This window comes from Meles meles, chromosome 11, assembly GCF_922984935.1.
Source record: "Meles meles chromosome 11, mMelMel3.1 paternal haplotype, whole genome shotgun sequence".
In the NCBI taxonomy this organism is placed as follows: Eukaryota; Metazoa; Chordata; class Mammalia; order Carnivora; family Mustelidae; genus Meles; species Meles meles.
In genome coordinates this window covers 77,020,205-77,164,383 of record NC_060076.1, presented here as the reverse complement: position 1 = coordinate 77,164,383, position 144,179 = coordinate 77,020,205, and the positions used below count along the sequence as shown (strand labels likewise).

Here is a 144,179-nt window from a genome sequence, read left to right as displayed (position 1 = left end):
CCTGTAAACAGTATGTTTTGTGAAGGAGACTTAAAGGATTTTCCCGGTCAATGTGCTGCAATAAGAAGTTCGTTCTTGAGAGAGAGAGGGAAAGGAAAAGAGAGAGAGAGAGAGAGAAAGAGAGGGACAAAGAGGGAGAAAGAGAGAGAGAGGAGGGAGAATAAATATTGGTCATGTTCCAGAATATCTTGATGCCGTTAACCACAAAATAAGTTATTAGCTTATTGTAAGTGCAGCCAGTTTTTAAAGTAATGGAGTAATCCACTATGGACTGCAGCAAGGAAGTGGAACAAAGGGTGTGAAATGAGCAGATGGATTTGATTTTAAACAAATTAGACCCATGACAAGGGATGTAACAAGTCATTTTTCAGTTTTCCATGCTATGGGTTAACTTCCTTTCGTGACCTTTCCAGCCTGCCAGCTCATTTTTCCCCTACCGTGATCTCAGTCCTTTCTTGGACAGCACTTTTGTGTTTTGTGACTGTAAACTACTGTGTCTCTTGCTTCTACTAAACTGATCAAACAAGACAGCACTGGGACTGCCACAGCTGAATGCTTGATTATTTAATCTCCAAACTAGTCTTAATCTCAGACTCATTCCTGGACATATTGATAAATACAAGAACAAATGTTCAGGAGATGTCACATCTATGTAACGCCACAGATTCTCAGAATATTCAACAATCCCACTGGTATACCCATTGATGCGGCTGATACCAACCCCATACCGACTCATGATATGGATCATCTTTGTCCCTTCCACTTTCTTTTTTCCATGCTTGCCTCCCTTGCCCCAGCTTCACATGTTCAATGGCTAAAAGCTACCAGAGACCAACCCTGTGCAGTGAGGTGTACCCTGCCACCAAGCCTGATACTCCCTAGCAGCATCCACTGTCTCAAAATGCCCTGCTGTCATCTTGCTACCTCAATAAACTCCCATGTCTTTACTGCTTATCTCAGCTAGAGTGCTGGAGGGAAGCAATGGGTATATATAAATTCATATTAAGAGGTGAATTATTAGTCCCTTTGACCAAAATTTTAAGTCTGCTAATGGACCTTTCCCTGTAGTCCACCTTTGCAGAGCTCCCAGGATGATCTGTCTAAAATGAAAAACTGACCAGGCTCCCTGTGACCCACAGAAAATGTTTAAGGCCCGGATCTCACTCCTGGCTCTACCCAAATACCCATCATTTGCCCAGGACTTAAACCTTGCTCCTCCCTCTTCCCATCACAGAACCACACTGAAATATTTACCTTTCCTCTGAACTTTCACAGCTTGATTTAGAACACACTTGCTCAGTAACAACCATCTAGCAAAATCTGAGTTCAAAAATCTTAGTTCAAGCATCACCTACTCTGGAAGCTTTCTTGACTCGCATCCAATTGCAAAGGTCACACGGCTCACTCATGGGTGTCAAAATCTACCTAGCTCATGATAGCAACCTCCAGCAGCACTCAGTAATTTCAGCAAATTCTACCATATTCAGATTGTTCAGATGACCAGCGAGAACATGTGAGTGGCAGGATACTTGTGTATTAAGATCAGAAAAACAAAACAAAAAACAAAAACAACAACAAAATCCAGGGTGTGAACAAAGGGCAGGAAATGAATGTGCGGTAGACGCGAGCCCACACAAGCAGGCAGCTCTTAGCTGGTTCCTGCTCTCAGACCAACCGGTGCCGAAGCCACGCCCTTTAATCTCACCCCACAGTTAGACACAAGGGGACCCGCGGAGGGGGCTATGGCGGCGGAAGCTACTTATTCCGGAAATGATGTCAGCCCCCATAGCCACAGTGCGGCACTTGAGCGCGGCCCATCTCTCTCTTCTTCCAAACACGCCCTCGGAATCCCTGTTACCTACACAGAGGTCTGTCCTTGCCAGCCTGGTTCTGGTCCTATGTTGACACAGAAGGCAGAAGATGTGCAACAAGTCGGGCGTGAGAGGCGACGGGAATGCGGCCGGCTGCTCACGCAGCGATTAGGCCTCAAAGCCTGTGAAGGGAGACGTGCAGGGCACAAAGCGGAACAAGCTGCTACAAATCATGGACAGCGACGACACGTTCAAAAACTGAAAAGGTATAAGTGTTGGGTTTTAGGAAATTCTTCAGAAGAGCACATGGGAGGCTTTCAGACCACTACGGGGTTGGAAGGAGGAAAACTGCATAACCTCGGAAGTTGTTACTAACTATGGCTGCAGATCTCGCGAGAAGGTAAAGACTTGCCTTGGGATTATTGACTGACAGGGGGCGCAAAGAAGCTTCCGATGGTTCCAAAAGCTTGTGATGTGAGTGGTGAAGGCGTGCGTTATAAAAATCAAGGACGAGTTTTTAAAAATTATTGTTTATCTGAAATTCAAGCTCAACTGGGTTTCTTCTATTTGTGAAATCTGGCAAACCGAGGACGGTGGTTACATGGGTCTAGACCAGTGCTTCTTAATTTGGGGTGGTTTTACCCCAGTGGACATTTGTCAACATCTGGAGACATCTTTGGTTGTCATAACTGGGGTGGACATGCTACTGACACCTAGAGAGTAGAGAGCAGGGATGCAGCTACACATCCCCCATTGCAGAGAGCAGTCCCCACAACAGCAAATTTTCCAGCCCAAATGTCGGTAGTGCTCATCTATGTAAAAGTTCAGCAGTTGACATCTGATAGGTTCATTTTATAGTATGTATAGCACAAAAAACGAATTTGTGACCAAAAAAAATTCTGAATAACAAAATTAATTACTCTGCAATATTAGAGACCTTAAAATATGTAAACGTTTGAGTTATTTCAGATAAAGCATCTCAAGAACACATTCAGGAAAAAAAGAAAATGAATTACCATTTTTAACTGTATTTGTTAACTGGAATGTACTTCATTAAATTTAAGTCCATGAGGAGAGGGGTCAATATGGGGCTCCAGGATTTTGAGAGTTGCATATTTCTTCAACATTTCCATTAGACTTCATGGCCATGGTCCCCTGGGGCACCCCAGCAAACTCACAGGGACGTCATGAGACATTTTACATTTTCTTTTCTTTTCTTTTTTAAAGGAGACTCCATGCCCAGTGTGGAGCCTAATGTGAGGCTTGAACTCACGACCCTGAGATCAGGACCTGAGCCAAAATCAAGAATAATGCTTTACCAACTGAGCCACTCAGGTGCCCCAGTATTTTATATTTTCAAAGGAAACACAGATATACTTAACAACAGTCAGATGAAAGAATAGTATGAATGATTAGCTTAAGCTAGTTTACAGTTTTAGCATTATATCACAGAAAATCAATATGGATCAGGAAATGAGGAGTGATGGTTCAATCTGCTTCTACAATTTGACAAGTTGTTTAGTTCTCAACTGGTGTACACATCCATGAGTAAGTGTGGTCATCTAAAAAAAGGTGTTTTTTTCCTTCAATTTATGTGTGTTTAAATGGTTACTAAGTTTATAGGAGACAAGTATTATAGCACACAAGTTGTTCGGATATAACTACTTAATAAGCAGAACTGTTAGATATTTCTTTTGGCCTGGGGTGCCCTGAAAACGTTACAGGGTACCATGAACAAAGAAAGTTTGGGAACCTTTGCCTAAGAGAACTGAATAATTATATAAATTCAGTAGTGTTTATATAACACATATCACACTATTTTTCATTTTTTGAAAATAATTGTCTTTTTCCTTAAAGAAAGTTATCTTTGCCCAAAGACAATGAATGTTTGCTAAATGACAATTGAAGGAAGGGGGGAGGGGAATGCCTTTCCATTTACTTATTTTTTTTTTTTTTTAAATATTTTATTTTATTTATTTAACAGAGAGAGAGATCACAAGTAGGCAGAGAGGCAGGCAGAGAGAGAGGAGGAAGCAGGCTTCCTGTGGAGCAGAGAGCCTGATGCGGGGCTTGATCCCAGGACCCTGAGATCATGACCTGAGCCGAAGGCAGCGGCTTAATCCACTGAGCCACCCAGGCGCCCCTCCATTTACTTATTTTTAAAACCGCTTTTATCAAGGTATGATTGACAGACCAAAAACTGCATATATTTAATGTGCACAACTTGATGAGTTTGAAGATAAGTATATACACCTGTGAAGCCATCACCACCAAAAAACATGTCTTTTTGAAAGAGGGAGGTTGTTACTCTGAAAAGGAAGTAGCTCACGTGTGATGTCAGTCAAAGGGATAAAATATGAAAACTCACAAAAGAGAGAAGAGAGGAAGAAAGGGAAATTTGGGACCAGCGGATTTGAGTGGCAGGCTTTTCTTTCCCTGTGTCTTGACATGACAACACAGACATAACAGCCCCTCCTGCTCATGGGAGTTGCTTGGCCTCCATGAGAGCACAAAAGGCTCAAGATAAAATTTCTTGGGCTGAACATGAGAGAAGCTGATGTCACCACATCTATCTCATAATCACCAGTAGAAAACAGCCCATTCCTCCTCGAGTTAGCATAGAATTTTTCAGTTGTGTTCAAAGCACGGCCACAGACATGTTCATTTTGTTGCCTGCTTCTCACTTAGCAAACAGCACGAACATCACTGGGCCCCCAAAAGCATGGCCCTGGTTAAAATTCTCTGGCTTTCCAGAAGGCATCCAGGCCTCTCCGCTTCTGCACAGGGCAGTATCCCTTGACCTTTTGCAGTTTTCCACGATTGTGTCATATCTAGACATTCACAGGCAAGCACAATTAGTTGCATCATCTAGTGCCAGGGCAGAAATGCCAAGCTGGTGAGGAAATGAATCAAAACGAATTGAAATCACCTGCAGAGAGCTGATGAGGGAGGCTCAAGCTGCAGCAAACATCAATGAGTGAAAAAAATGATCTGCCTGAGAAAATCAATGAAACCAAAATGAGCTGACCATACAGAAGAGTTCTCTCATACACACAGGCCATGCCTGACCTCAGACGTGCTTAACAAATCCAGCACTTGCCCAGCTTAGTGAAGAGAGCATGACCTCTTTCCTCTGTAGCAGTGTTTCTGGAACTCAATCATGCGCAGGTGTTACCTGGGGATCTCGTTAACATGCGGATTCTGAATCAGTCAGGTACGGGGCGGGGCCTGAGAATCTACACTTATAACACTCAGAGGCTGCTGGTATTTCGACTACACTTCAGTTGCAGGCTTCCTGGTGTGTTCTTTCTGGACCAGCGGCATCAGGCATCAGCATCAGCTGGGAACTTGTTAGAAATGCAAATTCTTGGACCGCACTCCAGACAAAATGATTCAGAAATTCTGGATACAGGTATAGAAGTCTGAGTTTTAACAAGCTCTCCAGGTGATTCCAGTGCACTCTGAAATTTGAGAACCACAGATATTCTAGATCTGAACCACTTTTTCATATACATTCATGCCCATTTCTACGGTGAAAATTTCTCTTAATAAGCAGACTGTAAGATCTCTTGCTGTCCTCTGAAATCATCTCTTACATTTCTATCTTATGTCATTAACTTTTCACATGCCCTTATTTATCTCCTAAATTATATCAATAGCTATTATCTTGTCTTCCAAGCTATATCAAGAGCTACTTGAGAGTAGGGACCATACCTTGTGTAGTTTTGTGTCTCTAGCTCACCAATGTTTCCCATATACCATATGATCAAAAATACTTGCTGATAGGCTGGTAGATTCACACTGATGCCAGATGTGACTAAGTGAGGAGCAGGAATTCAGTTGCTAGTTTGAGCATTCTTTTCAAGTGGATACAATGTAGGTATTTGTATTAATTATTTAACATTGCATAACAAACCACAAGAAGAACCTTAGTGACTTTAAATAATAATACTAAATTACTGTCATGGTTTCTGTGAATCAGGAACTTAGGGTGGGCGTGGCTTGGCAGTTCTAGCTTGGCTTGGGGTCTCTGGTAAGGTTGTAGTCAGATACGGTGGGCTGAAGTCAACCAAAGGCTTGACTAGGCTTTAAGAATCTGCTTCGAAATTAAAAAATCAGAGGCAATTTGTCAACAACAACAACAACAACAAAAAAAAAGAATCTGCTTCGAAGATGGCTCCCTCATATGGTCGGCAAATTGGTGCTGGTTGTTAGCAGAGCCCTCAGTTCCTCTCCATAGGACTGCTTGAGTGACATCACAACATGGCAGCTGGTTTCCCCCAAAGGAAGTCACCCAAAAGACCAAGGCAAAAAATGTTATGCTGTCACTTTCTTAGTATTCTATTGGTCACATCTTCCTGATTCAATGTCGGAAGAGATCATATAGGTCCTGAATAGGCTAACTGGTGGCCATCTTGGAGGCTGGCTATTATAGTGTATATCCTCTGGTTGATACAGGTAGTAAGTTTGCTCTTAAGGAGTTTACAGTCTTAGGGAGGAAGAAAAATAGTAAGCAAGTTCACAAATAAGGATTTTAAACAAGTACATGCATTAAAAATATAGGAGACAGATGAGAGAGTGGCTGTAGATAATGAAGTCGGGGAACTCTCTGAGGTAATGAGAGTTGGGCTGAATGACGAGAAGGAAGCTCCATGTGGCAACAAGATGGAAGGAATAGTTTGTGCAAAGGCACTGGACAAACCTGAACAAGCTTGGCATGTTTCAGAAACAGAAAGAAAGGTTAGTGTGTCTAGAGGGCAATATGGGAAGAGGGAGTACCAGTGAGGAGAGGCCAGCATCCAGAAAGGCAGGAGGGAACCTGAAAGAATTTGGTGTGTCCAAAGCTCAGAAAGAGTTTCTAAAAGGACAGAGTCATCTACTATTTTAAAACCTGCAGAGGGGTGCCTGGGTGGCTCAGTTGGTTAAGCAGCTGCCTTTGGCTCAGGTCATGATCCCAGGGTCCTGGAATTGAGTCCTTCACTGGGCTCCCTACTCAGTGGGGAGCCTGCTTCTCCCTCTTCCTGCTCCCTCTGCTTATGCCCTCTCTCTCTCTCTGACAAATAAATAAAATATTTTTTAAGATTTTATTTGTGTATAGATTTTATTTATGTGTGGATTTATGTATGTATGTATTTATTTATTTGTCAGAGAGAGAGAGAGAAAGAGCACACAAGCAAGCAGAGTGACAGGCATAGGCAGAGAGAGAAGCAGGCTCCCCGCTGAGCAAGGAGCCCAATGTGGGACTCGATCTCAGGACCCTGTGATCATGACCTGAGCCGAAGGCAGAGGCTTAACCAACTGAGCTGCCCAGGCATCCCTAAATAAAATATTTTTTTAAAATAAGATAAAAACTGCTGGGACTCTGAGCAAGAAAAACATAAAACATTGGTCAGTGGGTTTGGCAATAAGATCATTGGAGCCCTTGTCAAAAGCAGTTCCCATGGCATGGTTGGGATTAGAAGCCTGAGTGTGTTAAACCAAGGCTGGATGTGAAGAAAGGGAAGGAACTGGTATGGGATTACTCTGAGAAGAAATGATGTGACACAGAGAGGACAAATGTAGGAGTCCCTCCATGGCATGGAGTTCAGCAAGCTTTTTGGATCTCAGGATTCGAGTTTGGTTTTTGAGATTTGTGTAGGATACCCCTGCATGGGCTGAAGGTACGATATAGAAATCTCTGGAACAGGGGCGCCTGGGTGGCTCAGTGGGTTAAAGCCTCTGCCTTCGGCTCAGGTCGTGGTCCCAGGGTCCTGGGATCGAGCCCCACATTGGGCTCTCTGCTCTGCGGGGAGCCTGCTTCCTCCTCTCTCTCTCTCTCTGCCTGCCTCTCTGCCTACTTGTGATTTCTGTCTGTCAAATGAATGGATAAAATCTTTTAAAAAAATTAAAAAAAAAAAAAAGAAATCTCTGGAACATAGTAGTCACTCAGTATATGCACTTTCCATCCTTACCCTTGTGACTGGATTTTATTTAGACCCAACTAATTTGAGACAGCTAATTTGGCAACTTGGGACATTTTTGTTCCTAATTTAATTGAGAATGGTTGTTCTTCTGGTAGCTCTTCTCATTTAACCCATGAGTAGCAATTGAGATTTTAGTGTCTAATTTGCTGAGTTTATGGAAGTAATAAAGGAATCTTTTTTCTGCAGTATGCAATTTTAAATTTACACTCGTCTCTTTTCTTATGCTCTTTGGCTTATTCCCACTGAATTCTTGTGGCTAAATGTGGCTGGGTGCAGACTCATAGCCCTAGGCATGCCCAGCCTAGGGAATCTCCAGTGATCTCAAGGGGTAGTAAGAATTTTTCTACTGATTCTGAAATAGTCAGCATTTATTAACTTTAATTATATACACATGCCATAAAGGAGGTTTTTTGGTTTTGTTTTTAACAAATAGCCAAATCTCCCCACTGGTTGCCCTGAGGCACACTGGGGAAACCACAGGCCCTGCATGGTTGTGATACTCAGTACCACCAGACTCTATGTTCCCCCATGGCATCTGATTAATACTTTCCTGTTCTCTATGTGCCACACCTGAAGGAGGTTAGGAAATACTTAAAAATACCCAGTGGGAGTCAAAGGCCAGCCCAGGGCTTCTTGCTTTTTTCCTAACTACTCCTGGATGGGCCCTTGCTTGTCCATCCCTCTCCCCACTCCAACTTGCATTGTCTGCCCTGCCCTCCTCCTGTGAGGAATTCTATTCTCTTTCAGGCCAACAGCCTTGTATAAAACAGTATATTCAAGTTCGGGCTTGCTACTTGGAGAAAGAGGTGAAGGGAGAGACTGATGAAAATCAATGATCCTCACGTGCATGTAGGTCATTTGTATCTCCCTCGTGGCTGTGAGGTAGCATGAGCCCTATGCAGGAATCCCAACTCCAGGAGCAGTTAATCAGGCAGTGAAGAACCCTAATAATGAGACCATACTCCAGATTCTGCAAATGCTTCAAATATTATCTAAATCAGCACCAAGTTTCCTTAATTAGCATATGGATGTTAGGTTTAAGTTTTTCATTGGAAAACTAAGTATGCTTAAGCTTATAATTAAATATATGTACCACCATCCTGCAGGAACAAGGCAATAAGCCTGCAGAACAACAACTCCAGAAACTTCCCCACTTCCAGAATGCCATGTAGTCCTGAAAGGACTCATTGTCTAATTGAACTAGAAGACTTGCTAACCCTTTCATGCAGGATGCTGCTCAGAACACCCTGAGGACAGAGAACAGGGACTGCTACAAGCCTAGAAGAAAGGTTGTGTGGTGTTTTTGAACATGTTGTCCTATAAAAGTGGGCACAGTCTATTGGAGGCCAGCTCCCATCTTTAACACATCACTGCTTCAGTTACCTGTTGCTGTGTGATGGACCACCCCAAACTTAATGGGTTGAAGCAGTGATTTATTAATTTTCAAAATTCTGTTGGTTGGTAGTCTGGGTCATTGTTCTGCTGGTTGCATGCAGGTACGGTCATCTGGTGGTTTGACCGAGGCCATTGGTGCTGGCTGTCAGCAGGGCCCTTCATCCACCTTTTGAACACTGAGCCCCCAGCAGGCTAGACTAGAATTCTTCGTAGATGATTATCTTGGGCTTCTCAGAGTATGGGTGGAAATTAAAAGGCCTCTAGAGAAACTAGTTCAGTGTCACTTCCATTGTGTGCTATTAGACAAAGGGAGTCCCAGACCACCTCATATTCAAGGAGGCAGAAAAATAGACCCTGACACTTGATAGAACTAGTAGCAACATCACAGTGGGAAGAGGTGTGGCCATAGGGAGGAATAATGCATGGGGCCATATTAGAATGATCTACCCTCCCACTGAGTGAGGTGGGGCAGGGCAGAATACAAAGAACTCCCATGTACTCCCACCTCTGATCATTTAACACAAAAACTCAGCTCATACGGTTAAAGTGCATCCTTTTTTTTTTTTTTTTAAGATTTTATTTATTTGATAGAGATACAGCAAGAGAGGGAACACAAGCAGGGGGAGTGGGAGAGGGAGAAGCAGGCTTCCCACTGGGCAAGGAGCCCAATGGGGCTTGATCCCAGGAACCTGGGATCATGACCTGAGCCAAAGGCAGATGCGTAACAACTGAGCCACCCAGGTGTCCCTTAAAGTGCATCCTTAACCAAAATAGATGTAAACCTCTTTTTTCAAATAGTCTTCTTGATAATTTTGAGTTTTTCTTCTGGACAAACTTCTTGATAGGTCTAATGAAGTCCCCTTCTCCCCCCACCCCACCTCTCTTTTTTGAATCTCATAATTTATGTGATGAAGAGTTCCAAATATTCCCGATAGGATAAGAGTCAGCACTGGCATTTTTGGTTTTGTATGTTTGTATCATTAGAATTACTTTCAACCTCCAGCTCCACTACTGGAAGGTTTTTAAGTCACCTCTACAAGTAGTTAAGTTAGTTAATTAAAATGAAGAAGATTAATACAGAAATCTACTTTGTACATGGAATGTGCAGTGTATGACAGTTTGCTCTTAGGACACCACTGTCAACCCCAGTCCACTGTTCCAAATATTCCCGATAGGATAAGAGTCAGCACTGGCATTTTTGGTTTTGTATGTTTGTATCATTAGAATTACTTTCAACCTCCAGCTCCACTACTGGAAGGTTTTTAAGTCACCTCTACAAGTAGTTAAGTTAGTTAATTAAAATGAAGAAGATTAATACAGAAATCTACTTTGTACATGGAATGTGCAGTGTATGACAGTTTGCTCTTAGGACACCACTGTCAACCCCAGTCCACTGCCCCTGCCATTCCTTGAGGTACCTCGTGAACTGAATGGTATACGTGGTCGGCTGATGTACAGACTCAGTGGGGGTTATAACAGTAAACCTGCTTTTAAATATTAGTGAGCCTTATTTTGTTATTTTATAAATAAATCCCAACTAATATCTATATGTAAATATATAAATATTGAAGTAGTAATATTTATATATACACTCATGTATGTATATAAATAGTAAACCTATGTTTATAAATTGAAGCTATATTTTCTTCCCATGCCTTTAGTGGACTATCTTTCACACCTCTCTTTGGCAACTCTAACAATTACCTTAATGGAATGCATCATTTGTCACCTAATTTTATAATTAACTGTGTACGACATCTGTCATACTCAAGGCTGAAACTACGGTGAAAGGCACTCACTATGGGCACAAAATTTAAAGGGGTACCAGAAAACTCTGTAATCAAAATAAATATTTTAAAAACCAAATCTGAGGCAAAAAAAAGAAAAAACCCATGATGAACACAGTGTCAAATTTTTAAATAAAGCCAGGATGAGGGGCGCCTCGGTGGCTCAGAGGGTTAAGCCTCTGCTTTCAACTCAGGTCATATCTCAGGGTCTTGGGATCGAGCCCTGCATCGGGCTCTCTGCTCAGCAGGGAGCCTGCTCCCTCCTCTCTCTCTGCCTGCCTCCTCCTCTCTCTCTGCCTGCCTCTCTGCCTACTTGTGATCTCTCTCTCTCTGTCAAATAAATAAATAAATAAATAAATAAATAAATTTTCTTTTTAAAAAAGGATGAAGCAGGATCAAAATTAGGGTGAGGTGAGGAGGGCAGCAATGTGCAAAGACAGTGTTAGATATGCCTTCATTTAAAGTATTCATACTGTGTTCATGATAGATTTTTTAAAATAGTCTTTATTTTTTAGAACAGTTTTAGGTTCACAGTGAAATTCGGTGGAAGTACAGAGTTCCCATATATGTGCTGCCCCCACACAAATACAGCCTCGCCACTATCACCATCCCACACCCACATGGTTCATTTCTTCCAACTGAGGACCCTCCATTGGCACACCATTCCCACTCAAAGTTTCCACTAGGGTTCACTCTTTGTGGTGTACATTATGAATTTTGAGATATAATGATGTGTATCCACCATTTTAGTTACTCACAGAGAATTTTCACTGCCTTAAAAACTGTGTTCCACTTATAGATCTCTCCCCCCACCCAACTATTCCATCCTAGCAAACACTGATCTTTTTACTCTCTTTGTAGTTTTGTCTTTTCCAGAATGTCAGAGTTGGAATCATATGGTATGCAGCCTTTTCAGATTGGTTTCTTTCACTTAGTGATACACATTTATGCTTCCTCCATGACTTTTCATGACTTGACAGTTCATCTCTTTTTAGTGTTGAGTAATATTCCTTTGCCTGGATATGCTGCAGTTGATTTATCCACTATACTGGCCTAGGTTTTTCAAGAAACAGAACCAAAGGCTATACACACACACACACACACACACACACAGAAAGAGAGAGAAAGAAAGCAATTTATTTTATGGAGTTAGCTCATGTGATTATGGAGACTGAGAAGTCCCAGGATCTGCAGTCAGCAAGCTGGAGACCCAGGGGAGCCAATTGTGTAGTGACAATCCAAGTCAGAGGCTAAAAGCGGGCAAAGACCGCCCTGTCTGAAGACAGCTGGAGAATGAACTCTGTCTTATTCAGTCTTTTTGTTCTATTTGGGCCTTCAGCTAGTGAATGAGGCCCACTCATATAGGGGAGGGCAATCTGCTTTATTCAAACATTAATCTCATCCAGAAACACACACACACGCGCGCACCCAGAATAGTGTTCTAGCAAATATCTGGGCACACTGGGGACCAATCAAGCTGACACATAAACTTAACCACCATATCCACTCACCTACTGAGACATCATGGCTGCTTCCAAGTTTTGATAATTTGGAAGGAAGTGGCTATAAACATCTATATGGAGGTGTTTGTGCAGCCATAAGTTTTCAACTCCTTTAGATAAATACCAAGGAGCATTGCTAATTGTAGTAAGAATATGCTTAGTTTTAGAAGAAACTGACACACTGTCCTCCAAAGTGACTGTACCATTTCATATTCCCACCAGCGATGAATGAGAGTTCTTGTTGCTTCATATCATCACAGAATTTTGCACTGGTTTTGACATTTTAAAATTTCAGGAAATTTTAAATTGACATTTTAAAATTTACATTTTTAATTAATTTTAAATTGTCATTTTAAAATTTCAGGAAAACATTATTTATCTTGATCATGGAGTTTTTTGGTGGCACCTTAAACTTGGAGCCCAAGAACAGTCCTTCCTCATCCACCCTAGACCTGGCCCTGGACTTGGCTCCTTTAGGGCGGAAACCATGTCTTATTATTATTTTTATTTTTATTTTTTCATTTTATTTTATTTTATTTTATTTTATTTTTTAAGATTTTTTATTTTATTTATTTGACAGAGAGAGAGATCACAAGTAGGCAGAGAGGCAGGCAGAGAGAGAGGAGGAAGCAGGCTCCCTGCGGAGCAGAGAGCCTGATGCGGGGCGCGATCCCAGGACCCTGAGATCATGACCTGAGCCAAAGGCAGCGGCCTAATCCGCTGAGCCACCCAGGTGCCCCTTATTATTATTTTTAAAGAAAATTTGGCAAATAGTAAAGTACCTGACATATAGTAAGTGCTCAATAAACGTTAGTCATATTATTATTATTGTCCCTCAAATAGTACCTTCGAGAATTCCTTGAACATAGTAAATGTTTGTTGAATGAACTAAGGCTTTTTATACAATTGAAGTATCCTCTAAACTTCTATGTGTTTTAAAAGCACTTTATTACCTGTTTTGTTAGGCTGAGCAGATTTGGTGTTTGGGGACTGTCCATATTTTTACATGTACCTCTAATATTTCAAAAGTTGGAAATCAAATCTACTGCTTGTAGGTAGTGAATGCTTCCACTGAGTCCTGGATGGGAAAAAGAAAATACTTTCTATTCAGGCTGGAAAAAAACAACAACAAAAAAACTGGTTTCCTTTGTCTTTCTTGTTATGGAGTGCAGTGTAGATATGTGTTTGCTCTGGGATACTACTGGTGATTAAAATAACATTATGATTCAATAAAAAGTGCACCAGGCAGTATCACTTACACATGCCTACATGTCACTGTGCTTCTTTTCTTTTCTTTTTTTTTTTTTTAATTAAAGATTTCATTTATTTATTTGACTGACAAAGATCACAAGCAAGCAGAGAGGCAGGCAGAGAGAGGAGGAAGCAGGCTCCCCACTGAGCAGAGAGTCCGATGCGGGGCTCAATCCCAGGACCCTGGGACCATGACCTGAGACAAAGGCAGAGGCTTAACCCACTGAGCCACCCAGGTGCCCTGTGTTTATTTTCTATTTCAAGTTCAAAAACTAAAGTGTAATTCAGTAGTGACTTTAGGGTTTGCTCTAATATTTTTATCAACTCTAGTTTTATTGATCAGCATTTATTTTTTCTAGGATTTTTCTCACATCCTAGAGTCATTGACAGGTTGATCCGAATGACTTAGAAGATTTCAACTGCTGGAAAATTACAGAATTACAATTCCTAACATCGAAATAGCCATAAACTAAAGTAGCTCAGAATATAAATAATGATGACAAGAGAACCTTGTGAAACAGTCTATAGAAATGCCGGGAGAAACACTGTCCATCTGAACAGGACAGTCACTGATATTTTTGTGACTATGCCAAGAAATAATTCCAAAAGTTCTCACAATTATATGAGGCAAGCTGTTTGATAATCTGCTTTTCAACAGCTGTCAGTCGCCAACATAAGGAACCACACATTATGTACAATGAAATTTCTGTTCAAGTCACACACACATTTTTTTGCTTATGCTCACTGATATATCTCCCAACCTAATTCAAAGAAATCATTGTGCATCAGGGGCTTTCGTCAAGCCCGGGTGGCATGTCAGCCTCACCCACTTCAATGTGAAGAAAGATAGAGAAGGAGGAACAGGGAAAGTGGCAAGTTTAATGTTTTTTAACTTCTGGGAATATTAGCTAAAACTGGTGTCTTATCTTTTTTTTTTTTTTAAAGATTTATTTGACAAAGGGTGTACAAGCAGGGGGAGTGGGAGAGGGAGAAGCAGGCTCCCTGTTGAGCAGGGAGCCTGATGTGGGGCTTGATCACAGGAACCTGGGATCATGACCTGAGCCAAAGGCAGATGCTTAACCAACTGAGCCACCCAGGTGCCCCACTGGTGTCTTATTAATATTTTTCTGCCCCAAGAGGGGGAAGAAAGGCCAGCACCAAAATCCACGTCAGCACTTCTTCTGTGTGAGTCATTGAACCAACTCAACTAACCCTCCTTTACCTTGCACCCAAAAAACGTGTTGAGCTGTGGCCAGTGGGAAAGCTTCCCTCAGCTATGAATGCTAAGAGGAACATAGCTAACAAGGGGAGCATGGACTCGGGCTGAGCTCATCATATAAGAGTGCTGCTCTACAGAAGTGTTTTATCAGATAGGCAGGTATGTGTTATATATTTATATGTTTATAAATATATAAGTTTAAGAGTTTAAATATTTCATACCACTATTAACAGGTAGCAATTGATACTTATTAATTTCAAATAATCCATTGATTTAAAACTTAGTCGATTTTCTCTGAATAACTTAAGGCTAATGTTAGTAGAGGAGCCCAGAGAAGATGGCATGCTAAATTGTATATTTATTTTAACAAAAGCCAGCTGAAAAGGCAAAAAATTCATAGTGTAAGTGATCCAGCATCTCTACACAATGGTAAGGGTTGAAATCCTTTTGAAGCCCTCTGTTCCTTTTGACGAGTCCCTTCTGTTGCTGATTTGCCCATGTTACTAAAGAAATAGCCATCCTCTGTTGAAATGTTCAGTTGGATTATGGCTGTGACAAAGCATTTTTTAACAGTATATCACTTAGTTGTGGGGGATTCAGCTCTGCACATGCTAGGGACCACCTAGATCTTTTTAACTATCTATATGTGTACATTAAGATCTCCAGCTATTTTGGGGCACCTGAGTGTCTCAGTGGGTTAAGCATCTCCCTTCGGCTCAGGTCATGATCCCAGCATCCCGGGATCATGTGTCGGTTGGGGCTCCCTGCTCATCTTGGAGCTTGCTTTTCTCTCTGCCTGCTGTTCCCCGTGCTTGTGCGCTCGCTCGCTCTCTCTCTCTGTCAAATAAATAAATAAAATCTTAAAAAAAAAAGATGTTCATCCTAAGAGTCCATATCTTCTAGAAGACAAATTACCTAAATTGGATATAAATTAGTAAGACAGTGTGACCAAATGTTTAGGCACTACTGCAGAGATTAAAAATCAGCACTAACATTTGCATTCTATGTACTGAAAATTCAGAAATTCCACATATTGCAGCATCCAAATATCTGATATGATAAATTACAGCCCAGAGAAAGTGGTCATCCTGCTGTGAAGTATTAGTCCAGAAATCAGAAAGACAAACATGGTAGACAAGGAGGTTTGCACATTGACAAAGTGGCCATCATGGAAAGCAATAGTAATCACCTGAACCATATTCTTGGATTATTTGTTTGATAGAAGTTAGAAGGACAGACATCATGGCTAGGTAGATTCTATTTTATTCACTCTTCAAATAAGAGTCTTTCCAGCCCAATGATATGTCATGGGATTGAACAAATTGGCATTTGCAGTTATCAAAAGGATGCCTGCCACCTAGAGAGACACGTGAGTTTACTGTCAGTGGCTGGCTGTCTGCGGCCTTTCTGATCTTGTTGCCATGGAAATTGACATTAGATAGGTGGGAAGAGGGGGAGTTATAGGTTGCATTCTTATTTCATTATTTCAAATATGATGTTTGAACCTTTTGCCTTCTTTGTACCCATCTGAAACTGGTTTCCCTGGTAACAGAATCAGGGACGCCACCTCCCCAAGAGCTGAGAGCTCTTTCTTCGCTGATCTCAGAAGACAGCACTGAAGGGGAGAGCCAGCAAGGCTATGATTCCTGGGACTGGCTGAAGGGGTGTGAGGAAGAAAAGCAATTGGAAGTCACCTGAAATTTCCTAAGGTTTAAAAAATATATATAAGGTTTTCTTTAATTCAGGATCTAATCATTCAAGTTATCCAGGTGGGAGGCTGCCACCAATTTTAAAAACTGCCATCACCCAAGGTAACTACCTAAACCCCACTGGTCCACACAACTCTTCTCTCCATAGCTCAGGCAGCCTGCTCATGCATTTTCATATACATCATGCTTGCTTTTCTTAAAGGGGACAAAATGGAAAAAGAAAATTCCAGACAAGGACTCATTGGATCATCTCTCCCCAAATATCCATGTTTTCTCATCCGAAGTAGTTTGCTTTCCAAGGGACTGTAAGTTGTTCTTAAAAGGATTTTTACCGCAGAGGGTATATGTTCAATAGAGAATGTAGTAGAACTAAAATGGTTGGTCTGCTTAAAAAAAATAAATATTACACACGAAACCATAAGGGAAAGGAAAGAGTAGCCATTAAACTAAACTATTAAGAATGGTTGCACTTTACATTCCAAATGTGGAGTTATGTATTGGGGCTATTATGATTGCAGAGGGCTGTGCAGTGGATTCAGTAGAATAGCCATGTAAATTGAAAAGCAAACTAATGTCTCTTCAGGCTCTGGAAACCACAGAAGGAATTTGCTCCCAAGTGGAAAACTCTAGGCAATCAACCAATGAATCACTCACCCAAAGAACCAGAGCTTTGTCTTTTTCATCAACTGTCTTTTATGCACAAGTAGGATATGGGTCACTTCATACAATATCAGAAAGGAAACCAGAAGGGCACAGATTTCAGCACATAGACCTTTTCTGAGTGCTAATGGTTTATGGAAAAGGAGACAGTGTGTTTCTTTAATTTTGCCATATAAAACATTCCCATGAGATTTTATACCCCAAATGCTTGATAAAAATAAAACTCTTGATTGAGATGCTTGTGTTGGGTGGAGGTTAACAGATTTTACTTTTGTGCAAACAAAAAAGCCAACTACAGAAATGAAAAATATAGGCTTATAATACATTCACATCCCATGATCTAGCCATCTTATTCCTGAGATTATTCCAAGGCAATAGTTCAAAGGAGGAAGAAAGCAGTTCTACATGTGAAGTTGTTTAATGCAGCAGTAGTTATTAGAGCTAAATGTGGTCAAAACAGTCAGGCAACATTGCAGAAGTAGTCTAATAAACAGTGCTGTGTCACTTGATGGTGCCAATAAAAAGAGCTGAAGACAACCCAGAAATATGGAGAAGGAAAGGACTCGAGATCACTTAATAAGAAGAGCAGAATGGAAAATGGAATGTGTGCTGTGCTCACATATGAATGAATGCATGAGAAATACATCAAAAATAGAAATATTAGAAAAAAAACAAAAAACAAAAAAAATAGAAATATTAGGATGGAGAGGTTTTGGGGTTTTTTAATGCTTTGTAGCCCCTTCCTTCAATGATAATAAATAAATATTCATATATATGTATATATTACATATATACATATATTCATGTCTGTATCTCGCATATACATATGTGTGTGTATATCACATATATATGTGCGTATGTGTATATTGTATATCATATGGATATCATATGGCTTTGTCCATTGCATTATGACCTTCCTTAGCCCCTTAAGCTTCCTTAGCCCCTCTCAGGACTTTTCTTCAATTACAAAATTAAAATAAAAATAGTTACAATAGGGGCGCCTGGGTGGCTCAGTGGGTTAAAGCCTCTGCCTTCGGCTCAGGTCATGATCCCAGGATCCTGGGATCTGGCCCCGCATCAGGCTCTCTGCTCAGCAGGGAGCCTGCTTTCTCCTCTCTCTCTGCCTGCATCTCTGCCTGCTTGTGATCTCTGTCAAATAAATAAATAAAATCTTTAAAAAAAAATAGTTACAATAAAAATAGTTGAAGGGATTAAACATGATGCCATTTTCTGATAATTTAACAATTTTAACAAATTTGAGAATACTTACATATCTATATCTATATCTATATCTATATATTTTTTTCCTGTCTCTCTCTCTCTCTAGCAATAATTAGATATTTGGACACTTCCCGCTTCACTTTTGTAAGTGGCTTTGCACATGGTTGTTGCTTATTGCAGAGCAATTAAGCTGGGTTGTTCTGCTGGTTGCTTCACTAACTAGACACAGAGTGAAGAAAATAGAGAACTAAGAGCATGCCCTGCTCACAGCAATGGCCACGTGCATCAAAAATTGCTGACACCCTTGGGCACTGGGTGGTGTGGTCAGTTAAGTGTCTGACTCTTGGTTTCTGCTTAGGTGGTGATCTTATGGTCCCGAGATCAAGCCCTGCGTCGAGCTCTGAGCTTGGCACAGACTCTGCTTGAGATTTTCTCTCCCTCTCCCTACTCCTCCCACTTGTGCTCACTCTCAAATAAATAAATCTTTTTAAAAAAAATTACTGACCTCCTAACAATTAATGGATTAGGTAGAAATTGTGCAAGCCTTATAGCTCACTCCTTTTGGGTGAAATGCATATATAGCCTTTAAGATGGCAAGAGATACATAGCACCCGAACTCTAAAGATAACTGAAACACACATTTTCCTCTTGGAGAGAATGGTCTGAGTGATTAGTGTTCTAAGAAATGAAGGGAACCCTCCCGATCTAACTTGTTAAGTTAAAGTCCACTCACAGTACGGTCAGCGTTTTTCCAGAGCAAAGAATGAACAGACACCAGGTGTCAGCAGACAGTGCCAGGACTGCAGCTCCCCTCCCATGTGAACATGCTGCAAAGCAATTCCAAGTTTCTTTCCAAATTGCCTTTTCAGAAAGTAGCGTTTGGGTATGCTCATTTCTAGGGAAAGATGCCGATGCAGTGGGTCCTGAACACAGGGCCTTGACTTTACAAGATACACAGATTATGCTTGAACTGAACTGGAGTTACCAGTAACTGTTTCAGTTGCTAATGGATAAGCTTTTGTTAAAGTCTGCCCTGAGACCATCAACTCATTGCCCATAGCATTCACAATTAAAAGCCAGCCGATAAGGTCAATGGTCAGCTGAACTGGACCTCAAGTTGCAAATAAAAGAAAAGCATGACCAGTGCTATGTTAAATTCTCAAAAAAAGTCTCAATAAAAAGATGGAAATTCTTGGGAGGCCTGGGTGGCTCAGTGGGTTAAGCCTCTGCCTATGGCTCAGGTCCTGGGATTGGGACCCATATCAGGCTCTCTGCTCAGTGGGGAGCCTGCTTCCTCCTCTCTCTCTGCCTGCCTCTCTGCCTATTTGTGATCTCTCTCTGTCAAATAAATAAATAAAATCTTTAAAAAAAAGATGGAAATTCTTTAAAATTGTTTGTTAAAATTGGTAAATTATCTGAAAATGGCATCTCTTTTAATCTCTTCAACAGCCTTGTAAGGTAAATATCTTTATTTCAATTTTGCAGTTGAAGAAAAGTCCTGAAAGTTGCCCAAGGTCATACCCAAATGATAAATCCATATCAGACCTGGGATCTGTGCCTGATTCCAAACTTGGTGTCCTTCCAACACATCACAGTGCCCAGTAGGCTACTTCCGGTTCACATTCTCATTACAAGTAGGGCATCACACCTGCAACTACAAGATTTTAAACAACAAAAACAATATAGAGGTAGGTTATAGTTCCCTACTTTTAACTCACTACGAAGGTTTACCATCATTGGTGTTTGTAAATTACCTCTTTGAAGCAAGCAAAGGATAACAGTGGAAAGTAATGAACACACTTTCTTAATATTGAAAATAGAACACACAAGTTTATGTAATAGAAACCTATCCTGAGAAAATTAGACATCCACTTTAGGTGTCTAAAAGAAGCTTTCAAGGCTCTATGAAAGGTTTCCTAGATCTGCTAGTGGGACGGATACCTTAAGTATGAGGATCAGATGGTCAATGAGCTGACCTTCTCTAAGCTGGAGCAAAACTCAATGGAAAATAAGGTATTGCTTATTGCCTATCATTAGCAAATATTTTTGAGTAAGTACAATGTGGTTGACCTGACGTAAGCTAGCATTACCATGCTCTGCTGGGAGTAGTATAAATAGGCCTAGGATTTCTAGCAAGCAATGTTGGCAGTGTATATCAAAGATCTGAAATAACATTTTCTCTTTTGATGCAGTAATTCCATTTCTTGGGAGTAAGTCTAAAGAAGGGAACAGAAATAAGAGAAAATTATATATGAACATTTTCTTTACAAGGATTATAACAATATCTCAATGTTGGAAATAGTCTACATACCTAACAACTGAGAAATGAGCAAATTATAGTAAATCCAACATTGTGAGTTGTTTGTGAGTAAATTTTAATAAAGAAAAATAAAGTCAACTGATTTGCCAAAAAAACCTCCCCAAAAAACAATTAAAAAATGGGCAAAGGACATGAACAGATGTTTTTCCATTTTTCCAAAGAAGACATACAAATGGCCAACAGATACATGAAAAGGTGCTTATCATCACTATTAAGAAAAACAGAAATCAAAACACCAGGTGGTATCACCTTATATCTGCTAGAATGTCTATTATCAAAACGACAAATGCTAGCAAATATGTGGAGAAAAGGGAACCCTTGCTGCATTTATTGGTAGGAATGTTCACTGGTGCAGCTACTATGGAAAACAGTATGGAGGTTCCTCAAAAAAATTTAAAATACAACTGTCATGTGATCCAGCCATCCCAATTCTGGGTTTATATTCAAAGGAAATGAAATGACAATCTCAAAGAGATATCTGCACTCTCATGATCAGTGCAGCATTGTTCACAATAGCCGAAGTATAGAAACTACCTAAGGGTCCATTAGTGGATGAATGGATAAAGGAAATTTGAGACACATACACGACTATTGAGCCTTTAAAAAGAAGGGAATGTTTCCATTTGCAACAACATGGATGAACCTAGAGGTCACTATGCTAAGTGAATTAAGTCAGAGAAAGACAAAGACAAATACTGTATGGTATCACCTATATGTGCAAAAAAAAAAAAAAAAAAAAAAAAAAAAGATTGAACGCCTAGAAAAAGAGTAGAATGGTGATTGCCAGGGGCTGAGAAGTCGAGGAAACAAGGAGAGGTTGGCAAAAGCTTATAAAACTTTTCGTTTTAAGAGGAACAAGGTCTGAGGATAACTTCACTGTAGTGTATGGCAGAAATTTGCTGAGACGGTAGAACTTAAGTGTTCTCACTACTCCCCCCAAAATAAATACTGGAGGTGATGGATACAGTCATTAGCTTGATGGGGGAGTCCTTTCGTAATATATGCATTATCAAATCATTACATTGTATATTTTAAATATCTAAGAATTCTTTTTGTCAGTTACACCTCAAGCTGAAAACAAGAAAAGGAAAAGAAAGTGAGAAACACATTATAAAACCACAGGAACAAGGTAGTAGAACAGAATGAAGACAACAGGCATTGGAATCTGACTCCAGCCATTAGCTGTGTGATCTCCAGCTAGTTGCTGCCTCTCTGTGCCTGTTTCCTTATCTGGTAAATGAACATGAACCCAATAACTATCTCATTGGGCTTTTTTGAAGATTAAGTAAAATAATACAAAGTGCTCAAGTATCCTTGAGTATTTCATATCTGGGAAATACTCAGCATATGTTCCTTATTATTAATCACCTATATTATATTGAACATATTTGTTATGAAAATATTGTTTCTAAGAGGCACCATTATGGGGTTTATTTTCCTCTTTGTACCTTGCTATATTTTCCAAATTGAAATCAGAAGTATATACTTTTATGAATAAAAAAAAAATTGCAGAAACATCTGGAAGCCCTCGGCTTCCAGTGTCTTGCACACAACAGTTCATCCAGACACTTGCTCTAATGGCACAATGGGTTGTCCTAGGCAGCTAATGCCAAATAAGTAATTTACATCCAAGACTGGTGACAACTGCCTATCAATCCTTTACTGTTGAGTTTTCTTGGGGCAGTGCCTCACCCAAATCCCCCTCTGTGACCATTAGCAGTTTCTTCCCCAGGCCCCTCTCACTGGAATAATTTCCCCTCAGCTACCAGCCTGGTGGCCACATTGCCAAAGGCAGAGATCATACCCTCAGTAAATGCTGGTGGGTTGACTGAATCTCATACGATATCCTGAAGAATAAAGACGTTCTATAAAGTCAGCATCTTATTGTTTTACACAAAGTATTCCAGTTTTCAGAAAAAAAAAATTTCTCAATTTTTTTTCAGAATGTTTTTTTTTTTTTAAAAAAAAAGATTTTATTTACTTATTTGACACAGAGAGATCACAAGTAGGGAGAGCAGCAGGAAGAGAGAGAAGGGAAGCAGGCTCCCCACCGAGCAGACAGCCTGATGCAGGGTTTGATCCCAGGACCCTGAGATCATGACCTGAGCCAAAGGCAGCGGCTTAACCCACTGAGCCACCCAGGCGCCCCTCTCACTTTTAATTATACATCACCACTCCAATTAAGCATTCTCAAGACTTTCACTACATTAGGTCCTTAAGGTAGGTTTTCCAATGCTGATAGAAGAGTCATATAACTCAGATTAAATTATGATTAAGTGAAAAAAAGGACCTTTTTCAAGTACTCAGTTCACATTTAGTTGTATTATAATACTCAGCTTCAAAAGGTAGCTTTGGGAGCAAAGACTAATACAAGAACAGCTGCCTCAAAACAGTATGTCTTGTGTTTTATTGTCATTTTAGTTCCAATCCTTACCCCCAAAGCTTCTAAGATGGGAGACTTCCAGTCTTCAGAGAATATGGATACGCTAGATTAGCAGTTCTCAAAGTGTGGTCTCCAGACCAGCAACCCCAAGATCAAATAGGAATTTGGAGAAATACAAGTTCTCAGGTCCCACCCTGATCTACTGCCTCAAAAACTCAGAAATCTGAATCTATCCCTCATGGTGATTTGGATACAGACTCAAGTCTGAGAACAACTTTTCTAGAGACATGAACCCAACTAACAAGTATTTAGCTATTTAAGCGCCAGGACAAAATATGAAGCTGAAGCTTTGGTTGCCTGGAGATAAATTCCTCAGGGCAGAAAATAACCCTTACCCAAGCTTCTTGCTCAGGGAAGCCCGAGACTATAGTGATCTGACAATTTTGTTGCTGAGCGAAGACTGAAGAGAAGATATCAGGGAGAAAAAAAATTCATGGATCTAGAGCAGAGTGGAGGGTTTGAAACATCATCACTCAATTTCAAGCTGATGACAAGAGGCAGCAGTCTCCTGATGGCATGAAGCATCATGCTGAAGGTAAGAATTTGATCTCTCCGATTTACTGGAAAACTCATTTGGGAAAGTCATAATCTTAAATGGCACAAATGCCATTTTTAAAATCCCAGTTTTAAAATCCCTATATGAATGCTCTATGGCTTTAAAACCAGATGCTACTGACCAGTAATGAAATCTTAAAAAAAAAAGAAAAAATTAGGTCATCAAAAATCCCATCTCTCAACTGCTATGAAGATTATAATTTATGTCAAACACTTCCCTACCACCTGGCAAATAGCACAAACTTTTTAAAAAAATGTTAATTATCATATTGATGACATATTTTGTCCTTATTGTAAGTGCTAGAAACACCTAGTTACCAAAAGGCATTCCAAACCTAATCTCACTAGGATTTCAGTTTTTACTTAGTGAACTTCAATTTCATGGAAAAACTACATGGCAGAAACCCACATTCAAGGTGCAAAGACCACAAAGTGATAAAAAATAAACAAGATTAAATACATCTAGGGATAATGACAATCCTAGTATTTTTATGGGTGAAACTACCTGGCACGGCTCTTGGCATATACAGGCAATCAATGTTTGGCTGAATCTGAATTTATTGAATGTGAATTTATAATCCATATCAAGGCATGGTGTATACCAACATTTGGCTTACCAGGATTTCAAGAACCCCATGATTCCAGGCTCACTTGGGGACAGGAGTGTGACTCCTAATTTCAGTTTAGGAAGAAATCACTCTCCCGCTCATATCTTCCATTTGTGAGACAGTTGCCACTCAGTCCTGCTTCCCATACCTGTTTCTGATCCCCAAGGCTCAGAGAAGCAGGCATGACTACTGTCTCATTCCCATTTTATGAGTAGGGAAGCAATTGTCTTGGCAACTCCCCAAGATTCCAAACACCCTGAGCAGAGGAGTAGGACTAGCTCTAGAATGCCTCTTCCAGGACCACACTAGCAAACAGAAGTGGTTTCACCAGACTCAAGATAATTGATGAACTGTAAGGTGTAGACCTTCAAAAATCTCACTAGAGAAAGAGTATCAGAAGCTTGGGAAACAAGAAAGCACAGAAGGAAAAAAATGTACCAACAGAAAACGGGACTACTTCTTTAACCCAGAATCCTTTCAAATGTGCCCCCCTCTTCTTGATGGACATACAGCTTTACAGCAAGCAAGAGACCCTACTTCCCAGTCTCCCACGTGACTAAGTCCCAGTCAGCAGAAATAAAGACCAGATTCTTAAGTCACCTGCTGACAAGGACATCCATTTCCTTGGATTTTCCCCACTGATGTCTGGAAGTGGGGGCAAGGGAAGCCAAAGATGGAAACACAGAGCTACACCGCTGGCCTGGGTCTCTAGCGGAGATACAAATCCCTGTGGTCTCTAAGCCACTTTACTGGTAGGTCTCTGTTGTAGCAATGTAATTTCTCTCCTCCTTGTACAGAAAATAAGGGAGGCAGGCAGGAAAAGAGAGAGAACAGAAAAGATAAATATTATATTAATAAGCCATCAGAATCTGTAGTAGAGAAATGTACTTCATTATACAAAGAAGGGATGAGAGAGAAATCAGCCTTAGTAATTAGGGCTTTGCCATTCACTTAATGAGAAGAGAAAATACTTAACAACTCTCTGCATAAACAAATACTATTTTGGCAAAAAGCAAACAAAATAATGTTAAATGTATAAAAACGTGGAGGTCTGGATAACAAATGAAAAATATTAAGACAAACTGCCAACAACTTGCTGGATCCTAAGAAAACAAGAACATTAAAAATTCCTTAGGTGCTATTTTTAAATAGCCAGGAAGCCTGGTTTAAAAATATTAACCATTCTTTTCTAAAATATAACAGTTAATAATAGGTATACGAAGAAATGAGCCATATAGTCTTTTCAGGAGGAAACAGCATGGTCAACTTATTAAAAGCTCAGGGTTATGGGTTTCATCTAATCAAATTAATACAAGCTTGTCCACCAAGAGGAAGATCGGACTAATGAGAGATTGCAATGGCTAGAAGCTGCAGGGAACACCTTAATGAGAAGAATGGGGCTCAGTGCTGGGCGTGACTGGCTCAGGTCAACTCTTATAATAGATTAAGTAAGTATTAATGAGACATAACCAGTTGGCATCTCACTTTTCTTTTACGGGTTAATGAATTCCACAGCTTTGTGGACATCATCAATCTTAACACTGAACACAAGTCACCCACATGTCTTGAGAAGTGACGCTTGCCAAGGGAGACAATAAAGATTTGAAGATGCCAGACTCTCCCGGAGAAGAGAATATTCTGTCTCCCAGTGAAACACTAAGAAAAGGCAGAGCTTTAATTTGTGACCTCCAATCACAGGAGGATCTTTTAAAAAACACGAATCTTGATGAAGTTATTTTAGCTTCCCAAATGAAAGTGTCATTAGTAAATCTTCAAGTACTGACTATTCCTAGTCTTGAGTTCCCACTAACTTAGAGGTGTTGATTGTGCGAGTCCACAACCAAATCTATTTGCAAATTCAGAAGTGCCTGCTTCAACTTACTCTGCAAATGTGTGGACTCTGCTTACAACACCCACATGAATGATCCCAAAGCTTTGATAAAAAAAACAAAGAAGGAAAAGGAAAACCACTTATTGGTACTAAAGCTTTACTGTAATAAACCAAATATATTTACAATTTATACAAATGTTTAACCTTCAACAAAAATACAAAAAAACATTTCACAAGATGCAAAACCAGGAAACACGTTCATTGGAGACAGCACTGCTCTATGAAGCACAGAACGTGAGGGAACCGCAAGGAACGGGAAGGTAATCTCGTCAGATCACACAGACAGACAGGAACAGGCTCTGCCTACACCCTTTGGCCCCTCTGTCCACTCTGCCTCAGTGCTCCGTTTGGTCTAGGTAGATGGGTGACCTTCAGCTGACAGACTCGTCGCCTTCTCTCTGTAGACTCAAAGTAGTTTCGTGTCAAGGTTTGGAAACAGGTTTTCGTGGTTTTCTTTTTTCCTTTTAAAGTTACAACTTTTCTATTTCTACAAATTCTCAAAACATTTTGGCCCGATTCAACTATAAACGTTAAACCACATCATGTTTTCAGTAGATGACTTCATAGACTGTAGCCTTCTTGTCCCCTGAGCCAGTGACTATGTACTTATCATCCACAGAGATGTCACAGCTAAGCACGGACGAGGACTCTTTGGACTGGAACAGAAAACAATGGGCGCAGTTTTAATGGGAACAGAGATCCTCAGGGCCCCTGCTCCTCCCCGAGGTGCCTTCACTTCTGGAGTCCTGGAGAATGCCCCGATCAAACGGTCCTTCTGGGCAAGGAGCGCTCACTTACTTACCTGGAATATACTAGCTCCATAGGGGGTCCGCCAAGCATTGAGGAGGTTGTCTTTGCCAGTACTCACAAACCATTTACCTAGAGTTCGCAAAGGAATATGGAGGTAAACAAGATTAAAATCCCTTCTTAGCAACCTGGACTTCATCAAACTCAGAGCATTTCTAATTGTGAACTATCATGTCTAAGCGCTTGGCTAGGATGGGAGTAGAGAGAGCAGGTTTTAAATCCAGGCTCCACTGTGAACCAGCTGTGGTCTTGGGTTTGCCCCATTGTGGCAGGGACCGTATTGTTAGCCCCACAAGCCACCGGATACACTTCAGACAGGATCACATCCAGCACACAGTGGGTCCTCAAATAGTGAATCGATAAAGCTGCTGTCCTTGTAGTCTGTTTCCTCACAATGAAATGGGACTAGGAAGGATTAAACGACAAACTTAAGGAAAATGCCAGACATGATATATGGCACACAGAATGTGCTCAGTGACTAACGGCTATTCATCCCTCCATCCATCTCGAGGATAAATATTTGACTCCACATGAACTTCTCTCTTCATCTTCACCGTAGAGTAGAACATTGTGGGGCAAGCTGAGTATGCCCTTCTCTGATTCTAGTTCCCTATCCTGCTCGGTCCATAAGGACTTCCAACATGGCTGCCCCAGGCTTCTAAAAACCTTGCCCCCTACAGAGTGGTAACTAATTGCCCTCCACCTCTGTGCTTAAAAAAAAAATAAATCTATGTCAAAATCTTGTATTAGGCAACTGCATCCCCTGCTGACTTTTCTCACATTAGGAAAACAGGCTGAAACGGACATCACGATGCTCTGAGGGACATATTAAGACAGTAGAATTATTGCATCCAGCTGCTCAGAGAACATTTTTTCCAGACATGATCTCTACTGTATTTTTTTTTTAAGAAGTATTTTCCATTGAGGCCATTGGCGTCCTCCAGTTTTCTTTCAGCTCAACTCACCACAATAAGCAAATTTTAGGGATAGCACACAGCTCTCATGGAGATGCAGCTGGTACTTGTCAGGCTTATTCACGTGAAGAACTTCCACATTGCTACTCTCCATGCCCACGGCCAGCCACTCCCCAGTTGGGCAGTATCCAAGGGAGAAGATCTGTAGGAAGCAGAACAGGCCTGCTGGTGATTTTGCCCAATAAACCGAGAAGTGAAATGGCAACAAGAAACGGGTAAAACAGCAAGAAGAGGGGGATGTGATCCGCAAACTCTGGATTGCAGTACTGTCCACAGGACAAGAGACCCAACACAGACCAGCCAAGTGTTAAACACCTTTATGAAAACAAACAGAAAGCTTGGAATATATACATCACATGTGATGAAATTATTCTCTTAATACTTTTTTAAGTTTATGTATTTAAGTCATCTCTACCCCCAATGTGGGCTCAAACTCATGACCCTGAGATCAAGACCCACATGCTCTACCAACTGAGCCAGCCAGGTGCCCCAAGAAATTATTCTTAATAATAATGACATCTGTGTGTATATGTGTGTTTTAAAGTGGTCCTTGTCTTCTGCAGATACTAACTGAAATGCTTGTGATGAGATGACATATGTCTGGGGTTTACTTTAAAACAATTCAGTGTTTGGGGGCAGGAATGATATGGGAGACAGGTCATGGATTCACAACTGTAAAGCTGGGTGATGGGCAAGTGGGCTTTATTGGACACTTCTCTGTACTTTGATATATGCAATGACAGTCTCTGCACTCGTGTACACTTGAAATTTTCCATATGAATTTTTTTTAAAGGCAGACTGTAAACCGTACCCTAACTCATACTGGGAAAAGGGCTGGAATGAGTAAGACTCTAAGAAACTCCACAAAAGATTAACAGGGACATGAAATGTAGTAATATGCATAGCTGTACACAAGTAATGATCAAAAGAACAATTCCACCCACAGAAGATACTTAAAATGGCACTGTCTTTCCCCAAACAAGTCGAGATTCAGACGCTCGCCATCTAACTCACCCCCACAACCCACGAAGTTGCCATTTCATATCATTTCAAACCTCCATCAACCTAGACAGCCACGAGTCCCTTTTCCCAGGGATGCATAATAAAATGGGCATCCACAGAGATAGCACTGCATTTTTTTAAGCTCCCCGATGCAAGGGAAATGAATTAACTTTCAGAGCTGTTGTGATTTTTCTCGACTCATGATAACCCTGCCTATTTTTCAAGCTGTCTTTTTATATTTGAATCAAATAATCCTCTCACCCCCACATTGGACGGTGGGAATATGTTCCAACAGGTAAAACCATAGGTTCTTCACCGTACGAGTTCCTTCAATGAACTCGTACATAAATAAAAGTAACAGGTCTTAACCGATTGGGTTTTAGAAACCACTCTAAGCATTTCAGGGATGTTGTCTGTCTGTGGAGGTTGTTTTTGATTGTTTTAAATCGGCATCTCAAAGTCAAGACTGGTGCCTTGTTCTTACTATGGTGGGGTGTGAAGGGAGGGAGAAGGACGCCACCGGCAGACCAGCTCAGAGATTCCCAGGGTGGGGGTGGGGTGGGGGAGCTCGTCACCTGTGAGGTGAAGTCGTGCTGCTGCAGCTGCCGCCCCTCGCGCAGGTCCCAGGACCTGACCGTGTTGTCCAGGCCACCAGTCCAGAGCTTGGTGCCGTCGTTAGAAATGTCAATACAGCTGGCTCCGTCTGTGTGGCCCTGGAATTGCCTGATAAAACAAACCAGATTGAATAATGATTTCCTGCCAGAGCTCAAGGTAAACACTGTTGTGTTGTTAGTTTTGGACTCAGGGTGTGTGTGTGTCATCTCTTCAGTGTCTGCTGATGTGCAAGATCACACTAACCTTCCCCTGAGGAGGAAACAGCACCTGCAGATTTTCCTTTTCTTTTTTCACGGTCCAAGTGCTAAAGATGTGGAATGCCATTTTAGGTCATCACACGGGAGAACTTAAATACGCTCTTATAGCTCTTCTTACAAATCGTCTGGAAGGGAAAATTCCTCCCAGGTCTGGAAAAGTGTTTGAGTGTTATAGGGAAAAAAAAAAAAACAACAACAACAAAAAAAAAGACAAACACACAGAATCCCAAGTATATTCTATAAAGAAAGATGTAGGCCTACATCGCAACATTAGGAGCTCTGGGTCCAGAAGCACTTACTTTTCCATGAGTGAATCCATAGGGCAATGCCCTACATGGCAACAAAGCATGAGCTCACATATTTACTCAACCTTGCTTTCTGGATTAGAAACAGCCCTGCATTAGGAAATCTGGACTCCTGGAGACAAAGGGTCATGCTGGCCTCCTGTCTCAAGGGCCAGCATGAGACAAAGCTAATTGTTGAGGCTGACCCATGGGCACCTCAGCAGGGACCCTGCCTTGAAGTGGAGCACAAGGTTGCTCTCTTCAAGGGAACTCTGGTGCTTCAGTCAAGCAACACTACCAAAACCAATCAAACAACAGAGATTTGCAGAGCACAGATGCTCTGCCAGGCCAAAGGCGGGTGGTTTGCTGAGGGAGAGGCCAAGGTGAGCCACCGCAGGGTTGGTGATCTGTACATCCAGACCCAGTTTTGAATGCCAAGAGGGAGCCAGCAGGGACATGACCAGAACAGGCCCAAACACTATAGTGAACAAGAAGGGATGCATGAGAATGGCTCGGGAATTTCAACACCCGAAGTTTCTAGGTCTGTCCTTCCTCTAAGTTCTCCTCACTTTATTGTTGCCACAGAACTCTGAACTTTTAAACTGAGCTTCGAATTTGAAGAGCGTGGAAGACAAGACAAAAGCAGCACTTGCCATGAATTCTGAGACAAGATGACAACTATCACTTCAAAACCTGTTCCTCTAAAAGTTATTCTGAATGTCCATCTTACTTAGCCCTCTCCCCCTCACGCACCTGACTGTTCCCACCCCATCCCATGCACGCATACCCCAACCAGCCCCACTTTCCCCCAAGACTCCCCACAGGTCACACAGGACTACTGAAGTCCCAGACCCATCTTTTGAAAGTTCTGCTATTCCTTTTCTCAAACTTTTACTCCTTGACTAAAAATGGTTTTCTCTACAGACTTGAGCCGCCTGGTGGGTGCTCCTCTAACCTCCGCCCACAAATCTCGGTGTTACTCTCAGGCTCCCAGAAGGAAGGTGCTGACCTTGCTGGGTCTCCGTCGATACTGAGATATTCAGCAAACTCTACAACACCCTCTCACACAGGGCAGCTGTTAGCCACACGTGGCCAACCCAAAGTGAGCAAGAAATTCGTAAAGCACTACCCCATTATATCCAGCAGGTGTTTACTCCCGGGGGCTGAAAGAGAGCAGGAATTCAGAGCACAGACATGAGAACAGCATGCCTGCACCGCATCTTGTCTCCCCTGCACCCGACTGTGTGAGCCTTTCTCTGCCTCAGGTTCCTTACCTATAAAATTGGGATAATAGCAGTGCAGATGTTATAAGGATTAAATGGATTAATATTTGAAAAGCCCTTAGAATAAAAATTTTGAAAGTGCTATTTATTGAGTAGTTTTTTTGTTTTTTAAAGAAGAAAGAAAAGAAAAAACAAACAGCAAACACTGGCTAGGCTAAAAGTTTGAAGGGACTGTCCATTTATTTCCTTGTGTCCATTCTGCTCATTCTGAGCTGGCTAGAGCATGACAAGAGAAAACAACAACCACAGCATCACCCACACGCAGGGACAGAGCCTGACTTGGTGACACTGACTGGATTCCTACAGAGAAGGTTTGGAGGGAGACTAAGCTGCTATGACTTCGAAAATCCATCCCTTCGCTCTGGCACAGGGACCCAAAGCATCAAAGGAGCCCTGCTAAATCATCCACCAGCCTACCACCACACCATAAACAAAGAGCATTTCTGAGCAAAGAAAACAGGGAACGAAAAGGTAGAACACAAGCCAGGTTTACCTGGGATGTTTAACTAGTGCTTCCCTTTGTAAAGACTTTTCTATAACATCTCTGGTATGGACTCTGACTTCAACAGAGGGAAGGAGCTGGTCAGAGGCAAGGAGAGACACAGAGATGGCAGGACTGTGGCTGTCACCACAGTTAAGAGGACAGACTACAGGAAGACAGGCTCATTCCTGGGCGGAACGACACCTGGACAGCACTAATTTAGTAACTGAGAAGCATGCACACTTTAAAACAATTTCGTGGGTAAAGTTCACAGAATCTCCCTCTTAAAAAAAAAAAATCATTTATTTGACAGAAAGCGTGCACTCACAAGCAGAGGGAGCAGCAGGCAGAGGGAGAGGGAGCAGCAGAGTTCCCACTGAGCAGGGAGCCAGACTCTAGGCCTGATCACAGGACCCTGAGATCATGACCTGAGCTGAAGGCATCTTGAGCCATCCAGGCACTTCTGGAATCTCCTCTTCTCATGTCGCTTTGTTGATTTTCTGTTATCCTTTATCACTCTGCTCCTGTTTCCCCAACAAGGTTCTAGCCAAAGCCAAAAGCACCTAGTATCAAGGACCCTGCGTACCACCACGTAATCCATGGTATGTATGCTGCCCCTTGGCAAAAGTCAGGAATATTTTTTTAATACGTCCAGCATCTATAAGTGGCTAGAGAACGGGAATGTTAGGGAGTTAATAGAAAGTGTGGAGGATACTGAGCATAGCGGCAAGGCTGTAAGCCCCCCACAGGGCAGCGTCAGTTTTGTCTTCACACTCCCAACACCTAGAGCTCTAAGCCCAGCACACAGGAGGCTCTTCACATGGGCTGAGAGCCTACGTGAAGCCCAAAAAAGAAGCAGGAGGCCCTCAGGCCCAGGTACCCAAGGAGGGAACCCCCACCATAGAAAACCAGAGATGCGCACCTCACCAGCGTCTGGTTGTGCAGGTCCCAGACGGCGATGTTACCATCACTGCAGCACGAGAAGCAGACCTTGGAGTCGGGGCTGATGGCCAGGGCATAGCACGCAGGAGCTGAGGACGTCAGCTCTGCCTTGATGCGTGGGGTCGGAGCTGCCAGGTCCCAGATGGACAGAGTACTGGCCTCCCCTCCCACAATGAGGGTGCAACCATCAGGGAGCAATTTGCAGGAACGGATGTAGTTATCCCTGTTCTGTGAAATAAACATAGCTCCATTGCTATGATGCATAATCAAGCAGTAATAATACCATGCTCTCTAGCTGCTATCTTGGTTTTTGACTTGAAAAAGTGGTATTTCACGGACACCAACAGGGCAAGAGTTCTGTAGCAAAAACTGGGATTCAGTTGTAACTTTCCCCTTTGAAACAGTCAACAAAACAAACTTCACGGCTTGCTTATGGGCAAACACTTAGATGGAACTTTTCCTGACATCCAGTTTCCTGCTGAGTAGAAAGAATTGAAATGATCAGCAGATGTGAGCTTTGTGTGCACACACTTCTCTGTGAAGAAACCACTTTTCAAAACTAGCTTATAAATCTCTGACCTCATCACCCTCCCCTATTTACTATTTGGAAAATGCAGACCTGCTGCCTACGTTCTGGTTTTCATTACTTTTAAATCTCTACCTAAGGCTTGTGCTGACTCTTTGTTAGTCACAGGGATCCTTCTTAGGACTTTAATGGAGCTGCTTCCTCAAGGGGTAACACGGCTGCTGCCATAATCAAGCTTTTCAGCCCAAAGAAATTGATAAAAGAGGGCATCTCCCTATCAATTTAAAAAGGAAGGTGAGAGGGGCATGTGGGTAGCTCAGTCAGTTAAGTGTCTGACTCTTGATTTTGGCTCAGGTCACCATTTCAGGGTTGTGGGATCATGCCCTGCATCAGGTCCCCGTTGCTGGGCATGGAACCTTCTAAAGATTCGTTCCCTTTCCCTCTGTTCACCCCCACCTCTTAAAAAGAAAGAAAGAAAGAAAGAAAGAAAAATAAAGGTGGGACCTAAAATGACCCTCCCGTCCCTGAAAGAAATAATTGCTATCCTTCAACCCAAATAGAACTGACGTTTTCTCTATGCTTTGACCATGGCCTAGGCCTATTATTCAAAGATGAGAAAAAACTTTAAGCACATAAATTTCAACAAAGGTGATGAGGGTCACAAAATACTTTTTTTTTTTAAATACTCTTACTATTATAGAATGTCGCCCTATGTTGAAACATGTTGAAATTTCATTAATGGAGATCTTTTAAAGTTATTTGACTAAAAAGCAAATCAATAACTACTAGGGAAAAAAAGCTGGTGTATCTCAAAAAACACTGCCGTTCTTTTTGAAACCTCTGGCTCTGGAAATCTTGGCAGTGGCTGGGCAGGCGGTGGGTAAACCGCACCCGCCGCCACAGCAGAGTGTGGGCAGGACCCGTATCGGGGGTGGGGTGGCTCTGATTCTGCTTAAGGCCAGTGGTACATGGGCTGTAAAATCTGGGCTCACAGTTTATAAAGATCGGAACATGTCCCAACATGCTCTGTGATCCTGAAAAATGCAAAGCAGTATTCTCCTACCCTGGGAGCAGGCTGATGGGGTAGAGTGCTCCGGGAAAGCATTCTCACCATTCCTGTTTTGCTGGTGGCCGCCCCATTTTCTGGCACTGTGATCTGTTAACCTTTCCTGAATTAAGGTAATAAAACACAGCCAGCCCTCCTAGGTCTCCCTGAAAACAGAGACCCTGTTCAGAATACTTTTTTATGCCATGTTATCAAATGTTTACTATTCAATATTTATCCGAAGGCTGCAGGGAAATTAAAAGTTGAGTGGATTGCAGGGCTCAGAGTCCAGGCCTCGCTGTGCTTGCATGCATTAAATGGGAAACCCCCTTTTGAATGTACACTCAAACAAGGACAGCTTGTAAACTACTGTAAAATATTTTTTAAAAGAAGTCCCCCAACTCTGGGATTTAACCACCCAAACAGCAACAAATGAAGCCTTCACATTTCAGGGAGAAGGATTGGGGGGCTACACAGCTAACGCAGGAAACAGAAAGGGCTTCCATTTCCTCATAATGGGAATAAAACCCAGGCCCAAACAGCCATTTCCTTATTGAGTCTCCAGGGAGACATTACCCTCGTGCACCAGTTCCTTTTCGCTCACCAGACAGTCGAGCTGAGAGACGGGGCTCTTGTTGCCGGGGTGGCTGATGTCCCAGACCTTGACGCAGCCCTTGCCGCCTGTGTACACGTGTCTCGTAGGGTTGCTGATGGTCACCGCGCACACCACCTCCCCGTGGTTCAGGGTGTTGATCTGGCGTGCGTGCCGGGGGATTCCAGGTCCGATGAGGGCGTCGGGGGGGAAAGGGACAGGTTGCATCTGGCCGTCTGCGGTGACGTGGAAGGAGTACGCACTTTTGGAAAGGGGATGGTTGGAGAGAAAGACGGGAGAGGAGACAGAGAAAACATTTATCATAAAGCAGCTGGCCATTAGCTCAGCAGCATCTATGAGGAGGACAAAGAGGGGAACATTTTCCTGAGGATTTTCTTGGAATCAATAGAAGCTAAAGTATTTACCAAAGGAGCAAATTTAAAATTCGTAACAGAAGTCTAGAGTGTACCAAAGGACAGGTACACTGAACTTTATTTTTTAAATATTTAATTATTTTTCAATTGTGCCTAACCATTCCATAAGGTATTCCTTCCAATCACATATAGAATGCTAACTATGCTTCCAAATGAACATAAAATACCTCCCTCCATGTACCTTGTAAAATTGTATGATTTCCTAGCATAAATTAAATGATTATTTTTTATGCTTCAGACGAAGCCCTTAAGAACTCCTAGTAATTTCACATAGTAAACAGTATATTTCAACACTGACAAACAAAAGCAGTTTTCTAAATGCACCAGTTTCGGGCTTGAATTTATTCTCTTTGGCATAATCAGGAGAAAATAATAAAAGATTCTCCTACATCAAATAGCTTGGCGATAGATTTCAACTTTTCTCCTTGACAATCTCCCTGTCTCCCTTGGCCACAAACCCACTTTATCTAAGGCAGCAAAGCTACTCTTTGCTTCTCTCCCCAGCTTTACCACATTCTCACCACTGAGATGTACACGGCTCAACATACATGCGCTGCGGGGCGGCATTAAGCTCGTAACTTCCCAGAAAGTGGCTCTGGGGGATGTAGAAGCTCTCTGTACTTTTAGCTCAATTTTGCTATGAACCCAGAACTGCTCTAAAAAGTAAAGTTTATTAATTAAAAGAAAAAGAATTTTAAGGGGTGTGCATTGGGGTTTCTGCCTGTCCTCTCTTCTTACTTCTTCCTACTACTGTTAACTGTGAGCAAGGTAATGAGAGTTCCACCAGCCCTTGGGGGGGCCACAGCTGACTCTGAAGTTGGAAATCAATTGCTGAAGGAAGTAGAACCCAAAGATAGGATGCAGAGGCCCTGGTGACAGTATGGGGCTGTGATACCTGCCCTGGGCTGCTGACAGCTGGTATCTTTTACGGGAGAGAGAAATAAACTTTTAATGTTATTTTAAGATCTTGTTTTCCCTGTTCAATACGAACAAACCTAATCCTAGGACATTCTTGGTTCTACCCCGAAATCTTAAAGCATATTTTCAGCTTTATAATCTAATGCTTTAAACTCCAAGCACTAATATATCACACACATTATAAAACATGCACAAAGAAAAGAATCTTTAGAAGGTGAAAGATATAGAAGTGCTAATATCCACCCCCAACATCCAAACTGATGGAATTATGGATTTTGAAGAGCACTGCTTTCGTTTTATTCTTCTCTGAAGCATCACTAGGCATTCTAGTAGTTCAACATGAAGTCTTTTCTATAGGTCTGCATACATAACAAATGAACTATGTAGAGTTTCCTCCTTCCTGTGACCCTCTGGGATAAGTTTGGGCCCTTTCTGGAACTTGTCATTGGCACCTTGCAGTCCCTTTACGGATCTGAAGACTATGGGTATTAACACAGAACTCCAATTTTCAGTTTAATGCTAACTCAAATTTTGTAAAATAACTTAGCATGCACAACATTGAAAACTGACACAAGGTATCAGGTTTCCAACCTGCTTGCACATAAAACCTATGTACTTTCCTAAGCTTGAGAAGAAAATATATGCTACAATGAATACTGTTGTGCTGAAAAGAAATAAAAAAGAAAAAGAAATAAAATAAAACGAAAAAAGAAAATATATGCTATTATTTTTGCTCTATGAAAGGAAAATATCAAATACATAAAGGCTTGAGAAAGAACTTCCCCTTCCCCCAACCAAAAGACACAATCTTAAATATATGTTATTTCATGACAAACTGGTTCCAGCAACTAAATTATGTGGCTAGCTGTACCAAATCCTTAACATTACTCTTAATTCGATAATGGAGCACATAATGGGAACTCTATAGAATGTCCTAGAAAATAAATATGCATATAGAACAACTATAGCTCAAAGCCCTTACAAGAAAACAAGCCACTAAGTCCCCTATTTTTTATGCAACAGTACCCTTTGGTGTCCTTAGTAACATGTCAAGCCCACATGATATTTTAATATGTGCATTGGAGTTAACAGAACCTATGCCATTTATTATGGGATTTTTGGAGCTGGAATCAAATAGCATTGTATGGCCCTTAAAGATGGGACCACCATAAGAACTGGAGTTTAACTCTATTCATGTTCTAGAAGAATTCTTCAGGGTCCAGTAGCAATTATGTGACCCCCTAAGCTGGGTCTGAAAATGACAAAGAACTAGGTAAAGCTGGAGAAATGACCAGAATGTTTTCATGAAACAATCAAATGGAAGGTATTTGGTTAGAACAGTGCTTGACGTGGGGAGAGAACTTGCCTCTTAAAGCTCTCTGTGTGAGAATAATGGCACATGTGAAGGTCCGCTTCTCCATCGGCCATAAATCAAGGTCGGCGCCTCCAGGTAGGCAAACTCCCCGTAAGGCACCCTTTTAGCAATTCTGGAGTTTTAGGGGAAGAAAATTTTACCTTGCATCACTTGGAACCCCTCTTGTTATGGAGTTCAGCGTTCCAGATTAAAACAGATGCACGAAGTGTAGACAGAGAGCTGTACACCCATTTTTGGAAGACACCCGTCTCTCTCCCAGGTGTCTTCTTTAAACACACAGGAGGTCTGTGATCATCATACTGAGGCAATTTAAAATTGATTCACAGAGCATTGAACTGCTGCCAGAAGCTGGGAACATTTCTGGGTCCCCGGGGAAATGCACATGGATGTTAATACATCAGTCACAGGGGGCCTCACAGGAAGCTGGTGCCGCCTGCGGTGCTGGAGAGCCTAATCAAATGAACAAACCAGAACAACACAAAAGGCTGATGGGTCTCAAAGAGGGATCAACTGGAAGGAAAAACCAAGGGAGCCGACGAGAGTCTGGAATTAGTTATTCACCAACAGGAAGTACAAGCGTATCATTGAGCAAAGGCCCCACTGATGGCATATCATGACGACGTTACAGACATCCCAGAAGGAAACGGGAGATCCTCTACTTATTGAAGAGCTAGGAAAAGTAAAATCAACCAGGAAGGGGAATTTATAAACACGGAGTGAGGATTTATAAATATCTCCCAAGCCTAAATTCAGAAAGAGGCCGGCCACTGAAGAATGCATATGGAATGATTGGATTTATAGAATTTCAAACATGGGCAGAATTCATCTGTGATGTTAAGCCAGAGGGGGGTGGTTCCTGTCAGCTACTGGAGAGGACACAAGAGGGGCTTCTACAGTGAAGTCACTTAGCTATACACACAATTCACACACTTTTCCTTATGCCTATCTCAATTTTAAAAGCTGAAATTTGTTCGTTCAAGAAAAAGTCGAGAGGGCTCCTGACTGATGATTAAGTAGACGAGGTCCACTGCCAGGTCACAGCCCAGACTCAGGTGTTAAATGTATGGGAGATGCCCGGCTCACTGGCCTAACTATGGCCATCCTTCCTGGCTTGACTCACTGCAGCCTATTAGCATGTCCATTCCTGATCCACAAGATAGACATATAACCAGTATGAGGGATGCAGGAGTTGCATCCTGGGTGAAAAGAGCTGCAAAAGAGCTGCAAAACCATTAAACACTGAACACCATGCTCCACACCTACAGAGCCTCCAGAGAAGGGGAGCATCGATATCAAACACCCATGACTCAAAAAGAGGAAGGTGAGGGTATGCTGAATCAAGGGCTCTCTTATCAACCAGTGGGCGAGTGTGGGGACCAGGAATGCAGAAAGGGAGGAAGGTGCCAGGGTGTGCATCAGGAAAGCATGTGGCAATGACAAGACAAAGGAAACCCATAGATCCTGAAGGGCGAGAGTAGAGAGCCCTTGGCAAAGAGGAGAAGAGGACATGTAGCTAGGACCATGGCAAACTGTGAGGCAGAAAGGGTGAGTTCCTGGCACCCTCATTAGGGGCAACACTGCTGGGGCCACCCACCTGCACCCAAGAAAGCCTCGGAGAACTCAGCCCCTGACCCAACCCAGCTTTTTGCACGAGTGCCCGCTGATCAGGATCAAATTCCGAAATCTGGTTGGAGAACTGAAAAGAATAAAGCCTGGACAGCGCAGATGTAAAAACTAAATGAAATCAAACCCTTTTGGAGCTGAGGACACTTTCTTTATTGGGCACAGAGCAGAGGTGAAGAAACTCAAAGGAAGGAGTACCTCTCCCTCCCCTGGGAAGCCTCTTGGGGACAGTGGCAAGCTAGAAAACAAGACTACACTTTGGAGAAGCAGGTTGTTTTTCTTCCTAGCAGACTGGTGCTAACAAAACTATGCTGTGCTCTGCGGCCAACGGAAAACAGGTGTTTACAGAGTTGTTGGTTTGCTGGAAATAGACAGGAACAGCAGTGGTGGGATCCAGTAAATGGTGATGAAGAACCATGGCCCCAGAGATCATGGCTGCAGCCAAGACCCCGCCGCCTGTGAACTTGGCACTCTCGATGGGGAAGCTCGTGCTGTCTTAACAAGTATCAAAAATCCAATCATGACAGAAACCCTCACGTGCTCTTCGGGACTCGCCAAGCCCTTCATGATATGGCTAGGCCTCAGTTCATGTGACCGTCCTGTATCCGAAACTCCCTGCCACATGGGATGACGGGCCAGTCCCCTAAAATACCACACGCTGTCACGTCTCCCAAATTGTGCACAAACTGTTCCCTCTGGCCTGGAATAGCACCGCCTCCCTCCTAAGTGCTTGTCACTTGCTCTCCTCCTCAGTCTGCCACAACCTCCCCAGGAGGGACGATTGTTTTCCAGGGTGCTGGCTCTTCCTATAAGTCTTGGCTACAGCTCGTATCACGCTGTGGACGGCTGCACGTGTTTACTCTTCTCATTCGATGTCTTGCCACAGCAGAGTTTTCAGAGAAAGGTGGGCTGACTTCGCCAGGCAGCTGGCACTAGGTACCTGAATCTCAACATCCCAAGTCATCATTGTACCCTACTCACTCAGAAATGGAGGCACAGAAGTTCGCTCTGGCAAGGAGAGAAGCTACAAGAAAGTAGAGGGTCCTCTAACCACCTGGGTTGTGCCAGCCAACTTTCCCCAAGAAATTTCCAGTTGTCCTACCAAATGTCACAAACAGACAGTACCAACATTCCCAAGGGGGGGAACTGGTCCCTTAAGAGCCTATTTGGACCAAAACAAAAGGCAATGAAAGCAACCACAGTGATGGAGTGAAATCCATGGCCATTCCTCAAGTCAGCAGAGCCCAATGGACATGAGACCCCTCCAGAAGCTTCCACAGGTCACAGGCAGAAAAGCGTGATCCTGTGCTAGCAGCTTAAAAGCATACCAAATAGTTTAAAAAACAAAACAAAAGAAAAAAAAGTGAGGAGACACAGATTAGAGTTTCAGCTAGTCACTAATAAGATGTGGGGGCACAGGTAACTTACTTGTGCCTCATTTTCCTATATTTACAACATGCCCTTAGAAAACCTGGCCACTAAACACGACTGCGGAGGTATGGTATAAATGAAGCTGCATGAGAAGGTACTTCCAGAAAAGCACGACACACAACATAGATTCAACCTCTGGTTCTTGTGTCAGGAGGTAGCTCTTTATCCCTTATTATTTGGAGAGAGGCAGCAGCAGCGCAGGGGAGGGTCACTGGCCCACTTGGCTAGTAAGTGGAAGGCCCATGAATCAAGTCAGGGCATCAAGGGCAGGCCTGACACAAAAGTAGAGCTCTTGATCTTCACCCTAGCTTTTCACTGGCACTACACTGGGCATTATCATCTCCTCAAGAGGGAAAACACGTGCCCATCAGGATGAAGACAGGTAGCCTACATAAGAGAAATCTTCTTGTCAATGTCATCAGGGCACTTCATTATAGAGTCCTGGCCCCAGAGGCTTTGAGGTCTGGGGCATCGGGGTCATCCTAAGGTAGATGAGAAGAATGTAATTTATGATTGTGGAGGATACTCTTTGCTTCAAGAACTAGTATAATGAAGGTGGTGGCTGGGGGACTGGGATGTGAGGTCGTAAGGAAATCAGAGTCATAGTATTCTACGATTTTAGTAAAAGAAAATAGGTCCTTGGGAATACAATTCATCTATTTATGGTAAAATCTCCTTCACTGCCGACATAACTTTACCTTTAACATTTCTTCAGGTCTGCATATCTAACTTATAACATCTATAAAACACAGCGTTTTTCCAGTTTGGTATCCCGGCATTTTTCCAAATATACAGATCAGGGCACATTTCTGACCCTATTTGGAAGATAGCGTATCTACATGAATGTAGGGCTTTAGTAACAATTAAATTATAAGGTGAGAACTTAAAGCATTAAGACGGGAGACTCTGTGTTTTTCTTATTCATGACTTTTAACATATACCTGACTATTCCCATTTTTTGAAAAGGCAAATGCAGAACCTTTTAAAACGGACTTTAAAAGAAAATTACTCCAGAAAATTGTCCAGAGAAAACAGGAGATGTTCTAGTTGATAATCTAGGAGGTCCTCTAGCAAAGTTAGTTATTTATGATTCTGAATTCTAGGGCCTACTTCCTCTACCAACTAAATGTCTGAAAACCTGTGGGGCACCTGGGTGACTCAGTTGGTTGTATCTGCCTCTGGCTCAGGTCATGATCTGGGGTCCCAGGATCGAGTCCCATGTCAGGCTCCCTCTGCCCCTGCTCATGCTCTCTCTCTCATAAATAAAATCTTTTAAAAAATAAAGGCTTGTGCTGGGCAACAACAAGGCCCCCACGCAGGACAAAGATTGAAACCGGAGAGATTCCTGGATAAAAAATTAAACAAAGGGAAGTCTAAAATATAGCCTTTTCAAAGCTCAATTTGAAAATTCTAGCAAAAGAACCAACCAGTACAGGCAAACAAGCATTATGTGAGCAAGAAAGAAGCAAAGCACACTTACATCTGATAAACTGAAAGGGGTTTCTGAGACGGGGAAGAAGGATAGAGAGATGTACAGGGAGGTCAACTCTAGTAGCTAAACATAACTCACATAAAAATAAAGGGCCTTCCATTTCAATATATTCTCAAGAAATCAGCTACATATTCCCAGAAGATCAAAGAGTAGAAAAACAGAAATTAAACCCAAACCCATATGTGATAATGAGACATAAAACAAGCATGTTACTTTTGGCGTTTAATAGACTAAAAACACCCAAATACCATAACCAGTGAAAAGAGGGCTGAATTAAGTTTCAAATCCACTAAATAAGCCAACTGTCGATTCTAGACATGGTCAACAGAGGAACCAGAAGCAAGATCAGGACTGGAAAATGGGATGGGGAGGACTGGAAAATGGGATGGGGAGTGGCGGCAGGGGTTGACCACGGAAATGTCTTCTTGGCTAGAAGCTCGAATGGCCGCTCTTCACTGCTGCAAAACATGTTTTCCTAAGAGGCAATTTTACTCCATATGTACTTAAGATTTTCTTTTCTCTTTAGGATCCAACTCCAAAAAGGCACTTTAAAGATTTATTTAAACAGTAAACGAGTGGGTGTAAGATTTCTCAATTACATGTCTAGCATTAAAACACAGGGTGAAGAAACCTGGAACGAAGCTGGATCTTAAGCCAAACTATTATTAGTCTGAGTTATTACTGACCTCTAGGTGCTACTACTCGAGGCAGGAAGGGCACAGCCTCCAAGCATGGATGGAAAGGAAAGTGGTACTTCGGGGCCAAAACGCCGTCTTGGGTGGGGAAGGGCAGAGTGAGGCACAGCAAAGAGATGTTGACCTAACTAAACTTCAGAATTTCTCTTACCAGGATCTCCACAAGGCTCAGGGGAATACATTTCCTAAAACTATAAGTGAGTTCAAGAGAAGCTGAGCAAACAATACCAATTAAATCTCACCTCGAGAGTTTGAAAACACAGTTGGGGTGACCTCTTATAAATCAGCAGTGCTGAACTCTAAAATGCAAAATGTGAATCTCCTTTGGAAAGGATGAGTCACAGTCTTGCACAATCCCGGACTCATCTCCCACCTCCTCAATGCACCAGATATTTGTTTACTGGGTATTTGTACTCAAGGGGATAGAGGGCCTTCACATGCTTCAGTTCCCATTGGGAAGAAGCAGGTAGAAATCGGACATGTGCACACGATAGTAACTCAAGGCCAAGGCATGCAAAGTGTCACAGGATGTTACAAGGTGCTCCAGGCACCAGCAAGGCCCTGTCACCAGACATGCTTGGGCAGAGGCACGCAGCTGCTTGGTGAGGCGAGCGTGGGAAACTTGAACCACAGATGAGCACTTACACTAGAGGCCCTCCCGAGATCCTTCCAGCCCCACTGGAACTCTCTTGGCTCTACTGCCCGGAAGGAACTCTTCCATGTGCACAGGAATCCCTCAAGCTCCAGTACAGCGACCATGTGGCAGGCTGTCCCCTCTACCAGCAATGGTCCACCGCTTCTGCCCCCTCTGCTCTTGGGGCTTGTTCCTTCTGCGCATGCTTAGCTTTCAGTGTCTCCTTCTCACCCCGAGGAAGCCCTTCCCATCCTAACCGTCGTCACTCCTTACAGATTTACCTGCCACCCACTGCTCTGCCTTCACAGCGCCTCACAAACACATTCCAGCACTTGTAACGTTTCCACACCCGCAGGGCCCCGGAAGGCGGGGAAGATGAACATTCTCTTTCCTGGAGCCTGCTCAGCGTCCAGCACAAAGCCTGACACGTAGTTCTTGCTCAAATGTCCATGAGTAACCAGCTATCGCCCTACCCAAATATTGCTTTGATTGGTATTTGTCAGAGGCTGACATTTGCAAACCTTTACCACACCTCACTGACCCTTACCCTGGCCATGTCGGTTTGTCACCATTCTCTTAAGTGTCTCAGACCAAAGCTATTCAAAGTGTGGTCTGCAAACATTTGCTACCATCTGCACGGAGATCAGCTCACTCAGGGACAGAAGTGTTGAAAACGGTTACACAGCAACTCGATAGAGCCAACTCATGACAGCTGACTCTTGTAATCAAAAACTGGGACCAGGCACCTGGGTGGCTCAGTTGGGTGAGCGTCTGCCTCGGCTCAAGTCATGATCCCAGGGTCCTGGGATCAAGCCCCACATCAGGCTCCCTGCTCAGTGGGGAGCCTGCTTTCCCTTTGCCCGCCTCCGACCGAGCTCATGCTCTTTCTCCATCTTTCTCTGTCTTTCTCTGCATGCGCTCTCACTCTCTCTCAAATAAGTAAAATCTAAAAAACAAAACAACCCCCCCAAAACAAACAAACAAAACCATCACACACACACACACACACACACACATAAAACACACACAAGAAACCAAACCTCGGACTCATACTGTATATCTTTCTTCTCCTATTCATCTGCATTTGTCTGTTACAAGAATACCAATCTTGGTCACATTGGGGAAAAACTGGTCATCATAGATGCTCTGAGAAGCAATGCCTCAGGGAGTATTACTTTCCTCCACAATGAGGACAGGAAGCCCTCTCATACTAATTAATGGATTAAAACAAAGGAAGTAAGATGTATAGCCCAGATCCCAGAGATCACGGTGAACTCTATTTTCCCCTTCTCATATTAACTTGATCTTCCTCACATTACATGGCTCCCCTCAAACTTAAAAGAGAATCCTAAAAAATATATTTTCACTGTTTTGGAGAGTAGTGACCACTCTGATCCAAAAACTCACCCTCCTATGTGACTCTCACAACTTTGCTGCTGCGCCCACTGTCATTGTCCCTAAGCATGTCATGTCCTAGCTTAACACAGCTGTGAACACAAAGAAATCCAAGGTGCTCACAAGCCAAGCTCATGACTATTTTGGCTCTAATAAGCATGACACCAGTCCTATCATTCAGAAAAGGTTTCAACTTTGTGTCTAATTGCATTATTCATACACACACACACACATACACACACACACACACACACACACAACTATTAAGGAGCTAGTTACTGGTCCTCTGCACCTTCAAGACCATAACAATAGCTCATAGCTCTCCCAACCCCACCCCATCTGCCTCACACCTCACATTCAGGATAGGGTCCTGGCAGCCAGACATACCCCCACATCTCCAACTCTTGAAATTAGATTTCCCTAATGGTCAGCTGAACTTGGCATTATTTGCTTATTACATCCCTGAAGATTCATCAGTTTCTATTAATTATTGCCTCCTATCACATTACTCATTTGCCCTTTATCCACTCACCAGTCTGTAGGACAACACAACAGCTAGACTGCCAGAGACCACAGATAAGAAACACCCACTATGTGCCCGGAGGCATCCAAAGCTGGATGCAGAAGGGCAGACCCAGGAAAATATGAGGTTATTCAATCAGAAGATATCCACCAGGTAAGAAAGCATTTGCAACACTGTCCCATTCCCAATCCTGCTCTTCCTTGGGCCTAGATGTCACTGTAGATTCTTAACATCTCTACGAGTTCTTAGCACAGAAAAAGTTTCATTTCTTCATGAATCAAATTACCATGAAATAGATATTATCATGCATGTAAAGTAGAGCCTGCTTCCAAAAAGCAGGTAATGGAGTAAGGAATTCCACTTTTCCTCACGCTGCTGGTCTATTTGAAGAAAGACTCCAATCCAAATCACACAAAGATGACCAGGTAGTTGAATGGACCACTCAAAATATTCTAACATGCAACACGCAGTGGACGCAGAAGTAAAAGCTGAGAGCAACCACACAGAGAGTATAAGAAAAATAAACTGAAGGCCTATGACACGTACCCTTATTTGGAAAAATCAAAATTGTAAAAGGCCCTATGCAAGAGGAGAGTATGTGCTGGGAAGTAAGCCAGACATCCCCCCCCGCCCATATTTCAATTTTGCTTTGTACGAAAATTAAGGACTTTAGGAATTCTTCAAAATCTCATTTCTAATTACTAACATATGGAAAGCAAGTGATTTTAAGTGACCCCGGAAGAATAACCAATGGGGTTTTTCAAATTCTGAATGCTCTTTTGCCCCTTTAATCTATCTTTCATGCTTTCCCACAAAGCCACGCTGAGTTTTGTAATCTTGGATCTCTTAGAGTAAAGCACACACCAGACTTTATTGCGGACAGGGGGAGGGTGTGCAGGGAGGTTCCAACCTCCAATGCTGGCATCCAACAAATGCTACAAATACCTTTCGTACAACTCAAGTTCCCACCTAAACAAGGAAAAGGTAGCACGAGACAGGTCGACATGTTTCAAATTTCAGAGATTTCAAGAGTTCGTGAGAGCTTAACCATTGCCCACAGCACAGTGCTGTTGAAAACCTCCATCAGCTACCCTCTGACCAAAGGCACAGCAGAGTAGACTTCTGAAGAAGGGTCAAGCGAGGAGGGCCAACCTCCCCCTGTTCTTGCCTCCCTCCTGGCCCCCGTAAACAACAGCTTCTCTCCAGAAATAACTAAATACATGAGATCACCCATAGTGAGAAGACAGAGGCATGACACCTACAAGGTGCCTATTTATAGAAAGTGTTAACACTCCTCAGGAAAAGACACTAGAAATCTCCTTGGAAACGTCCAAGCCTGTGCTCCCTTTGGAATTCTAGTCTAATAGCCATGACGAAGTAATTGCCTTTAAAACAAAACTGAGGAGTTAGAGGTACTTACGGTTTCCCCCCAGGGATTCCTGCCAGGTTTGGAGGGATGGTAGGTACTCGCATGTGAGGGGGAGGATCAAACCCAACCTGGAAACAAAAATAAGACATCGAAGACTCAGTTTATGCAGAGTACGCACTTGGTGAACATATATAAAGACTTTTCACTAGAAACTCCCACATCTCCAAAGCAACATAAACAGGAATGGTAACACATGCTAACATTTTTCCCCAAAAAAAAAAAAAAAATTACAACTCAAGGAGTACTATAACCACCTATAAATACAACAGGCCACGCTCCTTTTTGGGGAGGTCAGTGGGAGTGTGGTCTATTTGGACACTGAGAACCAGCTTCCCATAGTAATTACTTCCTGTGGACTCAGGATGTACTGCCTTGCCCAAGCAAGTACAGAGAACAGGATTTCTAGACCTGTCTGAGTCAGGATTTCTAGACCTTGGCACTATCAAGGTTTTGAGCCAGGCAGTTGTTTGTGGCTGTCTTGGGATAGTTAGCAACACCCCTGGCTTCTACACTCTAAGTACCAATAGCACCCCACTTCTGATAATCGAAAGTGTCTCCATATATTACCAAATGTCCCGGGGGGGGACAAAATCGTCCCCAATTTCATATCACGGGTCTAAGTTACTGCTTAAACATACATGGATTCCCTATTCTGTGTACCCTAATGAAGGTATCTTGTCCCTCAGCTGCCCACTTTGTTTCAAACTATCTTGCCCCCCAATGTACAGCCTTTCTTACTAGTGCAACATAAGGGAAAAAACCCTACAAACTTCACTGTCAGCCCAAACTACTGGAGGTCATGCCATCCGAAGAGGGGAGAGGAGAAAAAAACCGAACATGATCTCTTCTAAAGAGCCAAGAGAAATCTATAGGGATTTATATTTGCTACAGGATATCATCTGTTTCCTTTCCCTGATGCAATCGAGGGTTACAGTCAGTTTTGCTCTTTGCATACAGTTTTGTATCTTTCCAGTGAAAAATGAGGCTATTTACAATGGTAGGCAAGAAGATGGGCAAGCTGCCCCAGGGTTCAGTCACCTCTGTATCCTCGCTGTTGCCCTGAAATCACTGCTTACACCTGAGTCACACTGTTGGTTTAAAGAATAATAGAGGCATGGAAAGAAAACATTACAGCTTCTCAAATATTTTTTCCTAAGAATTAAAGAGGGGGGGATAAAAAACCCTCAAGAAAATGAATGAAAAGGCTTCTGTGAGCTACCTGAGTCATTCCATCGCCTTCCAAAAAAAAAAAAGTCTATTTGGGGGGAGAAAACCAGATGTCCCCTAAACTGCCAAAGTAGCTCCTAAACACTGCCTTGTTTCATCCACGAAAACAGTAAACCAAGAAGCGCTGCGCCCTAACTTAATGCAGAAGCATGCTGATGGCAGCGGGCAGAGCGCGGGGACACTAGGGCTCTGTTTCGCAGCCGTGGTTGGGGGTCCCGGCCCTGGTCCGCCCGCCAGCCTGCCCAGGGCACCTACCATTGGGGAGCGCCCATAGGCCACCACGGCGGCAGCGGCGGCGGCTGCACTCATCTGTGGGGACATGTTGTGCAGGCTGGCGTAGGCGGCGCCAGGGCTGGTCAGCTCTCCGTTCATGCCGGCGTGGGGCACCATCCCGAACGGGGCGGGGTACGGCCCGGGCACCGCCAGCGGCGTCCTCAGGCCGGCCGCTGAAAGTAAGCACAAGCCGTGTGACATCCTGTGGTCCAACCTGATCATTAGTTCCAGAGTCACTCTAGCACCATTCAGGAGGGGCAAGGACAAGAAGGGCTTCCGTAAGGCAAAGAGGGGAGGGGGCAATCGGTGTGTGTGTGTGTGTACATACGTGTTAGCGCCATTCATGAGGAAGGCTTGCATGAGGCTGTGTGTGGGTGTAGGGGGGAGGCTTGGGGGTGGTTTCATCACCACCAACTCAGCCCAATTCATCTCCAGGGAAAAACAGACCCCAGGGGAGGAACTGCTTCATCCTTGGCTTGGCAGCATTGGGAAACAGGACAATTAAAATTAAAGAGCAGTATTGTACCCAATTCACAGAAGGCAAACAGAGGCACAGCGCACTGTTTACCTGACTTCATCTTAAAAGAAGATTTTGATAAAATCCAGGATTTCTCCTTCAGTCTAAACTTTCCATTCCCTGCTGCCAATTCCAAATGAAAACCTGACCCTGGGTTTACTACCTAAACCAAAGCCTGGGCTTAGGAGGAATATTCTGGGGTCTATTTTCCTCTGGGCCCAAGGTGTTAAGGAAGATAAAGTTAGAAGTTACCAACTGATTCACGGGCTGGAGTCTCAGTGAAACCCTCCCAATTTCTACTGACAGAGAGACCACGGACTCCTGAGGGATGGACTGGGAGAAAACCATCCAACTTAAGTAAGCAAGAAACACACTTGGGCCGGCCGTTTCGGTCAGTATTAGCAAACTCAGACACGCGGTGATAGTTTGGTAAGGAGCTTATGTGGGGAATAATTATCGGAAACTTTATTAAGTCCCTAGGATTTGGATTATTTGGGGGGAGGTGGGGGGGGAAGAAAGCCAAATGTAAACAGTCAGAGACCAAACAGGGTGCAGCTGCTGAACCTAAGGACAAACATCTGTTTCTTATCACGGCTTTTCAGGGATAGGAAGGAGGCAGGCAGTTGAGTGCGTTTCATATTCATGGGGAAATGGCGTCAGGAGTGCACAGACGACGAGTCAAGCCGGGAAAGGGAAAAACAAAACAAAACACAACAAGAGGCGAGGCTCTACCCGCTTGGTTAACAAGGGGGTCCATGGCTGGAGGCTTGCCGAGGCCTGGACGCAGTCCTGGAGTGGCACTGGTGCCCGGCGTTGGCAAGTCGCTCCGAGGCGTTGGTGTGCTGGATTTCAGAACAGGCGTGCTGGCTTTTTCATGCTGGTATCATTAAACAAATTAAATGAGTATTATTTTTAATCCAAGCCATATTACACAATTTATCACAACAGCAGCTGGGACACTGGGCACCTTCTAGCTACTCCCTCAGCCAATTTTCATAAATCCACACAATGTTGACAGCATTAACTTGTGAGCGAGAAATGTTGACCTTTCCTCTTCCTGCCAGAATTAAAACTCTAGCTAGAGACACAGAACATGATCACACTTCGTCCTCCGCAGATTTTATTTTAAAAAGTATTTTTCCATCAGGCGTGTGGACTTTGGATCCAGGCCAAGTTAGAACGATGACCACCCAGTGAAAAATTCCCACTCACTCAGAAACAAATGGTCGGATCACCAAGAATGTCAGAGGGAGGATCCCTTTTCTAACCTTGCCTTTTAGTGGCAGTGGGATTGAGACTAAGAGTGAGAAGCAGCAGGGCTATGGATCTGATGAGAAACTGCCCACATCTCAAAGGCAAATGCCCTAGAAGGATTCCCACCTGTTTGAGAGACGTGTGTGGACTTACGCACCGCCATCCACTTGCCTATATAAAGGGTGTGGCCCCACTAGCACAGAGGCCTTCAGGAGTGGGACATAACAGGGTCCTGGGGCACCATGCTCTGCACCTCAACCTTTCATCGCTTTAAATTCCAGAATGAGGAGCGCTGTGAGCAGCAAACAGCATGCATGGGGCTAGGGAGAGACCTCAGCTCCCTCTGGCCTTGGACCTGACGGGCAGTATAAACTTGGCAAGCTCCACAGGCTTTCCGCCCCATCGGTGAAGTGGGATAATGCCTAGGAAGGCTGTATAAGAATCAAATGCAGGACTCTTATGGCTCAGGTTTTTGTGCGTTACGAGATGACATGCTCCACATATTTGTTGAATGGCTGTAAGCAGACTCCGAGGCTCCACCCCCCTGCACCTGTTCCAGGCTTCTCCCGGGGCTCCTTGAGTACATCCCCATTCTGACACCAAGCCCAATACGCCCTGACACAGTGGGTCTGTCTAAAAGAAGGTCAACTCAGGACTTGAACTTCCTATGAGTTTGCACATTCTCGAAATAAGAAAGCAACGAACATGGAAGCTTGCTGTCTCTCTCTAAGGACGGCCCTAAAGACATTACCGAGAGGGAGAAAGGAACACTGTGTGGGACAAGAAGCAGGAGTCACTGTCTCACTTTTAAACACTTAAAAATATACCTCGCACTCTGTAAAAGCCCACATTTCAAATACTTTAGGGTCCTCTGAACTGCAGAGAGAAACACACTGCTACACAGGCAAAGTGACAGCTCACGAGACCTACCAAGCTCATTTCTTTGGACTTCAAAGAAGTGGAGCTTCCCGAAGAGGCCGTGGACGCTGGGCTGCTGGAAGCATCTTTCTTCAGCAGGCGGTTTTTGTCAATCCCGTTTTCCCTGGGTGAATGGGCGGGGCTTGCTCGCGGAGAAGAAGGGTCCTCGACAAGTATAAGCAAAGCTTGTATGATTTCATTTATAACAGATGGACCTTGCCCTTTATGGGCTCTATTTCCACACTAATTCTCTAAATTAAAGGAGGACACTCTAAGTCCTTCAGATCTGGGAAACTTGGGAGTGTGCCCCCTGACTAGCAATGTTATTATAATTACACAGGATGGTGTTTGCACACACACCTGTGAAGACAACACAGAGAAAAGACATCCAGGAATGATCTGATGCATCCTCATGCTCAAATACTTTGCTCAGAGGATACAGGAAGGAAAGGAGCACCAGGCACCCAACTTAGGAATCCGAAATGCCTGGGAAAACAGATTTCTTTTAAAAAGGAAACAAAAGTTCTTGTCAGACCACTACTGCTCCATCTGTGAACACCACTAAGTTTTTAATGTGCAAAGTTGAGAAAAACCAAAATACCATGGCTCCACTTTCTGTTTCTCGTAAGTCACTCTGAAAATAAAGTTTGAGAAAATGAGTGGTTACCTCATTAGACACATCCACAACTAAGTTGTCATCGCTTTTGTCACCATCGCTATCCTGGAAAAAGAGACGTTAATGCCATTTATTAAAGGGTTGGAGCCCAAGTTACATTTCTATAGTTCTTGGTAGCAGACACACCTGAAAAATGGCCCAGGACATGCCTCCAGGTTCCCTTCCAGATTCCCAGGCCTACTCATTAATACTGCCTTCCCCTCCTTACCCAACATGGGGGCTACCCAAAGCCACAGGTAGGAACTGTTGCAGTAGCATACCTGCTAAAGATCATTCGGGTGAGGGTCAGTTGCAAACACCGGGTGCAGAGTAAGAGCTCAATAAATGTTTGCAACAGGGGCATCTCTCCCATAATCTGAAATCCTCCCATGGCCTCCTATCAGGGCTCTTTTTCCACTGGATGTCAAATTAAGAACATGATTTCATGCCATTCCTTTGTGTGTATCATCTTGAAGATAGGTAACAAATCTAGTGTTCACAGACAATTTTTAATTATAAAGACAAACTTCAACCATGTTCCCATGGTCATTAATTCTTGAAGGGGAAAAAAAAAGGAACACTAAACACCAAAAATAACAAAGCTATCTATCTACTTGGCTGGGATAACGTACCAAGATCTAACCTCATGTTAAGAATAAAAATCTTTTGCAATCAGCATGGAATATTTTAGGAGAGAGGGAAGAACACAGGATGGCAAAATCTGGAAGGCACTAGCCTCCTGCAGTAGGGCCTATAGTCCTCTTCATAAAGTCATACCATTTGCTAATCCAGGAAACTGTAAGGTTGTCCTAAGTTTGAAAAAGCTTCAGAAAGGCTATTTAACTGTGTGCTCACTCCTACATCAAGTTTAGAGTAGACTGAAAAAGTCTGCTTTCTTAGCCAAAAGGCCTCCTGTCCTTTAGTACAGAGATACAATAAGCCTATGAAAAAAGTGGGCTCTCACCTAATTCTCCAAAAGGTCACTAATTTATGATCAATACAATCCTTTTACTGAGTCACTGTCAATTACAAATATACGAATATTTAAAAATTTGTACTAATAAGTACAACAGCAAATATTAGCCATGTTGGCTTTCTGGGGGGCCTCCAAGTCCAGCTAGAAAGTTACCCTCAACTTTAAATCCTTATCTTTTACATGTTTTTTTCTAATTGCACCTGGAGTTTTACATGTGGAAGACCCAATTTACTTTCTTCAATAGTATGTTACTAGATTTACTTTAATCACTGTTGTTAAGGCACCATGCAATTCACTATAACAACATAAAATTATAACCAATGAGGAAACCTGGGTAACTCAAAATAACAGCCTGCTGAAAGAAACATTTTCATGTAATAAGAGAAAAAAATAAAACTAAAGAAAATTTTCTTTTTCTGTTAGTAAAGACCACAGAAAAGCACAAATGTTTTCAGGTGTTGAGAAAACAAAGACAGGGGCACCTGGGTGGCTCAGTGGGGTAAGTATCTGCCTTTGGTTCAGGTCATGATCCCAGGTCCTGGGACTGAGCCCTGCATCGGGTTCCCTGCTCAACAGAGAGTCTGCTTCTCCCTCTCCATCTGCTGTTCCCCCTACTTGTGCTCGCTCTCTTTCTCTCTCTCTCTCTGACAAATAATAAATAAATAAAATCTTTAAAAACAAACAAACAAACAAACAGAACCCAAAGATGGTGGTGGTGAAAAAATTACAAGCCAAAAGGTTTTCTCTCTTAGAAAAAAAAAAAAAAATTGTTAAAAGGTTCACATAGTATACAAACTGACAAAAAGAAGCAAACAACTCATTTTATTACAATGGGCTATGAAGTGAGTTTTTATGTAGTCTGTAATTTCAATCTTAGCTTTGTGAATGTGAACCTTCTGCAAATGTGAACCTTCACAGTCCAGTGTAGCTTGGTCATCAAGAGCTGAGGTCTGAGGACTTTGCCCCAGATTCTCCAACATCATTTCAGTACATTGCCCTGAACTACTTATACATCTGGGCATACTTCATATGAGCAGGTTATAAAACAGTAATGCAGAGCTACGGATTCCAGATCACTCACTACTCAAAATCTATACGAGCCTCATGCACAACAACTCAAAAACTGTATTACGGGCAGTTTCCCAATTTCTGCATGTCATGGACCTTCTAACTAGCTTATTAACATTTGATGCCATATATAAAAGTCCCTGCAGGGGACACCGGCTATGGGCAATGGCAAGGGGCAAACAGTACGTGCTGCAAATGCTTGGGCTAGGATGGAGACAGCCTACAAATCCAAATTCTTAGAACATTATCATAGTACACAGTGTGGAGCAATACAAGGACCTCTGGCAAGCAACCCTCTCTGAGAGGCGCCTGGGTGGCTCAGTCTGTTAGGCGTTTGCCTTTGGCTCAGGTCATGATCCCAGGGTTGCAGGACTGAGCCCCGTGAGCAAGGAGCCTGCCTCTCCCTCTCCTCCCCGCCTGTGCTCTCTCTGGCTAACTCTATCTCTCAAATAAATAAATAAATAAAATCGTTTAAAAAAAAAAAAAAAAAAAAGAATACCTCTCCGAGGCGCTCAGTTTGGGGGTCCTGGCATAGTGATGAAGAGCATGGATTCTGGAATCAGACTGCCTCCAGGCTCCACCACTAACCCGGAACTTGGGCAAATCACTTACAAGCTCTGGGCTTCAGTTTCTTTAACTACAGTGGAGGTAATGGTACCAAACTAACAGTTTGAAGAGTCAAATGAAACAATCCACATAAAAGCACAAGGTACGTGGTGGCATGGACAAGCTCTTGCTCAGGAAATACTAGCTATTGTTAGCTATGGGCTAACCAGCCACCAGGAGGCAGAGAGGTCTCGCATGTTAACCCCCATCTCACCAACCTGCCGGCACACCACAAGTGGACGCTTCTTCCATAAGCAAAGGGAAGCGGGCTAATCCCGTGTTCTACTCATACTGGTCCTGAGAATGTGTCCATCATGAAATAAACACACCTGGGGATACACAAGAAAACTCCAAGACATCTATCAGCTGCAATGTTTATGATACTCAGACTCGAGCCAGTTGCCACTTGGCTTGGTTTGCTCTCCTCGTGAAACAAGGTTCCAGCCAGACGTGAGTCAAGAGCCATCCCTTCAGTCACGCATTCTCAATCTGCAGGGTCTGATCTAGATGCCTCCAAGATTTTTTCTGTTTTTAGCACTGACTTATGTGACCAAACGGCTTGCAGTTCTAGAGAATGAACTCTGCCTCAAGACCAAATAGGAGCCTGAATAGCATCCAAAACAGAATAGCATCCAAAAAGGTATTTTGTGACACCAGTGTTTTTACCCTGACTATTTTAGCAGCATAGGCTACCAACTTTGCAGGGCCCAGGACAGATGAAAATGTAGGCCTTGGTTCAAAAACGGAGAATTTGAAGATGGTGAGAACAGAGCATCAAACCAAGGGCAAGGTCCCATGAAGAGAAGGGCCCTGTGCAAAGCATAGGCTGCAAGTCCAGCCCCGCATGTTGGTATCCCCTCTTATGAGGAACTTAGGAAGCCTAAAATATAATCATGTGCCTGGAAGCACAGAATTTACAGCTCTAGAGGGAAATACTACCCTTATAAGAATCTATCCTCTTGCTAGTATTATTTATTTTTAAAAGATTTTATTTATTTGACAGACACAGATCAGAAGTAGGCAGAGAGGCAGGCAGAGAGACAGGAGGAGAAGCAGGTTCCCCGCTGAGCAGAGAGCCCGATGCGGGGCTCGATCCCAGGACCCTGGGATCATGACCTGAGCCGAAGGCAGAGGCTTTAACCCCCCTGAGGCACCCGGTGCCCCTGCTAGTATTATTTTAAAAGATGTGGAATTATCACTAAGATCTTAGAGCATGCTTGTATGCTCGCTTAGAATGTGAGCAACTAAGCAAACAAATACTGTTTCAGGTGCTTTATTTACTTACATAGTGGCTGGAGTCCTTATCATCCACCTTTCTTTTTTTGATGTCATTGGAAAATTCAGGCCCGTTTCTGCGTTTATCGGTGCCCCTTAGACTGTCTGGGACCAAGAGGGAATTACTCTGCAAGACAAAAAAAAAAAAAAAAATCAAAGAGTCCTTCCCAGATCTCTTTGTACACATGAAAACCCAAACCAGGATGTGACAGCTGTTTCAGAAAGGTGATACCTACACCGCCTTTCATTCCAAGTAATTCATTTCATCTGAAGACTTTGATGGCAAACATTTATAGAGGTTTAAGCACTTGAAAGGAAGACCCTGACTATGCAACGAAACCTTCCACAGCCTGGTGGATCCTTCAGGCTCTACTCACTTAAAAATGTTCCTCCGTTCTTTTTACTATTAGAGAGATGGGAGCTTGCTGTTTACATGTGGATATGTTTTTATTCTTTCCCACTGCAGTTTCCTGGTCGGGAATACAAATGGCCTAGGAGCGGAACCTGAGATTATTCTACCAGGTGTATTTTGTGACTTTAACTGTCAGTGTGCGCCCCTCGAAAAAGACACACAGAGAGCAGGTGGGATTAACAGCATGGCTCCCTAAAAGGTAAATCACATTTTCCACAGCAACAATGAAGGAACTCTTCTGAATTCTTTTAATTTACTGTTGAAAATAAGATTTAGTGTTCCTTGCCAATAGCACTGAAATTCAAGACCCAAAGTGAGTAGTTCAGCCAGTGAATCTTCAACGGCGGGGCCAGCTCCTGCACACAAAAGCAGGAACCAGGACTAATCTTTTCTACCAACCACACAGGATACTTTCATTCCCATGTTCTGACTACGAACTGTTGACCCAAAGAAAACAGGCATTTTGGGTCTTTGGGGGTCACATGACATGTTCTGCCATCCCTTCAATTCCCATCTCCCCTCAGGCTAAAGCATCAGAACATGATACAATGAGTCCTTTTAAGTACAGGATTAGCATATGCAAGGGGGCAATTTGTTCAGTGATGTGTTACTGCCTCGAACAATACTGAAGGCGCTGTGCAGAAATCTCCTGCACAAAGCCCAGATAACCCTAATTTCTGCAAGATGCTGGAGAACTACCAGGGGGATGTCCGGGGCCAACAGACAATTATGTTCCCTTTCTCTGCCACAGTTTAAAATAGAAGGGGCTGGGGGGAACCTTTAAGTCAGACCATCTCTAATGCAATGGCATCTACCAGAAGCAAATTTTTAAAAGCTGGGGTGGGGGAGGTGTCTTCACTCCTAACCAGCCCAAAGTAATCAGGCAGGTACCTGGGTCTCTAAGCTCCCTCATGAAAACCATGGACCCCACCATGGAAACATTTCTAGCTCAGCTCAACCACACACAGGAGGAAATCAAAACGGGAACAGGAGGCCATCCAAAGCCTCTTTGCCCACTGCAGGGGCTGACACTGCAGCGAGCTGAGCTTTGATTCATGACGGGTCACGCTCCACAAATGCAGGAGGCTTACATAAAAGCAAAGGGAGGGACTCATGCAATTCAATACAGAGTGGCTCAGAGTAATGTCTTTAGCACAGTGTGTGGGGCTGTAAGGTGAACTGGCTGGATCCCTCCACTAATGACCATGGTAAATGTCTGCTAAAAATGAACCCCTCCGACCCAGGCCCCTGGTTAAGACACAGGAGACTTAACCAAACTCCTGAAAGTGCTAACTTGCACTCCCAGGAGCCAGGGGAGTAGCCAGGGGAGGGGAGTAGCAGCATGCGCTCAGGTATAAACAACGTTCCAATACACCTGCCTGGGTTCTAGATTTTACCAGGACTCCAAAGTCTCCTCGTCCAGACCCTGACTGGAGGCACTGGGGGCAACACCACAGAGCACTCAGCTTTACATCTGCCCCAGTGCCCAGAAGAATGTGGCACAGACTCGGCGTCCACTGGCAATTTTAAAGTTCAGTCTGAGTCCACAGGGTCGCCGTCAAGGCCTTCCTGCTGTAACCTAACTGCTCAGCCATTCAGAGCTATTCAGAGATAGCATTTTAATGATCTTATTTTTTTTTTTAATGAAGTCAAGCGGTACTGTAAACATAAAAGTAAACTACACTTCTGTTAGCAACAATGCAATTTCTGTTAGAAACAGTAACATTTCTATAGTTGGACCCAGAAGCCTGTCAAGCTTTGAGGCCTCTGTTTCTACATGTTAGAAGTTACTACTGTAATTCTTGCTTGCACAGCTTAAATGAGGCCTATAATCTGAATAGGTTTTGAAAAGCTCTGGAAGTTCCTCTAAATTTGGACAGGACTAGTAATTAGCACCGCTACTTATATGAAAATTGGCTCCATTCAAAATGGCAGACTCAGACAAGTTGCAAAACACAGTGTCTCATCATACGTTTGATGCCATAAAATGGATCAAAACAAGGCAGCAAAGACTGTGGGCTGGGAAGGCCTGGGGGAGCCACAGTCAGGAGCCAGGGGGGATCGGGTTCACGAGGCAGCCCCGCCCAAAATGGGCCCCTTCCTTTTACCCCTGTTCCCATGAACCCGGTCTTCTTTGGTAATTGTCCCTGACATCTTTCAGCCCTGACACTGCTTTCATTGTCGTTCCTGATTTAAGCAAATGGTTCCAGCCTAATGAACGTCACTGTCAGCAACAACAGCTGTTTTGATTAACGACTGCCTAGGTGACCCTAATCTTCATGATTCCCTCGTGTGCTCCCCAGAACCTCAAAAGTGACTTCACAGGTATTACTGGATGTCTCATGACACCAGAAGTGTTTTTGGGTTTTTTTTTCACCCTCATAATCTGTGTTTTCCTCACACACCAGCTTATGTTCATCATGACCCAGGGGTGGAATAACCTTCATACTGGTCATTATCAGCCACTTTATACACATTTTAAGAATAAAGAGATTATACCTCGGTATTGAATGAATATCATTTGGATCTTCAAAATTTATCTTGACTCTATCTTGATTTGTTAGACCTGGACTAGAATAACATAGTATCACATTTAACATTAATGTTTAGCATGTAATCAACATTTAAGAAGAAGCCATTTGCAAAATAATGAAATTACCGTTGCTTGACTTTGTTTTTGTTTTGTTTTGTTTTGTTTTCAAAACTTGTGCATTGGAAACACTGAAGTTAATTAGAAATCACACCTTTGAAGAGGCCAAAGCAACCTTAAAAGACTTATTGTTCATCTTCTTCATTCCCCCCACCCCTTTTATCTGGAGGCTTGACCAGAGAAAGCAATTTACTTAAAGTCACAAAGCTCTTCCCATTAAGTCAAGGCGTCTCCCCTCCCAGAGGAGTGATTCTTACACTCAATTTATGTATGGAAAATACTTGTCCCCACACACTTATCACTTAAGAGTCACACTGGCTCTTTAACCATTAACATTTAACCATTTAACATTCTAATGTTATATAATAATGCCTAATACACACTGCATGCTTTCTCTGACTGCCCCCCCCAGCAAACCAGTCTCTGTCTCCCTTTCTCTCTCTCTCTCTCACACACAGACACACAGTTTTATGCCACGATAAGAAAACCATAAACATATTTTAAAAATTACACCCGACATTAAAATGACCTGAAAACAGTCCCAAAGGCCTGCCTTTCCACTCACGAATCCTGCCATTTATGACCTAAGATGTGCACTGAAACAGGCCTCAGCAAAGAGCAACAAAGTGTTCCAGAGCCGCACAGCACCCTTTCACGTGACGTCTATCATGGCTGCTGGGAGCTCGGAAGACTTAGCTGCTACCAGACATCTCCTCCCAGAGTCCATATTTTGAAAGCCTTTAATCTACCAAACAGCATTCATCAAGTGAAGTTCATTTTCAAACATTTAATCTGCCAAATAAATATTTAATTGTGAATTAGGTTTTTTCTTTTCTTTTCTTTTTTTTTTTTGATGAGCATGAGAACTAGTATTACCACACTGACTGATATACTCTAATGCTAGCCAAGAAACTCAATGTTTTATTCACCTTGCAGCTGGTAAAATTTAAGTGTCTGCCAGAATTCTTAAAAAATGATAATTACTGGGCAGATTTCTATTACAAATGTCCTGAGGTCTGGGAATTTTGAGACTGTATATATAAAGTTTCCCTTTGTTTTAAAATTGTTTTAACTAACAAAATCATCTTATTTACTTTGTGTCTTCCACGAGAGCTCAAAATTGGACATTTATATAGCCCAGAGGGGAGTTTACAAATCTGAGCAAATCAAGGTCGGAAAACACACTAGGACTTCAAAACAAACTAAAATTCTAGAACTATGATGAGTTTCTGTACCTTACATCTTGTACACACTTACGGGAATGCAGCCAAGTAAAACAATAAAGGGAGAGATGTATCTATCTGACAGGTCTCTGGAGAAAAAAGATCCCCCTTGAGCATTAAGTACCAGAGTCAGAAAGAGGGTCCACAAGACCTATTAGCCCCGTTGGTGTGTCTTTCTCTCCATTTGTAGGTGGAAACTACACATGAAACGAAGAGATGAGGGACAAGGACTGAGAAAACATGCACCCCAAGGGAACTCTCTCAAAAAATCTGGAGAACGTAAAAATCTCAGGGTGCACCTTCACTGACCACAGGCTAACTGTTGCCTACCATTACTGTATGCCTTCTGCGGGTCATTTCTCCCACTCACAGCGGTATGATGCTTAAGAACAGTTACAAGACTAAAAAGAGCCACTCAGAGGAGAAAAGGAAAAGTAGCAGATCTTCTTATGTTACAAGTGATGTTCACTAGTTCTAGTCACCAAATCCAAATCAAATCATTCTAACTGGGTAAACCATGTTTCATAAGCACACATACCAGGACTAGCTGCTGCTGTCGTTCTCTGGGTGCAAGTTAACTAGAAAGCTGGCAGCGTGTTTGAACCAAGCGGGTAGAAGTGCACGATCATTCTCTTAAAGCAAAAACAAACATCCAAATGCAAACATTACACCATTATCTTCATATAAGAACTTCCAATGGTAAAGCACCAGAGCCAGCTGCCTGGAGAGAAGATTCAGCTGAATCAAAAGAACACATCACTATTTGGACTCTATGTTACCTTTATATTTACCGTTCTGGACAATGATGCTTCCATTTCATGCTCTGAATACCCACTCAAGATTGAGGCAGAGAGACCCAGATGCTTCCGTATGGACAAAAACCCATCCTTATTCGCTGGTTCCAAGACTTTCACTTTTCTTTAGCAATTTAACAGTAATGGCTGTTCATGTAAACAGAGATACTCTGGAAGGTAAACTCCAGAAAATATGAAAGAAAGCAGGTTTAATGGAATGTTACCCTGTCAGTGTTACCAGAACACTCGTGACAGAGCCTTCATGTTTCCTTCATCGATTCTGAGACCTCAAAGCAAGTCTTCTGCCAACCATGTCTAAACCCTGAAGCCACCAGCAGCAAATCTGAAAGGAAAACCTGCTCATGGAGACAGCAAAAGCTAGACAGGTTTCCCTAATGTGAAAATAATGCACATTATTCAAATGGATTTCTTTAGCTGCCATGCTGATTCCCCTTGGGAAGTTTCTCCTCCCTGCAGGAAAAGTGTTTGTGTCAGAGGTACAGACTGGAAACTCATGACACCTCATTTATCCTCAGTTACACTAAGGCAGTGGGAACCTAATTTGCTAGCACACTCTACACTGACAATTAACTTCTCGGTGAACATTAAAACAATTAGGTAGTGACGCACCCCCATCACATCTGTGCGCCTTCCCCATCTACACCTGGTACCAATTAAGCCATCACCCTGCGCTGTACTTTTTGCTGCAGTCCAACGGGTCATTCAGATTCTGTCTGACATTTTGACAAATGCATTTTTAACCCCTAAAACCAACAGGGTCCCCACTTCTCAATGGGGAAGAGGGTAAGAAGGTGAAGGTGTGGAAATGTGTCTATTTGGCAACTGCATCACATCAGATCTCAGGAGCCCTGGCTGTGAGGCAGGTCTGAAGGGCACATGTCAGTTTTTCATACAGTTTGAGTACAAAATATGAGGAGGAACCCGTGTGTTCTCGCACCTCAATCTGGGAAGGCTGAGACACTCTCAGACGCGGATGAGTGGTTCAGTCCGAACTCCCAGGAAGGAAGGTAGCCATGTAGAAGGCACACAGACCCGATAAACAGGTGAGCTGGGGGACCCATTGGAGCAGGAGATAGATACCCCCGGCATCACACACAAAGCCCCCAGTTAGCCCTTGCACCATATCAGGTAAAGAAAAATAAAACACCCCCCCGCCCACACCACACACACATTTAGAGCTGACGATAAATACTATTATTTCCAAAGAACTTTTAAATGCCCTCATGACAACTTCATTCCGCCCACTAGGACCGTGGTGACAGCAAAAATCAAATCTGTATTTCAAACTGTTTTAAAAGTTTTCGTAGAGCAGCTTCGCTGTCACTGTCCCTCTTTGTTCTCCAGTCCCTGAGGACAAACTTTCTAGTACAAGAAACCAGAAAGCCCTGGGTCACGACTTGCCTGTGGGTTAACCTGGATATCTGATGGCACTCACCTCCGCCTCTCCTCACCTACAAGACGGAGACCCACAGTTTCTTGCTTACTATGTTTCTGAGGGAATGATAAAAATGATCATGGGGCTAAAAGGAAAAGAACATTTTTAAAAACCTGCTCTAAATGGTGGGCGTTATGTTTTCTAATCACAGAGCACAAAGTGAAATCTGAAAAGAGTTTCGGAGGGAGGTAATACACGCTTCTATCTGCTTTCTGGTTTTGTAGTTAAGATGCCCGATGCCCCATCTTCGTTGAAAGCACCGTGAGATAAAACCTGAACATTTCTCCAGTTACACACAGGCCCCGATACCCTCCTGGTGAGTTACGGTGTCCATAGTAAACACATGCCTTCACCTGGTATAGGACAGACCACTCCTGACCATCTAGAAACCACCGTTGCTTTCCTTTTTTCCAGGTTTCACCCTTCTCCCAGCAGTGATGCAATGCGCAGTTTTCCCAGAGGATCTATTTTTTAAGCACACAGTTTTCAATTTTGCCAAAGAGGAAATCTGCTGAGATAACTGCTGTAGAAAACTTAAGTGTTTTCCACTGTGCCTAAATATTGAAATTTTAGGTGACTCATCTCAGTTTCATCCTTCACTTTCAGGCAATCCCTTGAAATAAGTCAGGAGATAAATTCCTAAACAATTAGGCAGAAACATTTCCTCCTTTGATGAACTTGAGTATCATGAGCCCAACCAAGTTCAAGACGGGCTGTGGTCAGTCCCCAGCTCTCCACACTGAGAAACACCGGTCACTGCCCACATTCCACAACTTCCTCACACACTTGAAAACAGGAGAAGAAACCACCAGTAACTACACGGAGCGTGACCAATAATGCATGTACGGCTGTCTTGCTACTCTGCGGGCAGAAACGATGGGGAGCCATTCCTAAAGGCTTGTTGTGTTATATCTGATGACTTCCTGTTCATGGCACCTAAACCCCTCACCCCGGCAGGCAGCCACCATCACCGATTTATAGATGAGACTGGGGGAAGTTCGAAAGGATGAAACACCTGGCCTATGCCGGAACACCACTGAGATCTGCCTCTGTCCAAAACCCATATTCTCCTTATCACCCCATGCCCAAGGGTTACTGGGAGCTAATGTGATATTCAAAAAAAGTAAAACTTCAGAAAAAGGCCAACAGTAAGGTATTCTCCAAAGAGACTCCCGTCTTACATTCTCCTTGCACTCTATAGTGCTGAGTGTGATTTGAGAAAAAAATCATGGGTGATCCTCAGTAGGATCTAGTAGGATCTGGTCCTACCGATTAACTAGTAAAGCAGAACAGCTACAGGAGAAAAACAAAATAAAGACACCACGTCACATTAAACAAAGTGATGGCTGTCATCACTATTTTAAAATGCGTTCTAAAGATGAACTCGATAACTCTACAAAGTCAGTTATGGGAGTGATAACCAAGTCCCTCAGAAAGACATAATCTAAGTCTCTACCTCCATTAATTAGCTGTATGATTAGAAGTACCTAGCCACCTTGAGCTTGGTATCTTATTGGTAAGATGATGGTGTTGCACCATTAAGACCTCTAAATACATTAACAGTGCTTACACTTTTCAGGGCCAGGGACCCCTTTTGAGAATCTGAGGAAGGTTATCATCTCTCTCCACAACTAAAGAGCTCCAACCCAGAACACTCTGCACACAGTTTTAGAGGGGCTCAAGGACCTCCTGAAGCCCACCCATGTACCACCCCCCCAAGTCCACATACCCTGTGCTCTGGAGTCTCTCCCAGACACATATCCCCATCATCCCCTCCCTCTTCTAAACATTCCAAATAGTGGTCACACGTGTTAGGCATTCCAGTGTTTTTTATTTCACAAGTATGTGGCTGTGACATTAAAAGATATCACTGCAAAATGGCAGCACATACAACTAACCTTTGAACAACATGGGGACTAGGGGTGCACCCCCCCGACTCAGTCAAAAAGCCATGCCTGGCTTTTGACTCCCCCAAAACTTAATAGCCTGCTGTTGACTGGGAAGCCTTACTGATAACACAGTTGATTAATACATATTTTGTATACACACTCTATACTATATTCTTAAAGGTAAGCTAGAGAAGAGAATATTAGAAAAAATTGTAAGGAAGAGAAAACACACTTACGGTGCCATCATGGGTTTGTAAACAAAAAGCCACATAAATGGACGTGCTCAGTTCAAACCCACGTGGTGCAGGGGTCCACTCTACATGCAGTGCCTCACACAGTGCTTGGCATGTGTATGTGCTCATTAAACAATTTCTTAAACGAATGAGTAGCAAAACACAAACTCTGTCACGTTTTTCAAAAGCCATACAATGCTTTGTCAATTCTCAGATTCCAGGTCTTTTAAGCAGACTTACTAGAAGATTTCCTTCAGCCAAAACTGAACATAACTCATCTTCACATTAATCGAAATATCCGAAGTTTTTATTACTACGTAAGAAATAAAGTCCTTTTTGTTAGGTCATGTCATATTTCTTTGCTCAACTGTAGCACTCTGACAGGCAGCCTTATGTTAAAAAAAAGGACACAAGTTTTTGTTTTTTTTTTAAAGATTTTATTTATTTATTTATTTGACAGAGATCACAAGTAGGCAGAGAGACAGGCAGAGAGAGAAGGGGGGAGAGCAGGCTCCCTGCTGAGCAGAGAGCCTGATGCGGGGCTCGATCCCAGGATCCTGGGATCATGACCTGAGCCGAAGGCAGAGGCTTTAACCACTGAGCCACCCAGGCACCCCAGGACACAAGTTTTGCAAGTAAATAAAAACCGGTAGTCAGATCTTAATTTAAAATCTATAGCCAAAGAGCAAAATAAAACCTCTTAAAAGTTTTTCCCTTTATCATCCATCCCTTTCAAAAAGAAGAAAGTTGGACACCTGGGTGGCTCAGTTGGTTGAGTGGCTGTCTTTGGCTCAGGTCAGGATCCCAGGGTCCTGGGATCGAGTCCCACATTGGGCTCCTTGCTAGGCAGAGAGCCTGCTTCTCTATCTCCCTCTGCCTACCACTCTGCCTACTTGTGCTCTCTCTCTCTCTCTCTCAAATGAATAAAGAAAAAAAGAAGAAAGTTAAAAAACAGTGTCCAGGGGCACCTGAGTGGCTCAGTGGGTTAAAGCCTTTGTCTTCAGCTCAGGTCATGATCCCAGGGTCCTGGGATCCAGCCCCGCATCAGGGTCTCTGCTCTGCGGGGAGCCTGTTTCCTCCTCTCTCTCTGCCTGCCTCTCTGCCTACTTGTGATCTCTGTCTGTCAAATAAATAAATAAAATCTTTAAAAAAAAAAAAAAAACAATGTCCATATTTTCACTGTTCTTAGTACCTTCATTTTTTTCTTGGGTTTTACATTAAGACAGACTACAGTAAGGCTCGTTTGTTTTCCTAACAAATAACCTTAAACTAGCAAATGTAATAATTCTGTCACTAAAAATAAACAAACACCAACTATCTACAAACCTGGTTTAGACTCGCAGATGAAAATCCATACATACTCACATTCCCTCTGGGCCTACAGAAGTCCCTGACTGCTGTACTTGATACATGTAATTATCATGTTTGTTCAATACAGAAAGAGCAGTAGGAAAAAATCAGACCATATACTAGTGTGGAATGTTTCAGAACTCCTTGGTCTTACATATGACAGAGGTTCTCCATTTGGTCCAAGGACCCTTGAGGTTCCCAGAAACAGTTATAAATCTCCCTGGGGCCAGATCTTCTTCCTATACCTCAACCAAAACCATGTCTTTCAACAGAGACAGCCCAGAAGCTAATGACGAAATATCTATCCTCTCTTCAGTCACGCACCAAAGATACCTGCAAACGAGCAGAACAAAGCCACTCCTCTCACTATAACTTTTTGTTTTGGAAAATAGTTGATTTTTTAAAAAAAAATTCTTAATCCAGAAAAATTTCAAGGTATATAATCCACACAGAGAAAAATTCTCTAGTGTCATCAATCATTTTAATTTAAGATGTAAAGATCCTGAGACCATAATGTTTGAAAACCACTGCCCTGTAGCAAACTGGCCTTAACCCCTCACTGGTTTAAAAAAAAACAAAAACAAAACGAAGACCCCCCCAAACCATGAGCAATACAGAGTCATCAACTGACTTTTTCTGCCAAGTAAAATTTGACTTCATAATTCGAACCACTTTATTAAAAACAGAAGTACCACAATATTTTAGTCACTAGCAGTACACATCATCTCATTACCCACTGCTTCTCATATTCAATTTGACACAAGTTTAAAGAGCTACTTCATTGTATGTAAACACAGCAAAACCCCACTTATGTGGACAGTGAACAGTTTCATTTCCCTCTACAGACTGAATTAAATGCTTAGGTTATAAATTAGTGCAGTTTTCCCATTTTATATCATCACCTGGAGAGGTCTATAATAATTAGGCAAAACACAGTATATATACTTATTCTGAAAATACCCATTCAAATTATCATTAAGATGTGTGAAAAATTTGATGTAAAAGAGACATGCAAATAGCACCTTAAGTAACCATTTGTGTTATGGTATTATACAGACTGGCTTATGCCACATATCTGCCATATTTTGACTTGAAAGTTCACTGGCTGTGAACTCAACTTGAGGACTTAAAAGAACAATCAAAATTCAAGGATTGTTTTGCACTTGGAGTGTGCAAGTCCTCACCCTGTCTCCACCCCACCCTCACTTCCCCAAGTGAATTAAGTTCTTGCTTACATCTGTCAGCCAAAAATACAAACAGGTTATTTAATACACGCAGACACACACGGAGCTCTGGAAAACGGCCCTTCTGGGTTGAGCAGGCATACCTCAACTCAGGGCTCCGGCCACGGCATCTCGGAGAAATACATACTACAGTCCGCCTTCCTCCGCCATCTAAAACTCTAGCTGAAACTTCCTACAATCCGAAATCTACACATATTTCCGTCACCTCTCCTCAGTGCTTTGAGATAGGGCTTGTAATATGTGGGCCTACGTAGCCCTAACAGCCACTACACTTCCTGTGTTGTTGTACATCTCGCGAGCACTCGACAAATACACAGGGATTTAAGATGAAACTGTACCGAGAACAGAAAGCTAACTGAGAAATACAGTTCCAAACCTAGAATTGGTTCGATAAATTAAAACCTGCAGCAGACTATGGGACGGGAGCTTTCTCAATATCTTCTGCCGTCTCTGTTCTTCGGTCCAGGGTTAGGGTTCTTTTTTTTTTTTTTTAAAAGATTTTTTTATTTATTTATTTGACAGCGAGATCACAAGCAGACAGAGAGGCAGGCAGAGAGAGAGAGAGAGAGAGGGAAGCAGGCTCGCCGCTGAGCAGAGAGCCTGAAGCGGGACTCCATCCCAGGACCCTGAGATCATGACCTGAGCCGAAGGCAGCGGCTTAACCCACTGAGCCACCCAGGCGCCCCAGGGTTAGGGTTCTTAATCTGACACTCTACTGAGTGAGCATGGCACAAAAGAGGACAATCTTCAGTGCCAGAGACAGCAACAAACGTAAAGGTCAGCTCCATCAAAGTCAGTTTACTTAGGTTTGTACTTTGGGATTAGGGTATTTTATTCCCTAGCTGGAGTTTTTTCTCCCCTTTCCCTCCCAAACATCTTCCAGAGAAAACTTACGAGAATTTTAAAACTAGCGGGGTGCCTGGGTGGCTCAGTTGGTTAAGCAACTGCCTTCGGCTCAGGCCATGATCCTGGAGTCCCAGGATCTAGTCTCACATCACGCTCCCTGCTCAGCAGGAAGTCCGCTTCTCCCTCTGACCTCTCCCCCTCATGCCCTCTCTCTCATTCTCTCTCTCTCAAATAAATAAATATTTTTAAAATTTAAAAAAAAAAAAAGAATTTTAAAACTAGCTACCACCCCATCTTTCCACCCTTATCCATAGCCCCCAATGCAACCTGATTAATGACGTATACAACCGACTCTTCATTTCGCTTAGGTCATGATCTCAGGGTCATGAGATCCAGCCCAACTGGGCATGGAACCTGCTCTCCCTCTGCCCCTCTGGCCCCCCCCCCACAAAAAAACCAAAAAACCAACCAAACAAAAAAACCTACAAAACAAAAATTAGAACTCCAAGATCAGTCTCAAAGAGAATATTTAAAGTAGCCACTATTCCACACTGAAGAGGGAGAAAGCACTCTCTGCACGCTGAAGAATTACCTATCTCCCCCGCACCCGCCATCAAAGCTCCTGAAAAAAGGATCAGAATGATTTAAAAGTTCAGTATCCCAATTCTGCTACTATACTTAGATTTAACCTGGCAAAAAAATACGGCCAGGTTCAGGAGGAAAGGAAGAGGAAAGAAGGCAGAAACTGTAGGTTACCCTCGCTGAAAAGGGGCCAATTTCTCACTCCATTTACTCCACAACATTTGAGAGATGCATTTTAGATTTAATCTGCCCACAGCTTACTGGCAGATACACGTACAGATTAAATGTGCAGTATGTAAAATGGGTAAGATTTAGGGCGGTAAAAAAAAAATGAACCCTTATAAGCCCAGAGCCTCCATTCACTGAGTTTCCTCGTTTCAAGAGCTTACTCAGACACTCAGTTCTTCGGTCAAAAATAAATTTGAGTTCAAGTTCACCCTCCAAGGACAATTACGAAAGGAGACCTAGATATGGAAACCTAGCAACTAAGATGCATTTGCAGAAGATAATGAATGGTTTAGGTAGAAATAACACATTACTAACCGATTTCACATATGGATTGTGACCTCTTGCCTCTAAGACTGATTTAAGACAAAAACGAATACTCTTAAAACAACAGGCAAGATGGAGTCGGAATGCAATGATAAACATGTTTTTAAAGTGGGTATGGGGCACATACAGATCAAAGTGTATTTCCAAGTGAGTAATCCTAGCAGACAACTTTGCCTCCAAATCATGTCCCTCTCATCTCAGTAAAGTTTTATTAAAAAAAGAAAAGAAAAGAAAGAAAGAAGAAAAAAGAAAAGACAAAGGTCAGGGGAGAAGGGGTGGAAAGTCTTATTTAAAAAAAAAGAAGAAAAGAAAACAAAGAAACCAGGTCACTGAGAGAGGGAGCATATGCGTGTCTGTGGCCGTGTTTAAAGAAAGGCAGCTTGGGATGCGTTGCTGGAAGGGCAACGTGTTTATGGACAGCAGGCGTTCGAGTACTTACTGTGCCCGGTTCTCTGTCTGCTCCCGAGGTTACCAAGAAACGCACAGACATGCCCGTTCAGACACAGAGGCAAGAACAGAAATAAAAAAAAGGGGGGAATAATTAGAACACAAGCCCCAAACAGTTTTAAAAATGGCTTTTATTTATATAAGTCATTGCACATTCCTAATACAGTGATTTCCTGAAAATTACAGTATTTTGTAAACATAAGATTTACAGTTTAACCATACACAAAGCCTATTTTTTTATTTCTTGACAGAATAAATTACTTTTCTTCAAAAAATTAGTCAAGTGCAATTTTGCCCAATATTTAATGCATACTAGAATTAAAGCCTATGAAACTAAGTAGTAACAGATGCAATTATCAAACCTTTCATTTGAACACATTCACTTTCAAATTTAACTTCTTATTTCGCCCCATTTAACAACATTACTTTCTTTGAAAATTACCCAATTAAGCAGTTAACAGTTTTCCATAATATGGTACAGGCCACTGGCATTAACCAGGCAGTTGCCAAGATGTCAAGATGCCTGTAATCTAAAGAGATCGAGAAATCTACAGATGCCCACATCAAACCCTGGAAACTTCCAGGGAGGACTGTGTTTCAGTGGCCAAGCTTTGCGACAGACAGTTCCTCTTAGCTCTGTATGGGGTGGGGCTTTCCTTAGCGGTGCACACAACTTTGCAGCACTGTATGAGTATCAGGACCAAGTCCTAATCTGGCTTGCCCGGCCTCTCACCTCTGTGGTGCTCTGCATCGTGGTGCTTCTTGTCATCTTTTATTGCCAAGTGAGACTGCCCACTCAGAGCACTAGACAGCGCCAGGAGGCCAGCACTGCCCCCGAGGGGCGGGATTCCAGGAGGCTGAAGTCCCGAAGGGTGAGGCGTGAGGGGCACTGGGGGTCCGTGGCCATGAGAAAGATGCTGAGCTTGCAACTGCTGCTGCTGTTGGTGGTGGTGAGAGAGGAAAGGGGGAGGAGGAAGAGATGAGAGGATGGGGAAGAGGGAGAGGAAGGGGAAGGGGTGAGAGAGGAAGGAGGGAGGAGCGAGGGGTGAAGGAGGGAGGAGAGGAGGAGTAGGTGAGAGAAGGGGAGGAGGAAAGGGAAGAGGAGGAGGTGAGAGAGGACGGGGAGGAGGAAAAGATGAGAGGAAGGGGAGGAGGTGGGAGAGGAAGGAGCAGAGGATGAGGATGGAGGTGGCAGCAACACGGGGGTGGGGAGGGGGAAGGACCCACAATGGAGGAAACACAACGGGAGGTACAACAAACACAGGAAGGGACCAAAAAGACAAAGGGAGGAAAGGGGAAAACATGTGATTAGCATTTTCAGTTCATCAAAGGCGTCCATCTACACAGTTATCTTTCCCCATCTTCCCAAAATGCCACGGGGGTCTATCTGTGCTGCCTCCTCCTGGCCTGAGTCCTGCCGGCAAGGTGTGGGGATTAGCAGCAAGCCAGGCTAGCACTCTGGCAGCAGATTCACCTCTAAGCACCAGGGATGCAATCCAGTTTGTCACCAAATGCAGGACTCCTCCTGATTTTGGGAAGGTTGAAGCGTGGGGGGGCACAAATGTGCACTCTAGAAAGCACTGACGTGACTCTCCACTACTCACAAGTTATGAGGTGACTTTGTTTCCCAAATATTTTCGTGCTAACGTACCACAACTTATGATGAAGCGTAAACAAAATACTACCTTAAATTAAGGGAAGGCTGAAGAAAGATCTAGCTTCTCTTGGGCATGTCCCCCGCCCTCGCAAGTACCCCTGTGTCCTTATTTCACGGAGCCCCACAGAGCTAGGAGGAAGCACGGACATTCCCATTTCACAAAAGGAACCAAGGTGCAGGGCCTTAAGGAAACTCCCACCAGGCGGAGAGGGGGTGGGGTCGTGTAGGAATGACCCTCAGGGCTGCACTCGGGTCACTGTGCCACCACACCACCACACCACCACACCACCACACACAGAGGGAAGCCCTGGGGCCATGCTGTGACAGCTAGAAGAAACCACAGCTGGGAGAAACCACAACCTGAGGCTGTGTTTATTGCTTCCTTTCTCCCCAGCCCCACCCCCCAAACCCACCCTTTCAGTGACACAGAGGGAAACACTGAGACCTACAGAGGCCACAGAATGGGACTCTCCCCACTGTGACCATGTCCCCACTCCCAAATGCCTTTGCCTCTATCCCTTAACCCATTCCAGAAGTCAGAAATCTGTTCACACTAAAAAGTACCATTGCTCTTATACATTATATTGAAGAGACTGTTGCAGTAAATGAAAAAGTATCTAAGATATGGCCCTGCGCCATAAATCTGGCCACATTTCAGCTGTCCAACATAAAATTCGTTTTTGATGAGACAGTAAAAACGATTAAAGCTCAATTTCTAAGGTGTAATGTTAGAAAATTCTTAAGATTCTGATTTGTGCTCACTTCCCTGGGACTCAATTACTCGGTTTATTTATTACCCCCTCGCGTGTACTGAATATATTAAATCTTCACGCCATATCTTCAGTAACTTCTACCCAGACCGCTGATCTTTAATTGAATCCTAAACATGCTTCCCGCCCTCGAGAGCGAGAGGAAACAGCACCTATAAGCCAGAAACTGGTGTCTACCATCAGTTGACAGTAAATTTTCAACCGCTCCTAGCATCTTCTAAAACATCTTTAGGACCCAACCTTCTCTTGAAATTCTCCTTCTTTCCAAAGGGGAGCACAGTGCTCATCAGAGGAAAAGTGGAAAGGGGGAGAAAGAGGTCAGAGCGGCCAGCATCAATAGTATTCTTGGAAAGTATTTATACAGCCCTCATTTACCATCTGAGATCGTAATAATTTCTTTATGCACAAAATCACCTTCCTGTCATCCCAAAGACACTAATTCTTGCTCTGTCACCTTTTAAGAGCTTGGCAATAGCCAGACATAAAACTGGAGAAGCCGGCAGCAGCATCATGGTCCACTAGGCATGCTCATTAGCACTTAATTAGGAAGTAGACACCTGCCATAAGAAATGTGCTCGGAGAAGGATGAGGAACAGGTCTGCCCTACCAGCAATTGCTATCATTACTTAGAGAATAAGCGCTACGTCCGGCTTCTGGGGGGGAAACGCAATGATGCATACACAAGCAGTGCAACGGGGTAATTAAGCATGGCACGGATTACAAGATGAGAGAAGCCAAGCAGAGGGGAAGGGATTTAACTACTGGGTGGGGGACACCACCCTTTCACCCCACCCTGCACACCCCGCTCTACCAAAAATCCAAAAGAGAGTCACCAAAAGACTTCCAGAGGTATGATTTTATGTCCCAGCAAAGGCATACTCGGGCAAATGTCTGGATACATGAGAAGGGAGGAGAGCTTTCCTCCTAAACCCAAGCTGGTTTGTAGAAAGATGAACTAGAGAGCATTCTATGATACATTATTGAAAAGAAAAACTAGCTTATATAATAAAGGGGCTTCGCCACAGCTGCAACGTGGACCCATGTGATTAAGCCCCACAGGCTAAGAACTACCAACAGGGATGTCCGACAGCCTGAAGTGGCCCTGGGAACTCCCACCTCTACCCAGCTCTGGTTTTCCGGGATCCGTGAAGCAAGTTCACTGTCCATCATTATAGGCAACTGAGTTTTTCCATCCCTTGCTTGGCCATTTTGAAAGCTGCTGCTGCTTCTTTTTATTGTTATATTTTCTTTTCTTTCTTTCTTTCTTTAAGAAAGAGCGAGCATGCGGTGGAGGGCAAATAGAGAGGGAGAGAGAATCTTAAGCAGGCTCCATGCCCAATGGGGAGCCCTCCTCAGGGTTTGATCTCACAATCCCGAGGTCATGACCTGAGCCAAAATCAAGAGTTAAACGTTTAACCAAATGAGCCACCCATGCACCCCAAGCTGCTGCTGCTATTTTTTTTTTAAAGCAAAATCCTACCCAACTGGAAAGAGTACTAAGCAGAGAGAGGATGGATGGCAACTACTGAAGATGCTACAGACCCAGGAACTTGGATAATGCAGCCTCATGTTCTACGTCTTATCCGGACACGCAGTGTGCCAAGATATTCTCCGTCTACTCCCTAGCCTCAGCTCAGAACACTCCCAAGGAAAGAAGGGTGGGCATCGTGGATCCCGTTTCACAGAGGAGAGGGTGGCTTGCCATGGGGAGCCATAACCAGAATGATGACTGCAAACCTTTCTTCCCTAGAACAGCCTTTCTGCTGTGAACCCAGCAGCCCAGTCATGTTCACAAGGAGTTAGACTGGATGTTCCCAAGCACAGGGAAGGGAGAGTGCCATCTCCTTCTCCAACGAAGACCTCATAGGTCTTTCCCTTCTCAGGTAAGGGGAGGCTCCTGAGGGTGTAGAATGCCACATGTGCTGACAATCCACCCTCCCTAGAGATAAATCCATCTCCACCATGCAGCCTTAACAGCAGTTAAGATGGAAATTTGTTCTTAGATTTATGCCTCGGGGCACCTGGGTGGCTCAGGGGGTTAAGCCTCTGCCTTTGGCTCAGGTCATGGTCTCAGGGTCCTGGGATGGAGCCCTGCATCGGGCTCTCTGCTCAGCAGGAAGCCTGCTGCACCTACGCCCACCACCCCGGCCGCATGCCTCTCTCGCTACTTGTGATCTCTGTCAAATGAATAAATAAAATCTTAAAAAAAAAACCAAAAAAAAAAAAGGAGTAATGCCTCATGAGTCCCATCTCTCTAGTCCCCACTTCCCAATACCCCGTGTCATTCCATCGGGAAAAGGAGGATCTCTTTAGCTCCAGCTTTCATCCAAGGAAGCATGTAAAGAAGAATCAAGCCAAAACAGGGATAGCTTTGGCTACTCTCAGAAGACAATGCTTAACAAATAAAAGTGTCCCTGCTGAGATAACACACACTCGGGAATGAATACAGGGCCCACGTCTAGGAAGGTAGGCGACTGCGACTGAGCAGCCCCCCTGGCCCATCCGTGTTTGGAAGGACATCTCTCAACAAAGCTCATCTGAGACACCTGGGTGCCTGGGCCCTTCCCCAAAAGGGGGAAAAAAAAGCCAAAACATGAATGAGGGGGGCGCCTGGGTGGCTCAATGGGTTAAGCCTCTGCCTTAGGCTCGGGTCATGATCCCAGGGTCCTGGGATCGAGCCCCACATCAGGCTCTCTGCTCAGCAGGGAGCTTGCTTCCCCCTCTCTCTCTGCCTGCCTCTCTGCCTACTTGTGAGCTTTGTCTGTCAAATAGATAAATAAAATCTTTAAAAAAAATAAATTAAAAAAAATGTGAATGAGTGCTACTTTAAAAATGTATTTTAGAACAAAAGAGATACTGACATCGCTATGCAGTCAGCAAAACCTCAAAAAAACTCAATGGCTCTACCAGCTGAGAAATCGACACGCATCGGTCCTCTACAGACCCAAACCTGCACAGACCAATGGGGAAACTGAGATGTTTCTCAACAGGACAGCAAGGGTGGGAAAATCCAAATTTCTACCTCCTCTTCACCTTCCATGAATTAGTAAACTTTTTTTTTTTTTAAATGAATGCTTGCAGATTTATATAGTACAGGACTCACACGCAAAACAGATTGTAGAGCTATCAGAAAAGGCAATTTTGATGAGCAATGGTGGTTTTTAGCGATGCAGGTGGTTTCTCAGATGACCAGTGGTTCTCAAACAACAATTCTGATACCCCCACTTCTTCACCCTGGGGACATCTGGCAATGTCTAGAGACATTTACGGTTGTCACACCTGGGGGGTGGGGGGAGGGAAGATCGCTGTTAAACATCCTATGCTGCGTAGGACAGCCCCCCATCACAGAGAATCAACAAGCCCCAAATGTCAATAGTGTTGAGGCTGAGCGCTTTTAGCCTAGATCTAAGCTGCAATTCTATCCCATGACATCAGAAGTCATGTTTTTTTTTTCAGAATTCATGTTTTTATACAGCAAGTGACCTGACAAATTATTGCTTAAAAAACAAAAATGCTTTTCAACGCTCAATTGTTCACTGTCCCTTCGTCACCATCACGTACCTTGTCACAATGCAAAAACTAACCATCTGCTTCCCAGAGTGGATTCCACTGACAATTTTAAAATAAAACAAACAACAACAAGTTCACATTTCATCAAATGATTTTAGAAAGGCTACATTGGAAATGTCCACATACTGGTGTTTTGTGCCTCAAACGGGGTCATAGGAAGGTTTTGCTGTTCACAGAAGGAGAGACATGCACTTGCTCTTACCCAAACAATGTGGACAGGCTGGGAGTGAGACAAGGAAAACAAACACCAAACCCTGAGTTAATGATAATGAAAACCCACAATGAATAAAGTCACCTCATCCATGTCAAACAACAGCCACGCATTCAGAATTTTAATTCGCGTTTTACCTAGTGCAGCCTGGGTCAATTATGCTACTATAATGAAATTGACTTTGCTGTTTACATTCAGAGCTTTAACGTAATGATGCCGTGGCTTCCACAGTTGTGTTTCTAAAACAGCTGTCGCACATGCTTCATCGCCACCGAGATGCCTATACAACAGGAAAGGACACCCAGAAGGAAAAGGGGGACCAACACCCACCTTACCAGAGATGCCAAGCTCTTTATCACCAATCACAGAATCAACTTGAATTTTTGGAAGTCTACCCGACTCTGTAACCTCAGGGAGAACCATGTCACACAGAGCACAGACTGAACCCAACCAGAACTGAAACCATGCCCCCAAAATAGCATCTCTCGTGTTAAGAGCGTGCCAGTAAGTGGCATTTATAGCATTTGGTATTTAAACACTTTTAAAAGGGGAAAAAAATGTGAAAAGTAGCATTTGTTGACAGTTCTCTCCAAATCCCTCTTCCTCGATTTCTGCTATTTCCCTGTTGTTTAAAACACTCCGCTCTTATCTGGGGAGAGTGCAGAAGGAGAAAATTGGCATGCTACAGTAAACAAGCTGGGAAAGTGGGGAAGAGCTGTGTGGGAGCAGAACCATCAAGGACACTACTGTATGAGTTATCTGAAAACCTCCCATTATGTGAATGGCCTCTCTCCAGAAGAGGGGCAAGGGTGATAAACAGGCAGAAACTACTTACAGGGGCCAAGAATTCTCAAGCCACTTGAACATAGTTTTTAAAAAAAGAAAAAAAAAATCCCCTTAAAGTCCCCATCTCCATGCAGGAGCACATAGAAAATGACACACAGGCAAAACTGATGTCCCGTATAGAGGTAGGCACCTGGATAAAGGCCTAAAACTCTGAAAAAGACCTGAACTCATCTTCACTCTTTCTGCATTGCGGAGAATTCACAAAGGCCAACTCTTCCTGCATCATCACTGACGTCCTTGCGTGTCCTGCTTGCCCCAGATCAGGATGACAGCGACGACAATGATCAGAGCGCTGGAAAGGCCTGAATTTGATGAAGTTTTAAAAAGCCAGGTTTATTTAGGCAGACCCTCTTCTAAAGCCATGGAAGGTTTTGATGAAAAGATGCTCAACATCATTACCCAGCGGGGAAATCTGCAAATCTAAACCACAAAGATACCACATCACACTCACTGGAAAGGCTACACTCAAAAAAGGTGGACAGGTACAAGTGTTGGAGAAGATGCTGAGAAAGTGGAATTCTCATCCATTACTTTGGAAAACAGTCTGGCAGTGGCTCAAAATGTTAAACAGAGTTATCACATGACCTAGCCATGACACGTTCAATCGGGAGAAAAGAAAACAGGTCCACACAACATGTATGCAGTGTTCACTGCGGCATTATTCAGAAACAGCCAAAAAGTCTGGTGACAACCTCAATGTCCACCCGCTGGTGACTGGATTAATAAAGGTGGTGTATTGATACAATGCAGTATTACTCATCAATAAGGACTAAAGTACACACTACATGAATAAGCCTTGAAAACTCTATACGAAGTAAAAGAACCCAGCCACAAAAGACCCGTGTTAGCGGATTCCTTTTACACAAAATGTTTGGAATAGGCAAATCCACAGAAATAGAAAGATCAGCGGTTGTAGGTACTGGGGGCCCGTGGGGGGCAAGGGGATAACTGCCAATGGATATGGGGTTTCTTTTTGGAATGATAAAAATGTTCTAGAATTCGTGGTGATGGTTCCACAAGTTTGTGAATATACCAAAACCCGTTGATTCATATGCTTTGAAAAGGCAAATTTCATGGTATGTAATTATATATCAATGTAAAAAAAAAAAACAACCAACAAAAACACATAGGTCTAACTCTTAAAATGCAGTGCTCTACTTTCTACTCTGAAAAGACAGAGAACAGGAAAATGCCTCCTTCCAAGGTATCAAGTACAAATCATATGAATGTACGAGAGGAAATTAAAAAGTGAATAATGCCTCAACAAGTTTTCTAGCAACTAAAAAGCATACTGACCATATGGAAAGACCCAGACATTGAAATCAAGCTCTGCATTTGTCAGCAATACCTACCTGTACTCCCAGTAAAAAATTTAACTTGAACCCATGGAGAAGTACCAGACTTGCAATATTGCTCCTTCTCCATGGAAAATTAATAGAAGGGCTGGACTGATCACTAAATATAAGTTAGGAGAGCCAGAATATCGATGCAAGTTGTAGCCCTGTCATTTTCTGCTCTTGGTAGCAGGTTAGGCATTATTCTCTGAGGGTGAATTTGTTTTATAAAGAAACCTACAGCTGGGTTATTGATGGGCTTTCCAGGGATTAACTGCATACTCATAAGAATAAGAGGCTAACCTCATCCTCTTAAACTTCACACACTACAATCCTATAGATAGCTGACAGCTACAGCCGGAGGAGAAAAATAATCCAACATTTTGCTAATCCTTAAACCAATCATCTCATGCAACAATGGGGAGACTTTAGGTCTACAACTCAATCTCTTAAGGACAGGAAGCCTCCTTCTACAGACACATCAGGAGTTTGTATTCATAGACATACCCTACATAAACACAGACAGACATTCCAAAAGCCCCTAGACTTCTTTCAGTTCACACTAAATTGTTTCCAAGTACAGAGAATTTTATGTTCACCTATGAAGCAGGGATACAGACATCTGACCAATAACTGGATCCCCAAAGGCCTTGACAGAAGTTCTTCTGTTCGTCGAAAATTAAGTCAGACTAGGTCCAACTAAATGAGAAGGGAAAAGCAAGGTGGCCAACACTAACCCCGAATGTTTTGAGTTCCTGATGTTCACAGGCGTTACTATAAGAAACTGCTCAAGTTTTCTTACGTTCGACAGTCAGCATTGTGGCAGCTGTCAAAAATCAGGCATTCTGCGGTATGCAAAAGAAAGACAATTCCCACTGCTCATATGGCCATCTCTACTCTCTCTCCTTCCAATTCCATCACAATGATCTGTGCGACCCCTCAGGGCCAGCAAAGGCCTTATTCTCCTTTCTCCTAAGTAAGGAAGCCAACGATGTCTTATTCTCACTTCTGCTTCTCAATTTTCTCTCCACCTGCTCCCAAAACTCAACTTTTCCCCCTCTGTTTTGAACCTTAAGTCTGTTCATCAAGTTCAATAGCCAAAGGTTCTTCACTGCTGCATCCTGAGTAAAAGCTGTTCACGCATGACAACTGAGTGGCAGGAGCAGAGCATCTGAATGGGTCTAATCTCAAACACTGACACCCATATAATCACTAGGAAAGACTAGAGGGGAAGTAACCCGCTGCTCCGAGCCACCACCCCTCACGGAGTCTTGGCCAACCGGACCCACAGATCTATTGCAGGCACTCAGAGAAACATGGTAGACAGAACCACAGTTCAAGGAGTCAGGACCATGCTTGATAAAGGCTGCCAGCCAGGGTGCTATCCCCACAAAAGCCATGCTGGGTAGATGGTATTACCCATCTGCAGATGGGGATACTCAAAGGAGGTTAATTGATTGTACGAGGTCACAAGGCTCCCAAGTGGCAGCACCAAGCGTCCTACTCAAGTCCATCCAATCCCCGATGCATGCTCTACCTTTGCGCAAGGTAAAACAAGACAAACACTCTGAGAAAGATGAGCACAAAGCGCCATGGAGCTGGCCAGCCAGTACCTGCAAGCAAGTGGACATCGATCATGCAATTGTATCTTTAAAAATTCACTTAGCCAGTCATATTTTACTTTCTAATCAAAAAGCAACCATCTTTCTTTGGGGGTAGAGAAACACCAGGTGAAAAAAAATACAAGGGAACTTCCTGGGGTGTAGGAGAGAATCTGCAACCCTGAAAGCAGTGTGGGTTATAGGGTGTGTGCACATGCCAAAGCGATCACCCTATATATTTAAGACTGGTGCATTTCACAACATATAAATTATACCTCAATTTTTTAAAAAAAGCCTGTGTGAACAAATACATATGCATCTCTATCCATATGATCTGTAGAGACCACATGTGATATAAATCCACTAAAATATAACGCTAATTATCTGGAATCCGAATCTCAACTAAAATCAAATAGTAACATAGCAAGTAGAAGAAGAAAGTTCTTAGTTCCAAGCTCCCTCAAATAATACAAAGGAAAGTGATCTCGAAGAATCCTTCAATCATTTTCCCTGCCTTCAGGAAGACATCAACCATTCCACAAAGTGCTGTCATCTAAAAATCTATTTTGTTTTGAGCGTTTTTAATAGAATTCCAAATTGGGGAAGGAAAAATCTTTGGGAAAGTCTGCTTACATCATAGAGACTGTACCGAAAAAAGAAATAAATTTATTAATTAAAAAATAAATTAAAGTCTCCAGTAAGCTCCCTTCCCACACGAACCTGTTTTCTAAAGAGCACATGAGCTGTGTGTCACACCACATAAAACTTCGCCTATTAAGATCTCTGCATTATTAAATACTCTTTCTATAGCTACAAGAACATAACATACTTAATAGGAAAAGAGCTTAATATACAGCAAAATTCAAAAAGTAGGGGTGTAGTTATTCTGCCAATTATCAAATTTGCTATCCGTCACAACTGTTTAAAAATAAAGTATCACATGAAAAGTAACTATTCCCACAGTTTCTCCAAATATCAAGTATCTAAGAGGCTTATCTTTCTGAAATAGCAGTAATCTATGTAAGTTGAAGCCAGGTGGTGTCTGGAGTGGAACAGGTGTAAAATTCAGTATTTTCTGTAAGGTAGGAGAATTAAGTTTTCCATGCTGGTGAGAAATGGGCATCATTAATTCACTCAACACGGACGGAAAACAAGGGACACTCTCTCTTCCTCCTCCAAGAGCACTCCACAGTCCCAGGACAGAAGCTGAGCCCACCTCAGCAGCCCTGGTGTCCTTGAGATCTCCCTTTTTCCAGGCCTGCTAAAGAGAAATGTCTTTAGCCCTAGCAAGCAAGCAAGCAGTAAGCCCCTTGATTGTACCTTAAAGGGAATGAGAATGTTTCGGCTCATTTGCATTTTAAAGGCTACTCTTTCATGATCTTTCACACTTGTAATAGATGTCTAAACCGTTAAATTACTATTTCTTTTCTTAGCCTGAAAGTCGATGCGGACGAAGAGCATGGCCTCTCCCATTGTTCTTCATCCTGAGCCGGTCCCTGAGCAATACTGACAGCTGCTATCAGACCCAGGCTGCATTTACTCTGTGAGCAGCTGCCGCTTGTAGGAACAGACAGCCTCCCGGAGCCTCCTCCCCTCTGGGGAGACAGGTTGACACACTGCATGTTCAATGAAGGGGTGCGAAGGTCCACTGAATTGTCAACCCAATTTTATGCTACTTCAATTTTCCAGGACGCGCACAATTCCTTTCAAGCAAAAATCAAGCATATGCCAGAGCATGAAACTTACGGTGCAGGATAATTATTGATCACCGCAAACTTGCAAAGAGCCTTCTGACATAAATTAATAGACTGAGCCAAAAATTTACAATTAGGAAAACCGCACAGGCTAGTAGGCTGAAGACACACAATTGGCGTTAAGTCTTGTGCTCCGGGCCCAATTCCCTGATTTGGGTTATTGTCGCTAGCTATCAGAGCTAATCTGCCTTTATAATCTCAACAACATGTTTCCTGGATGAAAGCCATTCATAAAATTAGCGATTCATCTGCCCTTCTCAAACGACCTGCCATTTTCATTTTCTGATTCAATTCAAAAGGAGTCTTACCTATAAACATCTGGTTAATACAATTTCCCCTTTTCTAACGTGTGGGGCTGAACAGGGCCTCGGAGAATTTATGGGTACGAGGTTCGTCATCGAGAAAGGATATGTAAAAATTTAGAGACTATCAGAAAACAAACATGTTCCACAAAGTGTAACTGGGTACTTGAGAACTGCTTTGCATATGTTTCTCTTTAATCAAAACAGGCTTTTCCATCCTCATTCATTTGGGTTAAAAATTTCTGTGCTCAAGCTACAAGTACAATTTGTTATTAGTCTTTGCTAATCAAACACGGTACATGCAAAAGTACCAGTGAATATTTGATTTGATCTCTGAAATAAAGCAATTCATTACACAAGAAAAGGGTACAGAAGGCAGCCGACAAATGCAGATGTAATTGTGTTTTTTGTTGAATGTGATTAGAGAGCCCACTAAGTAACAGTCAAAAATGTGATCTAAAGAGGGGGGGTAGAAAGGCAGAGCCTGGGTCTGGGGGGAAGAGGAGGGGGGGAGAATTGTTTATGCAGAGCTAAGCTGTCAAGTGTAATAAAGCAGCTTGAATAAAATTTAAGCTGAAAATCCACTGAAGCTCCCCATTTCAGGGAGGAAAAAGCTATTAAAAGGAAATGAAGGTCACCCTCCCACTTTATTTCACCTAATTGACTGCCAATAGCTTACCACAGGCAACCCGACTGCAGATCGGCAATTGAGAAACTGATGAAAGGAGAGTTTTCAAGCTGAGGCTCATTCTTTAATCCTCCTTGGCTCTTATGTTTTTTCTCCATCTCCAGTTGGGATGTAATTTTAAACCCTGATGGATTAACTGGTTCCATTGTCTGTGGCCGTCATTGGACTATGGCACTCTTAATCCGTACAGCAGCATGTCTAATTATCATTACAAAGTGTCTGAGGGAACTATAAAGACCAGCAGGGCATCTTCTCACAAGCAATTAACATAAATTGATAAATGAGTGATCTGAATCCTCTCAAGGCACTCACATATGAATAAAATCAGAAAGGATGGTCCCTTGTTTCAGCTACTTCTTTGGCTTAGTCTGGAAGGGGAGAAAACATGAGAACTGTCGCGGGATCCCAGGGCCTGCAGCAGTGAGGACAAACTCAGGGGGAAGTATGGGGGCGGGGGAGGGGAGGGGTGGGGAGGGGAGGGGGACGGGACACTCCGCATGGTTCACCGGGCTCATTAATGCAGAGCAAATGACTTGTGATTGACAACCAGTCGCCAGTGTGGAGCGCTAACTGAACTCAAGGCAGGAGAGCAAAAACCTGGTGAAAGGCTAGAGAGCACTGGGGCAGACAATTATCACTTCTTCAACGGCTAGAGAGTGTTCTTTTCATTGGGGTGCCACTTAAAAATTCATGCAAGAGGCACAAGGAAGAGAAAGAGCAAACAGTCGTCTAGGGCCTAACACCCCAGAAAGCAAACGGCAAAAGCAAAGATGGCTAAAGGAAAGGATCATGCTGAGACCTGTCTTGACCTCCCTGTGATCCAAAGTTATAAGCCTAAAGTAAGGAAAGTATTTAAAATACTGATAAAGAAAGCAGGGGTGGTTTAAGTGTCAGGGTATAAACTGCATCTATCTTCCCACTGAACAGTAGATCTATTCTTCTCCCCCTCCTTAAAGTGTTTCTATCACCTTCCTTACTATGCTCATCTGTCTTCCCCATGTACCTCCCATACCTGAGCCCTCCTCCCCAACCCTTACTGACCAATGTTAAAACTACATGACATTATACACACAGAGAGATTAAGCCATCAAATTAATAAGAAATGAAAGCTGGTTATACACACTGTAGGAGGTAGACCTGGAAGGCCACGTACCCCGATGATGGCATTCAACTCTGCCATGGTCACCTGCTTGGCACGCTCCACAGCCTGGGCCACCTGTTGTTGATGCTTTGAAACAAGAAAAAGTGTTAGCAAGGCAGCCAAAGAACTTCATTCTACCTTCCAATAACAATAACAACAACAAATACGACAACAAAAATATAAAAGCATATGCAGTGTAGATTCAGCAGAATGTGGATTTAATGTGAAGTGTCTCAAGCACTGATTATTTCACAGAACACATGGACAGCAGGAAAAGGAAAACAGAGGACAGGGCTTCCCTTATTTCTAAGCAAAACTAGTCCCCACTTAACTTCTGATGGAAATTTTGGGGTTGGAATGATAGAAAAATCAAAGACCTCAAAACAGGTAACTGAAGCCTTAGAAAATCACTGGTATTGGGGATTTGGAAGATCAGCCAGGTTTGCAAAAGGGGTTTGCTGTTAAGTTTGAGCAGGTAAAGTTTACGGCCAGTTTAAAACCTCCCACTTCCATACTTAAAATTTAAACATTAAATCTTTGATTACTTCTCAACAAATCTCAACCCTCCAGTAGTTTTTGGAAACTCTGGGGATTCCTTTCTTTCTTTAGCCTTTTCATCCTCCTGAGGGGAAAAGGAAGGAACCCCCCCTCCCCAAACTCTTAGTTCACAGGCTTCCAACACTCTGCACAGTTCACCCACAAATGGCTTAGTCTGAAAGGGCCGATGTTTCTCTCCAACTCCACCCACAAATAAAATCCAAGCCACATCTTTGCTTTGGGAGGCATGAGACTGTGGTAGAAACCAGTATCACTAAAGTCCAACAACACCATTCCAAAGGCCAACAAATCTCAAGTGCATCATCGAATAGATGTTACACCGGAAAAGGCAGAGGGGATCCCTGCTCTCCATTCTGGAGCAGCAGATGCCGGTAAGAACAGACACCCCGTGTTCTAGCTGTGGCTCCAGGAAGCTTTCATTGTCTCAGTGCAGCCTGGACACACTGAGAACACAGCTTATCATTTATTAGCTTGTATCCAAAAGTAATCTTAAAGGCAAAACTAAAATATACTGGTTTTGAGTCCATTTCACAGATTACTCATATAAAGAGCTTTTCCCTCTCAAAATAAGAAAGTTCAACCTCTGTGACTTTGTAACTTAATAAAATGGCCTACATGTGTATAGGACTGTAAGTTACGGCAATACAAACACTTATTTTATCCTTCAGACTATTAGCATCAGCTTCCTCCATGGACAGCATCACATGAACCTGACTTGATGTCCAAGGACACATGAAACACCTGCTTCCATGGTCAAGTCAACCCTGATGGAACCATTTTTTTTTTTTAATGCAGTAAAGGAAAAGCTCTCTAGAAAGACACTCCAATCATCAGTAGCTTCCCAAGCTTATACTACTCCTCAAAGAAAAGCAGAGTTTTATGTTGGATCGTCACTTTGCAGTCTTCCACGGGGGGGAAAAAATTAATTTGAGGTTGAGCTATCGTCACCACGTTTACAGTGATGTACACCACGTTTACATCTAGCTCTGCTAGATGGGATAGCAGGGGGCTTACACACTTCAGCTGGAGCAGATGTTCTTCACACTTGTTCCTTGTGATAAAATTAACATCTTAAAACTAGCTAATTTGCAAACAGAGAAGCAACATAATTGCACTTTAACAGCTGAACAGTTTTACTTACTTCCTGAGACAGAAATGGGATGACTTGTGCACAAATTGTATTCAATCTCTTGGCGATTTCAGTCTATAAAGACAAAGCCATATAAATGTTTAGTATACTTCATAATCAGTTCAGAAAGATAAAACTTCATACCCAACACTTTAGTCCTCCACTGCCTCATTCTTGAGTGCATAAAATTGCTTTCTCAAGTTCTGCTGCTAATATTTATCTTGAGATAAACAGTAGATATTAATCTCACTTGTAAAGTAAGACATAACCACACGCTTTATTGGTCACGTAAAGAAAAGATAATGGGTAGCTTAATTGAGTTGGAAAATCTACATGGTTTAAGGCTATATGATCCTTTAACCCGGTAAGTGCAAACCCCCTCGTATGCTTATTCAATTACGGTGTACTACCGCATTTTTATGTCATTATAGCAAGTTCATTCCAACTGGTGTCAGAAGCCAGTGGGGCAGGGGCACCAACAAACTGGGTCTAGCCGTCAAGATAAGGTCCAGAGTGAGAAAGCATTAGAAAGGAGCCCAGGGACCTCCTTCCTGCTTGTCCCAACGCTCACACAACTCAAACATGACTTTAACGTTAGTAGCTTTCACTGAGTCTCACTATCTCAAACAGGCCAAGAAAACACTGTTGAAACAGAACCCACGTCCAGCATGAAGGTCAAATTGAGACGTGCTGGGTATCTCTGTCAAGTCTCACCATGATGCGGCATCAACAGCAAGCACCTTGCTGAGAGAGCCCCTGGGTCAGCTCAACGTCACAAAATGTGTCCTAACGGACTATCTGTGGCACAGGCTTTTGTAAAGAAAGTAGGAGAAGTCCCTGCTTAGGTCCAAACCCACAGCAGTCCCTCTGCTGCAAGGGACAAACTGGCCAAGGAAGGCCATAAAGAGTGGTCTGCTTCCAGCCTAGGATAGAATCCACCTGCCCCCTGGCCTCCAACCTCCTCCAGCAATGCAAAGCAGCTCTGCTTTCCTCTAACTCTGAAGAACCAGCTTTGCTTTATAAAAAAGAAAAAAAAAAAGTCATCTGAGAAGAGTCCTAGACTTGACCTTATTTATTTCATCATTTTCTGTCAATGCTTACTAACGCCACCTCTATTACCAAATTAGGCAATGAAAAGAACACGAGGAGAAGAAAATTATGAAGCATACAGACCACGCCCTTGAGAAACAGAGAACAGAATAAGTAAAATGAAGTAGAAAACTCAGAAACTGTATAATCAAGTACATTAAAAAGAGCTGCCTTTGTCCTATAAGATGATTCCAGTTAACTGAGCAACAAGGCCTTTGGTTTTATGGGATGGGATTTAAGCCAAACCAACTCAATTCTCCCTGACCACCAAGGAGATAGGGTTTCAGACCTCGTCTGGGAAGAAAGGAGGAAATGACTGGTATAGAGAGCAAAGCCATGACCTTGCTTTAACCAGCCGGGCAACAGATCTATGCAAAAAGGGTGCAGCTGTACCAGGTGCAGAAACAGAACTGCGTCAGCCCCACCCAGCTCATTTGATCATAGCCACACACTCAAGCTAACTCAAGGTCATGGCTCTCCTCGAAAGTATAGGCAGGCCTCCCCTTCCTTTGCAACAAGGTTCTGCACTATATATTTGGGTGCAAATGTAGGAGTAGGGATGCCCCTTGCAGATTTGTAGGTCCTTACTCCCTCCTCCCTAGCTACCATACATTCCAATAGCATTTTGTACTTTCCCCCTCTCCAAAATTCACACTTAAGGTCCACTTTTTTTTTTTTAAGATTTTATTTATTTATTTGACACAGAGAAACACAGCAAGAGAGGGAACACAGCGGGGGGAGTGGGAGAGGAAGAAACAGGCTTCCCGCCGAGCAGAGAGCCCGATGTGGGCTGGGATCCTCTGGGATCCTCACCTGAGCCAAAGGGGGATGCTTTGGCGTCAACTGAGCCACCCAGATGCCCTAAGGTCCACTTTTAAAGAGGATATATACTCACTTTGAGCATATACAGACACACAATGAGATATATATACAGAAATATAAAAGAAAGTCAGAAGAACCTTAAGTCTATCATCCAGGGATAACCACAAATAAGATTCTGGTGATTCTGGAAAGATCATTCCAGGCTGTCAAAGCATGGGTGTGTACAAAGCCCAGAGTAGAAAGACATACTTTCTATACCAAGGCGTCCCATCAGATACATGGCTTTTCTATAGTATGCTATTTTCACCCAAAACTGTATTATGGATACCCTCCCACTCAATAAATACAAAGATGAGTAAGACCATGATTCCACTATACAAGCATACTGGTGGCTAAGCGCTCCTGGTATCAGTGGATGCTCATACTCCATCTCACGTTGCACAATTACAAACTCTGTGTCTAATAACCCTCTTCACAGATCTCTGAAAGGAATCACTAGAAGTGAAACTACTGGGTCAAAGGGTATACATGTTTTACACTGTAATACAGGCTGATCAACTGCCCAGCAGACAAGGTCACCAATTTACAGTATCACCCATGTATGAGGGGGCTTGCTTTCCTACCCAATGTCAATATTGGGTTTTAATGACCTTTCTTTTAATCTCTATCCACATAATAGATTAAAACAAAGACCTCGTTTCTATTTGCATTACTTAGATTCTTCCTGAAGCTAACTAAACGTCTTTTCATATATTTAGTGGTCCACTATTTTCCTTTACCTTTCCTTTGATGTTTATCATCATTCTTTTTGTCATAGTTCTTTCCGTATGGCAAATATCAACCCTTTCCATAGCTTTTCCAGCTTGCCACTTGTCTTTCCACCTTGCTTCCTATGGATTTGTTGCCAAGAGGTAACTTTAAATTTTTAGGTGGTCACTTACTAAAGAATATTTTTTCCTATGATCCTGGCTTTCAGGTCAGGGTTCAAATACCCCAAAATCATAGATGCCATTAATTTTCTTCCTATGCTGCTAATGGAATTTAAGAAAAAAGGATGATCTCTTTAATTAGTGATTATAATGATATGTGTTATTACACAGGATGGCTTCAAGGTAGAACTGAAGTGTCAGGGGACAGTTAAGACCCTGAATGGAATGAACTCATATACCTTTAATAATACCAGAGTTCCTAAAAACAAAATAAAAGAAGTACAGATTAAAGTATAGACAATATAAATTAGGTGAGAGCAGTAAGATTGAAGCAGAAAAAGAAGGTTAAAGATCAAAGCTCAAACTGATGAAGAGACATCAAAAGCCATACCATCTGTCCTGGGAATTCTCAATAAATGCTCTGGAGAAAGAATGGAAATAAGAGCAACATAGGAGGCCGTTATCCCAGCTGTCTCCCCTCCTCCGCCAGGTCTCTAAGCCCTCATCTTAAACTAGCCTCCAACAAGCGAGCTTGATTTGGGGCCACAAAGCTAAATTCAGATCTCCCCTCCGGTTTACCCTGAAACTCTTCAAGCCACCCCGATTCTCCCTAACGAGAGTACACCTACCCTCCTGACAGCGTGAGGATGTGTCTTGTCTCCCTAACAGTGCCTGAGTTCTAAAAACATCACTGCCACCCCGGGAGGGTTTCATAAATATTTCCCCCCACCCTTAAAATAGTGTGGATGGCAGCATAAAAACAGACAATAGTTATTATTGTCTCTTGCTTCAGTGCAAGGATATTCTGATAAGACCTTTAATTCAGCACAAATTAACCAGGCAGCAGTTTGCTACCTGGGCTTGTGACCATAGAGTTTGGGAGCTACTGGACATCTGACCCGGCTTAAGCAGGTATTAAGAAAGTTCTCGAGCTCTTTTAAGACTGCCTTCTACCTACCCTGAAGGCTGGACAACTCCAGTGGGGGTGGGGGGGGGAGGGGGTATGTATACAAGGCAAACCGTATTTTCCACCTAGAAATCACTCTTTCTGCCCAAAGCTGAAGATACATTTGGTACCTGCTAGTAGTCCCAACCGACACTTAAATAAGTGCCTGTATTTAGGACACAACGTAAAGCCACAACATTTAAGTGTTCAAGAGCTGACCCCAAACCGGATCTGCAAGCAACCTGGTGCCCAGAAATTTAACCAGCAGGTGAAAGCCCCAGTGTCAAGCCCAACTTCATGGATTGCTGCCGCACACTGAGGCAGCAGGAATCCAAATTACCTGTCCAGAACAATCTGCTGTTCTCCTTGGGGTTGGCCCTGATAATTCAAAAACCTAGGTTTGCCTCTCAGCAGATGAGTAACTAGGTGAGTTCAGGCAAGTCACTTCAACGGCTGGGCCCCAGGTCTCTGCCAATCGACATCAGCATGTCGTCAGTATCAAGTGAGCAGCTACGCCAAACTACAGCTGTGCTATTACAAAATGCTATACTCTTACCTTGACCCTTCGAGGCCTTCCTCAAATCCACACAGAAGGTGCTCTGTAACACCAATAAACACTTCTCTAGGCCCTTCATGATCCTCCGTAGCACTTTGTCATTTAGCAAATGAAGGCTGTATGTTTAAAATCATGCTTACATCAGGATTCCTGAGTGGCTCAGTCGGTTAAGCGTCTGCCTTCTGCTCAGGTCATGATCCCAGAGTCCTGGGATAGAGCCCTATATCAGGCTCCCTGCTCAATGGGAAGAGTCTGCTTCTCCCTCTGTCTGCTGCTCCCCCTGCTTGTGCTCACATGCACTCTCAATCTGACAAATAAATAAAATCTTTAAAAATAAATAAATAAAATCACGTTTCCATAAAACTTCCGTACAGTTTCCTAACAGCTTCTGGCATTAAAGTCTTCTCCACGCAGGATGGGAAGCATGAGAGCAAGACTGCCACGCAGACATAGCTTCTCACCAGACCTGCTCCACTCACACACACTGACCGCACGGTACACATTCAACACACTCTCAAAGGAATGTTTCACTGAACCAAGACGGAATCCCCACACACCCTAAACTCAATGATCAAGGTGCAACCAGATAAACTCTGAACAGTGTCTGAATAAGACTGTTTACGGGAAGAAATCATGTCTTGGGAGGTATGAGATTCATGTACGTGTATATTTTAACTGAGTTCAGTATGTTCAAATACCTCCAAGGCCAGCAAGGAACCAAATCCTGGTGTAATGTGCATGGCTCTTAAACGGAACACATATTCTTCCAGGCATCTGAACTTAAACTTTTAGGATTTTAGGATTCCTAAGAGCTCAGCTCTTCACATTTTCATACTCCTTACACCTTGCCTAACTACTGGACTGAAGAGCCCACTCCCCAGCGTCCGCACACTTGGCCACGACACACAGAGTAATATACAAGGAGTCCTGTCTGAAGCCCCAAACAAGGCAAGACTGCTCTGGAGTGATTGCCCGTGGGTCTCAGAGTAACCCAGTGGCACCCTGCCCAAAGTCAGCGTAGGGAGGGGAAACTCCACCACCATTAAATTGCAAATTGATGGATCATAAAAAATGCTGCTTGTGCTGAGGGCTGGCAAACTGATCTTTTGGTTTCTTTGACTCAAGCGGGAAGCCAAGAGAAAAACACAGTGGAGTGTTGGGAAGAAGTGTCTGGCCACAGATAAACGGGCAAGAGCATGAAAAACAAAGCAAACAAGAAAAGGAAGTAAATAATCTCTAAAGCCCTTCTGACTAGAAGTTTCTGGGTCTGGGAAATGACAGCCTGAAATACAGGAAGAAAAAAAAAACACATGTTCAACCTCGCCGACAACCAAATAAAACGCAGATTTTGTTGTATGTAAGGAGGGTCATTCCGCACCAGTTATTTTATTAAAACAAAATTAAGAAAAAAAATTAATAAAATCTAACAATGATGAGCCCTGTGGGAAGTTGGAACAATCATACATTACTGATGACAGAGTAAATTGGTACAGTCGCCTTGGAAAGAACTGGGCAATGTGTTTCAAGAGCATGAAATTATTCAAACCCTTTGGTAAGGCTTCCCACAGCTAAGAATGTATCCCAAGAAAATAGTCAGATGAAAAGCATTCCATGCATGAAGCTGTTCATGGCAGCACTTGTTTCAAAGCAAGAGAAAGGGCCAGGTAAAGATAGAACAGCAGCTCCACACATCACAACCATCTGCAGAGTTATTGCAAAACTTAAATAACATTTGCCCTCCTGATAAATCCGTTGCCTAAAAAGGCTAGGAGAATGGTTAAATACACTACATCAACCCAAAGGCATGGCCAGGAACCATTAAGGGCATTTTTTATGGATAATGATGCTTAAATGGCCAATATATTTACTAGATGAAGCAGGAGGGGAGGAACAAAGATGTGGGGTCAGTGTGCCTACTTTGTTTTAAATATATGTAAGTGGCCAAGCGCTGTAATTTGATACCCAAAAATAAAAACAGTGATTATGCTGGGGTGGCAGGGTTATCAGTAACTTTTTTTTCCCCCCTCCAGTGACCTTGGGAACACCGTCCATGACTGACTGTTTAAATTTGTGACAACACAGGGAAGGGAGAGGAGAGCAGTCAGGCCCACAAGACCCGTGATTGACGGCGCTGAGTCACAACAATTCTGGCAGAGCCGGAAACCCTTTGGGTGCTCAGCCCTCTTACAATCCTCTTATCACACGTGGAGAAACCAATGCCGAAAGGAAATGATTTGTCCAGGGTCATAAGGCAAGATTAGAAGCCACTTCCTCTACCTGCTCCTTTCTCTAGGAAGTGGAAGCGGGAAATGGGCACAAGCTCAAAGCCAGAAACAAAGCTGATGAACTCAGCCTTGTCTGCAGAGCAATACAGCCCAAACGGGACCATAGCAGCACAGAGTCAAGAGCATGTCATCCATCCCTCAGCCAACAGCAGGACCCCAAGAAGTGGCCCCCGTCTGTCAGTGACATGCAAGATAGAATAGTTTTACAAGGGACTTCGGTTATATATTGCACACAAATAGAGAGTAGACACCCAAATAACCGCACTTTTATCCTCTCCTTCACAGGCAGACAGAATTAGTGCGTCGGCCCTAACATCAGACAATCTAGTACCCCAGGAAATCGAAATCCACAAATACATCTCTAGATCCTAAAGATGACAGTGGATATACCTAAGAAAAATCCAGGATGTTTGAATAAAAACTGCATACCTAAAATGATATATACAAAGCACTGTAAATAATCTCCCAAGAGTCTCCCCTGCCCTTCAGAGGAGAGGAAAAGTTCCCTGACTCCAGACTTTTTTCAGAAGGCCGGCTTTTTACCAGCCTGTCTCCCATGATGGTGCCTTGCTCTGCCAGCACATTCACGAAAAGGTAGTTTTATCTTAAATTCTAATGCATAAGACTAGCTTTCTTTTTAAACTATAATTATGTCGATAAAGGACTAACCACTTTTTGGGGAAATCCAAATGAAAAGGGCTTGGCGTCTCTCTGAGGTTTTAATGGTTTAATGAGGTTGTCAGTGGTTTTCAAACTTAAGGGTGCAGCAGGATCACATGAAAGCCTTGTTAAAACACAGGTGGCTGGGCCCCACTCCAGAGTTTCAGAGTCAAGAGGTCTGCAGCCCATGCTCCTGCATTTCCAACAAGTTCCCAGGTAATCTGCAGCTCTTGAATTGGGGAACCCACTTTGACAACCACAGGCTCTGCCAAGACAAAAGCCGCATCCACTGCTTAGCACACACACCAGTTCCTCTTACGCCTAATCCATCAGCACAGGTGCCCAGTTGAGAAGGAGCTGAAAGATGAGCAAAACCTGAGTGGGGCAAGAAACAAGCCGGCAGGGAGGTCAGACCTGCCAGACCTGCCCCTCCTCCAGAGCCTGGCCATGGCACCCTTCTCGGCCCGTTTTTTTAATAAAACAAGACCATGGCAGGTACACAATCCAGGAGCACAGGAACACATTTGCCTACTGTGGGAAACCTCAAACAATATTCATTTAAATGATTCCGTCCCTGGCAATGTAGTTTCGCCCCTTCTTAAACCCTATGATTAAAACAAAACAAAGAATACCAGATGACAGAAACCCTTTAGTGGCTCAATTAATCAGAACAGAAGTCACCAATTACTGGCAGATAATAACTTTTATGTCCTACCTCCCCCTCATTTGGCAGCTCCTACCGTGTTCTAAACCTGAGCCCTTTCCAACTGGCCGCATACTCCATCCTTTCTCTGCTCATCTTTCACACTCTAGGCTTCCCTGAAAACAGGGAGGGGTTAAAAGGAAGAAGGGGAGAAAGAAAAAAAAAACAAAAACAACAACAACAACAAAACCCTGCTGAAGGCAGCAGGGGCGGAGATAGCAACACTAATTGCTCCCATTCTCTAGCTCCTCACGAGGCAGATTGCAGGGGCCTGCATCTCCGGAGAAAGCTCTCCTGTATCTTCGAGGCAGCTCTCAGCAGAGGAACTCAAGTGCCCTTAATTGTTTATGTTCTTAATGCAGAGCCTCTTGATGCATTCATTTTTAATAGCAGGCTTGAGTGTGGGGCCCATCAAAGAATGACAAAGCAACTCTATTCATTGGTTCCCGGTCCTGCAATGATGGTCTTTTGATTTATTTGCAAATGACAAGCTTGGCAGGCCCCACTAGAGGGCTGCCCTCATTTTTTTTTTTTTTTTTAAGAATTCAGTTGCATTTTCCAAGATGAAGTTGAGTCTGCAATGCTGTGTATTTGTGTAAAAATTTCCCCCTTCAGTTCTTTCTAATTAATGACTTAAATGTTTTGACCCAACTGTTGCCAAGCAGAGCATTTGGGCTTTAATTTGTCATTTTGGTAAAGATGCATCCTTGACAAAAGCATCGCAGCTGTTTCAGGGCCCAAATAGCACGTTTCCATTATTCAGAAACCCTTGTTATGGAGTTGAGCAAGTGCTGTTCACAGGAAATCCTACCGACTTGTCCCAGGATGGAAAAAGACAGCTTTTGGTAGCCTTAAAGGAAAATGCGCTGCTGCGCCACAGAAGGTTTTCAAGACATACTCTGCGGGGTGAATCACAGAACACAACCATGAAGTCACCACCTATTGTTCTCGGAATGGCAAGAGAACAAGCCTCCTCTGGAACACACCCAGAGCAAGCCTACACCTTTCACCCTCTTCACAGGTCTTAGTCATTAGGGAGCTCATGAGAAATTAGATAATATCATACAATAGCAGGATTAGTGGGAGGAAAAGCAGACTACATCATCCTGGCACAAAGGCTAAAATTACAATCACGAAAATAAAATATGCCCATGTAAAGACAAAGACTGCACGGGAATATGCAAAAATCCAGTCACCTCTGAAAACCGGGTTGATGAGACTGTTCCTTTTCAAAATGTGTAATCTTATTTTCCTCTCAATAAAATTTATAACATTTCCTTTTCACTGTAGCTACCTTTTTGGCCTGTGTAACCGGTCTTCAGTTAGTACTGACTTCTAACCGTCTACAATCACTATCTCTACATTTTCCCATCGTGACAAAGCCAACAACCAGTGCACACTACTTATAAAACACCAGTTATCATTAGCTTTAACATTAACCATTGCCTCGTTCCCCGCATTTTGTTTAGAGATCACTGGATAAACAGTTGGGTGTGAGTATTTCCCTAACAGGAGCCAGGGGTTCCCTTAGTTTATTTTACTTTATTATCTTATTTTATTTCATTTCATTTTTGAGAGCGAGCAAGAGCACGTGCACACGAGGGGGTGGGGGGAGGAGGAGAGGGAGAGAGATCTTAAGCAGGCTCCATGCCCAGTGCGGAGCCTGATGCAGGGATGGCTCTGACAGCCCTGAGATCATGACCTGAGCCAAAATCAAGAGTTGGACGCTTACCCGACTGAGCCACCCAGGCGCCCCAAGATTTCCCTAATTTTAAGAGCATGCTGCAGCTGAATCACCCACACACATGCATGACAGCTGCGACTCTTCTTCCAAAGCAATTTCTTTTTTTTTTTTTTTTTAAGATTTTACTTATTTATTTGACAGAAAGAGATCACAAGTAGGCAGAGAGGCAGGCGGGGGACGGGGGAGCAGCTCCCCACTGAGCAGAGAGCCCGATGTGGGGCTCGATCCCAGAACCCCGGGATCATGACCTGAGCTGAAGGCAGAGGCTCAACCCACTGAGCCACCTAGGCACCCCCCAAAACAACTTCTTAAGCAGAGCAGCTACTCTACCGGGAGGCCTATGCCATCAGTGCCGGGCAGAGTGGCGGCAGAAAGGCCACTGCGAGTCAGATACACATTTGTGATGGTGAGAGCTCAAGGCAAAGCCTTCAGAGCCCCAAACTCAGTCTCAATAAGAAGACCCACTCTTCCCCTCATTCCCCATCCCCCACTGCCCCTGGGCTTTAATGTTCCCAAGCTGAGCTACTAGAGAGGTGGTCCTTTGGGAAGGAAGACAAGGTTCCCCGCCTTCCCAGTTGGAACCTGGGATTCTCTTTTCAATCCACATCTTGTGCCAAAAAGCCCACCAAGGTCCAGAATGCAGCAAGCATGGGGCATCACAGGCTGGGAGCCACCAGGGTAGAAGAAGAGCTTGTGCACAATGAAATCAACAGTCAAGAAAAAAAAAATTATTGTTTTGAAAGCATCTCAGATCAGGATGAAAATGAAATGTGGGATGCTGGCAAAAATTTTCAACGCATACTCCTTTTGCAAAAGCTTTTAAATATTTAGAAGACGGTAAGTACAAGGATTCTCGATGACAGACTTCACTGGTGTATTAAAGATTCACAGAGTATTTACTCAGCTATGCAGGCGGAGGCAAATGGGAATCTCATTTTAAATACAAATTAAATTACTTAAAAAAAAACCAAACCAAACCAAAACAAAACAAAAAAACCCTGATCACTGCATCACAATACAATCCACAGAGAAATTGAAGCAACAGAAAAATACCAATTCTTCAAGATAATAATCAAGCTACTTTTAGGGGAAAAAGGGAAAAAAAAAGTGTGCTGCATGAGGCAATTTATTCAGGGTTACATGGATTGGCCAAAAATATATATAATTAAAAGCATGTCAAAGAAAAGACCGGAGTCCCCTTCTACCCAGTCACGCCAACTTATAATCTGAAAGTAATCCAGCGTTTCAAGGTTACTGTGCAGTCCAAGCTAGACTGGGGAAACATTACGTAGAAGTGGGAACAGCCAGGGCCATGACTGTGAGAATGAATTATATACAAGCCATGGGCCCCCAGAAGTTACTGCTCCTGTAACTCACCAGTTCTTTGACAAGTGGACAAATCAATTTATGTGTTCCTGTGTGTTTTTAGAAAGCATCCCAGATACCCTTTCATTAATTATGTGGGTTTGGGACATGTCAATTCTCGTTTCCCAGAGCAGCAGACCAAACTGAACCCCGTATTCTGTTACACTGGTTCCCACCGGGCTGGGCTGGCTCAATAATGTTGAGCTCCTTCTGGAAGAACAGAATAGACTTCCTGCCATTTGGACTGTGAAACACAGTAATCCACCAGGGAATAAAGGTCAATGTTGCACTTTTGGTCATTACTGAATCATTTGAGATGATCTGTGGTGAGGATGAGAGGAAAATCGAAGGCTGCGAGAACGCTGCAAATGGCCTGACCTCAGACCAATTTTCATCTCCATCTGTCTAACAGACATGTGGATAAAAGGCCCTTCCCTCCCACCTTCTGGGCCACTCGGCTGTTTCCAAATCCATGGCACAAGCCAGGAACCAGTTAAACAATACATTAATAAGGGGAAATAACCTTCTAAGCCCCAGCCCGATGCTTACTCAGGTTTTAGGCCATCGGCTAAAGTCTGGAACACAATTTTTCCAGTCTGCAAGCAGTGCTGCAAAGTAGAAATTCTAAGGAATACAGAGAAATCATCTGCAGTGCAGGGGCATGTGCCAAAATCTCCTTGTTTGTACATGCAAATATATGCATACTTACACCTCCGCCCCCCCCCCCCCCAAAGACAGCCACACGATCTCTATTACATCTGCTAGCACACACACAAAGGGAAGCAGCAGCAGTTCCAGAAACTGGAAAAATCTTTTTTTTTCCAAGTGTCCAATTAATGCTGCTTAATCATTATTAAGGCATTTCAATCCTTAAATACAAAATATTCCTGGGAACCCAGAGCCTAATGATCATTTAAGCCATGGATTTAATGTTAACGTCCTGACTTTATACTAATACTCCACTTCACTGGTTTGGCGGAGTGACTTTTTTAAGGTAACACTGCACCATATATAAGTTTAGGCCCCCACAGTATATCAATGTCAAACAACATCGTGTCAAGCTAAGATTCAATTCAGGTAAGTGCCACTGCCAAATTTTCTTGTTCCCAGACGGGCTTTAAGATTATTTTATTGCTTAAAATTTAATTTGTTCCAACTCGTGTCTCCATGACAACGTTGGCTAACCCTGCAAATCATTTGGGTAATTGGATATCTTATCTTTCTATTGCTCTCAAATCGAATGATTCTGCTAGAATTGTAACAGCCAATCAAATTTACAGTCCTCCTGAGTAATAGACTTGGAAAAGTAGCCACATTCATCTCCTCTTTACAGCCATATTAACCAGTATGCGACAAACAGTAGAATCTGGTCTTCAAACTATACTCCAAATTATAAATGGTGTCAATACCAATATTCTCACAGTGCAAAGTCTACTCAAAAGCTCCTTCCCTTTTATACTGTTTTAATTTGAGAAGCAACAATTGGTACTCATTCCATACAAAGCCTGAGCAATTTCAGTACTTTGAGGGAAACTGACAAGAGTGCTCATCAGAAAAAAGAAAACAGGGTGCATCTGGCTCAGCGGGTTAAGTCTCTGCCTCTGGCTCAGGTCTTAATCCCAGGGTCCGGAAGTTGAGCCCCACATCAGGCTCCCTGCTCAGCGGGGAGCCTGCTTCCCCCTCTCTCTCTGCCTGCCTCTCTACCTACTTGTGATCTCTGTTAAATAAATAAATAAAATCTTTGGGGGGGGGGGAATCAGCTTGGGGGAGAGGGGGGATTTGACCTTGCGATAAAATAATGATCAAGTCATGGCTACATAATAGTATCCTAGCACACAGACATTTACCTGTCCGGGTTCTTTAGGTGGGAAAGCCATATTTGATGCACTCATCAAGAAATAAGAATGAATACAGATTCAACAACTACCTCAAAAATTTCTGTACCCTGAGAGTAAGTCACGTCACAAAATATGACACCTCTTTGTACTTCATTAAATGTAGGAAAATCACAACATCAAGTGTAAGTCAATTATGGAATACTGACTTCTTATGAGATGCAAAAGTCAGCAATATCCATCCTGAGTTAGTGGTGTGCTTCTGGCCTTTGGTCAGCTGAAAAGTACAGAAGTTGGATACATTTCCGTGGTCCAAGTCCAATCTTCTCAGTAGCTATGCACGGATACTGGCTCGGCGGGCGGGAGCTCACAGCCCAGGCACTGCTGAAGAGCCAGCGGCTCACAAATGGAAAAGGCTCCAGAACCCTGGCCAAATGGCAGGCTGCGTGGGTTGTCAAGAACCTCGTGCTTCCCCAGCAGACACTTGGGACTTAAGATCGCTTCTCAAGCTCAGCACAAGGAGACAGTAACGTGGGGCTGCTCTGCACACAGATGTCAGCAGGCTGCCAAGACTTGAAGCAAGTGTGAGAGCAGGTACTGGCACAACTTGTCTGAACACAATTTGAGCTGTGCCCTCCTCCATCCCAAATGCTTACGACGACATCCAAAAAGTTTCTACAGCACCTACAGCATCGTGCATGATGGGAAGAGCCAAACACCTTAACTTCTAGTGTGTCTAATCCCAATGCCTCTGCTTTTCTACCCTGTGCATTTTTTTTAAAGATTTTTTATTTATTATTTGCGAGACAGAAAGTGAGAGAGAGCACAAAGCAAGGGCAGAGGCAGCAGGTGAGGGAGAAGCAGACTCCCCACTAAGCAGGGAGCCTGATGCAGGGTTTGATCCCAGGTCTATGACCTGAGCTAAAAGCAGACGCCCAACTGACTGAGCCACCCAGGCGACCTCCCATATACATTTTTTTTTTCCTGCTCCCCCAGACATAAGCACATAAGCAGCAGCTGGATGGTGACCCTCCAAAAAGATCTCAAGCCCATGGAGGACATGGAGAACGTAACACAAGTATCTACTCAAACTTCTACACAGCATTTTATAGGTTTCCACGGCTACAAGGAAAATGGTCTGTCTGTATTCCTCACTGAGGCTGGAGACTTCTTCCTTCTCTCACCAAGCAACAACTTCACCTGTAATTCTCACCTCGCTTTTTTTCCAGGATGATAAAACCTCTTTTTCGATTAAGAATTGGATTTTCCACATTAAAATAAAATAAAAAAATAAAAATGCACCTCTCATCCTTTCATTCTGGCAAAACTCACTTCCACAAAATGAATCAAATCCTCTTTGTTGCTCCTCTATCCCCTTAAATGAAAGAACTCAACGTAACTGTTTTCACTGGTAGTCCTATTAACTAGTTACGGCTGTTGCCTTCCAAGGGCACATTTTGCTGTCTGGCCTAAAGAAGGCATTTTAATTCCTCTAGATTCCTTGGACAACAGGAGGCTCCCAATAGGCGATTAAAAAAAAAAAGACAAGAAAAGAAAGTTTCCTTTTGAGCCTAAAGATAAATGCTTCAGATCTTAGAAGGAAACAAATAAAAACCTTTGTATTTGAGGGAAATAATGAGAAGTGAATAATGCAGATGTAGGGAGGAAGGAAGCTGCTGGGCTTGGAAAAACAAGATGGGAGCCTGGCCTAGAATTCCAGCAGCCATCTCATCTGCTGGATACAGTCTTGTATGGATGCAGCAGGAGAGTCTTAAAGGGACCAATAATATATTTGGATAATCGATTTCCAGAACAAGTATCCTTCCCTCGGGGTGCCCAAGCGCCAGGCAGCAATGTAACCGCGCTAGAGTGAAAAGCTCACTTACTCCTGATAACTGCCCTATATGGAGCAGGTGCTGTTGCCATCCCCTAACCTACTAACCTACTAGGTGAGGAATAATTAATATCCACACAAAAGGAGGCTGGAAGGATTTACAGACAGCTCCTAGGGCACATGGGCACTCAGTGGACAGGAGCTGACTGCTTACTCTGATGTCCCCAATCAGCTTACTCTACAATAATCAGCCCAAGGAGCTGACTTTTGAAATCCGAAGAGCTGAGGGAGACAACGGGGAAACCAGGCAAGAGAGCTGGCACCTGTAGCTGCAGGCCGCTCGCAGACCGGAGGAGGGTACCCTTCCTCTGCCCCAGCGGCCCACCCTTTATTCTCTCCATTCCAGACCAAGATGCAGATCAATGTTAAGACCTCCTTCCCTAAACCGAACACGACCTTTTTATTTTCACTCACTAATCCATAGAAGCCTTTCAAATGGCACAAATAAAGGCGGCTGCATTTTGTTCTCTAAATCAATTTTCTCCCCAGCCATCAACTAGATGTTCCTGCACAGAGAAAGAACAGCCCTTCCCTTCTAATTCAAAAATCCATACTGCCATTGCCCTTGCAAACTGCTAAACAAGCAGTATCGGCAAGTCACTTGTGTTCTGTAATATATTTACTGCAAATCCCAACGGCTCGCCTCCTAATGCAGTTTTCTATTGTGTCTGTGCGTGTCAATACACTGGCTGGTCACCTTACTTGTAAGAGGCTCTGACCGGTTGTTTGCTCAAGGCATCAAGAGGGCGCCTAGGAGAGACAAAGGCTGTTGCTCCTGGAGGGCTCAGCCTTGGAGAGCCTCCTCCTCACGCTGGGGCCCTCAAAGAGGTTTTGTCTTCTGGTACTTCACATCCCTGTACCACCCACCGCCTGCAAGGCCAACTTAAACTCTCCAACAGGACAGTTTCCATACGTCCAAAGTTCTAAATCAGAGTCCTTTGGCACAACTTTTTCCTTGTTTCCTAACAACAACATTAAAACTGTTCCCTGCTCAGAGAATATGCTGGTGGCATCTTAAAGGTACACACTGTGAAGGACCAAAAAGTAGGAAAGCGTGGTTGGGGGCAGGTGGAGGGGAGCCTGCTCTTCTGTTAAGTGCAAATCTCTGCTTTAAGGTACAGCTGAAAAAGCAGGCCCCCTAACACCATGTAATACAACCATGCCAAAACACAAAGGGCAATGTCTAGGAGGAACGTGCTGTAAAATGCTGTAAACACCTGTTGAGATGGAATCTTAAAATGTACCTGGAGAAAAGCCCTCCTTCGCGTGTCAGTCTAAAATGGGGTTGGGAGCTAACAAAAGGCCTGGCCCAAGTTTCCCAGAATTATTTTCTCACTTCTTTATTAGGGGGAGGGGAGCAAAAGCTCTATGTTAAAATATGTGACAGGCAGATCCTGCGATCGCACAGGTGAGAACAGCATGGGTGTTCACTTTTTAGAAAGTTTTTTTTTTTTTTTTTAAAGATTTTATTTATTTACTTGACAGACAGAAATCACAAGTAGGCAAATAGGCAGGCGGGGAGGGGGTGGGGGGGGGAAGGAGCAGGCTCCCTGCTGATGCGGGGCTTGAACCCAGGACCCTGGGATCATGACCAGAGCCGAAGGCAGAGGCTTTAAACCACTGAGCCACCCAGGCACCCCGGGTGTTCATTTTTATTTCCTTCTCTTTTTCCATGTATTTGAAATTCTTCCTAGTAATATGTTTGGTGGGGCAAAGGAACTGTGTAAAGACTAAAAGTAAATAATCTAGGGGTATGATCATGATTATTAAGAAATTTGGCAACTCAGTCAAGTTAAGTATCTTTATACTTAATGCATGACGAGATGACTTATCTACAACTCCATTTCAGGGCTGTGGTGGTCCTGAGGAGACCAGCAGCAGCCCCAGGGCCGGTGATGCATGCACACACTGTTTGCACAGAAACCCAGACCTCAGCAACACACTACTTCTGTCTTCATTCTCTCTTCAGTAGAAACCGGAATATGGAACTATAATTAAACTCCCCATAAAGAAGCCTCCATGGATATTCTGACTATAAGTCATCTGTCCAAAAGAAAAACTGAGCAAAAGTGGTTCTACAAGAACTGAAGTCCTATTAAAACATCTAGTGAAGGGGGGCGCCTGGGTGGCTCAGTGGTTTAAGCCGCTGCCTTCGGCTCAGGTCATGATCTCAGGGTCCTGGGATCGAGTCCCATGTCTGGCTCTCTGCTCTGAAGGGAGCCTGCTTCCCTCTCACTCTCTCTGCCTGCCTCTCTGCCTACTTGTGATCTCTCTCTGTCAAATAAATAAATAAAATCTTAAAGAAAAAAAAAAAAAAAACATCTAGTGAAGGAGCGCCTGGGTGGCTGGGTGGGTTAAAACCTCTGCCTTCGGGTCAGGTCATGGTCCCAGGGTCCTGGGATCGAGCCCCACATTGGGCTCCCCTCAGCAGGGAGCCTGCTTCCTCCTCTCTCTCTGCCTGCCTCTCTACCTACTTGTGATCCCTGTCTGTCAAATAAATACAATCTTTAAAACAAAACAAACATCTAGTGAAATCAAGCAGATTTCATTCTTAATTTCAGCATCAGAATCCAGCCTGGTACTCTCAGCTCAAGTTTCTAATCTGATTCCACGGGTTTACTGAAGGATCTTACGATGTCCCCAAATGGCCAAAATTGTTGGGCAAAGATATCCTGGTATCTAAAAATGCGTGGGATTTTTTTGCCCAGCAACTTCCTGATTTTCATATGGGTTCAAGATCCAAAATGAGTACAACTACCACTCTCTTAAGAAGCATATTAAACACTACCTACTCTGTCCAACCCATTGGGAAGGATACAGAGTTAAGTCTCAAATGCAAGCTTTGAGCAGACTGCAGCCTAGCCAGAGGAACACAAGATACACGTGAAAAAACATTATTACAGAAATTGGAGCAAAACTCAGTGATGTGATAGGCTCCCACTGGAGAGGTCATGGAAGGTCTTAAAGTAAAACGGGGCTGTCGTTATTTGAACTGGACCTTGAAGGATACTGAGGAAGGCCATGTGAACTGGACAAAAACACCTGGGCTTTTAATAAAGAAAACAGAAAAATGCACAACATATTTTAGGCAGGAAGAAGAGACTCATTGGCTGGTGTGAGGGAAGAAGACAAAGGTGACTAAGTAAGACCAGAAGGGACAGTAATCAGGCGCGAACACACAACGCTGTGAGTGATACGCACAGCGGCCACCACTGGAGCAGGAAGTCAAAATCAGGAAGAATAGACACACCAGCATGCCCAAAGACCCAAATCCCAAAAGGGGTTTTATATTCACCACTATAAAAGACGCTCCCATTCTGGGGCTGGAGTTCCAAGCGTTTGGATGTAGGCTGCTGGTCTTTGGAATGCGCGTACCCAGCAGCTGCACAGGACATGCCAGTAGGGTGTGTGGAGGAGGTGAGAAATTTTATTTAACCCCTCTACTTACAATTTCTATTTATTACAAATGGATACAATGTTAGTACATAATACTTTTATAACTAATAAATTTGTATGCAAACAAGTCTGGTGATATACTTTCTTTTCAAGATTTTATTTATTTGACAGAGAGAGAGAGATCACAAGTAGGCAGAGAGGCAGGCTGGAGGGCGGGGAGCAGGCTCCCTGCTGAGCAGAAACCACCACCCCCACCATGCAGACTTGATCCCAGGACCCTGAGATCATGACCTGAACTGAAGGTAGAGGCTTAACCCACTGAGCCACACAGGTGCCCCCGGTGATAAATTTTCAAGCTTTTCAGACACATATCACAAAATACCATGGGCAGACTAATAATTTAGTTAAATCAATAAGAGCACCAATAACATCAAAACCAGCATGTCTTCAAGAGTTCCACAAACGGCGTCATTTGGACATGCAAGTTCAAACACACTTATAGTCTCAAAAACTGATTCCACTTCGTCAAGTAAATAAGGAAAATCTAGTAAGTACACACCAGGACAGTACAAACAACTATACACACACCTCTACCTCTTTGGTGTATGCAGGGACACACATACCACACTTAACAGGGAGGGATACACACACCACACTTAACTCTTCTCTATCTGGCAGATGAAAAAATAAATTCAATGGATGGAATCCTCAGAGTCTATTTTTTCCTCCCAGTCTTCTCCTTATACCCCAAATGACCGTCACCCTACCCTTTTCTGGCTAATATTTATGTTCAAAGAATCACTAAGCAGCAAATAAAACTTCTAGATAAACAAAAGATTTGTTTGTTATGCCCACTGTGACAACGTGCGGGGAAGGGCCTGAACACTGGGCTCACAGTTGCTTTCAAGTTGCTTTGAAGCAGGCAAACAGAATTAAACTTAGTAATTATTAAAAACTGAAATGTGAAATAATGAAATATGGGTTTGTACAAAATCACAGTTACTCGATAAAACTTGTGTCAACATTTCTCGAAGTTTCATGAAATGCATGGCAAATAGGTGGTCTCTAAATGATTCAGTAAACATTACAATTTTGTAAACAATTTTAGAAACCATTTTCTGCTAAAGCCAAATGAATAACAACACACAAATACCTTAATTTGTTAAAATTTCATTGTCAATTTTTTTTTCATTTTTCAAATCAAACCATGCCTCAGAAAAAAATTAGAAAATCTCGCCCACACCTGAGCGCCCACACCTAAACCTACACACGCTCTAACTTAAAACACAAAACCACAGGGCGCCTGGGTGGCTCAGTGGGTTAAAGCCTCTGCTTTCGGCTCAGGTCATGGTTCCAGGGTCCTGGGATCGAGCCCCACATTGGGCTCTCTGCTAGGCAGGGGGTGTGCTTCCCTCTCTTTCTGCCTGCCTCTCTGCCTGCTTGTGATCTCTGTCAGATAAATAAATAAATTCTTTAAAAAAAAAAACAAACAAAAAAACCCTACAAACCCACAGTCACAGAACAATCCTGTGACACATTTCTTATTACAAAACTCACCAATCACATTGGGGAAGACTGTTCTCAGTCTGTAAATGCCTACTCTTGTCAAATAAGCCTATCTATAAAAATAACTGCCTAAAATTTAATTAGAAACCATTATACCAAATATTCCACATCTAAGGTACTAGTTCTGACATCTCAGTTTTTGAAAATCTGAAGTTTTAAGAGTAAGCAATAGGGATGGGGGGGCTCTAGGGACAATCAAGCCAATTGAAGCCTATCAGAAGCCCAGTTCCTTAGTTTCCTCCAATGTAATCCACTCCTAAAGACCACAAACATTTAATAATAAAAGCGCAAACACTCAGATCTATGGAAACCTAAAATGGCTCCATGAGCCAATAACTGAATATATTGTTAATTTAACTACCACACAAGATAATTTATTTAAATATTGGCTAAAGGAACAGATTTGTTTTGTGTTTCTTAATAAACACTATTTGGAAAAACAGCTTAAACTCTCTGGCCAAAGACTACTCAAAGGACACAGGCAGGCACTGGTTTTTGAACACTGGTGGGGGTGCAGTCAAGAGGGACAATTCTCCTCTCCTGAGAGGAACCATGTTGAGAACTTACCTAGTCTAACCCCTCATTTTACAAGGGTGGAAACTGATGCCCAGGCAACTAGTCAGTGACTCACCCAGTCACTAATCAAAGTCCCCTAAATAAGGGACCTCAATGAACTATATTTTACACCAAGGTCCATCCTAAAGATCACATATTTTGTGCCTCATAGAGCTTTTTGGCATTAGTTTAGAATTAAAAAAAATTTTTTTTATCTTAAGGACTATGTTTTTTGACCCCTACCTTAAATTCTGTACCCAAGGCAAGGCATCCCTGACCTCACCTAAGTCTCGGCTCTGAATAGAAACCATGACTGAGTCAACTGCTGAAGGGGTCGGGTAGGGTGACAGAAAGTAGGGAGGAATCGTCCGTCCTGCTGGCTGATAAAAAAAAAAAAAGGCTAATCTTGAGCCTCAAAATCTGTGTTCTCAATACACAGGGAGCTTTATCTCTTCACTGAAGCTCATGAAGGGCAGGCCTGGCTAATGAAGTCAAGTTGGGGACCACTCCAATCTTGATGACAGCTAGTCCCTTTGTATTACAAGGTAATTAACACCTGATGGAGCTTAACTCTAAGTGAAAGTACTCCAGCTACGTCTTTTCCCATTCTGAGACTTGGGCTTGGGGGCAAAAAAAAAAAAAAAAAAAGTCAAAGTGAGAAACTGTAGACAGAAAACACGTGGTTAAAAAGCAGGAAGAAAGGTAAGACTTGCAGACAAATAGTAAGAGTCACATCTAAAGGATTAACCTGCAGGTGAACCCCTAACAGTTCTACCTAAGCACTTTAAAAACACTACCAGAGGACAATTTATTTTTTAAGGGAAACTTTAAAGCACACATCAAAACTGTGAAAGCGGTTTCACTCCAAAATTTACGTGGTCTGAGACACCGTGCTGGCTGAAACATCACATGGGCCTTGGTTATGTTAAGCTCTCATCTGTTTCTCTTTCCCCTTTCCTTCCCCACCTTACGACCAGCACTGCAGAATATGTCTTTCCTTCCACAGCTAGTCCTTTCATTTATTTTTAAATTCTTGGCCGCCCTGGAGAGCCCCGAGTGCTCACTCTGCCCGCTCTTCAGAAGAATAGAGGCACAGAGAGACAAAGTGACTGATCACACTCACTGTGCCCTGGGCCTCAACTAGGAGTCCTGACAACAGTTCCCAATTTTCTTTTGTTCTTAGACATATTTTAACCTTGTAGATAGTAGTGCTTGGTTGGCTACGACTTTCTACCTACCCATAGCTGTGACCTCCACAGGCCAATCAGTACTGCCAATTTTCACGAATTCTTAGAACATGCATCTAGCCCTGACATGACTGTGTATCATGAAGTTGTCAGCACAAAGAGAGGGAGCAGGAGAGACATTCAGCCAGGCCAAGTGGTACCACACACAGGCCCAAAGGTGATTCTACCACTGGCCTCATCCTGGCAGGGGGCTGGGTAAAGTAAAGCAGCACTGAATTCTAGGGACCAGGTGACCCTAACTCAAGCTTCAGCAGAAACTTGGCCTTGACAAATCCCGGACTCTGAACACATGCCCACAGTCACAGGCAGAGCAAAACACCTACCCTATCTAAGTGTTAAGCGTTGTACAAATTCATGCCACAAAAGACAACTTAAGTCATGGCTTCATCAGCATCCTGAGGAGATACACAAGTGGAATAAATAAGGCTTCTGTACCTATTTACAGTGCATCTCGTTCCAAAAATATCAAATGAGGTCATACCACACCACATGACAGAAAACAAAACCTGAAAGATCACACTGCCAAACACACCAGGCACAGCCCTCACGTTCACCTGCTGTTTTGTAACGCACCCTAATGTTCCGGTGGCATCAGAACTTCCTTGAGTTTCATGAGCTGCCCCTACCTCTCCTGGAGAGATATACCTAGAGTTTACAATCTACCTGGAGAGAGATGGACAGGCAGAGATCTAGAAAATACCAAAATAAAAACAAAGAAACCACTGTTTTGTTTTGTTTTTAAGATTTTATTTACTTATTTATTTTAAGAGAGTCTGTGTGCACGTGTGGGGGAGGGGCAAAGGAAGAGGGAAAGAGAGAACCTCAAGTAGACTCCCCACTGAGCAAGGAGCCCGAAGACAGGAGCTCAGTCCTAGCATGCTGATACCATGACCTGAGCCAAAATCAAGAGTTGGACGCTTAACCAACTGAGTCACCCAGGCACCCCTACCCATTCTCCCCCAAAAAAACCCTGTCTCAGTGCTATAGTAAAAAAAATTAAGTACCCATTACCATCCCTAGTACACAGACTTTTCAGTAACCAGCCACATATGGGAGCAGAGAAAGTGAGGGGAAGCCTTATCAGGAAGTGTTGACACAACATAAACATGGACTGTGGGCACCAAACCAAGTAAGGAAACCACAATTATACCATTCTCGATTTGGACGCACTTCCATTTTAAAATTTCCAGATGGGAAAGTCGGTGGTGAGATGTGACACTGAAAATCTCTACAACTCCCTCCTTCCACAAACCCGCTGAAAGGTGGGGACAGGGAGCGGTCACCACACTGAAGACAAATCTTAACAACACTAAAGCTCTCTCCATGGAAAGTCTCCCCATCGCTGCATTTTTTTCAGTAACAAAGATGTTGTCAGAAATGACAATTTTTTGTGTCCCCTGGTGATGCCTTGCTAGCATTCAGTTATAAGCCATAAAGCAGGACTAATTTCAGCCTGTCAGGAGTCTCGCTAATGCCCAGTTTCCCCCCAGAGAGAATTCCTGTCAAATCTAATGAGAGCTCCAAAGGCCCTCTCTACAATATAATGAGCACTTAGGCCATGCTGGTGATCAGGCGGCAAAAAGCATCAATTTGAGCCTGGCTACACCCTGGGGGCCAGACGTCACCAGTTTTAATAAGAATTATGATTACTAGCTGCACCAAATGCCTCCTCAGAACTTATTATTAATGTGTGACATTCAGAAGGATGTTTTTCAAATGTAAGGCCACTTTAAACTGAATTACAGCACTGCTTTGCACACCACTCTAGTTAAGGGTCTGTCAGCATTTACAATATAAACTAAATTTCAGGGGGCCTAATACCCTACTATGAAGAACATGGCATCTCTGAGCTTTTCACATTTTTCAAATTACTGAGCAAATTATACACAGCATATTATTAATGCATACTGGCTCATGGATGGACAATATTACCCACAAAAGCCCAATAGTGTATAGAAACTCATTAGAAACCTATTTTCACACCATGGGGCTCCTGACCCTCTTCGCCCCTTCTTCCCTTTTCCTACTCGATGAAGAAGAGGTCATGTAACCATGTAACCTACAGGAACCCAGAAGAATTACACACCTCCTTTACCTCCCCAATAAATCCTGTACCAGCACACAGCATCACACAGAGGTGGTGTTTCCTTGTAAGAGTTGAAGTTATTAAATCCTTTGGGTTTATAACTTTAAGAAAAAGCTCAGTCTCCTCTTACCCTTCTAGACTCCTTGTTAACAAAAAATGTGCCTTTGGGTAACTTAAAAAAAAAAATGTGACAGGTTACAACCCCTTCACCCAGTTTATTTGCATAATTCATTTAAATAACCAGAGATCTTCTGGCCTGAGTACTATCAACAAGTTACAACTGCCTCCATCAGGCACTAGCCATTGAAACACACAAAAAAAACAAAGGCACAAACCAATGTAATCTGGGCTACCAATTTTGCAAATCGGAATAAAATCAGCATTTTTAAAGGCCCAATTATATTATTAATGAAAGGCCTTGAACCTAACTGTCCCTTTCCAAACACATATCTGAGAACAGATCTAATGTACATGACTTAACATTATGAAATCTATGATGAATTAAAAATCAAAGAGTGTGGAGTTACAAAAGCAGAATTCAACTCTGAAACACACTTGCTTAATGAAAGTCTTTGAATATAAGGAAGATCTGAAAGCTGAACTAATCAATTTCTCCACTGTGCCCCAGCCGGTCAGCCATGCTCTTTAATTTAATGAAACAAGGGTTTGAGATGAAATAGCACATATACATCAAGTAAGAATTGTATTGTTGCACTTTGAAATGTGTCCAACTGTGCAACTTCATCTGATGATAATTTTTTAAGAGGCAATCGATTTCTAAAAGACTTATTGTACCAGCGTCTTGATGAAAAAGTGAATGTCAGCATATCTCCAGAATACTTACACCCTGCCATTAATGCTTTCTTTGGCAGACAATGACTACTCAATCGAGGGTCCTTTGGGCTGAGCAATCATTTAGCTTTTCTTCTCTTACGAGGTCCTTAGTGCCTTGTTCCAGCTCAATACTCTTTTTATACACCATTATAGTAGCCATAAGTGTGAATTTTATGGGAACTTGCAAACTCATAGTCATAGCTAGAGCTTTCCAGTCACTAATCTTTTCATGCTTTTAAAACCACTAGGACTGAAGCGACTCGCAACATATGCTGCGCCCATAAAAGAATGCTTTTTTACCTCCAAATCTACATCAACTGAGAAATCTTCCAAAACGATGTTTGCTAATAAGTCATTAATCCTGAGTGTCACTTTATGCAACCCCAAAGCATGAAGAGAACTCCACAGTTAGTCATATATGACATTTAACCTGCTAATGGAACTCCTGAATATCCTCTTTTCCCTGCAGAACCACACTGCTGTCCAAACCAGGAAAAACACCAAGCTTTTCTGAATTGCAGAACCCTACGGGATACCCAAAACTTTCAAGAGGAGAATAAATCTACCCATGTGGAAAAGTCAACTCAGAGACTCAATTTCTATCAGCCTAGAAACAGGTTGGTTCACATTTCCAAAGCACCTCTCATCTAGTCATTTAAAGATTGTGTAATTGTCAAGAAGTGACCCTTCAGCAAAATACTACCACCAACTCACAGGAAGGGAAACTAAGGCAAGAAAATGGCATACGATTCCCCCCCCCCCCAACCAACCGAGGACAAAGCCAGTTCTATGGAATCGTAATGACTGATTTCTCATTTCAACTGGAGATTTAACTAAAGCTTACCTGTTTATGCATTTCTATGTTTAATCCATATGACATTTCATAATACTGCAAAAAGAAAAAAAATCAAGCATTTCGTTAACTCACGTTTTGCAATATTAGGAACACATATTTGCTAATCTTACATAAAAAGGAGAAAAGTCTAATCTCTGATACCTACCATCACATAGTGCCTCTGCATTTCTGTCTTTTCACTTGCCAGTTTCTCACATTCCAATTTAAGGCTACAAAAACAAAACAGGCAACTTAATGTAAACATTATGTCACTTGTTTTAACATCTGCCTCACATATTTGCACTTCAAGTAAAAACACAGACGAATTTAGAAAAGTCATAAACTATCTAGGTAAACATGCAAAAGCTTTGTCCTTGCATTTAACAGGGAAAAGGGGTCAGGTGACCAGTACAGGTTCTCCATTACCTACTATTCTCTTTCTTCTTGGTGCATACCTGGTCAGGTGCCAAGAATGAAAAATCTGTCAAAATCTCTGATCTACGCAGAAGACTGATTTCTCCTCCTGCTCATCTGTTCACTCCTACTTCCCCGCACCAGTCTGCTCCTTTGGACTCCACTAAAATCTGGCTTTGGCACAATTTCCAGCATCAGACATAGGCTGTCCCCTCTCTGCCAACTCAGTCTCTAGGTTTGAAAACTGTACTTGTAAAGTTACTTCTACAATTGTTGGTCCCTTTTAAAATCTTCAGTTTTTAAATCCCTGCCAAAATATGTGAAGTAGCTACTGCAATAAAGTGGGTTGAAGTCCTCTCTGCTTGGTAAACACAGTGTGGGCAGGTATGCCTCAAGTTCCAGAGATTATTCTCTTCAAGCAGACAAAAGTTCAATAATCAGAAAAACCTCTGACAAAATAAGAAAATTCACACCCAAGCATCTGTGTGCTTGTTCTCAAGCATGACAAAAATAAAAACTGTCATTACACAGTTATTTCTTAGCTTTAATCAGGGAAGGCTTCATAGGAACAAGGGAAGTAACTAACATTTCTGGAAAATCCACTATGGACAGGATGCTTTACAACACTCTTCATTTACAAACCTTTTGAAGTAGGTCTCATTAAATGAAGAGACTAAACCGGACTCCAGTCCCCTGTCCTGCCCAAACCAACCCAGAGCCACGCCAAAGCAGTGGAGCTTTCCCTACACCTATCCACATCCCTCTTCACCACCAATGATGGGCACAGCTAACAGCATGGAGCCTTCCATAATGGACTTTGCCTCAGACAACACAATCCTCTAGTATGGCAAAGTGATTTCAACACTGGCTCTGCCTCCCTAAACCTGCACTCCAGGGCTGGGGCATCGACTGAACCAAGGTTTCAGCTCAGCCTGTTGCAAAATAAATAAACGAAGTGCAAATATTGACGGTTCTCATGCAACTCCTAAACACTCAAAAGAAAAAAAAAAAAAAAAAGACTGCCTGGAACAGCAGCAAACGGGCAAAAGGGAAACAATGGTAGGAGGAGGAGACTACAGCACAGGCGGCCCGGGAAGAACCTGGAAAGGGGGGTAACATGAATGACAGGTCTTAACTGCGACTCCACACGCCACCGCCTGGACGCAAGTACTAAGTACAGCCGCCACAGCCACCAGGCTGGGCGAGGAGGGGCCGGGGCTGCCCCCGGGCTACCTCTCTCCCCACGCTGCCGGACACGCACCTGTGATATTGGGCCTGCAGGAACTGGAATTCCTCTTTAATCCGGTCCAGGGACTCCGGGATAGTGAACTTGAAGGGCTGGCCTGCAGCCTGGTGCGGCGTCTGGGGGCGACCGGCGAGGGGAACCGAGGGACAGGGATGCAGGTAGAGAGATAAAACAGGAAGTCAGAGGACGGAGAAGTGGGTGGGACATAAACAAAAAATAAAGTTAGAAGTGGCGGAAAACGGAGCCCTGAACTCGAGTTTGCTCTGCACTTTATGCGGGGAGAAAGCGGCCCCTGGCCCAGTCTGGAGCCTCCAAAGAGACTCCGTGCCTCCTCCGTGCTCCAGGGCGGGTTGCTTGGTACGTGCTCCCGGGTCACCGGCTGGAGGGACAGGGGATCCCCGGCGGCCGGGGAAGACCAGGCCAAATTGTCGTCGTAGCCACCGCCCCCTCCCCACCAGGGCGATAATGACCCCGGGGATCAGAGAAGAAAAACAACTCCCTAACGCTCCCCGTTCCCAGAGTCGCCAGGGCCACCTCCAGGCGCGCCGGAACCCGGGCCGCATTGACATGTAAATAGGCGAGACTGGAAACAAAGGGGGGGGCGCCCTACCCGTCTCGGCGGGGGGAGAGGGGGGGGAAGAGGGGAAGGGGGTAAGCTGCAGCTACTGGAAAGAAACCCCAGCCTCTCCGGGCGCCCCCGCCCGCCTTGTCTAGACGTCAATTCGGAGGGGGCCCAGAGTAAAGGGGAAAAATTGAGAGTTTCAGTTTACTCCCCACCCCGGGAGGGAGGGTCCGGGACCTCCCCAGCCCAGCATCCCTAGAGGCTGGGGGGAGGGGTCCCCCACAAGGTAGCAGACACCGGTCTCCGTACAGCACAGGGAGAGCGCCTATCCCCACCCCATACCCAACCCACTCCTCTGCCCCTCCACCCAGCACCCTGCCGCGCCTCACCGGGTGCCGGCTCTGCGGGAACATCGCTCTGGCGGCGGCCGTAGCTCTGTTTCTGGGCAACTCAATTCTCCGCTCAATTTCCAACTTTAATCCCGCCGAGGAAAATTAAGCCGAGAAGCCAGGCAGAAACCGGGAGCGCTGGCAGCGTGCTGGCCACGCACGCAAGCGCGCTCGGCGGGGCGCACCGGCCACTCGGTGCCCGGCTGCTCCTGCTCCCGCCGGTGCGGGTTCCTTCGCTCAGGGCCACATCGCGGGGCACCCGGGGCCCAGCTGCACCAAAACCTGCGCGGTGACGCCGGCGCCCAAGATGAGGGCGCGGGGGCTGGATCCAACCCGCGGGCCTCTGCTGCCCCGGCGGGGAGGTGAGCGCGCAGTGACTCCGGCCGCGCTCCCCTCGGCGATCCCCGTACGCGGCACCCGTCCCGAGCAAACAAATCCAGGCGAGCTGCTTTTCTTCGTTCTTCTCCCGGTCCGCCTCCTCTCCGGGTTTTCCCCGCGGCGAGGTGCAGGTGGCCCGGCGCCCCCAGCTAACCCCACACAAACAAACCTGGAGACGTTCGGGACCGACTGCTGCGGGTCAGGGCAGCGCCTTCAGCCAGGCGCTCGTGGTTTGCCGGGAGGCGGTGAGGAGCGAGGTCCGGGCGGCGGAGGTTCCGCGCCTGGCACTCCGCAGCCTCAGCCCGGGCGGAGGAGCGCGGGATGACGACGAGGCGGGGAAAGTGCGGAGGGCGCGCCGGGAGGCGGCTCGGCACGCCCCGTGCGACCGACGTTCTGTGTTCTCCGCGGTTGCACAAACCTTCCTGGCCCGGCGGGGCTACACCATGAAGGGCAGTCCCGCAGCCGCCCGCTGCTCCTCGAGCCCGGGGCGCATCCGGGCGCCGCGCCCCGCGCGCACCCGCCCCGCACGGCCCGCCCGGCCGCTCCGGACTCTTCCTCCAAGCCCCTTCCTGGGCCCTCTTTCTTTCCTTCCCTTCGTCTGCCTCTCCGCAAAGGGCGCTCCAGCCCGCTGCAAAGTTCTCTCACGACCCGGGGGGCGACATCCACGAAATGGGGCGGGCGGGGGGAGGAGAAAGCAGGAGTGTGCTCCGCCGCTCGGCCTCCCTACCGGGCGGGCAAACTCCGCGGACAGGTCCCGAGTAGTCGCGGCGGGGGTCAAGTCGCCGCGGGCCGGCGAAGGTCCGGGCTGGTGGCACGGGTCCCGCCCGGACGTGAGAGGGTGGGGGTGGCGCAGTCGGCTGCTTCGGGGACGCGGGGCACAGGGTACTCGCCGCTGCTGCTGCTCCTGCAGCCGCCGCTCCCGCCGCCGCCGCCCGCGCCTCTCGCGCCGGTTACATTAACACGCGGTTTCACACTCCGGAGCTAACCAGCGCCGGCCCCGCCCAGCCCCGCGCGGGCGGGGGGTGGGAGCGCAGAGCCGGCGGGGGACGTGGGTCCGGGCGGTAGCGGGAGGGAATCGGGGAAGCGTGCGCCAGCCAATCGCGTGCGCCGTGCCCAACGTGGGCTGCTGACGCAACGCCTCCCCGAAGCCTATAGCAGAGCGACACTGGACGGGCCGTCCTCCCTCTTCTCTCCCACCCCATTCGCTTACCTCTCCGCCGTCTCCCCGGTCTCCCCTCCCACCTCCCCACCCCTCCTCCGCCAGCCGCGTCCTCCCGGGCTCGGTGAGGAACTGTTCCTGGAGGAGCCGCGGGACGCCGAAACTAGCCAATGGGAAGAGGCGAGACGCGGAGATTGGCACGGTGGATGGGAAGGTCGGTGGGAAGGAGAGGCGGCGGGGCCGGGCTGTCAGTCAAAGTAACGTGGGGCTGGCGAGGGTGCGCGCGAGCGCGCGCGAGCGGGAGGGACGGGCGGGCGTGCGGTCGCGGAAGCTGGGGGCTAGAGTTTGCAAAAATCCTGCCACTTGTTCACTTTTCCCTTTAATGGAAATCCTCAGATCTCGGTGAAAGTAACTCAGAGACTAACCGCGCAGTTTCTTATGGGGAGGGCGGGGGGTTGACAGTTCGAGCCAAATGCGTCTTTCAGTGCTTGCCCCTTGTTTGATGCTCCTCTTTTGAAAGTGAGGTCACATTCAAAAATTTCTCTGAGGATTGTTTTTCCTTGAGCTGCCTCTTCGTGAGAAGGAGTGGACTGTGCACTTGGTGGAAATTGCGGCAGCGCATTGCTTGGCGTACATTCCCTGGCCGTCTAAGACTAGGCTTTTTATGCTCACGCCCCCCTTTGCACCCAAGGTGATAGGAATTGGCTTTTATTGGAGCATTTCAAACGACTTTGCAAAAAAGTAGGCCTGCCTTCGTTTGGCGGGAAGGATACCCTTAGGTGCTCCCAGGGTAAGGCATGCGCGTCCCAGTCGCGGATGCGAGGCTTTTGCCCGCGGCTGGAAATCTCTGGCCGGTCCTTGTCTTCGACTTCGCTGTCTTGAGGTTAGGGGGCTGCTGAGAGTTTTAGGGGCCTTTCAGCGACATGACCACGAGTCTGTTTCCAATTACTAAAAACAAAGGGAGACAATGGTATAAACCAGCTTTGAGAACTAGGAAAGCTGCCTTTCCCGCCCTTACCCCTATACTTCGGGGAGGGGTACCCCAAGGCTGAGCGACGTAAGAAGCTAAATGGGGAAGCGTTGGGTACGTGATGTGGCTAAAATTCTTGTGAGTGGAACTTTACCTAAAAGGTATTTTGAGATTTTTAATAAATGGGGCATATTGTGTAAATCTCCAGTTTTTGTCTACTTCTCTAAATACATCACACAGCAGAAAATCTTCAGTGTTGCCCCATTTATAATTTTGTTTAAAGAACAGTTAGGCTGAGCTATTTCCACACGATTGGTGAGTGAATAACGCTGTTGTAGCCAAACAGTGGTGAGTTCTTCTGTAAGAAAGACACATCTTTGACAAGCATTCATCCTACGTTGGAATATACATAACAGGTTTTGGGTATTAATAACCCCCACGTTCTCATTATTTTACTTTCAGGGGACTTATGGAAAGGCTTTGTTTAAAGAGAAATACATTTTATTCAAAGATTTGCATTCTCAGAGACCTTTTCCTTGAAATATTAAAAGAATCATTTTAGATAATACATTTCACTGTTGGAGTTGTTTTTAAATATGCATGATATTGATTTGTCTATAATTGCATCAATCCCAAATATCAATTATAAATGAAAAATTAAAGGAGCAATTTTAGCCAGCCTGTACAAGTCCACAGTAAATTCTTAAACAAGTTCGGTATGTGGTTTTGCAGTGTTCTCATTAAGTGGGGTTGGGGAGGGGGTTATAGTATTCATTTTGCTAACATGAAGAATGAAAAGGAAGCGAGCAGTGTCCTTCTTTCCTAAGTTAAACTTAGTGATGACTGGAGCATGCTTGTTCCACCTATAGGACTTTTTGGGGTTTTTTTGTTTGTTTGTTTGGTTGTTGTTGTTGTTTTTTTTTAAGATTTTAGTTATTTATTTGACAGACAGAGATCTCAAGTAGGCAGAGAGGCAGGCAGAGAGAGAGGAGGAAGCAGGCTCCCTGCTGAGCGGACCTGGGATCATAACCCACTGAGCCACCCAGGCGCCCCTAGGACTTTTTGAAATAATATGATTCATGGGCAACAAAGCTTTGTCTTTTGGCAACCTGTGTTCCTTGAAATCTTCATCTAGAGACTGGGCCCGGTATGTCAGTCTGTGGTCAGTTCATCCCCTAATCAGCTGCAGGACTGTGGAGAAGAAACTTGGATGCCATAAATATGCCTGTGCATGCTGGGCCAGCTGGGGCAACTGACACTTCTCCCTGGCTTACTCAAGCTTTACTTTGATTTACTGGCACACACTGGTAATTGGGTTTAAACAGAGAAATTAGAATGGTATATTTTGAGACAGGAGCCTTCTGAATTCCCAATAATGTAGTATCTAGAGAAAAGAAAGAGCAATTTTAAAATTGGAAGAACTTTAACTGTGTGCATAAAGATGGTTGATTTTCCAGGGCATCCCATCCTCCTTGACAGAGGGAGAAGGCTGGGCCCCTTTTCAAGGTCATATTTTCTTGGTGATTATCATGCTGTAATAATTATAGTACAAAACTCTCATCAAACTGCATTACAAATGATGGTATTTAAACAATCAAGTAGCTTTAATCTTATGTTTTAAATAAATAATATATGTGCAGATTTTCTACAGCCTGTTTAAAAGAAAATAATCCTACTCATGAAATCTTTTAGTCTTCTATTTAAAGTCTGTTAACCATAATCTTTTTTACCTTTAACATATTCATATGTTGATGATGTTTTTACATGAAATGCTATTAAGTACTCGGTTTCCATAGAAAATTATCTCTGGGAAAAAAAAAAAAATCCCCTTTTTATCCTCTACAAAGAAACCAGAAGATTGCCAGATTGTTTATTTTATCGTTGATGCATGTATGGGTATATTTCCATTTGTTTGTTGCTGACTATCAAATTTTCAACTCAACCAGTGGCTTAAGTCACTACAAAAACTAGATGTTCTATACTGAAGACCTTCAAAACATAATAGAAAAAGGTTTGGATGCTGGTCATAAAAATTATGCATCTTTTAAATCTATTACTTTTCTATTTGAAATGAGTATGACAGTTTCTGAAGGTCACTTGTTATTTTCTCTTTCATTTAGCTGTGAGTTACTGCTTACACATTTTCTCATTTGACTTTTTTTTTTTTAAGTGAGAGTTTTCTTAAACCTGAGAATGTAGGGTCCAGAAGAATTTTCCCAGCATTGCTTTATAACTTTTCCCCTCAGCCTGTTACCAAAGAAAAGAGCAGGATGGGCGTGGGATATGCAGAAGAGAAAGCAAAGAAAGAAAAAAAATCAGTAGCAGATCCATGCAGCAGTAAAACCTCAAATAAAATCACATCCAAAGAATCTCTTGCGGTTTCACACAATATGGTAAAATTAGAGATTGCAGGAAACCAACTAAATTAAACTGGGAGCATTTGAAGAGAAACGAGTAGAGTTTATGAAAATGACACGTTGACTGACCAGTATACTTTTTTATCAACAATTTCTTTGTTAAGATGCAGATCAAAGGAACCTGCATATGTTTTCATTTTGTTCTAACTAGAAAATTACATCCAGATGTTTAATAGGCATTTGGTTGGTTTTTCAGCATTGATTAGATATGTTGGTTCTGTTTGCTTACAAGTGTAGCCGGATCATTAGCTAATGCAAAGAAATGTTTGCTGTGAGTTGCTAATTAGGGCTTTTGGAAACCCTCCATGCTCAAGAACAATTTGTACAGTGGCCAGATGAACTTGAGGGACTTGAGGAAGTTGTTTTCCCTTCTCTGTCAGGGTGGGGAGAAGCAGACAGCCCCATTTCCTAATCTCTCTTTGCCTATGGGGATTGGGATGCTATCCCTGAGGATTAGAGTGCAAATAAATTAAGAAGAGACCACACAGGCACTCCTAAACACAGAGATAAACGTGCCTTTTCTGGAACCACCACCATGTTGTCTTGGGTGTGTGTGTGGTGGGGGGCGGGAAGCGAACATCTAAAATGCTGAACAGTAACATGAGGAAGATGCTCATTGCTAATGTTATCAAATACACAGTCTTTTTAAGTATACTTTAGAGACAGATGGGAAAGCCCTTTATGATAAACGAGTGTACTTGAATTCATTACTGTAGTACTTATAATTAAAAATGTCTCCTTTGCAATTGCATTTACTTCTACGGGGTACAAGAGCTTTGGAAATGGAAGGCTGGGCTAGGGAAAGGGACGGAGGGAATGGAATTTTGGAGCCAAGGATGAGCCTGGGAGGAAATGCAGTGTTTACTTTCACAGCCACTCATTTGTTTACCTTGTTAAGGCCCCAAAACTTGGAGGAGGTTAGCCATTCACATGGTATTCAAATAAACTGTTTGAGAAGTGAGGCACCAGGCGGATACACTTCTTAGCTGGCCAATCACATTTTTTAAAAACACTTGGCCTGCAGAAGAACACCACCTTGGTGGAGGCTGAACTTTTGTTTATTTAAGTCTATATTTCTAGAGAGGTACCAGTCCAAAATAGCGTGCGTCCATAAGCCCTTACAGAAGTGCACCCACAAATGCCGCTGGAGCATGTTCTCCTGCATATGTATTGATGCCCCCTTCTAGGCCTGTTTACATCTTATGCACATGTATGGCACACTCCCATGTGTTCACATAGATTCATGATTAGTTTTCCTTGAAATCGTTCAAGCAGAGGACCTTTCTGTCAGAGCTCTCCCAAGTCCTTGCACACTTCATAAGCGGAGAGTGTTCTGGGGCAAGATCAGGTATTTCCTGGAGCTCAAAGCACAATATGCCAATGTGTCTCAGTGAAGTTAGCAAGCCCCTGCCTTTTTTAACCAACTCTAAAGATTTTTTTTTTTTTCTTTGACACAGAAAGAGAGAATACAGGCAGGTGGAGTGGCACTCAGAGGGAGAAGGACTCGATCCCATGACCCTGAGATCAGGAGCCCAACTGAAGGCAGATGCCCTACTGACTAAGCCACTCAGACACCCCTAACCCATTCTAAGTTCTGATAAAAGTTGAGATAATACACTTTTTTTTTTTTTTTTAATTCTTTCAGTTTAGCCTTTAGCTCAACAGAAGCCACAGAATCATTTGGTAGGCAAAAGGAAGTTAAAAGAAGCATCTTTGCTGATCCTTCCTACATGTTCACATAAAACAAGAGCTGACTTTGACCCCTGAATGCTGTCTGCGATGACCCACCATGCTGCAGACTCTGGACTTGAACCAGGACACCTCTCCTTTGATCTTAAAACCTTTTGCTTTGGCAGTATTGTTTAAGTACCTTTTCTTCTTGAAACTAGCAATTGCTTTGAAGAGTTGATACTGGAGTTCAGCTAATCTGTGATCTCTTGGTGTTCCTCATGATGAAGGCTGGTGAACTCTGGGAATAGATAAGGAGCTAGAATGCTAGACAGTATTCCAGATGTCTTTGCAGTCTCTAGAATGGAAATTCTAGGTCTAGATGAACAAGTCAAATGATATAAATACAGAATGTTGGGAAATTTCACAAAACAACTGGCCTGGGCTCTTTAGAAAGTCAATGTTAGGGGTACCTGCCTGGCTTGGTCATTAGAGCATGAGACTCTAAATCTCAGGGTCCTGAGTTCAAGCCCTAAGTTGAGTGTGGTGCCTACTTTAAAACAAACAAAAAAACCAAATAAATAAAAATGAAAAGCCAGAGTTATGGATGTGGGGAAGGGAATGGGGAGGACTGTTCCCTAAAAACAAAGGCATATGATGGAAATGTAATATGTGAATCCTTATTGGCTCCTTGTTAAAAAAACAAACACAAAAAAACCCCAGCAACTATGAAAGACTTTCTTGGGCAATTTGAATGTGGACTAGATATTAGGTAATATGGAATCATGGTTAATTTTCTTGATGTGAGAAGATTGTGGTTGTGTAGGAGGATGTTGTTCTGAGAAGATTCTTGGTAAAGCCTGCAACTTTGAATATGTCTGCAACCTCAAATAAAAAGTATGTGTGCAGAAAGAGAAAGCAAATTTGCTAAAGGGTGTACGGTCACAGAATTTAGGGATAGAATCTATCACTCCTTTAGTATTTCAACTTTTCTGTATGTTTGAAATTTTTCATGATAAAAAGTGAGAAAACCATTTCAGGGTTAGTGTTAGTTTTTTCTTCACGTGCCAAAATGGAAATTTCCTTTGTAGTTAAAAGATTGATTCATTGCAAGTTAGTGCAGCCACTTTGGAGAACAGTGTGGAGACTCCTGAAGAAATTAAAAATAGAGCTTCCCTATGACCCTGCAATTGCACTGCTGGGTATTTACCCCAAAGATACAGATGTAGTGAAAAGAAGGGCCATTTGTACCCCAATGTTTATTGCAGCAATGGCTACGGTCGCCAAACTGTGGAAAGAACCAAGATGCCCTTCAACGGATGAATGGATAAGGAAGATGTGGTCCATATACACAATGGAGTATTATGCCTCCATCAGAAAGGACGAATACCCAACTTTTGTAGCAACATGGACAGGACTGGAAGAGATTATGCTGAGCGAAATAAGTCAAGCAGAGAGAGTCAAGTATCATATGGTCTCACTTATTTGTGGAGCATAACAAATAACATGGAGGACATGGGGAGATGGAGAGGAGAGGGAGTTGAGGGAAACTGGAAGGGGAGATGAACCATGAGAGACTATGGACTCTGAAAAACAACCAGAGGGTTATGAAGGGGCAGCAGGAGGGGGTGGGGTGGGGTGGGAGGTTGAGGAACCAGGTGGTGGGTAATAGGGAGGGCACGTACTGCATGGAGCACTGGGTGTGATGCCAAAACAATGAACACTGTTATGCTGTAAATAAGCAAATAAAAATAAATAAATTAATTAAAAAAAAAAAAAAAAGATTGATTCATGATGTTTCCAGTTTTAAGAAGTATGAGAAAATGGTATTGTGTTTATTTGTTTTTTTCCTCCGGTCGTGGAAAAGCTGTCGTACTAATAACCAAAGGATTACCCACTGCACTCTAGATCCTTTAGTTCTTTTATTATTTATGTTATTTTTGTTTGTTTTCTCTATAGTCTCAAATGACCCTTAGTTATCAATTAATATGAAATGGAAATCTTTAAATAAATTAATGCATTACATTAGCAATCTTCTCATGCATCCTTTTGTGGGCCATTAAGTTCAGAATTACCAGAAAGTCTACTATAAAACAAAAAAGAAAACTTTATGAAAAATAAGGTAGCAGCAAATAAATTTTAATTTCTTCTTTCCCATTATAAATAGTAGTTCTACTGCGCTTTTTATTGCCTGAGCCTCACAGTGAAATTTATAAATTATTGGTTTGATTTTGGAATTTCCTTAATGTTTTGAAAGACAATGCTGAAACAGATGATTGCTCTGTGTACTAAGCTTTGAATATTAATCTTAAAAGAAATGAAAATAGCACTAAATCTCGGACACTGATGTTATGCTTATCTAGAATCACAGAGGCATGTATTTATGATATGCTAATAAATAAATAGTTTCCCTAAAGAGTCGTGAAAAGGGACAAGCATAATCCAAGAGCTGACAGTTAGAAGGTCCCATCTATCTTTTCTTTTTCTTTCATCGTAGCTGTTGCTTGTGTTTTTGTTTTTCCTATCACCGTTATGTTTATTGAAAGGAAAAATTTCTGTGACAGTGGTAAGCAGTTTCTGGTTGGTGTGTGAACAGATTAAATCCACAACTTTGTGCAAAAAAACTTGAGTACCTTACAGGGAGCTGAATAGGAAGATAGAGGGAGACCGGGACTTTTCACATACTGACCAATCTGTCCACCCAATATTTCTAGCCACCATCCACCTAAGCAACAATTGTGTAAAATGAAAATGATAAAAATTACAGCTTCATCCTAACAGAAAAAGCCCCTAGGGGACCAGAGTTACCATTCTGGTTTCCCCCATTCACAGCCTCCACACTTCAGAAGAACTGACAAGCTACAATTGGCACTTGGAAAAGTGTTACAAAACACTGACAAGTATTAGAGGAATGTTGATTAATGTAAACAGCCTGCCTCAAGGAATCATACCTTTCGTAGGAAAAATGATTTTTCACTTTGCATTTCTACAGAGACAGGTATCTCCAGGTAACTCCAGGGAGGGTTTCAAGAAGTTATTTGCCTTTGTTGGGAGAGGGGGTGTGATCCTATTTACATCTTTAATTTCGGAAAACTCAGAAAAGTCAATTGATACATTAAAGAGTCAACCGGTCTTCAAAAGGAAAGAAATTCAGACACATGCTACAACATGGAACAGCCTGTAGGACATTATGATCAGTGGAATAAGCCAGACCCAAAGACAACTACTGTATGATTCCATGCAGAGTAGGACGAGGAGGCACGCAGAGTAAGCAAATTCATGGAAGTTGCCAGGGGTGGGAAGGGGAAGGAATGGGAGTTATTGCCTAACAGGTACAGAGTCTCAGTCTTGAAGGATGTCCTCTGGATGGATGGTGGTGATGGCACCACAACCATGTGAATATACTTAATGCCACTGAACTGTGCTTAAAAAGGGTGAAGGGGTGCCTGAGTGGCTCATCGGTTAAGCATTCAGCTCCTGATCTCGGCTCAGGTCTTGATCTCAGGGTTGTGAGTTCGAGTCCCAGGTTGGGCTCCATGCTGGGTGTGGGGCCTACTTAAAAATTTTTTTTGAATTTAATTTAAAAAATTGTTAAGGTGATACATTTTATGTTGTGTGTATGTTACCAATCTTCTTGAGTCCATAGGATTCCTTTCTTTGGTGGTGCACCTGTTTCATAGTAGATTCTCATCCTATTCATTTCCTAAATTTGTGCTTACCTTTATTTATTGAGCACTTACTATATGTGTCAGACATTCTTCTGAGTGCTTTGTTTGTTTCACTTCATTTGACCCTCACATCATTGCTGTTGGCAAGTATCATTATCACCCATGTTTTATTGACAAGAAACCTGAAGTCCAGTACTTTCCCAGAGTCGCAGTTGGGAGGGCTGGTTTTGAACCCTGGCACTCAGGAGAGCTCACTCGGAGCTATGTCCCACAGCTGAGTACTTAGGTACCATTTCTCACTCCTCTCATTAGATCACATCCCTCATTGACCTACTGATAGAAAAAACGTTTATATGTATTTTGCCCACAAGCTTGGTAGGATTTCTCTTGGCACTTTGGAAGTAAGGTTGATACTTTAAGAATTTATATTCCTGCAAACAGAGCTAAGAGATACCTCAGGGCTCTGGAATTGTGCCCGCCAGCAGAGAAATGCAGCCACTATCAGTCGAGTGCTTTCTGACAGCACCCAATCCATACCCCAAATTGCAACAGCAGCAAAGACAGACAGGCTCAGTAGCAGAGGAATGAGGGAGACCGTGAGTCTTAACTCGATTAGGACAGGAGGGCAACGTGTTCTTATTTACAGCTTCACAAATGATAACATTTTTAAAAATAAAAATACAAAATTAGGGGAGCCCTAGCTAGTTCTATGATTAATAGCGGTTTGAGACGTCCTGATGACAGCAGACATGTAGTCAGGGCACTGGTAACACGTCTGGAAACATTTGGCCTGTTGAATGTGAATGGATTTATTTCTAGCCTCCAAAGCCCTCTTAAAATCAATGGCTTTCAAGGATCTTTGACCACGAACCATAGTAAGAAATACAATTTTTAAACTCTCAGTCTAGTTCTCTGTCTTTCCCACATGCACGTACACATAAGTCATAAGCACACGTTGCAACACCTGGTTCAAAAACACTGCTTTGAATTACGCAGTCGTACCTAGTGAGGGTTCTCCAGAGAAACCAAACCAGTAGGGGACTGAAGTTAGGAACAGGCCCATACAGTAACGGAGGGTGAGAAGTCCCATCATTTGCTATTGGCAAGTTAGAGAACCAAGACAGCTGGTGATATTATCCAGTTCAGACCACTGGTATCAGTTTTGGAGTCTGGAGGTAAGAGGACCAGGAACTTCACATCCCAGCTCAAGAAAAGAGGAGAGTTTGCCATTCCTCCTCCTTTTTATTTTATTTGGGGGCCCCTAATGGATTAGATGACGCCCACTTGCAGTGGTGAGGACAATCTTCTTTACTCAGGCTACTGAATCAAATGCTCATCTCCAGACACACACTCACAGACACACCAGAAATAATGTTTTACCAGCTATCTGAGCATCCCTTAGCCCAGTTAAATTGACATAAAGTGAAACATCACAGCTATAGAATTTTTTAATTTGATTAACACCTCTGACTTATGGAAAGCCATTAACCCCAAAACTATAATCAAGAACATTAGGACAGATTGTTTCTTTCCTTTACACTTCTTAACAATAGTAAATCATAATGCCTGCCTTAAAGTCAGTCATAGTTCCAAATCAATAGGATTCAAGGCTCTTCCGGGAATTTCCTACATATCCTTTTGTCACTCCCTGCTCTGCTAGCCCTTTTCTGCCTCCTCCCCTCCCTTCTCTGCATCCCCATCCTAGCGCCCACATCCTAGGTTACCCCTCACCTACCTCCTGGCTCACCCATATGCCCAAACCTAGAAACAAACAAAACAAAACGTAACAAACATATAATAAAAAGAGTACCAGGCTCAGAGACAGAAGGTCCTGAAATGGAATTCCTGTCTGCTTCTTACTATATGAGCTTGGCCAAACCATTTCCCCTCTCTGGGCCAGTTTCCTCACTTATAAAATCAGGATGATAGCACCAGGTTTCTCATGGTGGTTGCTAGACTGAGTGAGATGAGCCAAGACAACAGTGTAGTCCTTAACACAGTGATTGGCCCTAACAGCCTTGTTTCCTTTCCCTTTTTCTGCTGGGGCTTGATGAAGCCCCTACCTTAGCAGTTGGGGAAGTACCAACCCTGCCATGATGTGGCCTGGAAAATCACAGAGCAGCATGGATTCCAAAGGGATTTTCTGTGGAACTCTAGTCTAGGTCTGGTCATGGCCCAGTTTGCTGGGGCTCAAGAAGTGCATTATCATGGTGTTTCTTGGGGACAGGTTAAGTGGATCTCAGGGAAAGGCAGGAACCACTGACCTTGAATGCCCCCCCCAGTCCCCCGCTGCTACATTCTTGTTTCATCCTCAAGAAGAAATAACAGTAATACACATATCTTTTTGGAAGTTAAAAATGGAATTTAGGGTAGGAGGGCTATGAAAAATGATGAACAACAGTTCATCACAACATACGACAATTGCTTTCGGTGGCTAAATGCCCTGGGTTGCCCCTTTAGATAATATAATAAGAAAAAAATGTGGCTAACCAGTGAGAGCTTAATGGAATTAGGTCTCACATGTGCTCCTCTTGAATGTCACATCATCTCACCCCACAAATACAAAGTTGTGTGTTGGAAAGACCTTGAGAAACACATATGGAAATTAGGAAGTCATTTAGATATTAGTGGAACTTTTTTTAGGAGTATGATCTGGTTCAGGATTATTTTTGAACTGGGAGCTAACACTTTCCTGGAAGAGAGTTTCCTTTCACATCATCTATTTTATTTTATTTTATTTATTTATTTATTTATTTATTTGACAGAGAGATAGCGCAAGTAAGCGAGCGGCAGGTAGAGGGAGAGAGAGAAGCAGGCTCTCTGTGGAGCAGGGAGCCCGATGTGGGGCTCCATCCCAGGACCCTGGAATCATGACCTGAGCCAAAGGCAGCCGCTTAACCAACTGAGCCACCCAGGCGCCCCTCACATCATCTATTTTATTAGCAATGGCAAAGGTCTCTCAAATCTGTGAATAAGGTTTAGTGAGAATTGATGAGCCTTGTCTAAGTAAGAATCCTAATGGCTGTGGGTTGCTATTATATGGTAGAAGTCAAACTCAATTATCTTTAAATTCAACAATTCTGTGTCTACCAAGAGACTCTTTAGGACCTCTTCTATGTGTCTTTCTTCATTTGAAATCTTTCATTTGAAATCAGGCCTACTTTAGAAAGATGGAAAAAATTGAAATATAAAACCTGTGTTTATGAGAAGAGTGAAAGAAAGGAAGGAGTTTTTCTCTCTAGGTGTAGCTATTTCCAGTCTGGAAAAATTAGACCATCAGGTAACCAATCCTGGCTACTCAAATTAGGCTCAAAAAAAGAAAAAGAAAAAGAATCTTATGATTTACAAAACATAGTACATTTAGCATTGCGGTGTACAAAGACCAATCCTACCAGCTTTCCCTCCCCCATGGCAGCCATTTCAGGAAAAGTTCTGTTTGGGAAGATAGAACAAAGCCTATCTTTATGCTGTTAACAGTACTGGGCTCCCAGGATTGGAGGAGGGGAGATGGAGAAGGAATAATGAACAAGCAGGAGGTAGTACTTAGTTCTTAAATTTCACTCAATAAGAAATTCCTTCTCAGTAAGAATTCCTTCAGAGTAAAATGGGAAGGCATATTAAGGATTTGCAGTCTGTCAACTGTTATCCAATGTCTTCAAATAGGTCCTTTGAAATACACCCCTCTTTTTCAGTAAGTGTGTTCACATAATAATATGTTTGTTCACAGGCATTAGGATGACAATGGACTGGAAGGTCCATAACTGTACTGGGCTAGAATTAGGAGATTCTTTTCTAAGTATGAAGTATTCTCATTTCCATCATCCCTTTGGGTTGAGTAGAGCAGCCAAAATGGTGATGGGGAGAGGTGTGGTGGTTGGGGGGGGTGTGTTATTGTGAGTGGAAGGTTAAGGCTGAAAATGTTTGTTTCCAGTGCAATAAGCGCCTCCTTCTGTGAATCCTATCATTCACGTATCTTGAAAAATGTCCTGATAGGACAGGATACTGTATAGTTACCTAATCTCAACAGATATCCAATAAGAATCTCAAGCTAAATTTACTTTCACCAAGTTTAGCTCAGTGGTCTATGTAGAAAGCAAAAGCAACAGTTCTTCCACATGTAAAAGGAATCAGTAGGGAAAAAGCCTCTTGTTAGGACCCAGAAAAGTGCAAATCATTTACAGTTTGGTAGTGATGGTCCCTAGCAAGCCTTTAAAGCCAGTGGAACTTTGGTGGAGCAGGGTTTTTTCCCCAGCAACAACTCGTCTTTGGGGCTAAAGCCCTATTCATAGAGCTCCAGCTATAGACCTCATACTGTGGCCTTTTGGTCCTCAGTAGGCAGACATTTTCTAGTCCCTTAATTATTAAGACTTAGCTGCCACACGTCTGATTTTGGGGGTGGTTAATGGAAGTTAAAAATTTTTGAAGCGTAATCCATTTCAGGCAACAAGTTATTAACCAATGTGTTTATTTAGATATGCACTAAAATTATAATTCTCTTCTAGACCTTGAAGACATAAAGAACTATGTAAAAGTCAATTCTTCTGTCAGGGAGTTTAAGTATAACTGGGACATAAAAAACTAGTACTTTAAACGATGAGTAATAATAGTAAGAATAAACCCATAAGATAGTCCATGCTGATGTTCAGCTGGGTGTTAACATTCATTGAGCCTTGTACGAAATAGAGGAGCCATGTGTCTGGAGATGGCCTGAAGGCCTTCAGTACCTCATGTTGGGGACCCAGATTCTCTCGGCTAGCACTGAACCTGGACACTACCTATCCTCTTGGCAGGGAACCCGAATACTGACATAATTCTCTCATACAAATTAAGACTAATTTTACCAGCAGAAAGTAACTCTTATATTTATACAATCTAGAATAGAAACAATTGTGTACATCTTCATGAAAAATAATCTGGCTATTAAGCTATGCCTGGGTGACGGTTTCTGAGCATTTCCAATAATTGTTTTCTACTCATTAATTCTTTCCAAACGCTCACTTAGCACTAAAGGTGTAAAAACTAATGGGATGAAAATTTAAGTTAAAAAATTATATCCATTAACTTAACTTGGCCTGCAGTTGGTAGAGAGAGGGCCAGGGAAGACGGTCATTACTCTGTTGTAACAACGAATTACTTGGGCCCAGCTCCTGAAACGGTAGCATTCCCTGAAGCATAGTTTGGGGACTTTTCAAACTATAGCAGTGATCAGAGGGAATTTCAGTACCTGCCTGTTGAAGGAAGATGCCGCTTGACACCTTGTAGTCACCACTATCATCAACACCTTCTAACCATTGTTTCTGAGTTCCTGTTCTGAGTACTTTACATACAAATTCAGCTCTTACTCACAGTGACTCTGAAGTCAGTACTGTTATCACCTTTGATGGTTAATCTTATGCGTTATCTTGACTGGACTAAGGGGGAATGCCCAGAGAGCTGGTAAAACATTATTTCTGGGCCTAACTGGGGCAGGATTTCAGGAAGGGATTAGCATTTGAAACGGACTAAGTGAAGAAGTTTGCTCTCACTGGTGTGAATGGGTATCATCCAGTCAGCACAGGCCTTGAATAGAACAACAAAGGTAGAAGGGCAAATTTGCTCTTCCATTGATATGAGACATGCATCTTCTCCTGCCCTCTGACCGCACTGCTGGTCCTCAGACTCTGGCTGGGATTTACACTCTCACCATTCCCACCACTCCTACCATGGTTTCAATCCTTGTTCACTCTTCGACCTTCAACTGAGAGTTACACCATCAACTCTCTTGGTTCTTGGGCCTTTAGAATCTGACTGAATGACACCACTGGCTTTGGCTTGTAGGCGGCCTTCTCAGCCTCCATAATCACAGGAGCCATTTCCTGTAATAACGCTCTCCCTCCCACCGCATATCTCCCGTTGGTTCTGTTTCTGTAGAGAACCCTGACGAATACATCTCCGTTTCACAAATGGGAAACCGAGCCCCAAATCTCACAGCTAGTGAGAGGCAGGCCACGTTACAGTCAGTGTTCTTAGCCCAAAGGCCGGCTGCCTCTTGGGTGAATTACTGACCACCCCTTCAGCTAAGGCCTAACCTCTGGATTTAACTGAAGGAGCTAGACTCAGAGTAGTCCAGTTTGGAGATGTCAGGACTTCCTGTCAGCCAGAAGCATCAGAAGAACCGTAAAAGGAAGAGATCGCTCCTAAGCTCACCAACAGCAGCAATGTGGTAGTGGCACGTTTTGGGCCAGTTACAAGATTTTTTAGGATGATCAATGTCTGCACTGATTCTTCCCTGGCATCTTTTTTTTCTTTCCTTTTCTTTTCTTTTTCACCAAGCTCTCTCTCTCTCTCTTTTTTTTTAATTTAACAGACAGTTCACAAGTAGGCAGAGAGGCAGGCAGAGTGGAGGCAGCAGGCTCCCCACTGTGCAGAAAGCCCGATACAGGGCTCGATCCCAGGACCCTGAGATCATGACCCGAGCCAAAGGCAGAGGCTTTAACCCACTGAGCCACCCAGGTGCCCTTAAGCTTTTTATTTTAATTCCAGTGTTTTTTCTTCACTTCTCGCCCTTAAGGAATTCAAGACAGCTTGTAGCAAGTCTTATTCTTTCCAAGGGCCTCACAGTGTCTTTTTGGACTTAGTTTAGGTGAGTAAATGTGGGCTTTACCTGAGGCAAAGAAGAATAAAAGTGTTTGGAGAGCATGCCTGGTAGTACTTGTAGGAGAGGGAATCCCATCCCCCTCTTATGATAACTCTAAGGGAATCTGGGAGAAGTCACATTTCTGCCCCCTTTCTACCCTCTTCATGGCTACCTTTCTCTCCATCCTCCATTCTCTCCAGTATGCTCACCCGGGCAACACATTTTTTGTCGATGTTTTTACTGTTCATTAAATTTCAGAAATCATGCCCATCTTTCTCTTTTTCTCACTGTCATCGTGAAAGGCCAGCTTAGTCTGGCATTTCTGCATTCTGAAGGTGCATAGACTAAGGAGGTAAAGGCAAGTGGGACGCCTTGTTTTCAGGTCCTGGCCTTGGCCCCGTCTTCCTCTACAAATGTACCAGACATGCACTAATTTGGAGAAGGGGCATAAGGGGGAGCTGGTTAGTGCAGTTGCCCACCTAGTTCTTTCTTCCCCTTTTGGCTCTTGTTCAGGATGTGTCTATTATCTCCATCAGCAAAGATCCCTGGGGAACTAGAGAAGGCAGGGATAGGAACTGTATGTCAATACTCTCCCCTGAACTTCTCATATCAGGAGGACAATGTTAGGTAATGCTACCGCTTCAGTATTAGCAACTGACACAAGCTGAGGGAGGAGAGGCAAAGATATATGGTCCCAACAGGGCCCACGAAGGGACTGGTTGTACCTTTGTCAATATTGAATCAAGAGCCATAAAATATTTCATCTTCTGTAAGCCAGTAATCTCACTGCTGGAACTGTGTCCCGAGGAAACCGTTCAAAGTAAAACAAGATAATGGTAGGTATACAGTGCCCAGACCTTAGTTTCTAAATACCATTATCTAATAAAAGATATTGGAGATCCTTGGAGAAATGGTTGATTCAGATCTGGGGCAGGGAAACCTTTTGTTGTTAGCAGATGAGCAGTTTTGAGTGGCGAGGTAGTGAATTGTGCTTTAGATTGAGTCTGAGATACCTGGGAGATAGCTACAGGTGTTCGGTGGGGACTACACGGATAATGGATGTGGATGTAGTTCTGCGTAGACATGGGGATATAGATATAGATGGATTGCAGATTGGTAAAAGGGCCCACCCAGCAGTTCTTCCATCACTTTGGAGAAAAATTCTCTTGGGTGCTTGGTAAAAATTGCATTTTTCTGGATCCCACCTCAGGGAGTAGAACAACTGCATTCTTTTTTAAAGATTTTTTTAATTTATTCATTTGACAGAGAGAGAGCACAAACAGGGGAAGTGTCAGGCTGAGGGAGAAGGAGAAGCAGGCTCCCTGCCAAGCAGGGAGCCCAATGTGGGGCTCAATCCCTGGGATCATGACCCAAGCTGAAGGCAGATTCTCAACCGACTGAGTCACTCAGGTCCCCCAAACCACTGCATTTTTATGATATTCCCCAAATCATTTTTTGAAGCATATGTCAGTCTACAAAATATTTAAAGGATTGTGAATATGCAAGGAGCTATTGTGGGAAATGGAGAAGAGTTAGAGAAGCACGAGGAGACGTAATCCTGGGTCATATAGTGCCACATGGCCATGAAACAGAGTTTCACTGTGAAGCCCTGGCCATTGTTGTTGAGAGGGCAAAAGGGATACTGAAAGCATAAATGTAAAAAGGAAAACAACAGAAGAACAGGAGAAAATACACATAAAATTTTACCCAGTCACAAGGTAGAGACTTTGTAAGCATACAAGCAAAGGAAGGAAACACAGTATGGCCAGGTTTGACTTCATGAATGTTAAATATTTCAGTATGTCAAAAAAAAAAAAAAACCACACACATAAAAAAATTAGAATAGGCAATTCCCAAAGAAAATATAATTGTCTATATATGAAAAAATGTGTGTGAACTCATATTAAAAATGCTTTTTTTTAAAAGTAAGGTCTACACTCAACATGAGGCTCAAACAACCCCAAGATTAAGAATTATGTGCTCGGGGCGCCTGGGTGGCTCAGTGGGTTAAAGCCTCTGCCTTCGGCTCAGGTCATGATCCCGGGGTCCTGGGATCGAGCCCCACATCAGGCTCTCTGCTCCGCGGGGAGCCTGCTTCCTCCTCTCTCTCTGCCTGCCTCTCTGCCTGCTTGTAATCGCTCTCTCTCTGTCAAATAAATAAAATTTAAAAAAAAAAAGAATTATGTGCTCTACCAACTAAGCCCTGCGATTTTTATTTTTATTATTTCTTAAATGCCTTTTGAAAAAAATCCATATATAACTGAGATCATGCAGTAGTTGTTTTTCTCTGAATTATTTCACTCGGCATAGTGCCTGCAATGCCACTTTTTTTTTTTTTTTCCCAAGATTTTGTTAAGAGAGAGAGAGCACACACAGGAGTTGGGGAAGGGGCAGAGGGAGAGGGAGAAGCAGACTCCTTGCTGAGCAGGAAGCCCACTCTGGGCTCTATCTGCGCTGTGAGATGTTGACCTGAGCCAAAGGTAGACTCTTAACTGACCAAACCACCCAGGTGCTCTCTGAAATGGCACTTTTAACTCCCCAAATTGGCGACTACTTTTTACCAAAACATATAGTAATGCTCTGGCATAGAGAATAGGGAATAAGCGAAGTCTCCTGTTGTTAGTAGAATGCGTTTGGTGCAATTTTTCTGAAATGCATTTGGAAGCATATATCAAAAAGAAAATACTCCTACCCTTCGAAATCAGTTCTACTTCTAGGAACGTCTCTTTTACATTTATGTAAAAAGATGTTCCTTCCAGTATTATTGGTAATATCAACAAACTGGAAACAACTAGAGTATGCAACAGCAGTGATTTGGTTCAGTAAATTATGGAAGTCACATAATGCTATATTTTTTTCTTTCTTTTTTTTTTTAAAGATTTTATTTATTTTAGAGAGAGAGCATGCAAGAGAGCAAAGGGGTAAGGGCAGGGGGTAAGTGAAAGAGAGAATCTCTGGCAGACTCCTGGCTAAACACAGAGCCCAACGTGGGGCTTGATCTTACCCTGAGATCATGACCTGAGCCAAAACTAAGAGTTGGATGCTTAACCAACTGAGCCACCCAGGTACCCCACTGCTGTATTTTCTAAAGCTTTTACAAACCATGCTTTAGTAAAAGGATCCCAAACCTGGGCGCCAACAAGCAGCAATGGAAGTGAGTGAAGTAGTCTGGATATAAAGTGGAGACATGGAGAAGAGAACGATTGTTTTACTTTCCTCTTAGCCTTACTATTATTATTATTATTATTATTATTATTATCATCATCATTATTTTTTTAAGAGCGCAAGTGAAATTAGGCATAGTAGCTGCAGCCTCAGAGGGAGAACGATGGAGTAGTGGAGACTTAAGTTGAGAGCACAGGCCCCATCTCACAGGATTCGCCATTCCTCAGCTCCACTTAGTTGACCATTGTATGAGCCAATCAGACCTCTTCATTGGCTATTAATTTATAACCTTTGCTTTCAAATTTTTATTGGCAAAAAAAAAAATTTATTGGCAAGAAAGTATATAGAATTATTAAGTGAAAAAAGTACATAATGCAATAGTATTTGATATTAGTATATCACAGGATGGTATTGAATTGGGTAGTACTTGTGTGCATTTGTATGTGTGTGCATATCTTAACATATGCCCAGAAAAAAGCCTGGAAGGAAATAAACCAAAATATGGCTTTATGTAGGTCTTACGATCAAGGCTGTTTTAATTCTTTTTTTGCATTTTTAGTATTTTTAATATTTTCCCTAACAAATGCATGCATACTACTTCTAAAAACACCCAAAAAGAGGTTCCTGGATGGCTCAATCAGAAGAAGATATAATTCTTGATCTCAGGGTCATGAGTTCGAGCCCCCAAGTTGGGCATGAGGCCTACATAAAAATTAATAAATAAATAATAATAAAAGCAACCAAAAGAAAAAAAAAGTCAAAAGCTTATTGTGAAAATACTGGCGCTGGAGTATTTTTTGTTTTGTTTTGTTTTTTCCCATAGGCTTGAGTTTTGATGCCCAAGAGGAATATTCCTGAAAAGCTCGGCTGCAGACCTAACTCTAGCAGTGGTATTGTCAGCTCCTGACCTGGAGCTAGGTCTGAGAGCCTGGTTATTTATTATTATTGTTGTTGTTGTTGTTGTTGTTGAGCTAGGTCTGAGAGCCTGGTTATTTATTATTATTATTGTTGATGTTGTTGTTGTTGAGCTAGGTCTGAGAGCCTGGTTATTTATTATTATTATTGTTGATGTTGTTGTTGTTGAGCTAGGTCTGAGAGCCTGGTTATTTATTATTATTATTGTTGTTGTTGCTGTTGTTGTTGTTGTTGAGCTAGGTCTGAGAGCCTGGTTATTTATTATTATTGTTGTTGTTGTTGTTACTACTATTTATTCTGTTGTTTTTTAAGTGCTCATTGGCTTCTGGCAACCTCATCACCTTTGCCAAGAAGTTTAAGGTAGTATGAACCAGTGAGAATTTACCTGTTCCAAGTTTTGGGAAAAGTTCTCTTTCTTCACAGTTATAGATATACACTTAATAAAGACAGCTATAGAAATAGAGAATATCTATTCAAGACCTCGCAGCGCTATTAGCTTAAATAGCACAAATCCGTGCACTATACTTCCATTGTTCAAATGTCCCTATAAAATCGGTTAGGAAAAGTTACTGTTCACACAGGTACATGGGCAATCTTAAACAGTGATAAGTTGGCTCTTTTCCCCTGAGCTGGAGAACAGCAGCCGATTCACACTTTGCAAGTCAGGCCAACAAATCTAGCGAATGCAAATAGAGAGTTGGAAACCTGTGAACGCTTTTATTCCCTTCACAAACGTATATAGCAAAATGGATTGCTTTGCAATTGTGAAGGGGAAAAAAAAAAAAGAATAGGGAAGCAAAGAAGAAAAGAATGTGTTGGCTTTGTCTGCCAGCGGTTTGAGTAGAGGGTGGTTTTTTTGGTGTGTGTTTTTTTTTTTTTTTTTTTTGGATGAAAAGTAGGATCTTAATGGGCGCTCAGTCAGCTCAGACAGCCTCTGAAAGCTCCTCTTGTCAGCTCCCTGGATAAAAAGACCCATTGTTTTCCAAATCTGAAGTTATCACTCTTCCCTTTATCCTCTCTTTTGGACCTTTTAGTGTGTTTGCTTTATCAGAATATTTTAATCCCTAATGTGGTGACTTGGTGTAATTTATCTCATTAAGCCTCTCCTATTTTCTTCTGTTTACATGACTAATATTATTGTGTTTTATAGAGCTTATACCAACAAGCCACTCCTTTGTCCCATTGTTTCAACTCCAGGGCCAAAAATCAACAAATGAAGTTTTATCTTCCCAATCTTGGGCCTCACCTACTTGTCATTCAGTTTGTATAGATTGCATGAAGAGCATGTTCCTTTGAAAACAATGCAAGGATTCATTTTTATGACCTAAAAACAAACAATTACCTTTTTCGAAAGGTCCTGGTCATCTCTCTTTATGAGTATAGACTGGCACAGACTCAACGTATGAGGGGAATAAAAGCATAAACTTCCTTGTGGGTGGAAAGCCCAAAGTCCCCTACTAATGACGAGCTGCTCCCTAACTTGTATTTCTTTTGCGGTGCATAGACTATCCTAAAAGCAGAGAACATGAGCCCTGGAAGGCACCTAGGGGGGTTATCTTGTCCAAACCCCTGTCCTTCTCCATGACTACACCCAAACCAGACTCAGTCAGACAGAGGAGAATTAGTCCTATTTTTAAGGCATATGAAAGAGGGCCTTCTCTGAACTAGTTATTTATTTTGAAATACCATGTCAGAAAATTCCTTTTCTAAAAATCCAGCCTAATAAATCTTCCATTGTCATTTCCTCAATGGCTTTTTCATTTCCAGATTGAAAATAAGTGGGTACTATCTTTAGGGAATCAACAACAACTTAATGAGCAATGATTTCCTACAAGGCAGCAGGTCTCAAACTTTAGAGACCATTAGCATCACCTGGAGGCTTATTAAAAACATGGATTGCTGGATGCCAACCCTCAGAGTGTCTGATTATAGAGGTGGAGGAAGGCTTGAGAATTTGCATTTCTAGCAGGTTCTCAGATAATGCTGATGCTGTTGGACCAGGGACCCCACTTTGAGAACTGCTGATTCTAGGACCTCTCAAGGAGAAATATGAGAGTAATTAGGAGGCAGAAACAAGTAGATTAACAACAAGTTAAGCAAGTTAACCTCCACATGGAAAGTGATGTTAAACAAATTAACCTCTACATAGAAAATGCTAAATGCCTATCAGAGAAGTTCTTTGCTGTCACAGAGCTTATCAGCTCAGAGGCCAGTAAGTGAAGCTGGCCATGAGCAGGAGTTTAGGATGTTAGCCGTGTGAGTATAGAGGAGGAACACAGCATTCAGGCTAGGTAGAGAACAGGCCTAAAAGGCTCTCTGCAAAACCAGAAGCCTGAAGAGTAATTCCCAAGTTGATTCTTCAGGAAGTGAAAGCATCCAGACAGAAGGGCAGAGATGGCCTGGCTCTTCCAGCAGAAGGAAAGAGGGAGCAGGGAGTTTCATGGAGCAGCTCGTCATTCAGTTTTCTCAAAGGAGGGGAGGTGGTGATGACAGAGCTAGAGAGGTGGGCAGGGGCTAGATCAAGAAGGAACATCAGAGGGGCACCTGCCTGGCAACTCCTCATCTCAGGGTTGTAAGTTCAAGCCCCATGGTGGGTGTAGAGATTACTTAAAAATAAAAACATTTTAAAAAAGAGAGAGAGAGAGGAATGTCAGAGCAGGTTGCAGGAATTTGGCAATATTCTGAAGACCACTCTTTGACATTGACTATAAGGACAATATAATAAGGCTCCGTATAAGGGCACATTTGAGATGAAAGAGAGTAGACAGCTATCTCCAGTGCTTGTACTTCCTTCTTTCAAACTAGGACTCCTCCACCCGGTTTACTTTGGTTTTCAGCTGATGTCAGGGCTTGGCTAGCCTTCCAACCTAGGTATAAACAGAATTCCCTTTCCTTTTAATTTTGCTGAGAGATTTTGGAATTTCATAAAGGGGTTTATAAAGACACAAGCCAAACATAAAACCAAAGTGAACAAAAATAATACAGAAGTTAGGTCTGGAAGTAAACAGACTAGGGACTTCTAGCTTTATTGCTTGCTACCTATACTGCCTGGAGCATGTTACTTAACTTCTTGTGCCATAGTTTCTGTACTTAATTTGAGACTTAATTCCCTAAGAAGATCCCTAAGATCTTTTTGTGATCTGGGCCCTATATGCCTTTTTTAGCCACTCTTTCTGCTCCAACCACATAAACAGTCCTTCAGTCTTGTGTTCATTATGCTCCCTTCTACCACAGGGCCTTTGCACATACCAATTCCTCTGGAATAATTCTTGCCTCCCTCTTCAGTAATTTCTGCATTTAGATCTAAGCCAACTTCCTCTAGGAAATCTCTGATCTCCCTAAATACGTAAACTCTCTCCTATTATAGGCTTTTTTGTTATGAGGAACTTTGATGTGATAGCTCTTAGTGGTTATTATTTGTGAAATTATTTGCTTAATGTTTGTCTCAGGCTACAGCAGTTTTCAGCAAACTATAGCCAGCCTTGGTCTGTACCCTGTTTTTGTAAGTAAAGTTTTATCAGAACATGAGCAAGCCTACTTATTTACATATTACCTATGGCCATTTTTGTATGACAATGGCAGAGAGGAGTAGTTGCAATAGAGACTTTATGACCTAGTAAAATATTCGCTATTTCTTTGTAGCAAAAGTTTGCCAGTTTCGGTACTAGACTATCACCTTTATGAAAGCAGGTACAAGGTCTGCTTTTGTTTATTCACCTGTCTTCAGCATCTAGCCCAGTGTCTGCTACATAGAAGATAATATTTGCATTTCTTGAATAAATGCAAGGAAATTTTTTTAATGCCTATTTTTATCAGAGTGTTAAAAGGATTAAATAAGATATGTAAAGAACCCCACAATATAGTGCCTGGAATATAGCAGATTATTAATGAATGTTAGCAGTTATTCTCCATTGTTCATTCGGGCATTTTTTTTTAAATTTTTTTTAAGATTTCTTATTTATTTATTTGACAGAGATCACAAGTAGGCAGAGAGGCAGGCAGAGAGAGTGAGAGGGAAGCAGGCTCCCTGCCGAGCAGAGAGCCCGATGCGGGACTCGATCCCAGGACCCTGAGATCATGACCTGAGCCAAAGGCAGCGGCTCAAACCACTGAGCCACCCAGGCGCCCTCATTCGGGCATTTTAATCATTTTTCTGGGTCTGGACGTAGGCTGCCCCTGGCAGTGGTCTGAATTGCATGCCTGCTCTTCACCTTTCCTACCATACCTTGTCCTCCCGTCTTGGCCTCTTGGGATGAGAAAACCATTTCCATTTTGGGCTCCAGGAACTCCTTCCTTGGAGTCACATTCTCAGCAGGGTCTTCTCCACCCTTCCTAGAGATTTCCTTCGAGGGTGTTCCATCTATTTGAAAGCATATTATTCTCAAAGCTTGTCCTAGCCTTAGGGTGACACTCCTTTCACCTGCCCTGGAGCATAGCTTCACCGGGTCACCTAAGTGATGGCAGTTCTGTCTTATCTTATGGCCACCTCCTTTAGGGACAGCAGACAACCTTTCTTCTGGTTCAGCAGGAGAAGCTATAGCATTGGAGGAGAGCTCCTAAAGAGAGAGCAATGTGCAGAAGCTCAGGAACCGAACATGTGTGGTTTTATAGGCGAGAGGAAAAAAGGATCAAAGCCCAGCCCAGAGGCCATTCAGCCTGGATGTGGGCCCAGCTGGATGTGGAACCCCAGAGGAGGGAGCATTTACTAAAACCACAGGTCAGCAAGCTGTGACCCATGGGCCAGATCCAGCCAGCCTCCAGTTTTTATGTGCCTCTTGCACTGAGAATGGTTTTTACCTTTTTAAATAGTTGGAGGGGAAAGCAAAAGAAGAATAACACTTCGTGACATGCAGAAAATATATGAAATTCAAATTTCAGTGTCCATTAATAAAGCCTTTTTAGAACACAGCCATGCGCATTCCTTTACGTCTCTGGCTGCTTTCATGTTACAAAGGCAGAGTGAAGCAGTTGGCCTCAGAGATCATTTCCAGCCCATAAAGCTGAAAATGTTTTACTGTCTGGCCCCATAGAGAAAAGGTTTGCCAACCCTGGAGTTACACTACTAGCCTGAGCTGTCAGAATGACTTTGACCCAAGCTGAGCTACATGACCTCTGCGTACCCCACCAGGTCCTATCTCGGGGAGCAGCCCAGGGTATGGTAGGGAAGGAATGGGTTAATTGGAGGAATCATTCCTGATGGAGGTGGGAAGGGGTGAGAGGAGAGAACAAATCAGTCTGGTCTCACCACTTCCAGCAGTGGGGCCCTGAGCTAGTGTCTTCGCTTCTCTAAGTAGCAATTCTCACGTTCTGAAATCCCAATAATTGTATATGATGTTGCGAGGACTGGAAGAGCAAATGCATGCAGCCATGCCTGGCATCAAGTAGGCCTTTAGTAAATCCTTGCTGCTATGACTAGGATTGGATGGAGTACACCAGGGGAAGAGCTGGCCTTGGAGAGGAGAGAGCCACCTCACTTAGCAATCTGTAGGTTTGAGAAAACACCAAGGACATTGGGGATAAACAGACCCAGGGTCACTTCAGTCTTGGCTGGTGATGCATGTTTTCATCACTGCTGTTTGATCTCAATAACATGGTTTGACTTCTCTGAGCCTCAGTCCCCCTGCCTGCCCCTTGATATAGCCCGGGTGTCAAGGGAGGATTTCCTACTCTTTGAGTAAGGAAACACATCCCTCTGGTACCACCCATCACCATTTCAGGTGCCACACAGGGGGCTTCTGTTTCACCCTGTGCCAACAAGCCCATTCTGAGAATTCTCGTTTAGCAAGCATTTCATAAGCTTAGCGCATTTATTGGCGATCAAAAGAGTGTCCCTTGGGAGAGTGGAGCATGTTGTGCCCCTCAGCCCGCCCCACAGTCTTTTTATAAACCTCCTGCTCTCCTCTTGCTTCTGGCTCTTCTTTCTGAGTGGGGAGCCCCCAGTCTCCTCCAACCCCCAGTTCTCCACACATTGCCCCATATCCCTGCTTTACAGCCCAAAGAGGCTGAATAAGGCATTTTCCCACAAAGATGGTTCCGTCCCCTAGAGGAATTCTTCTACCAGCTGCTAAAAGAATAAATTTCCTCTATCCCCTAACAAGCAAAATAGGGATAATTATGCCTACCTCACAAGGTGTTTGTGGGAATTAAATGAGCTAATGTATCTGCCAGCTCCTGGCATGCAGCAGGCATTCAGCAAATGTTACTCCTCCCCTCTCGATTCCGCCTTTGAGATTTGAAGGAACAAAGAGAAGCTGAGAGACATTTTGAGGTGGGACGAGTGTACATAAAGCAGCCAGGAAGGTCATCTCCTTGACCATCACCCTTCAGTGAAGTAGAAGAGATTCTCTGCCAAGAGAAACTGGAAAAGGTGGAGGGGCTCGGGGCGGAAACCAGACAAGACTTAGTTTATCTTGGAGTCCATCCAAAAGGGTTTAGTTACTAAAACAGCAGTTCCTGTACATAAATCCTTCAGGTTCTTGAAAAATATTATTAAATCACTCCAGTATCATAAATAATCCTAATTTTATTAACCTTTCCTTTCAGGCCAAAGCGCAGCTCCTGCAAGGCTCCCTGCCCTGAAGGGGAAAGGCCCCCAGGCTGAGGGCAGTACCTGGACACCTGTCTGAAGGGAATTAGATGGCCTGCAGGTAAAACTGACCTTCCCTGATGCTTCTGAGCCCTTCCAGAGCACAGCTCTCCCTAGTAATCTTTCCTTAGGTGTAGGATTCAAAGAGAGAGCTTTATTAGCAAGGCGTGGCATGAAGGGACATGGGAATTCATGGAATTCTGTTTCTTGTCTATTTGGACTTGACTGATGTCCTGTTTGCATTAGTATTATTTTGCTTTCTTTTTATTTATTTTTTTTAAACCCAGACTTCATTTTTTTAAACCTCTTCCAAAGGAACTGGTAGAGGGGTCTCTTCCATTTTGCTAGGGGCCAAGGATATTTCTACCTGATGTTGTGAAAACATATAGTGGTAATGAGTTAATGCCAAATTGCACCCTAATGTCTTAGGAAGCCCTTGCTGTCCTCCCCAACCGCCCTCACCCATCTCTCTCTCTCTCTTTCTCTGTTTTTTAGCCAAGAAATTACTCAGTTTTTCTGTCTGAAGCAAAGATAAGTTGAAGAATAGCAACACCTGTCTCAGTTGTTTGGTCACAGTTGTTTGGTCACAGTTACAGTTATTTGGTAACGCTTGGGGCGAACACACACACACACACACACACACATACACACACACACACACAGAGAGAGAGAGAAAATACCTAGGTATTTAGGAGACATGGGTTCAGTTCCTGTTAGTCCCCAGTGTGTCTTCTGAGTCTTTATTAAATATTTTGGCTGTATGAGTTATGTTTTCCTCAAATATAAAATAATTTGTGAATCCAAAAACTGTCAAGAAATATAAACAAAAACCATGCACAAAATCCTTCCACTGTGAACATTTTGATGCATTTCCATAGACTTTAGTTTTCTCTGCCGTTGTGCGTCCATAATTACTAAATGTGGTCTGGTGAAGCCAACTTTTCCACTTGCCTTTATTTTATGATCATTTACTTACTGATCAGTAAACATTTACCAAAAGCACCCCTCTTAGTGGCTTCGTAATATTTGTAGTGTTTTTCAATCATTCTTAGATTGTTCCTAAGGTAGGCTGGGTCTCCTTCTTCACCATATAAATAACACTGCAACGAGCCTCTTTGTACCTGGTGCTTGCATATTTGAAAATTTCCATAGATGGCATTCCTAGAAGTAGGATCACTGGCAAAAAAGAATACTGAAACCTCTCGTTAGTCTTCATTGACTTTAGCCACTCCAATCTGTTACATTTTGGATCTCATAGCAAAGTGTTTAGGAACTGAAATAACAAAGGTTCTGGCTAATGTTTGTCTATATGGTGATTTAATGGTTTGCAGCTAGAGGACAATAAAATATAATGTGTTGTAATTATGATTTTGCAACATTCCTAGGTGATAGTCATAATAGCTAACATTTATTAGGTGGTTAATATGTACTGGCCCCTCGTTTAGTGTTTTACAGATACTAATTTATGGACTCTTGCCACAGCTCTAGGAGGTAGATACTACTATCATTGCCATTTTACAGATGGGAAAGCTGAGGCACAGAGCGGTTAAACCACGTGGCAGGTGACTAAGCCAGGGTTAAAACCGAATCATGTAGGCAACAAGCCCTTACCACTAGATGATCCTGCCTGGAAATAACCAAGTAGGAGAGATGCCTCATCAGCCACATGTTGAGGCTGCAGCGAGGGGTGGGTGGGGTGCCGAAGCTGGAAGGGGGATGGTGACTCCACTGCTTACTACCGGGTTGCAGACCTCCTTCCTGCCCTCTTTACTAGCTGTGTGCTGGTCTAGGCAAGGACAGGTGAGAAACCAGGCTGCAAAGCCCTCGATTCTGTATTTGAAAGGAAAGACGAATACATATCAGCATGGTCTCGAGAAGCTTATTATTCAGAAGGAAAAAATAATGAAATACACTGCTTTCGTGTTTTGATTTTTTTGTTTTCATTTTTGTTTTTGACAGTCACTCGAGCATTAGGCTTGCCTAATTAGAAGCAATATTTTCGTGACTTTTTTTTACCAATCCCATTTGAATGAGTTCTCAGCTCATCTCTTGCTACAGTATTCAGAAGTGAGCTGCAGAACAAGAGTCTCTGGAGATGACCGTAACCGTGAATTCTGAAGGAGATAACTAATCATTTTTGATCCTGTCCACTACAGATCGCCTTGGTTACAAATGACCTCTAAACAACTGTTCGACTTGGATGGCTCTGAAGGCACCTGCTCAGGGCTGAAGTTCTGATTAATAGCCATTTTTTTTTGTCCCACCTCCCTATGTTTACTTAAAATAAAACCAGTGTGACAAAGATTGCACGGAGTGTTTCTATTTAGGTAGTGAAAACTGGTGATGTGATGAAGCAAAACACAGCACAACCACCATAGCAAACCCAATGGCAAGTACCCAATCCTGCTTCACCTTTCTATCTTGCCAGGTTCCTTTTAGGGAAACCCAGCCAGAGGACTTGCCTCTGTTCACTCCGCTCAGGACTGAAATGGGTAAAACTTGAAAGAGCACCAGCAGTGAACTAAGGAAGATAGAATCAGAGAATCTTTTGGGAATGCTGCTGCCATAGACATCCTCCCATGGGGTTGCTGCAATGGTCCCAAGGAGAAGGGGCCAGGTGGAAGCCACCTCACCTTTTATGACCTAATCTTGAAGTCACAAAGGGTTATTTCTGCCTTATCCTGTTTGTGGAGACCGTAGATTACCCCGCTCCCACCCCAGGTTCAAAGCGACCCTGCCTCTCAGTGAAGGAATGTCAGTATCCCATTTGGGGGAGAGTGTGTGGCCAGGATGATATTAGTGTGGACATCTTTAGAAAATAGAATCAATCATGCTTGTACACAGAAGAATCTTGCTTCATACATGGAAAAATCCATGAAACTGGAGCAGTTATTAACGATCCCAGAAAATTATGGTAATTGAAAATGTACTGGTTGGTGGGCACAGTGAAAAAAACTACCTTTTTCTTCCTACTCTGAATTAATGAACATCAAATTTATCCATAGGTAGGGGCACCTGGGTGGCTTAGTTAGTTAAACGTCTGATTTTGGTTCAGGTCAAAGCCTCAGGGTCCTGGGAGGGAGCCCCGGTGGGAGTCCCCACTCAGTGGGGAGTCTGCTTGTCCCTCTCCCTCTGCCCCTCCCCTTACTCATGTTCTCTCCATCTCTCTCTCAAATAAATAAATAAAATCTTAAAAAAAAAATTTATCCAGGAACTCCTGGGTGGTTGACTCAGTCAGTTAAGCATCTGCTTTCAGCTCAGGTCATGATCTGGGGGTCCTGGGATCAATCACCTCCCCCTCCAGGCTCCTTGCTCAGATGGCAGGGAGGGAGCCTGTTTCTCCCTCTCCCGCTGCCCCTGCTCCCTTCCCCAACTTGTGCTCTCTCTCTTGCTCTCTCTCTCTCAAATAAATAAAATCTTAAAAAAAAAAAAAAATCCATAGGTGGTCTCACTGGGTTTTACCTAGGAAGCAGCATTTTAAAGATGACTTGTGTCCTTGATACTCAGAACCATCTTACATTTTACCGTATTATTAGGCATTGATCAAGTTCAAATCCCTTGTTACTTGTAGTGAAAGGT

At 43.3% G+C, this 144,179-nt stretch overlaps 1 protein-coding gene and 1 long non-coding RNA gene across 3 annotated transcripts; one reads left to right on the top strand and one right to left on the bottom strand.

The window, feature by feature from the left end:
• Nucleotides 1-26,215: 26,215 nt before the first annotated feature.
• LOC123952753 (transducin-like enhancer protein 1) lies at nt 26,216-113,193 on the bottom strand. 2 transcript variants are annotated; one of them, XM_046022190.1, is made up of 20 exons: nt 113,059-113,093; nt 112,123-112,223; nt 110,614-110,677; nt 110,457-110,501; nt 85,113-85,175; nt 83,396-83,500; nt 70,273-70,477; nt 69,532-69,548; nt 55,872-55,988; nt 51,949-52,002; nt 51,294-51,446; nt 49,842-49,986; nt 48,575-48,765; nt 47,084-47,160; nt 35,156-35,405; nt 32,961-33,208; nt 29,694-29,841; nt 28,108-28,258; nt 27,138-27,214; nt 26,216-26,991 (listed from the first exon to the last, which is right to left on the bottom strand). In XM_046022190.1, the coding sequence occupies exons 1-20, from the start codon at nt 113,080-113,082 to the stop codon at nt 26,884-26,886; spliced, it is 2,343 nt and encodes a 780-aa protein (XP_045878146.1). In that variant the 5' UTR covers nt 113,083-113,093; the 3' UTR covers nt 26,216-26,883. The 2 variants fall into 2 exon arrangements, with proteins under 2 accessions (XP_045878146.1, XP_045878145.1); XM_046022189.1 differs by having other exon boundaries at nt 26,230-26,991; nt 83,426-83,500; nt 113,059-113,193.
• Nucleotides 113,194-114,500: 1,307 nt separating this feature from the next.
• LOC123952752 lies at nt 114,501-142,954 on the top strand. Its single transcript, XR_006820705.1, has 3 exons — nt 114,501-114,809; nt 140,558-140,661; nt 142,757-142,954. It is a non-coding gene; the product is annotated as an uncharacterized LOC123952752 (long non-coding RNA).
• The last annotated feature ends 1,225 nt before the right edge of the window (nt 142,955-144,179 follow it).

What these genes read in the sequence shown, in the direction of transcription:
- LOC123952753 (XM_046022190.1), bottom strand. Translation starts at nt 113,082, where the DNA reads ATGTTCCCGCAGAGCCGGCACCCG. An exon ending in TTGTGGATGTGTCTAATGAG is followed by an intron (nt 51,447 to 51,948) that starts GTAACCACTCAT and finishes ATACTTGTCGAG; the next exon opens with GACCCTTCTTCTCCGCGAGC. An exon ending in CCCCCTTGTTAACCAAGCGG is followed by an intron (nt 48,766 to 49,841) that starts GTAGAGCCTCGC and finishes GCTTACTTTCAG; the next exon opens with CGGCCGGCCTGAGGACGCCG.